Below are 133,004 nucleotides of genomic sequence, written 5' to 3' on the forward strand. Positions count from 1 at the left end.
GTTTTCTTGGTTTTTTTTTCCTTCTTGATCCGATTTTTCTTGTGCAGCAAGAGAATTGTATAAATATGTATATAGATATATCGGATCTAGCATGTATTTCAACATGTTTAACATGTGTGGGACTACCTGCCATCGGGGGGAAGGAGGGGGGGAAGGAGGGGATAAGCTGGAACAGAAGTGTTTGCAAGCATCAATGTTGAAAAATTACCCATGCATATGTCTTGTAAGTGAAAAGCTATAATAATAATAAAAAATCCGCTCTTGGGAAAGGAAGGATCTGGAACACCCCAGTAACAAAACTAGCTCAGTTCCCAGACGGTCACCCTCCAGCATCCCTCACATTACTGTTTTTTTGGAGTGAGCATCCATTGATCATAAAAGGAAACGTCCACTTTCACAACACGGGAGCCTGAATAAAACGGAAGGGATAAAACCCTAACGGTGAAATTTGACTATCAGCCAGGGAAGAGACGGAATCGGGGGGCAGAGGAGAACAAGCTCACCAGCCCTGCCCTCCCTCTGAGAGCTCCTGACTATATCTCTGAGCTATGATGATCCCTCCCCTTTTTGGTTTAGTGTTTTCAGTGATGTAGGGAACTTCCAATATGTAAACTCCCTCCACTGATGACAGATCAGCTACTTACTCAGATTACAATCTTAGAAAGTTACCTAGCAACTTGTCCAGGATTCCACAGCTAGCACGTCTTTGCTCGGGACGAGAATTGACCCCAGGTCTTCCTGACTCTAAAGCGGACACTTCGTCCCATGCGCTATGCTTTCAAAACCAGTTCTCTGACACTTTCTGTGTGCTTCATGCTTTACCATTATTATCTCACCCGAGCCTCACAGCAACCCTGGGAGGAAGCTACAATTCTTTTCCCCATATTCTGGAAGAGGAAGCTGAGGCTGCTTCTTAATCTCCATTTACCAGCTAAGGAAGCAGAATGCCCAAAGTCTGCCCTGCCTCTCCTGCCACATCCTGTCCCTTCAGGTTCGGCTCTTTACATCATCCTACCAAAAGGTCACGCTGGCCAAGGCACCCTGGTACACTCCGAGTTCCTGCCAGAAGCACGCTGAGCTCCCATTCGTTTCATAAAACGCCCTGACGGCCGTGACTCTTGGGAAATCGATGGAATCATACATTCCTTCAGACTTTCTTAATGGAACTGGTGAAAGTTCAAAATTTGCCCACAGAAACACAGAAGCATAGCACGCCGGCCCCGAAAAGTACAGGGTCAGCTAGTTCGTGCCTTTCACTTTATGGACGATGAAATCAAGTGCCTGCCCCGGGGGATCCAGAAAGTACACGACAAGACTGAGATCAAGAGCAGGGAACCTACCCACGGGCCCATGCTGCCTTGCATTTGTCAAAAGCTAGCCATGCCGACTGAGATGCTCACGTGGCACTCTCTAAGAGAGGCATCGGGGGCCCAGCCAATCTTCCCAGCTGTCTTTGATCTAGTTGGCCTGCTCCATGCAGACAATACTTCCCCAGTGAGGCTGACACTGGAGATAGGAAGATACAGAGGGGGACAGTTCAAGGGATCAAAGGGCCAAGTTGCCCCAGAAGAGACAAATATGATTGGTGTGGGATTGACCAATCACCATGTTGAGTTGGTAAAGGCCGGAAGGCAAGAAAAGCCACGGACCCCACATGGGGAGGGGGACTAGCCTGTGTAGTGGCAAGACGGCTATCACACCCATTTCAATCTCAATAAGATGCGGCATTTACGCACAGCATTTTCCACTTTTCAAAATGCTCGTGCCAGGTTCAAGTTCTGTCAGTAAACATGTTCACAGAGTTTCTAAACATTACATGCCCCGGTCTCCACTCTTGACGGCCTCCATCCTTGAAGGCTACGCTTGCCTTGTCTTCCCATGATTCCTGCCCTGGTCATCCCCAAGCCGCCATCATTTCTACCATCTGCCTTCTCCAATCCCACTCTGGTGTCGCCATGCATGGTTGCAGGAAATCCTACCACTGTGCCAACCGGGGGCCGCTTCAGACTCATGTATGGGCCCGTGCAGAAGGGAGAACCTTATGGCCAAAGAAGAACTGGAGAACATTATGAAAGGCAAAGCGGACAATTTTGATTCCGTTACATTAAAAAAGTTTTTGTACAAACAAAACCAACACAAATTAAACTGGGGAGGGGGAATGTACACCCAGTGTCTCTGATAAAGGCCTCATTTCTAAAATATATAAAGAAATGTTTCAAATTTCTAAGAACACAAGTCATTCCCCAATTGAGAAACTGTCAAAGGATGTAAACAATTTTCAGATGATGAAATTAAAGCCAGCTATTATAGTCATATGAAAAGATGCTCTAAATCACTATTGATTAGAGAAATTCAAATTAAAATAACTCTGACATACCACCTCACATCTCTTATGTTGGTTAAGACGATGGGAAACAATGATAACTGTTGGAGGAGATGTGGGGATACTGGAACACGGACGCATTGTTGGTGAAGTTGTGAACTGATCCAAGCATTCCAAAGAGCAATCTGGAACTACGCCCAAAGGGCTATAAAACTGTGCATACTCTGACCCAGGAGAGCCATTGCTGGGTCTGTATCCCAAGGAAAGCACAAAGGAAGGAAAAGAATCCACACGTGCAAAAATGTTCATGGCAGCCCTTTTTGTGGTGACTAAGAATTGGAAAAGGAGTGGCTGCCCATCCATTGGGGAATGGCTGAATAAGTTATAGTATATGAATGTGATGGAATGTTATCATTCTATAAAAAAATGATGGACAAGCTGATTCTAGAAAGGCCTGGAAAGATTTACACAAACTGATGCTGAAGGAAACAAGCAGAATCAGGAATACATTGTACACAGTAACAGCAAGATTGTGCTACGGTCAACTAGGAAAGACTTGGTTCTTCTCAGAGATTCACTGATACAAGAAAATCCCAATAAACTTTGGATGGAAAACACCATCTGCATCCAGAGAGAGAACTATGGACACTGAATGTAAATCAATACATGCTATGCTCACTTTTTTACCTTCTGGGTTTTTTTCTCTCATGGTTTTTCCCTTTTGTTCTGATTTTTCTCTCAACATGACTCATAATGAAGTTTGTTTTTTAAAAATGTACAGTAGTGGCTACAAACTGGAAACTGAGTGGCTGCCATCAGTTGGAGAATGGCTGAATAAGCTATGGTATATGCAGGTTGTGGAATATTATTGTTCTGTATGAAACAACCAGCAGGATGATTTCAGAGAGGCCTGGAGAGACTTACAGGAACTGATGCTGAGGGAAATGAGCAGGACTGGGAGATCATTTTACACAGCAACAAGACTATATGACGATCAATTCTGATAGACGTGGTTCTTTCCAACAATGAGATGATTCAAACCAGTTCCAATTGTTCAGTGATGAAGAGAGCCATCTGCACCCAGAGAGAGAACGGTGAGAAATGGGTATGGACCACAGATAGCATTCACACTCTCTCTGTTGTTGTTTGCTTGCATTTTTGTTTTCCTTCTCAGATTTTTTTCTTTCTTTCTAGATCGAATTTTTCTTGTGCAGCAAGATAACTGTATGACTATGTATACACATATTAGACTTAACATATACTTTAACATATTAAACATGTATTGGACTACCTGCCAGCTAGGGGAGGGAGTGGGGGAAGGAGGGGAAAAGTTGGAACAGAAGTGTTTGCAAGGGTCAGTGTGGAAACATTACCCATGTATGCATGTAAAGCTTTAATAAAAAAATGAATGTACATGTATAACCAGAAAAAATAATTTAAAAATCAAATGGGCCCTCGTTGCTGCACAACATTGCCTTGATTCCTCCTTAGCTGACTTTGTGGAGGACAACGGCCGACTTACCCAAATTCATAAACCCCCAGAATATCATACAAAATCTGTCCTATAAAGGTTGGCTTCTCCCCTGCTCTTCTGCACCATAGAAAGAATAACCTTTTTTTAAGTTGTGCTTTGCTGCTCAAGTTTCTAGTTTTCAAGTCATAGTTTCTTCTGGTCCCTTTCACTCCTGCCCCAGAGATGAGGTACCTATACATGACTGGCCCGAACCCTTGCCTCCTCTCTGGAGATATTACGCACGGGGCCATCTCGGGAGATACAAGTCTTGTACTCCGGAGTGGAACAGATGTATTAGCACCTATGCCCAGCCAACTCCTGTTTGGGATGACAGGTGGTATGGTATATAGTTTCTCTTTCTTAGAGCTCACATCCAATTAATTATTAATAGCAAAAGTTACTGGTTTCTGCATCCAGTCAGCTGTCCAGGGCAGAGGCAAAGAAGAATATTCCTCTTTCCCGGGCCCAGAGATCACTGCACATGCTGGACACAGGTCCAACGTGGTGCTTGAGCATGGCTGGGGAGATGGGGCTTCTAGGACACAATCTCTCCATTGCAATAAGAGAATTGGAGAAAGTGATGCTGCCTTTGGAGACCCTCATCTCCTCTGAAGCCACAAGAAGGGGGAACAACAAAGTAGATGAAGCTGACTTGGTGTTGGGCAAGCCAACATGTAGGGGAATGCCACTCGTGGAGAAGGGGTCTGCCATTGCCGCCACCACCAATGACCAACCAACTGGCGCCAAGGGATCGGGAACAGCGGCGGCACCTTCCTCCCTCTTCTTCCCCCAGATCACTGACCCTAAAGCCAACAATTGTCTACGTGGGTGCTCCGGTCATCCCAGATCATCTCCTCACGCCAATGTGGCCCAGAATATTCCTGATGTCAGCAAATGTCTTGGTGTCAGAGACCAATAGGATTTCATCTCTGGGAATCATATTCAAGAAGATAAAGCAGCATCTTCCCTCCGCCCATTAAAATGGAAGCCCTTTGAGAACAGGGGCCACTTTGGCTCTTGGCCCCATCCTTGATACCCAAGTTCCAACATTCTGCCTCAATCTCTCTTCTGCACTCCTGTCTCAGATCACCAACTAGCTGCTGGAGAGCTCCATTAGAGCTCTACCCATCCTCCATGACAGACCCTTCCTATCGCAGCTGAGGGTCCCGGCGAGCCAGGTACCCAGGTCACCCAGGGTCCCGATCCCAGAGTCCTCCTTGGCCCTTTCCTTTCCTTCACCTGACAGATGCCAAGCCCTGTCTTTGGCCTCCTTCCCCTCACGCCCGCTCCCTCGATCATCGGCCTGGTTCAGATTCATCCCTTCTTGCCTGGACTATTACTTACTACAACAGCAACATCAGTGTTCTTGCTACTTTTTAACATGGTTCTCTTTTTTCCAAATTACACGTAATAACAACTTTTAACCTTGTTAAAGGAGAAGGAAGAACGGCTCATCCTCACTTTGGGTTTTCCCCGGTCCCTTTGCCCATTGTTCAGTACTGAGGGAAATGCTTAATAAAAGTTGGATTGAATTATAGCAATCTGAGATTTTATCTTAAGGCTGGGCTGCGGGAAAGCAGACGGACACCATGAATCAGCCCAGCTGTCGCTGCCATCATCGACCCTGCCGTCAGGCAATTTTGAAGGCCGACCCTGCCACGGTGGCCCCCCGGTCCAGATGAATGGACTCCGGCCAAGCCCTCGGTGGGGCCCCCTCGCTCCGGAGGGCCTGGGAGGAAGGAACTGTGGGCCTCCTGCCCTTCTAGTGGATTCTGACATCCTTTGTTCTAAAAGGGAACCCAAGAGGAAATGGAAGTCATAGGAAGCCCTGTGGACCAAACACATTCTCTCACGAAGAAGGAACTTGGGAAGCTGAGCACAGATGTGGCCTTTGCTCTCCCAAAGAGGCTGGAGGGCACTTGGAGACCTCACCTTCTGAAGGCCAGCACAAGTGAGGGAGCAAGAGTCCACTTCCCCAAGATCACCAGTGAAACAAGAACGGGCCAGCCTGTGGCTAAGGCGTCTTTATGGGAATGGCGGAGAAGGTAATGACTACTTTTCTATGTTTGTGTTGCTATGACTCTCATTTTCCTAGATTCCTAGGTCAAAATAATACAACCATCCCTAAACCATCCCTAAAGGGACCTTTTGGAACTCTCAAAGCTACAGTGTCTCCCATGAAGGGGGGTTAAGCAATCCGAAATAGTGCAAGCTCGTCTTCCTCGTCTCCATAGGGCAGTAGCTGCCTGTCGTTCTGTACTTTCCCTCATAACGGTGAAATAGGAACAGAGGCAGAGGGACTGCCAACCTGAGGGCCCATTGGCCCGGAGAGATCCGACGGGGGCGGCTCTGCCAACTGAGTCAAGTAGAAAATGCCCAGTCAGCCCAAATTAGCTCTGGCAGTCAATTTGTTCATTAAAAGATACTTCATCTTGTGCAGGGGCCTGGCCTGGGTACTGAAGCAGAAGGCTGGTAGAGGTCAAAGGGCGGCCTCTTCCTTCAACAAGCTTCTTGCCTCTCAATGGAGAAACTCTAGTCATTTGATGAAATTCTTTTGTAAAGCAGATCCCAACTGGTCTGTGCGCGGGAACGCCATCCCTCCCGGCCTCCCTCACACTTGCCACGTCCCTCCGGGCCTCCCTCACGCTCTCCCACATCCTTGAAAGCAGACATCAGTAGCTGCTCCCTACATGAGGCTTCCTTGGACTCTGCCCGTCACTTGTCAGCCCTATTTCACTCTTAAAACGTCCTAGTATCTAACTCAATATTATTATTCATTCATTCACTTTACAGCTGTAAAGTGAGCTTTACATTTACAGTAGCTTTAGGATTTACAAACTGCTTTACATGTGTTCACCTATTCGGTGCTCATGACAACCATAGGGGGTAGGCGCAATTAATTCCCCATTTTGCAGATGGGGAAACTAAGGTACTGAACGGTGATTTGACTCACCCAGGGTCACACAACCAGGAAGATGAGTGCCTGTTGTAGTCCTCCAGTAAGCTATAATAAGCTACTTGAGGGCAGGGAGTGTTGCCCGGGTGCCTCTGTCTCCAGGGCCCAAGCACAGGGCTGGAGGGGACTGAATGCCGGGTCCATTGGGGCCATAAATGTCAGATGAAATCTTGGCTTTACCTTTTCTCTAAGGATTTCTACAGGAAATGGTTTGTTTTGACTTGGAACTACACATGTGCATTACATGTGTGTTTCTGTACGGATGTATGCGTGTACACGGTGCACATGTGTGTGGGTACATACATGTGTGTCTGTGTGTACACAGCTGTGTGCCCGTGTGAACGTTGCCCACGCACTCACGCCCGGAATATGGGGGAGGGTGGCGAGCTGGACGGCCCCTGGAGGGCGTCTCAAGCCTCACTTCCCAGCTGAAGCCACTGAGGTTTGGGGAGGTTTAACGCCTGGGCCTGAAAGCCAGGCGGGGACCTCCAAGCTCAGCTGGAGAAGCCGGCAAACTCTGGCTCTGACGCTCACTTATTAACGGAAGTCACTTACCTCCGGGGAGGGGGCGGGGGGCCTCAGTTTCCCCAAGCGTACAAAAGGGGTGGGGGAGGGGCCGGCTCCCTTGGCCCCCGGCAATCGGGGCCTGGAGAAAGCTTCCTTAAAATCTGCAAAGTGCAATTCGAAGGCCTTAACAGTGAGAGTGGGAAATGCAGTCCCGCGATTCGGCCTCCTGGGGGCGCCAGAGCGGGCCGAGCTGCTGTGACGCAGTTTGTTTTTCATGCGGTGACCAAAACACGAGCGTTATATAAGCTCCCCCGCTCTCGCCCCCCCTTCCCTCAGGCACCCGGTCTCGCGCCCTAAAACAGGTGCGCGGGATGATGCTAATTCCCGCGCCTCTGGCGCCATCTGGTGGTCAGCGCCGAGAACTGCAGTTTTGTGGCCCAGGTTTAAGGCCAGGAGCCTTGACAGGCCTCCAACTGCCAGGTGAGGGCTCTGGGCCCTTTCCCAAAGCCCCTTCCGATTCCCGCCCCCGCCCCCCAACACAAAAAGAGAGAACAGAGGAGGGGCGGGGCTCGGCGACGCCCACTCTGATGTTTATTTGGCCCAGTCACCCCACTTCTGGGCTTCAGTTCAGTTCCCTCCCCTGTGAAATGATGATGTCCCTAGAGCACATGACCCCTGGGGGCTCTTCCAGCTTTAGTCTAGGCTCCTACGCTGCCAGAAGTATATGATTAATCAATAAGCACTGATTAAGCACCTACTGTGTGCCAGGCACTGAGCTAAGCGTTGTGGGTTCAAAGAAAAGCCAAAATGTCCCTGACCTCAAGGAGCTCCCAGTCTAAAGGACCCACGCACAGTAGTTAAGTGTGTGATGAGAATGATGGATCCCACCATCCCCTTTGGCTCTGGAGGGTCAGTACCCAAACCGGCATGGTCCCACTGGGATTCTACCTCAGAGAACGTGGGAGGAGACTGTCACCACAAGGTTGGGGGAAAAAGGGGAGGAAACCTAAGCAGTAGCCCCCTGGCCCTTAGCCCTAACGGTCCAGCCGGCTGCCAACACGACTTCGTCCTACTGGGCAAAACCTCCAGGTGGGACTCGTACCACTTCCCGGCCCGGGGGGCTCGGGCCATGTGGGATCCCAGAACACTCTGCCAAACTAAGCTCTGTTTATTATTTTTCTTTATGTAATTTTGATTTTTTTTCTCTTTTAATAATAGCATTTTCTTTCTCCAATACATGCAAAGCTAGCTTTCAGCATTCACCTTTGTAAAACATGGTCTTCCAAAATTTTCTCCTTCACTCCCCGCCTCCATCCCCTAGGCAGTAAGTGATCCAATATAGGTTAAACACGTGCATTTCTCCTAAACCTATTTCCACATTTACCATGTGGACACACATGAAAAATCAAATCAAAACGGGGGGGGGGGATGAGAAAGAAAAACAAAACAAGCAAGCAAACAACAACAGAGGGTGAAACTGCTCTGTTGTGCTCCACCTTCAGTTCCCATAATCCCCTCTCTGGTTTCAGATGGCTCTCTCCATCATGAGTCTATGGGAATTTAGGTACTAATTATTTACAGTCTCCCTGGGTTCCTCTTTCTACTCTCCCCTGCCCCCCATCTTACCCCCAAATTCCCATTTACATATATGGGAAAGGGCACACTTAAAATCTAGGAGGCTTACTCATGAAGGAATAAAGAAGGGGGTTCCCTTTGGGGCTAAAATATTGTCCTCTATCGGTGACATGGTAGGGGATACAAGTTAGCAAGGATTGTGGGCACATAGAACTAAAGTAGGAAGGGATCAATTAATCGGACTCCCTCACTTTACAGAAGGGTAAGCCCAGAAAGGTGATGTGATTGACCTAAGGTCATAGGACAGGAAATAATCTTGGAGACCATTTAGTCCAGCCCTTTCATTTTAAAGATAAGGAAACTGAGGCCCAAAGAAGTAAATGACTCGGCCAAGATCATACAACTAAAAAGTATCAAAGTCAGGTCCCCACGAGGGAATGGGGAGAGAGATGTTCTTTCTGTTGGGGAGTGTCTCACCCCACCCCCCTGAGCCAAGAGAGGAACAGGACCATGAGACAGACAGGAAAATTATCTTGGGGGATTGGTGGACCACAAACTCAAGAGGAATCAATCGTGACATTCCAGTGAAAAAGAGAAATGCCCTGTTTGGCCCGTAACAGAGAGCTGAAATTCCCACAATGCCCACCCACGTACCCACATCCTACCATATGTGCACATGTATGTACATGGATTCACATATAGCCACTCAGACGGCTCTCCCTCTGCATGCACGTGCACACATACATGATCACTTGTGGCCTGTATGAGTGTGCACATGTACACGTACACCAACTGCAGGCACGGTACAGATACATCGAATGTATAAACACAGTCGTGCACACAACACGTGCAAATGCTCAAGAAGTTATCCTCATGCGGTGGAAGAACAGTAGAGTAAGGGATGCTGGGTTCAAAGGGCAGTTCTGCTACTCACTGTGACCTAGGGAAAAGGTCTCAGGGTCCTATCGGTATAACATGAAGGGGGTCTATACCACAAAGCAAGAAACATCAAAATTATTTGGTGCTAAACAGGAAATAGAGAAGTCAATCACTGGAACAGATTCGATCCAAACCCACTGAAGCAAATGAAACTCGTAGCCTAGCGTTCAAGAAAGCCAAAGATTCAAGTGACTGGGGTAAGGACTCACCATCTGACAAAAGCTAGGAGGAAATCCAGAAAGCAATTAGCCCCACTTGTCATACCACAGGCCGAGATAAAGTCCAATTAGAACCACGCTTCCGTTATAACACATCACATCATAAACAGATTAGGGCAGACAGATACTAATTTTTATAACGACGGATAGGGGAAAACTTCATGAACAAACAGGGGATAGAGAGAATCAGAGGAGATAACATGGACAATTTTTAAATCTTTTAAAAACAAAATCAATGCAGCTACAATTAGAAAAGAAAGTGAACTAGGGGGAAAAAATCTTTACAGCAAGTTCCTCTGAGAAGAGACTCATTTCCAGGATATATAAGGGACTGAGTCAAGTATATGAGCACAAGAGCTATTTCTAAATAAAAGATGATCAAAGGAGATGGAGAGGCGGTTCTCAACAAAGAAAATGGCTAAATGATCAAGACACATATGAAAAGACGATCCAAGTTACTAAGAGAGAAACATAAATTAAAGCAACTGTGAGATTCCAGAAGATTGGAAAAGTCAACAAAAATGACAACTGGAGAATTGGTATGAAATCAGGCACACTGATCCATTAACAGAGGCAATGGTTAAAATGTCAGGCCCTAACTCGGGAAGACCCATCTTCCTGACCCACGAACCAATTCAAATCTCGTTTCAGACACTTACTACATGGTGTGACTCTAGGTAAATCACTACACCCTGTTTACCTCAGTTTCCTCTTCTGTAAAATGAGCTAAAGAAGACAATAGTAAAACCATTCCAGTATCTTTACCAAAACAAAAAGAGTCACAAAGAGTTGGACATGACTGAAAAATGACTAACAACAACAACGCGCTGATGGTGCAGCTGGGAATTGGTCCAGCCATTCTGGAAAGCAATTTGAAATGATGGAAATTTGTTTTGCTCCACTCAACATATTTGTTACAAGGGTCCCATTTTTATTTTTTTTCAATTAAGGGAAAAGACATAAAATAAAACTCTTGATAATTGGAAAAAATAAAGGTTTGAAAACAAAATAGACTCGATGACCTCTAATGTCCCTTCTAATTCTAAAACTTTAAGTTTGCTCTGAGCCACTAGAACAAACTACCAACTCTCCAGCTTGGCACTTAAAGTCACCCCTCCCCCCAACTACCACTCATTTTCTGCTCTTATTGCAGGCTACTCCTTTTGTCTGCCTTCACCATTCAAGACAAATTCACTTAGGACTGGTTACTTATTCTTGGTCCATATATCAGTCAATCAGCTATCATGTATCAAGCACCCACTCTGTGCCAAGCACTGTGCTGAATGTTGGAGCCACAACAAAAAGTGTAAAAAAAATCCTTGACCACAAGAAGTGTGCAATAGCAGAGACAAAGCACAAATAATTGAGCACCTCTAAGAGACATTGAGAATAGATGGAAGAGGCTTTAGAAGAGAAGGCACTTGTAGCTGGGAGGACCAGAAATAGCATCATGGGGGCACCCACAAGTACTAGACATGACTTGAAGGACAATTTAGCAAAGGAGACTAAGAAGAAATGGTCAGATAGGTAAGGAAAGAGCCAGGAGGAAATAGTCATGAAGATCCAAAGAGGTCTGAATGAAGACAGACTACCCTATACCAAATCCAGAAAAAAAAATGAAATTTCTCCCAGGCCAAAGAACGGTCAATAAATACATTGAGAAACTAAGTAATTGTTTCCACCCTAGAACTGCACAAAAAGTTGGCCAGAATTTCCTAGGCAATAAAAAAGAGAATCACATAGCCAGCCCCAGCTCAAACAATTCATCCAGGCTCCAGGGCCGGAAATGCATGTAGCCAGAATGATCTGACCAACATGCTTCTCCTGTGCAGGGACTCTGAGCTCCCTGACATTGTCCTGAGACAACACAGACAACTTACTGATCCAGATTTCTGAACTTCGAAAATTAGGGAGGGTTGGAGGAAGAAATGAATAAAGAGCTTAAAAATGAAATAAAAGATCTGGAGGAAAGTATGGCCCTTAACACACTATGTAGCATATAGAAGATGATTAATAAATGCTTGTAGACTGTATGTTTGGGCTCTTCAGAAGTAAAGGAGGCAGCTAAGTGGCTCAGTGAATAGAGCACTGAATCTAGAGTCATGAAAACTTGAGTTCAAATACAGCCTTATATGACCCTGGGCAGATCATTTCACCTAAACTGGGACACTGATACATTGTTGGTGGAACTGTGAATGAATCCAGCCATTCTGGAGAGCAATTTGGAACTATGTTCAAAAAGTTATCAAACTGTGCATACCCTTTGATCCAACAGTGTTTCTACTGGGCTTATGCCCCAAAGAGATCTTAAAGGATGGAAAAGGACCCACATGTGCAAAAATGTTTGTGGCAGCCCTGTTTGTAGTGGCCAGAAACTGGAAACTGAGTGGATGCCCATCAGCTGGGGAATGGCTGAATAAATGATGGTATATGAATGTGATGGAATATTATTGTATAAGAAATAACTGGCAGGATGATTTCAGAAAAGCCTGGAGAGATTTACAGGAACTGATGCTGAGGGAAGTGAGCAGAACCAGGAGATCAATATACATGGCAACATCAATATCATAGAACAATTCTGATGGACGTGACTCTTTCCAACAATGAGATGATTCATACCAGTTGCGATGATCTTGTGAAGAAGAGAGCTATCTACACCCAGAAAAAGGTCTGTGGGAACTGAATATGAATCACAACAAAACATTTTCACTCTTTTTGTTATTGTTTGCTTACATTTTGTTTCCTTACTAATCTACTTTACTTTTTGATCTGATTTTTCTTGTGTAGCAAGAGCGTTGTATAAATATGTTTACACATATTGGATTTAACATATATTTTAATATGTTTAACATATATTGAACTACCTGCTATCTAGGGGAGAGGATGGGGGGAAGGACAACACAAGACTATGCAAGGGTCGATGTTGAAAAATTATCTGTGCATATGTTTTGAAAATAAAAACTTTAAAAATTAATTTTAAAAAATCATTTCACCCTGTTTGTCTCAGTTTCTCATGTGTAAAATAAGTTGGAAGAGGGCAAACCACTCCATTTTCTTTTCAAGAAAAGCCCAAATGGGATTATGAAGAGTCAGAAATAATTGAAAACAATTGAACAGCAACAACAAAAACCCCACGTCCAATGAACAGAGGACAAAGAAGCAGAGAAACCCAATGAAAAAACGGAGAAGAGCCCCCAGACTAAGTCAACATCCATCTCAGTGATTCTCATTTAGTGAGAATCCATTGGGAGTTCCAGAGCCTGATCCCAAGGAACCCCTTGGGAGTTTGGGAGCATGGTCTCAGGGTATTGTACTCCAAATTCTTGAATAATGCCTTAAATAGTAAATGACTGTCCACTTATGTTACAAATAGTTTTCTTCTGTGACAAAGTATGAATGTGCTTGCATTGTTAAAGGTTTGTTTGCAGGTGCTCTAAATCACTACTGATCAGAGAAATGCAAATTAAGACAACTCTGAGGTACCACTACACATCTCTCAGATTGTCTAAGATGACAGGAAAAGATAATGATGAATGTTGGAGGGAATGTGGGAAAAGTGAGACACTGATGCATTGTTGGTGGAGTTGTGAAGTGATCCAACTGTTCTGGAGAGCAATTTGGAATTATGCTCAAAGGGCTATCAAAGGCATCCCTTTGACCCAGCAGTGTTACTATTGGGTTTCTATCCCAAAGATATCCCTGATATCCCTTAAAGGAGGGAAAAGGACCCACATGTGCAAGAATGTTTGTAGCAGTCCTTTGTGTAGTGGCAAAGAACTGGAAAATGAGTGGATGCTCATTGATTGGAGAATGGCTGAATAAGTTATGGGATATGAATGCTATGGAATATTGTTGTTTTATAAGAAACAACCAGCAGGATGATTTCAGAGAAGCCTGGAGAGACTTAGATGAACTGATGCTGAGTGAAACGAGCAGAACCAGGAGATCATTGTATACGGCAACAAGACTATATGATGATCAATTCTGACAGATGTGGCTCTTTTCAACAATGAGAGGATTCAAACCAGTTCCAATGGTCCTGTGATGAAGAGAGCCATCTGCACCCAGAGAGGACTGTGGGAACTGAGTGTGGACCGCAACATAGCATTTTCACTGTTTTTGTTGTTATTCACTTGTATTTTGTTTTCTTTCTCATTGTTTTCCTTTTTAATTTGCTTTTTCTTGTGCAGTAAGAGAATTGTGTGTATATATATATATATATATATGTATATATATATATAATTTATGCATAGATTGGATTTAACATATATTTTACCATATTTAACATATACTGGACTACTTGCCATCTAGGGGAGGGCATGAGGGAAGGGAGGGGAAATTGGAACACAAGGTTTTGCAAGGGCTAATGTTAAAGAATTGTCCACACATATGTTTTGAAAATAAAAAGCTTTAGTTAAAAAATAAATAAAATTGAAAAAAAGATTTGTTTCTGCTGCAGTTTGGAACTTTGGGGGAGCAAGAGTCCTTATCGTATTTGTAAGCATTTAATGAGTAAATCTAAGAGAATATTATAAGTCATACATTAAATTACCTGAGGGGTTCACACCATAATATGTGACTGATTCAAAAATGAGCTGGGGGAAATGGTGTTTAATATTGGCAAATGCATTTGCAAGTAGAGGGAAGAAAGAGACCAAAACTAACAAATGGCTGTAGAATATGCTGTAGCTATGACACTGAATACAGTAAGGATTGATGCCCAACCCAGAGCAAGAAGCAAGCTCTATCCCAACTGAGCAGAAACAGTAGGCTATTGATACAGGAACAAATGACCAATGAGCAATCAAAGCCTTGCCAAGTTAGGTCAATGGCTGAAAGTGTGAAGAAGATCCAGAAGGATCTCAAACACAGCGACAACACAAACTCATTGCGATGCTCAAGTCAATATCCAGGTCTCTGGAGTGGGTTTAAGGAATGGTAGCAACCCTTTGTCAGAATGCTCGTCATCATTGACAATCTTCCATTTAGCTTTTGTTTCATTGGGTATGCCCAATTTTTTTTTTTTATTGTTCAGGATGTGAAAACCTCCTCTGACGACAGGATGTTTTTCACCACTAGATGGCATTGCAAGCCATAAACTTGTTCGCTATGAAATCATATGCTCGGAAATGTTAGGGATCTTGGTAGCATTTAGTTCAGTGCCCTCAGTTGACAGATGAAGGAAACTGAGGCCCAGAGAGGTTAATCTACCAGTCCAAGGTCACCCAGATAAGTGATGGAGGCAAGAAGAAAAAGACAAGAAAAAGAGAAATGGTGGAAAGTGTGTGTGTGGGGGGGGGGGGAGGCAGAGAAATGAAAATGACAAAAAAGAAAAAAGAGCAGAAAAGAACAGACAAATGAATCGAAGAACAAATAAGAAAATCAAACAAAGGCCAGGTACAGAGGGAGACATCTTCTATTTTCCCTCTCTTCTAACTATCCTGGGCTCCTTTTTTTCACTTTTCTTGATTTCTTGATCTACAAAGAAGCCTCATCTTTATTTATTTGGGTTTATATTTGTACCTGTTACAATTTATTATTACATTTAATTTTTATAATTAATTAAATTAAAAGCCCCCTAAGGACAAGGAATTGCTGAATTTTGATCTTTTCCTGCCTCCCTCCCCAAGTGCTAAGTATAGTACTGGGCACGCAAGAGGTTCTTAAGAAATGCTTGTGGTTTGATTGGTCAAAGAACCACGGAATGAAAGAACGTAACATGAGCCACCAGATAGCTGCAGAAAGGAAGGAAAAGGGAGATTGAGAAAAAGAGAGAAAGAGAACTTCAAGCATTTTTTGAGTGCCTACTATGTGCTGGGAACTTTGGAGCGACCGAGACCAAAATGCAATAGGACAAGAACAAGGCTTCAAGGATGAGAGACTGTTCACACTTCACAGCAGGAACCGCACCCGGAGGCAGCATCAGTTCTCCAGGAAGAAGATGGGCATCAACAGAATCATTGTGAACACAATGTGCTGGAAAGTCCAAGGCTGACTACTCAAAAGACTTCAAGCTTCTGAGCTGCTCAGGCGGTACCGCCCCAAGACCAACTTGTTCTATGTGTTCTGTAGGTGGGCGGCCAGCATCTGACCCTCAGGGTTTAGGTGGAGGCTGAGGGTGTAGTGGCTCTTATCTAAGGCCATGGACTCGCACCATTACCAGCTGGATTTAGCCACTAGGCCCCAATTCCATTTAACTTCTTAATATCAATGGGCTTTTACAAAGGGATGTTTGCTTTGAAGACACAGCAAGGACAAAAGTAGGAATATCTCTCCTCTACCAGCTGAGAGGACACACCCTCACTATGTCACCTCCATCTCTAGGGAAAGTGAGCTCAGACTAAGCTTGGCTTCCAGAGAGTATTCATCCCACCAGGTTCACGTTCAAATGTAGCAAAACCACATGAGTCCTTGTCTCAGCTACCACTGAGCTGGCTCCTTGCTCGGCGAGGTGGCGGGGAATCGATGCCGGGCTGCATGCGAAACCCAGCATGGACTAGTGCTCTTGGACTACCGGAGGGTCATTCTTTCAACCTTTCAGATCTCTGAGGTCACAGCCTTCAGATTCATCTCTTTCACCTAAAATGAAAAGGGACAGATGGCAAAGACAAAGGATGATTGGCCGTTTTCATGAGGCCACATGTCAGTCTCAGAAAGTCAAAATGGCTTCCCTCTTTATCCCACTGGGAGCCATTGGAAAAGGAGTCAAAATAAAAGAACATCAGAAAGGGATGTCTGAGTCTAACTCAATAAGCCAGTTCCATAAGTGCAGCCAATCAAAGAGGCTCCATTCTCCAAGAGGTCGGCACACTGGAATTACTTACAATACTGTCTATGTGTACCCGTCCATTTCTCTAAGGCATTTCTAGTAGGCCTCGTCATGGCTCTACTGGAAGGAGTCTCCCTAGCTTCCTTCACATGGAAAGATGTCATCATCTGGGCAGATGGTCCTTTTCATAGGAAGAGGCCATGTGCCCATCCCTACTATGTGTATTTTCCACATTTCTTTTGTGGTGGGGGAAATCACTAACTGTCCAATACCTGGTATTTATTTTGTCCACTGAATATAATCACCGCTAATCCCTTCAAGGAAGAGCCTTGACAGGGGCCGACCCCTAGGCTTTGTTTGAGAGATTTTCCCCTAGAGTTCTACTTCCAGATAGGGGCAGAGAGAATGAGAAAAACTAGCTCCTCTCTTTTAAAGGGTCAAAATGTTCCAGATGAATCCATGTTCTGCTTGAGTCCCGAATGCCATGCGAAGGGGGACCCCATGAGGGACCAAAGTATGAGAGAAAGGGAGAAATAAAGAAAATGAGAAAATGAAAGAGGAAAGTAGGATCAGGTATTAAGACTTCTCCAAGGACAAAGAAAAGAACTAAAAACCTCAATTGGTGCTCAAGATCTTTGGAGCCCATGTAGGGCCTGCAGCTTCTGTGATTGTTGAGTCTATTGGTAGTATTCTTAGGATGGTAAAAGCTTCTGAATCTCAATTGGACAAGAAAGTCAAGCAGTCTGCCTGGAATCAGTCAGAGGATAGAGCTTCAAGGAGATGGAGCCAAGATGGCAATAGCACCATGATGGTGGACATTTAAATTGAGGGCTGGGGAAGGAAGGAAGAAAGGAGGGAAGGAAGAAAAGAAGGAAGAGAGGGAGGGAAAAGGAAGGAAGGAAGGAAGAAAGGAAGAAAGGAAGGAAGGAAGGAAGGAAAGCAGCAAGGAAGGAAGAAATTATTAAGTACCTACTATGTTCCAGGCGTCATGGTAAGTGCTTTACAAATGTTATGTTATTGGATCCTGATAATAACCATGGGGGTAGGAACTATTATGATCCACATTTTACAGATGAGGAAACTGAGGCAGACAGAGGCGAAATGATTTGCCCAGATTACTAAATTAGTGTCAGGAGTCACGTTTGCGTTTTCCTGTCTCCGGGTCCAAAGCTCTGTGCACTGTGGTGCCCCAGCTGCTTCCATGGGTATTGATGCACCTGAAACTTCCCTTGCTTGGTACTGTGTTTATTGCAAGAAATGTTACTGGACTACCTGTCTTTTTCATCAGAGAGGCTGAAGAAAAAGAGCCTTATTTATCTCTTAATTTTCTCTGTTTTATCTCTACCTGCAAATGGGAAAGTTGAACTCCTAAGTTTCTATGTTCTTAAAGTCTATTATAACTTTTTTTTATCTAGCTTGGCCTGTAAAAGTGTTTCCCTTATAGAAAAATCCATGTTCAATCATGACCAATGTGTATTTTATGTCTGAGTATAATTAGTCTTTGGTGGACAAATGAATATGGAACAAGAGGGTGGCTAGCTTACAGCAATACCCCAAATCAAGATGGGACAGAGATTAATAGTACATTCAGAATTTTTCCTAACAAGGGGTTCTGAACATGTTATGATTTTATTAATAATTTACCTTGCTTAAACTCTTCAACCTAAAAGCAAGAATGATCAGAACAAAGGAACCTCAGGCAATACTTAATGAAGCTTCCAATATGAAAGAAGGGTTGGAGGCTAGAGGCCAGGAAGTAACCCAAGGGAAGGTTATGCTTTGGCGTGAACCAGAGTGAGGAGAAAGGAATGGCTCCAAATGGAAGTATTATTTTTCTCCCTCTGTTTCCTGATAAGAGGAGCAAGTAAGAACAAGTGTATTGGCAACTTGACTATACTGGGACACCTGATGCTTAGAAAAGAATGTACCAGAAAGATAAAGACAAGGAAACAGAAAGAAACAGAAAGAAATAATTAATCTGTTTCCTTTTCTCTTAGAAAAACACAAAGAAATGTCAAGGAAAGGAAGAGAAGGAAAAAGCGAGAACATCAAAGCATCTGATAGACTGACAGAGACAGAGAGAGAGACAGAGAAATAGAGAGGACAGAAAGAGCAACCACAGGAAGAAACTCTGGGTACTGCAGTTTCTCCTATCATGAAAGAAAGAATGAAAGTCAGTTTATAGAGGGCAAACTGAAAACAGACTTTCTGGATCCTTTATCATTAAATTGATAGATAACCACCATTATTAGGGCAATCTGAAGATAGACTTTCTGGGTCCTTTATCATTAAATTGATAGATAACCACCATTACTAAGACCTCAACAACTCAATACTAAGCAATTTTAAATAATGGGTTCATTGGTAGTTCATCAGATTTGGGGAAAATAAAAATCAGTATTGATAAGGAACAGTCCAGGGAGCGCCATATTGGAGAAAGACTTTCTGGGGGATAGGTAGCCAACTGAAGCAAAGGATTTTCCTCTTTTCTCAAAGTAGGCAGACTATATACCATCCCATGTTCCCCACGGTACTGAGAATCTTTAGTAAATTTCAATGATAAGGAAGGAAGCAAAAGTTGTCATCCCAATCATCTCCCATAGTTCACCAGGTCAACATCAGCTCTCTTTCACTTATGCTATGGAAGTCAAATGGATAATGCCATGTGGATGCAAGGATATTCTAAGAAAACATTTGTGCTGGCAATATTTTACCCTGTCAGATTGTCCATTGACAGCCCAAACCTACACACACATGTGTGTATATATATATATTTACATATAAAATCTACGTTTCAAAAATATGTATATGCCAAAAAAAATCTATATTTCAAAAACCTGTTTGAAGGAAACATTTTTTCCTACTATGAAAACAGGCTTATGTTTGCTCCAAGATGACGCCAACTGCCCTTTATATATGGGGTAGCCCATCCCCTTAGTAAGCCCCTGTTCCACAGAGTCAGCACTTAGGGGCTCCACCTACATATTTCAAGTGCCAGCTATCTTCCCATAGCCAAAGTTAGTTGGGAGAGCACTGGCATCTTATCTTCATGTGATATATCTAAAGTTGGCAGCCCTGCTCAAGTTTCCACTTGGGCCCAGTTTAGCGAAGGAGGGGGCTCGTTAAGGCTCTCACCTTGGCCATCTCCTCTTGAGTCTCTTTCTCTCTCTCTCTCTTTCTCTCTCTCTCTCTCTCTCTCTCTCTCTCTCGTGTCTCTAGCTCGGCAATTTCTCTAAATGCCTCCAGAAAGGCAGCTAGCTGGTGCAGTGGGGAGGGCACCGGACCTGTAATCAGAAAAACTCGAGTTCCAATCTCAGTCTCAGATTATTACCAGCTGTGTGACCCTGGGCAAAAACATTTAACCTCTGTCTGCTTCGGTTTCCTCATCTTTAAAGTATGGATAATAATAGCACCTCCTTCCCAGGGTGGTTGTGAGGATTAAGTGAGATAATGTTTATAAAGTGGTTGCTGCATAAATGCTGGCTATTATGAGTCTCGGATCTCTAGCTTTAGCGTAGCCTTCCTGAGGAGACCCTCTGCTCAGATTTCCAATTGCAATCATCAATCGATGACCATCTCTCAAGGGCCAACTCTGGGCCAGAAAGTGGGATGTGAAGACCACAATTGAGCCATCCCTGCCCCTGGGATGCCCAGAGCATACCGGCGGAAAATAGTGTGCATCAACAGGTTTCTGCAAAAGAAACCTTGGAGGAGAAGGCACTAGATCTGGAGGCAGGGGGTCAGGAGGCCCAGGAAAGGCCTCCTGTGGTAAAAAGAAAAAAACCCAAACCCAGCCATATTCTCAGAATTTTTAAAACTTCAATGGGAGTTAGGGATGGCATCTGAGGTTTGCCCACTCCTCCGTGTGCCTGAGAGAGCCTAGAGGCAGGAATCATGGGAATGGAGAAGCTTGAGGAACTGGGCAGCCCAACAGAACATCTGAGATGGTGACAGTAATAAGAAAATTAGAAAGAGGGAAGTATTGGGTGGGGTAGAATAGAATGAGTTCAGTTTTAGACATGATGAGTTTAAGAAGTTTACAGAAGGGCACATAAGTGGTACAGTGGATGGAGTACTGATCCTCCTCCTCCTCCTCCTCCTCGAGGAGGAGGACCTGAGTTCAAATCCAGTCTCAGATCCTTACTAGGTGGGTTACTAGGCAAGTCACTTAACCATGATTGCCCATCCAAAAAAAAAAAAAAAAAAGATGGCTACAATACATCTAGTTCCAGATGTCCAAATGTCAGTTGGGAATGTGAGACAAAAGGTTAGGAGAAAGGTCAGAATTGGATAAGTTGATTATAGAGATCTTTTTTACAGTAGAGAATCATCTACTTACAGATGATCATCGAACCCATGGAGAGAGAAGAGCGTAGCCATGATGTGGATAACACAGAGGAGCAGTCAGATGCGTGGGAAAAGGACCAAGGGAGAGCAATGTGTCATATCAACTTCAAAGCGATGATCAACAGCAGCAAAGGCTACAGAAGAGAGATTGAGGAGATGTCATTTGAGCTTTGGAGAGAATGGTTTCATTTGAATGATATCAAAAGTTAAATTGTAAAGAATTAATTTGGCAGAGATGCCAAACATGGCTACCATGTGAGGACCCTCTGTCCACTGGACCCTCTGTCCAGTGCCCTCCTTATCTCTACCTTCGCCTATACTTTAACTTTGCTTATCCAATAATAAACCTCTTTTATCAATCTAAAAAAAAGAATTAATTTTATTTTGCTTCTCTTTTTCTCTTGTGTGACACGATAATTGTATAAATCTGTATACATATATTGGATTTAACATATATTTCTACCATGTTTAACATATATTGGACTACTTGCCATCTGGGGAGGGAGTGGGGGAAAGGGGAGGGGAACTAGAACACAGGGTTTTGCAAGGGCTAATGATGAAGACTTGTACATGCATATGTTTTGAAAAATAAAAAGCTTTAATTTTAAAAAAGAGAAAAAAAAGAATTAAGAAGCAAGTGAGAGAAAAAGAAGTGAAAGCCCCAGTTGTAGATGGCTTTCTCAAGAAGTTTAACCATGGAAAAGGAAGAGAGCAAGGAATGAAATGACCAAGTGAGGATTTATTGAAGATGAGGGAGAAATAAGAATGCTTGTAGGCAAGAGAAAAGGAGCTAGTAGATGGGAAGAGACTGAAATAAATGAGAGAATAAGAATGAGAAAGGAACCAATTTGGTGAAGATGGCACAGAATGGGATCATGTATATACATGGTAGAGTTTGTGTTGGCAAGAAGAAGGGTCATCTCTTCATGTGAGACGGGGGAAGGAGGAGAGGGTGACAGAAGGCATCTGGAAGATGTCAGATGAGGAGGGGACATGAGAGAGCTTTTGGAAAATAGCCCTCAATTTTGTCAATGAAATAAGAGACCAGGTTCTCAGCCCAGAAGATGGAAGAGGTTGGTTTGGGGAGAGATGAAAAAGTTTGAAAAAGTCTTTGTAGTGAGTGGGAGAGTGAATTAATTAAGTATAAAAGGATTGCCTTGCAGCAGCAAAGGCCCAGTTGAAGTTACGTGATATAAACATGTAGTGGACTCAGCCTGGTTTTGTGATTTTTCTCCCTCTTCATTCAGCAACAGGTGAAAAGAAGCAAAAAATGGTGGATGGTGGGAATGATCCAAGGCTAGAGTTTAGAAGAGTACTTGCTCTTTAGAAGAGTAGCAAGTACTCCTACCCCAACCCTACCTCAGGCCTTACCTCAACCAGGGAGTCTAAATGAAAAACAATATGGCTGGAAGTGGTGACCAGTTAAACTGTGTTTTTGGGAAGAAGTCATATCTTAAGAAATACATCTTAAGATGTAGTGCGTATGAAAGGAAGAAGTTTCTGACGAAAGCTAGTTTTTCCACCCCGGGGAGATGTCAAATGTCAACCAATTTACGTCCTTCTCATTTGCTGTGTACCATACAGTCTTGGCCACACTTCAGTTGTCAAAAAGCTAGATATCCCTCAGGCTCCCACTAAAGTCCAAAGCTTCAAGTTCAAGGATTATCTTCCAGTGATCTTTATGTATCAGCAGCATGGTGTCCTGAACAAGGTAGATGCTTAACAATTAATGGCTCATGAATGGAATGGAAGCTTATTGCCCCCATCCAAATTCTTTCCCTTTTGTTAGTTGTTAGTACCCGCCACGGAGGTCGGGAGGTGGGGAGTGGCCGAGACGTCATTCACCAGGTTACTGGGGTCTAGGGATGGGAGGTATTTCATCATAGGGGAAAAAAGATGGGAATCTTGGGAAGAGAAATAAGGCTGAAGCTAAGTAGGAGTAAGGGGGGAAGGGCTACAGAACGAGGAGAGGAGATGGAACATGTGAGGAGGAGTTTTGAGTTGTCATGGGTGAAAAGCTGAACCCTAGTAAAAGCATGCAGAAACTTCTGGGCAGCCTGCCGGCTCCAAGGTGAGGCCCCAGAGCAGCCAAGAACGCTCTAGCAGCAGCTGGAACGCAGGGATGGCCAGGAGCTCCATGTGATGGGTCTCATGGCTGCCAAGAGGTTGTTTTCCCAAGTTAGCAGGCAGGAACACAAATCAAGGGAAGCTTCCTCTCTGCTCTGAGCTGGAGAAGAAGACAAGGGGAAAGCACTCCTTCAGAGAAGGTGAAACTCGCTAGGGTTTGGTTCATTTCCTCTGTGGTTTCAATCAAATACTTGGACCATTTCTATCCTGTGGTCTGCCTCGGTTTTTATTAGCATGCTAATGACTAAGCATCTGGACTGGAGATGACTTAAAAGGGAGGATGTAAAGCAACCGAGCATTTAGTCAGCACCTACTATGCGCCAGGTACTGGGCTGACCACTTTCAACAGATATTATCTCATTTCATCTTTACATATTTACCTTATCTGTAAGGTAGATGCTATTCTTATGCCCATTGGACAACTGAGAAAACTAAGACAGAGATTAAGTTTCTTGTGCAAGGTCACATAGCTGTTATGTCTGCAGCTGGATTTGAACTCTGGACTTTCTGACTCCAAGCCCAGCATTCTTTCCAATTTGCCGCCAAGTGCCCAGCTTCACACCAGGGTCAGGGCTTGAGCCATAACTAAAGTCCTCTTGTTTTCAAGATATCTCCAATTCAATCCAATAATCCATAAAACTTCCAGAGAGGATTGAAAATGGGCTCTAGGATACCTGCAACTTAATTGACCATTTGGAGCCGGAAGGGATTTTAGAAGTTAGCTAATCAACCCCTTCCATTTTATGATGAGGAAACTAAAGCTTTGAGAAAGAGACAGAGACAGAGAGAGAGACAGAGAGACAGAGACAGAGACACAGAGAGACAAAGACAGAGAGACAGACAGAGAGACAGAGACAGAAACAGAGAGAGACAGAGACAGAGACAGAGAGAGACAGAGAGACAGAGAGAGAGACTGGCCAAGACCTCCATGATAGAACATAACAGACTTGGATTTTGTCACCAAATTCCCTGAGATTACCTTGTCTTTGATGAACTAGATTTGCTCTCTCTAGTCCCAAACATCACAATACCTCGGCTAAGAATCCAGAGCATTGGATCTCCACTTGGAAGAATTGCCTCTGAAGCTTATTATCTCCAGGACCTTGGATGAGTCAATTTACCAACCTGACTCAGTTTCCTCATCTGTAAAAAAAAAAAAAAAAAGGATTTCAGTGGCCTCTGAGGGTGCTTCCAGATCTAGATTTGTGATTATCCTAAGCTTCTGCCCTAGGGCTCAGCTCTAGCAATTGGTGGCTTCCAATCAGCAATTTGTCACACGGGCACTCTTTCCTTTCCCCCGGTTCTAGAACCATGAATCGAGACTAAATCAACTCTGCCATTGTTCCTGCATGGGGCATACCGATCTTCCCCTCCTGCCCCCAACAGCCCCATTCACCATCAGTGTAATATTTTCCCTTTCTAGACCCAAGCAGCCCTCCCTGGCCCCCATTCCCCTTTGTATGTGGTTTCCCTTTTCAAGGATGGGAAGCATCTTGGCTTTTTGTATTTCAATCCCCATTGCCTAGCATGGAGTTTGGCCCCCTTTGAACACCATCGATGCTTTTCTCATCCTTTCCTTCCTTCCTTCCTTTCTTCGTATGAATTAGCTAGAAGAGGGAGAGGGAAAAGGAGAAAAGAAACCGCTTAGGCAAAGTTCCACTGGCAGGAGGCAGCCCGATGAAGTGAGGGCCAGATGGTTGAAGGGTCTTGCCCAAGACGGCACAAGAACTGGTCAAAAGGGACAGACCACTCGAAAGGCCAAGAGGTCAGAGCATAAAAATCCCTCCCCGGTTTCCATCAGGGTTTGTAATCAGGCTAAAACCAGGCCACAGATACATCATATTATTGGGACAAAAACAGATGCATCCAAAAGCCCACGTGGTCAGAGCAATTATTTCTGGCTAGCCCCCTTCCCGTGTCCCAGTGGCCACGATACAAGATATTACTTTGCTGTCAATGTGTGTGCTCTGAGAAGAGCCAGCTCCATTCGCTGACACTAAAACAGGAGGAATTGGAGGAAAAGCCTTTAAAAAACTGAGCAACAAGTTCAAGCTACTCTTAAGTGGCAACTTTTTTTCCTATTAAAAAAATGGAAGGCTATTTGTCAAGCGCTAATGACATCCTGCCAGTCAAACCTCTTTCCCTTTCCCAAACGTTGTCTTTTTATTGTAAAACCAGCTTGGAACTACTTCCCAAGCAACAGCTCCGCCGTCCAGCCCGAGTGTGACAGAAACGCTGACAGGTTGTTTGAGTTTTAATTGCGAGACCTTGGTTATTCCCCTTCCAGCAAACACTCACTTCCAAGCCAATAGAGCCTGGATTCATATAATGGCAAACACGTGGTGGGGGCTGGGAAACAATTCCCAATGGTTCGTAGGCCAGACCTTTGCTTGACTTGCTCTTTGTTGGGGCTGGGGAAGGGAAGGGGGCTGCGGAAGGGCTTCGGATTAGCACAACCAGTACCCGCCTACACTGGGCCAAGCTACCCGTGAGGAAGCATGCCTTTGTCCCCCTTCTGCCCCCTCTCCCTGCCCTAGGTATACCAAGCTCCCTCCCACCCCCATACTGAGCACATAAGCAGAGCTCATTAAACATGGAGAGATGGGAACTAGACAAGAGGAGATTTGCATGAGTTTAGAAAGAGTCGAACGATGGACTCAGAGAACACATAGTCATTGTTCAGTGTCAGTCTGGGGCCTCGTCTCTAGTGGAGCTTCCCAGGGATCTGCCCGTCAGAATGGTGAAACGGTACAGGGCTGAACTTGAAGGCCGGAAGACAGGTCATGATCACGGTCAAGTCACTTAAGACATGAAGCGAAGGGCCATTTGTGAACTTTCTGCCTATCCCCACCACATAGCACCGAGTCTCACACACAGCAAGCATTTTAAATAAGCCTCAGTTTGCCTCTCAATAATATGAGGGTGATTCTGGATAACCACTCACTCAGGCAACTTTTCCCCACTTACAAATTGAGGTATATCATCACACTTCATCTCCACATAAGGAGATCTAGAGATCCTATGAGGGAGTTGTTCTCTATTACTAGACTCCAAAATGCTCCTAGAATCTTCTCAAGCGAAAGGGAACCCTGGGCAACAGTTCTTATGATGGTGATTCAGGGTACGGGAGAATAGATATAGATATATAAAAACTGGGCTAAGTACAGACATCCCCCTCTTCTCCTTCTGGCTTTGTTTTCTTTCTACCTCTCTAACCACTCTTTCTCTGTCTTTCTCTCTGGTTCTTCCTCCATATCATGGGAGAGGCCCCAAAGCTTGGTCCTAAACCTTCTTCTCTTCTCTCTGTACTCCCAGGCTTGGTGATCCCATTGTTAGCAGCAGCACCACTTTGGCTTGGCCAGCTCACGGTTCTCTGCTACAATCAAAAAGTTGTCTCTTCCCTCAAAAAGTTCTCACAATATATAAAACATGCATCTCTAATACAAAGAGAAGCAAGTACAAGAGATATAGTGTGCTCTGTGAAGAACAAGAACATCCAGAGAGCTAGATCTGAGAGTACATGGAGTGCAGTAAATGTTCTGAGAAGACTGGAAATGTTGGAAAAGGCTTTCGGTGTCCAACACAGGCCCGATGTTTGTTCCTGAGGGGACTGGGGAGTGCTAGAGTTACTGAATAGCAAAGTGATATGTTTGACCATCCCACATTGTAGAGAGATTTAAAAAGATGAAAACTGAGCCAAAAGAGAAAAAGGAAATTATAGATATGTGATGCAAATATTATAATATCGATTCAAAACTTTACAATATTACAAAGACATTACAACTTATCGGCAAGATAAGACACTATGACCAAATGGGATTTGTACCAGAAATGCAGAAGCGTTTCAGTGTCGGGAAAACTAGCAGCATAATTAACCACATCAATAACAAAACTAACAGAAATCATATGATTATCTCAATAGATAGAGAAAAAGCTTTTACTGAACATGGCATTCATTCCTATTAAAAACATAGGGAACATAGGAATGAATGCAGTTTTCCTTAAAATGATAAAAAGCATCTACCTAAAACAATCAGCAAATATTATGTGGAATGGTAAGAAGCTCAAAGTATTCTTAATAAGATTAGGGGTTAAACAAGGATGGCCACTGTCATCAGTACTAGAAATGTTAGCTTTAGTAATAAGGGAAAAAAGAAATTGAAGGAATTAAAGTAGGCAATGAAGAAATAAAACTATCACTCTTTGCAGATGATATGATAGAGAATTCTAGAGAATCAATTTTAAAAGTAGTTGAAACAATGAACAACTTTAGCAAAGTTGCGGGATATAAAATAAACCAACATAACTTATCAGCATTTGTATACGGTACCAACAAATCCAGCAGCAAGGGACAGAAAGAAAAATTCCATTTAAAATAACTGTAGAACAAAATAAAATATTTTGCAGTCTACCTGCTAAAACAAACCCATGAACTTTATGAACACAATGATAAAAGCACTTTTCACACAAAAAAGTGAGATCTAAACAACTGGAAAAAATATCAGTTGCTCATGGGTAGGCTGAGCTAATAGGATAAAAATGACATTTCTACCTAAATTAGTCTATTTATTCAATGCCATGTCAATCCAACTGACTTGTTGGAGAAAATAAGTTTTTACTTATTTTATAAAGCTAGAAAAAATAATAACAAGAGCAAAGGGTCAAGAATGTCAGGGGAATTAATGAAAAAAAAAATGCAAAGGAAGGGGGACTAACAGTACTAGACCTAAAACGCTATTAAAAAGAGCAATCATCAAAACCATGCTACTGGCTAAGAAATGGAGTGGAGGATCAGTGGAATGGTTGGGGAAATAAGACACATCAATCAATGACTATAGTAATCTAGTGTTTGATAAACCCAAAGATTCCAGCTTCTGGAATAAGAGCTCATTATTTGACAAAAATTGCTGAGAACACTGGAAAATAGAATGGCGGAAACTAAGCACAGACCAACATCTCACCCCACATATTAAGATAAGATTGAAATAGGCACGTGATTTAGGTGTAAAGAGTATTACCATAAGCCAATTAAGACAACAAGGAATAATTTACTTGTAAGATCTTTAAAGAAGAGAGGAATTTGTGACAAACAGGAAATAGAGAATATGATGAAATGCAAAATGGATAATTTTTGATTCCATTAAATTTAAAAAGTTTTTGTGCAAACAAAACAAAAACAGGGAAAAAATGGAAGCGGAAAGCTGGGAAACAATTTTTACAACCAGCGTTTCTTTATAAGAAAGACTTCGTTTCTAAAATATAGAGAGAGATGGTTCAAATATATAAGAATATAATTCATTTTCCAATTGATAAATGGTCAAAGGATATGAACGGACAATTTTCAGATGAACAAATTAAAGCCAATCTATATTCATATGCTTAGTCACGACTGATTAGAAAAATGCAAATTATCAGATTGGCTAAGATGACAGGAAGAAATAATCATAAACCTTGGAGGGGATGTGGGAAAACTGGGACACCAATGCATTGTTGGTAGAATTGTGAACTGATTCAACCATTTTGGAGAGCAATTTGGAACTCTATCTAACCCTTTGATCCATCAGTGCCATTACTGGAAATCATAAAAGAGGAAGAAGGACCCATATGTGCAAAAATATTTATGGAAGCTCTTTCTGTGATGGCAAAGAATTGGAAAATGAGTAGATGCTCATCAATTGGGAAATGACTGAACAAGTGATGGTATATGAGAGTAATGGAATATTATTATTCTATAAGAAATGATGAACAAGCTGATTTCAGAAAAGTCTGGAGACTTACGTGAACTGATGCTCAATGAAACAAGTAGAACCGGGAATATATCATACACAGCAACAGCAAGGTTGTGTGATGATAGACTTGGCTCTTCTCAGCAATTCAGTGATTTCAAGGCAATTCTAATAAACTTTGAATGGAAAATGCCATCTGCATCCAGAGAGGAATATATGGAGGCTGAATGTGGATCAACACATACTCTTTTCACCGTTTTTTTGTTTCTGTTTTTTTTTTCTTGTGGTATTTCCCTTTTGTTCTTTTTTCTGTCCCAAGATGACTTATATGGAAATATGTTTAAATTTATTGTACATAGGAGCAGCTAGGTGGCTCAGTGGATAGAGCACCAGCCCTGAAGTCAGGAGGACCTGAGTTTAAATCTGGCCTCAGACACTTAACACTTCCTAGCTGTGTGACCCTGGGAAAGTCATTAACCCCCATGGCCTCAGGGGAAAAATAAAATAAAATGAATTGACTGTACAGGTATAACCTAAAAAATGAAAAATAAAGTGATTGCTGAAAAAAAAAGATGAAGATTGAAAAAAGATTATTAGTTTTGGCAGTTAAATGATCATTGATGAAGAAGAGGATCAAACATACAGGACAGTACTCTGAAGAACAGGTTTCTGGAGGGCAGGTGGTCCACAGGAAGTCTTTGTGGTCTCCTGACTTTTTATGGCCTTGGATACCCAAGATCTTTCAGTATCTTTACCGTGCATAAAACTGTTCTGCTTGGAACTGTGTAATCCTAATGCGAACCAATAGCTCCCCTTGGGGGAATGATAGATACCCACAGTTCTACTTAGATGGAATCAATGAGCTAGAGAAATAAGGGGTCCCCAGAGTTTCTTCAAGCTTTGGGAATAGAAGGAAGCCATTATGGTGATATCACCGATCTCGAAGCTGAGTGAGCCTGCCATCGCATCCCACCGCAACAAATTGACACAAAAAGGGCTGGTTCCGTTGTGTCTGTTTTATCATTTCTGGAAGTTTGGGACTTCCTTTTTATCTCCCAGGATGAGAGATAAGCTAGAGCTGGCTCTGCAGCTTCTGTTCTCTCAAGTGACCTTCGGCCAAGCATTTTATCCCACTCTCCTTCGGTTTCCTCCTTTTTCAGATGACGGAACTGGGACAAGATAATCTCCGCGTATCCTTTCAGGATTGAAACTAAGCATCCTTGAATCACCGAGTGTTCTCACTCGCTACATTTCCAAGTCCCCAGATCTGCACTGTCTCCACACATCATACCGCCCCACACTTGTAGTCAGACCATTTGCCCCAAACTTCTCCACGATCCACATTCTTGACCATTAGATAGATTGAGGGGGCTAAGGGGAGGAGGGGAGGAGGTAGAGGAGCTTGGTATCCTGAAGAAATGAGGATCTAATGGTCCAGGCTAAGTAGCACTGAAGGATCATGGGAGAAATATTTGGAGCCAAAAGGTCCTAGCTCCTCTAAGTATTCCTGAAATTGACTACTGCCTAAAACATACCTAAAGGACTTCTGGGAAATGAAAAGATGTGGTATAAGATTATATAAAGACGTTCCCTTTGAAGGAGGGAGGGAAAGAAGGAAGGAGTGGAGGGAAGAAGAAAGAGAGAGAGGCAAGAGGGAGAGAGAAAGACAGAGAGAGACAGAGACAGAGACAGAGAAGCTAATCTGTATACCTGAACAACAATCCCCTCTATATTAAACATCCCAGGAAATCGAAAGTAAGCTTACTACTTAAGCAGAGTCCCTTATAATCAGTTAGGTGGTACATGGGATAGATCATGGAGTCGGGGAGATCTAAATTTAAATCTTGCCTCAGACACTAGCTGTGAGATCTTAGGTACATTGTTTAACCTTTGACTTTTCTCTTTTGTAAGGTGGAGATCACAGCTTATACCTCCCAGAGTTGTGAAGATCAAATGAGATCATATTTCTACATCCCTTAGTATAGTGCCTGGAACATAGTAGGTTCTTAATAAATGCTTATTTACTTCCTTCCTTCTCTCCCTTCCTCCCTCCCTTCCTTCCTTCTTTTCCTTCCTTCCTTCCTTCCTTCCCTCCTCCCCAATTCCTTCCCTCTTTCCTTCCTTCCCTCCTTCCTTCCTTCCCTGTTTCCTTCATTCCCTCCCTCTTTTCTTTCTCTTCCCTCCTTCCTTTATTCCTTCCCTCCTTTTCCTTCCTTCCTTCCTTCACTCCCTCCCCCATTTTCTTCCCTCCCTCTCTTCCTTCTCTTCCTTCCTTCCTACCTTCCCTCCTTTCTTTCCTTCCTTCCTTCACTCCCTCCCCCATTTTCTTCCCTCCTTCCTTCCTCCCTCTCTTCCTTCTCTTCCTTCCTTCCTACCTTCCTTCTTTTCCTTCCTTCCTCCCTCCTTCCTTCCTTCCTTCTTTACTTCCTTCATTCCCTCCTCCCTTTGTCCCTTCCTTCCTTCTTTCTCCTTTACTCCCTTCCTTCCCTCCTACTCTCCTTCCTTTTCTTCCCTCCCTCCTTTCTGCCTTCCTTCTTTCCTCCTCTTCCTACTCTTGTTCATTCCCTCCTCCCTTCCTTTTTTCCTTCCTTCCCTCCTTCCTTCATTCCTTCCTCTCCTCCTTTTCTTCTTTTCTTCTCACCTTCCTTATCTTCCTAACATCTTCTCTCCCTCCCTTCCTTCTTTTCTTCCTTCCCCCTTCCTCCTATCTTCCTTCCTTCCCTCCTCCCTTCCTTCTTTCTTTCCTTTCTTCCTTCCTCCTTTCTTTCCTACCTTCCTTCTCTTCCTTTCTTCCTGCCTTCCTCCCTCCCTTTCTTCTTTCCCTCCTTTTCCTTCTTTCCTCCCTTCCTTTTCTTTCCTTTCCTTTCCTTCCTTCCTTCCTTCCTTCCTTCCTTCCTTCCTTCCTTCCTTCCTTCCTTCCCTCTTCCATAATATGATGCTTGAGGGCAGGGACTAGTTTGTTTTCATTTTAGCATTCTCAACCTCAAACAACTGACACCAAAGGCCTTAACATTAGCAAAGTACTCTACCCCACTCTTTGAGCCTCACAGAAGACTATTTGACTAAATGCTATTATTCCCATTTCACAGGTAAGGAAACAGAGGCTGGAAAAGGTTAAGAGACTTATTCTTGGTACCAGGGCCAGTAAAGGACAGAGACAGGATTTGAAGCCAGCCTCTGTAAGCTCCTGATCTCTAGCTAGATCCCTTTGGCCAAAATTCCCTGACATTCTCCCCCACTAAAGAGCACTCCCCAGTGTTTACAGGCCTGAATAGACCTAGGGATCTCTCAGATGGCCCACATCTGCTGGCCCAAGTTCCTGGAGGAGGTGGCCAGCTCCGTGCCATCCCTCCCCAAAGGTAGAAAGCCTTCCAGGAGCAGTCCTTCATTTGGTAACCGGAGCTCTGGCCCAGTCTGCTTTGCTGGGCACAAGGGCACCTTCCAATGTAGAAACCCCGCTGACAGCTGCCCCAGGCTGCTTCCTAGAGAAAAGGGTGACAAAAGGAGCCAAGGAAGGGCCCAAAAAGACCTAGGTCAGAGATTTAGAAGAGAAGGAAGTGCACCCAGAGTCCTGGGGCCAGCCCCCCCTCCTATAAAATGCAGAGCAGGAGGTGCAAGGTGGGGGGCCCCCCGCGCTGGCTGCTTTTCCTGCTCTGTTTTGTTTCCTATTTCTTTTGAAATCTCTGTTACCAGGATGGCTTCCTGGGTAGAAGAGAGATATGTTCAAAAAAAGCAAGCCGATAGAAAAATCAAAGCTACACTTTCTTTCCGAAGTAGCTAACCCGGGCACCTCTTAACACGCAAACAGAGTAAGCTGCTGTTGCCCCCTTTTGCCAGCACCTTAGGCCACCCTAGAAGGTGCCCAGGGGATTAGTCTAAAGTCTGATCCCAGGGTACTTGTTTTTAAATATGGAATTCTTTCAGAGAGAAAAGTCTCAAGAGAATGAGGCTCCAGGGAGGACAGGACTCAGGTTTAATTGGGGTGGAGGGGTGGCAGTACAAAGCTAAGTGGCAGAGCCCAGACTCGGGTCTTGAGATGAGATGGAGGGGGGCAAGGAGAGGAGGGGGAAGGGGAGGAAGGGAGGTCGCTTCAATTCATTTGCTTCCCATATAAAATGATTAGTGCTTTTGAGCAACCCCCCCCTTACACACACATACATACATACACACACACACACACACACACACACACACACACACACACACACACACGAATGCCTTTGAGGAAGGGGAACTAAGTCTCTCACAAAAACCCACAAGGGAGATGGTCCGAAATCTCAACAGCAACAGAAAAGACCCAGAAGCCCAGTGGGTGCTCCTTGTTCGGTCCAACGAATGGCATAAGGAATGGGATGGCCATGGAGGAGCACGGGGAAAATCGAGGCGGTGAAAAATACATATCCTGGGATGACAACCATTTAAATAGCAAGAAGGGCTACCGAAATATCAAAAGCGGATGGGGCAGAATGGCAAAGAACAAGGAGAGAGTATGGAAGGTCCTTCTGCGGGGGCCGGGGCCGGTGCTGGGGCCGGTGCCGGGGCCGGGGCCGGGGCAGGGAGGGCGGAAAGCACTGTGGAGATTTTCAGAATTTTAATTTTGAAGTTTTGATGCGTTTTCCTTCTTACTCTGCCTCTTGTTGTTGCTTTAAAAGTATTCCGTGGGATGACTCCCTTAGAGGAGGAGGGGGGGATACTGGGAGCAAGGCAGACAATGTGAAACAAAAGACATCAATTAAAATTTTTGAGACTCCTGAAGAGGTAGCTGGGCCATGGGAGGATGGAATTCATTGGGGCCTCTTTCCTCCTCTCAATGATCGGGTGGGGCTGGGATAAACCCTTAGAGGGGGGAAAGGGCCCCGTCCTTGACCCAGACTGGGCACTGGGAAAAATGGAAATCTCTTGTTACCTTGAACTTTGCTGAAAGAGCTTAAGGAGGAGTGAGGGGGGGGAAGGGGACTTGCATGTCTGGGAACATGAGGGCGAAATCCCGAATACCTGACAATGTACATTGGAAGAAAGGAAACAAAAGGAGCTGAATTGCTAGGGGGAAAAAAGAAAAACCAATGGGGGCGGGAGTTGGGGGGAGAGAAGGCGTCTCTGCCCAAATCTCTAGGTCAACAGCCAGTCCCACCCACACAGCTGCAGCCAGCTGTGTCCCGCTGCAAGGATGGGGTCTTACAATCTGGTGGCCCAGGAAAGAAAAGAATCCCCAGTTCAGAGGCGAGGGGCCTTTCATCCGGGCCACCTTCAGGAAGTTACAGAGAAAGGGCTGAAACCGGGGGGGCACAAAGAGTCAAACACTTGCCCCCGAGCCACGGCAGAAAAAGGGAGATGAGCCCACGTGGGAACCCAGGTAGACTGCCTCCCAACACAGCAGGCTCCCCTCTGGTTCCCAGAACATCTCTGGGCACAGCAGCAAGGCCATCAGAGACCCGAGTTCTAGTTGCAACTTGGCCGTTGACTGTTCATTTTGGGGGGTCACGGGGCCACAGGATTGAAAGCCGAAAGGAACCTTTCCTTTTACAGAGGAGGAAACCGAGACCCAGCAAAGGGAAAGGATTTGCCCAAGGTCACACAGCCAGTCCAGTAAGTGGCAAAGCAGGCATTCCACCCAAGTACCAGGCCTTTTCTATGCCCGCCTCCCTTCTCTGTTTCAGCCTGGTTCCCTGTCTTTAAAGCATCATTTCCAAGGTTCCCATCAGCTCTACAATGCTATTCTATTACTTCTACACCTCCCAGGAATTCCCCAAGTTGGGGTTCCAGAGCCAGGAGGACTGTCGGAAGTGGAGCCCAAACAGAGGAGACCCACAGAGCCCGCTGAATAGTGGGGAGGGGGGAGAAGGCAGAGATAGCAAACACCAGAAGAAACTTGGTCCCCAGTATGTGCCAAAATGGTTGTGGCAGCCCTGTTTGTAGTGGCTAGAAACTGGAAACTGAATAGATGCCCATCCATTGGAGAATGGTTGAGTAAATTGTGGTATATGAACGTTATGGAATATTATTGTTCTGTAAGGAATGACCAGCGGGATGAATACAGAGAGGCTTGGAGAGACTTACATGGACTGATGCTAAGTGAAATGAGCAGAACCAGGAGATCATTATACACTTCAACAACGATACTGTATGAGGATGTATTCTGATAGAAGTGGATTTCTTTGACAAAGAGAGGATCTAACTCAGTTCCAATTGATCAAGGATGAACAGAAGCAGCTGCACCCAAGAAAAGAACTCTGGGAAATGAGTGTAAACTGTTTGCATTTTTGTTTTTCTTCGCGGGTTATTTCTACCTTCTGAATCCAATTCTCCCTGTGCAACAAGAAAACGGTTCAGTTCTGCGCACATATATTGTATCTAGGATATACTGTAACCTATTTAACATGTAAAGGACTGTTTGCCATCTGGGGGAGGGGAAAAATCGGAACAGAAGTGAGTGCAAGGGATAATGCTGTAAAAAATTACCCAGGCATGGGTTCTGTCAATAAAAAGTTCTAATTATTAATAAATAAATAAATAAATTTTAGCTTAAAAAAAAAAAAAAGAAACTTGGTCCCCTAAGAATATTTCAGTTCCACAAAGACCCATTAAGTCCTGGGTCACAAGATGGGGGTGGTGGGGAAAGCCTGAAGTATTGATAAGATTACTCCCTGAGGTGAGTGGGGAAGGGCACTGATGGGGATCAGCTTCGCTTTCCAGTCTCACCCTCTGTGGAAGTGGTAGGTAACCCTACTTTATTGTATCTAATCAGAAAGCCAACTGATGTCAAACCCCCGAGGTTAAATCCGTTCATGGCTCCCACCATCTTTGCTGAATGCTTTTTGGGTTAACCAACCTCCTGATAGTTTTCTTCTCATCCCCCGCCCCCAAACTTCACAGTGTCTTTCCTCTCATCCCCCCTCATGCCTCATAATATCTTTCTCCTTGTAACAAGTAACTAACTCTTTTAGGATGCTAAGTATCTTTTAGGATTTAGCTTGCCAGTCAATGGAGTACTCCCACCTCTACTCCCTTTCTCCTGATTAATTGTGAGTTACATTGGGGAACTTGTCTTGTCCATTGTTAATTGTTAAAACTCCTTTGCTCGCCAGCTATATTCTCTTCCAAACCTGCTTCCTATTTATCACTCCTGATGTCCATTTTACCCCTTCATTTTGTCTGCAACCTCTTCCCATAAATAAACAAAACTTTTTGCCAAAAAGAAAGCCCATTAGGAGTTCTTCAAACGAGCAAACCCCAACATTTAGTTCCAATTGCTCTCCTCAATCTCGGCATTTGGTGCTGAACCTCAAATACACCACCTGTTCTGTACCTACCCCGGGCACTGGGGATAGAAAGCTCCAAAAGGGATGTCTCCATGGTTTGAGAGGGACATCGGTGAGCTTTGGGGGGAAGGCAGCAGACTCATGAAGAGCCTTGAGGTCCTAAGTGAAGGGAGCAGGGGGCGTCTGGCCAAGAGAAGAGAAGGAAGGGAGTGCAGGTGGATGATAAGAGCTGCCTTTGAGAATCCTAAAGTCTGATCCAAGGCAATCCCCCAATAGACTCTGGATAGAAAACGCCATCTGCGTCCAGAAAAAGAACTAATAACGTTGAATGTTATGTTCACTTCTCTTTTCTGTTTTTTTCTCTCCTGTGGTTTTTTTTCCCTTTTGTTGTTTTTTCCTCCCAATATGATTCACAAAGCAATGTGTATTTAAAATAAATAAATAAATTTTTAAAACTGAATGCTAAAAAAAAAAGGAATCTGTAATTTTGTTCTACAGAACAGAACCAGGAGCCATGGCTGGGGGAGGGGGTGCAAAAGACCCAGATTTAGACTAGATGTTGGGAACCAAAGGAGAGAAAGAAGGGCAGCCTCAAGGGAGGTCCTCAATCAGACTCTAGATGACTCTCGTGAAGATGAACCCAAGGGAAGACTGCTTTTAGTGGAGGGGTTGGTCCACCATGGAAGGCCCTGCCATTTCCAAAGACAAGCCAGAGGATGATGGGAAGACACATGCAGAGGGCTTGGGGTACTAACAAATGGAGGAGCAGAGGCTATATCTCAGAGCTACATTTTTGGGGAGAAAAGGAGTTTGACCCAGAAGGAAGCCAAATCGAAGGGAGGCTGTTCCAGGCATTGGGGTGGGGCTCAGCAAAGGCATGGAGGCAGATCAAGTTCAAGGAAGAGTAATTAGGCCATTCTACTGGGATGTGGAGTGTATGAAGGGAAGTAATAAGAAAAAAAGCCTGGAAAGTCAGGTGGTAACCACATTGTGGGGAGCCTGAAATGTCTGGGGAGTCTGGATTCAAACCAGGAGGCAATGGCAAGGAAAGCAGTTGGATTCAATGAAACCCCACAACCCCCATTACAAGAGTCCAAGAGGCGACGAGGGTGGACACATGGGAGGGGGCAGGAGATACATACAGTGGAAGTCAACTCCAAGACTTTGCAGCTGTTCACAGGTGGGGTGGGAAAGGCACAGGGAAGATGCCCGACTGGGGAGCCATCTGCATTGGAGAGGTCATGGAAGCCAGCGGAGGTGATTGAGGCACCAAGTAGGAAAATGAAGCCAGTGAGGGAGACTGCAAAAGAGCTGGAAGACTAGTGGGAAGAAAAAACCAACAGTGAAGAACCTTGTGGAAAAAGTCAAAGACAAAGGTCACAGAAAGGCAGGTGACTTAGCAAGGAAGGGGTCAGAAGCGACCTGGGAGAAAGCAGTTTCAGCAGAGGTAAAGGGGGCTGGCACGGCCCCTTGTAATGAGCGAGTGGCAACAAAATGGAGGCAATGAGTAGAGGCCTCATTTTCTCAACCCTGAACCGAGACCGGGACCAGAACCAGGGTCAACAAAGACTATTTCATCGGCAAAGCTGGGTGGCCATTTTCTTCTCCAGAAAATGGGACAGATTCTGTCCCTGAGCATCTGGAGAGGATGGGATGGGAGCCGACGCTAAGAGTTGACTTGGAATAGGACTGTTAAGTGGGAAGTCGGTGGCCAATACTCCCACTGGGAACTCGGGCAGGTTAACAACGTGAGTGAGGGGAGTAGGGTGGAGTCGAGGGTCCCTTCATGGTTCTAGAAGCACAAATCTCCCTAAAAGAGTCACCAGTAGTGATGGGCAGTAGTGATACCACTTCTATGGTGGTGGAAGCCATCCTGGAAACCCCTGCTGGGAGTCCCTTTCTCCTGGGCACCCTAAGCTGGCCATCCTCATCCTTCAAAGGCCCCTTCTGTTTTCTGAGGACAGCAATCACCTCATTCATCATCTCAAGCACACGGGGTCCCGGCCTTCAGTAATCTTCAGTAACCCTCAGTAACCCGGCCTGAGGTAACTGAGACACAGATATGTTGGATGGTTTCTTCCCGTCCTGAATGGTTGAGGGCACTGACTTTATCTCAGGGCAGGTTTGGCTTTGATCACTAACTGGTTCATGATGCTTGGCTTAGTGTGGCTCTTGCTTGTACACCAACCCCCCCACCCTTAACTTTCCCTCTGTTCACATACTTTGAGCCCTGAGTTTGGAGTCGGAGGACTTGCTTTTGAAGCCCAGCTCTTCCGCTCACTTGAATAAATCCCTACTCCTTGGCCTGCTCATCTCTCAAGTGAGGCGGTTGGCTTAGATAATTTCCAATTCAGCCCCGTGACCCCAAATCTATTTCCCTCCTTGTGCTATCAAATAAGAGGCTTGCCCCGGTTCCCTCTGACATCCCCTCCAGGATGTTCTGTAATCTGCTATTAGATGGATCTCTGCAGTCCCTTCCTCTCTCTAGACCTCAGTTTCCTTTTCTGTAAGATGAGGTCATCAAACTAGAGGGTGGCTAAGTTCACTTGCGGCTTCGCTTGTGTCCCTGATTGTAGCAACCGGGGCTTCTCCTTTGGACTCTCGTCATTGGCAAGTTCAGGCCTTCGCAACATGAATGCAAACATTGAATATTTTATAACCTAGCATATCATCAGACCGGATTTGGATCCAAGTTATGGGAAAAGGAACTAGCAACATTGTAAAGCGGCCTGTGCTCGCCTCCCACACTGTAAATCTTTCTTTCAGCACCAGTGCTGACTGGTCTAGGCTCTGGCGCTCATTAGCTGAAAGACCTTGAAAAGGCAAACGACCTCTCCGAAACTCACTATCTTCGCCCATCAAATGGACGGACCAAACTTGGCCCCCTTCCCTCCCGGGGTTAGCGGGAGCCTCAAACCTTCAGGAAACCATCTAAACGAGAGCCCTTGAGCCTCTGGACTGACTGTGCATTCCCCTTCCCAAGCCGTCCAGGAATTCTGCCCTTCCCCTCTCCCACCTGCAACTCCTTTTAGGGATTTGTTTGGTTTTTTCATCATCATCTATTTCCTGGAGGCGTCCATCCCCTTTCCTCCCCACCCCCCTCGGGGCCTGCAGGCTTGGCTGTGTGCTCACCTTCCCCACTCCCCCACTGGCTCTGCTTAACCTCAGATTGGGGCAAATAACCCTTCCCCAGAGCCCAAGTGGCCTGGACCTCTTCAAGCTGCCAGAGCAGACAGGGTATTTAGTTAAACGGAAGACAGAGCCCTCTTCCCAGGCAAGTCCTCGGGGACCCGTATCACCCAGAGGTGATCCCAGGTTACTCCCGCAGGTGCTCGGGGACCAGGCCACAGGCAGCTGCAGCTGTTTTGCTTGGGGTGGGGGGGGCTGAGACACCCCCCAGCCCAGGAACTTGGCCGAGGAATACGGCTCAGGAAACACCAATAGAATTCCCACATTGCCATTTTCCACACATGGATCATGCTTCTAGCTTCCTGTGTCTGGACCAGGCGTGTGTTCGTGGGAAAGGGGGAGGGGGGGCCGGGGCCGGGGAGAGAGATCCAAAAGGAAGCCCAATTGAATCAGTGCTGGATCCCGTGTATCTCCCTTTGTCCTTTTCCTGTCTAGATAAAGCTGTTATTTTCGGGTCAGCTGGTCTCAGCATGTGCTAGGCTAGTGTCCCGGCCCACCCAAGGATAACCTGTCCTGGAAAAGTCCAGCCTGCGGCTGTCTCGGGGCCCGCTGGAGGCACAAAGCCCGGGAGGATGCCTCTTCCCCGTTGTCTGATTCCTTTGCCTCAGCTTTGGAACGCATTCACAATTCTTTTGTTCGCCAGGCAGTCGGAGGAAGATGTGCTAATTTCAAACTCCCTGGCAGCTGGGGGTGGGAGTACCACACGGTCTCAGCCACTCCGATCAGGGGCTTTCTTCAAACAGGAAATCATCCAGGGAGGGGGGCCCCGATACAGGGGCTCTTATTCACACTTGCTCATGTCCCGGGAAGTAGTTAGGGAGACAAAGGACAGACACCGGCCCACCTATATGGTAACACAGCGGGAGCTGCCCGGCATACATTAAGCGTTTAATAGATGTTGTTGATTGATGGACATCAGGCCAGACTGGTGATTTGGAAGGGCAGTCTCGGACAGGGCAGGTCACTATCCTTCCTCCCCCCCCCCCAACCTTGAACAATGTCTTTACACACAGGTGGATAGCAGGGGGGCAGATCTTAAAGCCGGGCTGGGGATGCTGGGGGGGAGGACTCAGTTTGCCTTGGAAACCTGTGATCTCCCCCTCGGCAAGAACCCCGCATTCGGGGATGAATTCTCAGGTCTGCCCCTTTGGAGGGCCCGAGCAAGCTCGGATTCTGCTTCCTCCCCCCTCTGTAAAAGGGGGGGATTCAGCCAGATGGCCTTCGAGGTCCCTTCCAGCCCCGATATCTCAAATGTTGCTAAGCAGCCCGGTCTAGCCCAGAACACCTGGAGTCACAGGATGCTTCTTTGAACCCAGGCCCATCGTTTTAGAGAAAAAACAAACAAACAAACAAATCCAGGCCCAGGTTGGGAAAAGACCTCGCTGATGGTCTAAAGCTATGGAGTAACAGAGCCAGAGAAAATAGTCCAATTCCCAGGCTCCTATTGGGCCCTGCTCTCATGCTGTCTTGTGTTATTAAGCCCAAAGAGAGAAGCATCAGGCCCATCCCTTAATGAACTGGAGAACTCGGGGAGGGCAAGGGCCAAGGCTGATGGGGCTTTGTAACCATCCTGGCCCCTCAGAGGCTCTCAATAAGTCTGTGCAGGTGATGGACAGGCAGGCAGAGGAGCCTCAGTAAGAGGGGCGGCCTGAGTGGAACTCGAAATTCAAGCAGCAATTTAAATACTCAAGTGTTTTCTCTGGGAAAACAACAAGTTAAGCTTTGAGAGGGGAGAAGGGGCCTCAGGGTCCCTGGGCAGAGAGAGCCAAAGAAAGGACTTGAGAGCTTCTGGGGATTGGGAGTACAGAAGATGGGGTCGGGGGGCCCCTTGCATCCCACGGACTTTTTGAGATTTATTTCATATTACTCCAGGTCCGGTCAAACTGGCCTCCTTGCTCAGCTGGGACTCAACAAGCCATCTCCCATCCTTGGGCCTTCCACTCAGACCTTGTCTTCGCCCTTCATCCCGACCCCGGCCTCTTAGATGCCCTCCCTTCCTTCCACGCCCACGTCGACCTGTCCGCTGTTCCCATCTTAGCATGGGACCACATCCACGGTAGCGGTTCCACAGATGCCCACGGATTGGTCGTGGACTGAGCCGTACCCTCCTCTTGCTAGGGAATTCACTCTCTGGGGAAAATTGCCTTGCACGTAATTATTTGTAGAGATTTTCATTCTGCTCTTTGTGTAGGGCGTAGATTTGTACACACCGGGGTGTTCATAAATGCTTGTTGGACTGAATCAAGACAGAATTCTGGAGAGTTGCCCCACAAGTATCATTCTTAACTGTTGTCCCGCCCTTGCCTGCGGCATCTGAAGGTGCAGCGGGGACCCCCGGGGTGGCCCCAGGAGCTCCTGCCTTCAAGGCTGGGGCTCTATCCAGCATGGCACCCAAAGAGGTGACTCTCCCCTCCTCTGCTTGCCTGCTATAAGTCAAAGCTTTAGTGGCCACGGGGGCTGATTCTCCAAGCCCACCTTTCTGTAGGCTCTCTTTTCAGATCTTCACCACTGCAGGGTGAAGGAGGGATCGTGAGATCCGGCTGAGAGACCCAGCAAGAGGGTCCCCCCAAGACTTGCCCAGGATCACACAGATGGTCAGCCTTTAGAAGTAGGATGGAAATCTAGCTCACTCATCTCCAGAGCCAGCCATGGAGATTGGGACCGGTGGGTCAGAAGCCCAAGTGCTGAACTCTCTACCCTGAACCGGGTAGGAAGGGCTACGTGAAGTCTAGGCCCCAGGAGCTCTGGTCTCGCCGACTCCCAGAATGCTTCTTTTCCCTGCCATTGACAGGGAGGGGCCCTTCCTATACAAGAAAGCATCTTGTTTCATCTGTACCTCATCTCTGGGCAGGACAGGAGGAAGGGAGGAGCCCAGGAGGCCCAGGGGTCTGGGGAATCCTGAGGAGATTGGGGGGAGATGAGTAGCGGGGGACACTACAGGTTTTAGACTCTTTCTGGTTCTTACCATCAAAGATGGCCAGCTCAAAAATATACTCTGCCCTTTCTTCTTCCCTTTCTTTTTTTCTTTTTTTCCTTTGTGACTTCCTCTTTCTTCTCTTCCTTCCCCTTCTTTCTCTGCATTCTTTTTTCCTTCCTTTTCCCTAACACTACAAATGATCCTTCCCTTCTTTTCTCCCCTTCATTTTTGCTTTCCCTTTTCCTTCTCCACTAACAAAGATTTGTGAAAGCGAATAGAAAGAAATCAGACCTCCCTTGGAACTCCTCAAAGTCCTCGTTGAACTCTTCCCAGGACAGAGCCAAGGCCACGGCCAATGCCCTTTTTCCAAATGTTTTTACTGTGGGCCAGTGAGAGCCCGCTTCCCCAAGGGCTCCCAGTTTCCCCAAGCCCAGCCCAATGGGCTCCCTATCAGTGCCAGATCCCTCTTGGGGAGTGGAGGGGTGGATGGTGCGGGAAGAGTGTTCTGCCTTCCAAAGACTTTGCTGAGGCCCTGACTTCCATTTTCCACACCCCATTCAGCGGCGTGCCATGTCCCCTTCCATCTGCCAGACACTTGGTACGGGAGGGAAGAAGCCAGGTACCGGCAGGGCTCCTTGGGGGCCGAGCCGGCCTCGACTGGGACCGTTTGGGCCTCGGGGGTCAAGGCCCGCCAGTTGTGGAATCCCTCCCAGCAGGCCTCTTTGCAGGCCCTTCTGTTTAGATTTCCCTGTTCCGTGTGAAATTTTCCAGGTGAGGGGGATCTGCGGAGGGCGGTCTCCATGGTAAGTGGTCTCAGCTGTGCTGGTTTCCCCAGGTCCCCTTCGAAGGCCACACATAATCCCCACCCGAAGGTCTGCTCTTCCATCTCTCCATCTCGTGGTTGGGGCAAGGAGGATGCACAGAGGAACCCCCTTAGAAAAGAGGGGCACAATGGATTTTTCCAAAAGCAGGGGGCTGATTCAGGGAGGAGAGTGCCAAGGTGGTTCTGGGCTTCCATCCTGCGCTTACAATCAGGGATGACTCCTTCTCCAATGAGGAGGGGCTGTGGGAGCCTCTAAAGCTCTCAGGATATGGAGGACCCTCAGTTTTACACATAACACACACACACTGTATATGGGACCCTCAGTTTTTACACACACATACACACATACACACATACACACATACTAGTATACATATATATATATGTAGCACATAGAGGGTTATATATGTAGCATATAGAGGGTTATATATGTAGCATATAGAGGGTTATATATGTAGCACATAGAGGGTTATATATGTAGCATATAGAGGGTTATATATGTAGCATATAGAGGGTTATATAGCCCTCTCAGTTTTTTACACACACTCACTGTATGTAGGCCCCTCAGTTTTATACACACACACTGTATGTAGGACTCTCAGTTTTATACATACAGAGGGAAGGCAGGACCCTCAGATTTTATACACACACACACACACACACACACACACACAGGGAATGCAGAATCCTCAGGTTTTTTTACATAAAAACTCTAAGAGGAGATTACCGATTTTCTTTTCTTTTTAACAAGTTGCCAAACCTCTGAGTGTGAACAAAAGAGCTCAGAATCAAGAACTGGTAAACCAGCAAACTAGTTTTGGTTTGCCCCCCCCCCAAAGGAGGGTCAGGGAATGGGGGTCCAAATCCTGCTTTCATTCTCATGCTTACTATCTGCTGGGACCTTTGGCACTCACTTAACCTCCCTGGGGCCCAAGTTTCCCCATCATTAGAGCGAGGAGGCTGTCCTTAGGGGTGTGCCCGGCCCTTGGACTAGGCTGGGTTGGGGGGGGGGGCAGATCTTTTCGGGATCCGTATCCTCACGCAGCACCTGGCCCAAACAGAGCAGGGCCTTTACAAATACTGCTCGAGAGATTGATTTTGAGATCCCCTGATCTAAGTGAGCTTTTGAATCAGTGTTGCATGGGCTCCCCAAGAATGCTCCTTTGCCTTTCAGTGCCTCGGTTTGCCCCATACTTATAATATGGCCAGGTCTCCTTTGCAAGGATCGGTCGACCCCGATGGAGTCCTGGTTCTTAATATAGATTTAGGGCTTGGAGAAATCATCTGCACCGGCCATCGCTAAATACAGATAAGGAAACTGAGGCCAGACTGCTTGTCCTTGGCCGGGAGCGTTTGAGCGCGGCACGAGAACCCAAACTCTCTGGGTTTGGGCAGCTACTCAACGGGGTGCCCCCTCCCCCGGTGCTGATCGAAGGAGGGAGGGCGGGGAGGGAGTTGCCGCCTTGGCCAGGCCGTAAGGGAACAGCGGCCATGCCAGTGTCACACCTCGGCCGCCAGCCCCAGGAGCCCGGGCCAGGCTTCCCTCCTCGGGCGCCGAGCTCCGGCAGAAAGACAATAGCCTCTTGTTTGCCTTTATTAATTTGGAGGTAGGTCGGGGCGGAGGGGGGGAGGGGGATGATGGACGGCCCCGCGGGCCAATGGGCCGCGGCGCCCGGGCCAAGCCTTACCAATGGGCAGCGGCATCGGGCGGGTAGGCGCGGTTTCCTCCCTCCTGCCCGCCCCCATCCCCCCGTCCCTAGTCCCCCGTCCCCAGTCCCCTGTCCCCCGAGGCCCCCTCCCCCTCCCTGTCCCCTCCGATCGTCCGCTGCCATCCCGCCGCGCCGCGTACCGGCCGGGCCGGGCCGGGCCGGGCCGAGATCTGGCCCGCCTGGGAGGTGGGCACTGGGCGGCGCTCCGCCTCCACTCCCCTGCGGGGACTGCCCGAGGAGGAGCGCGGCGGGGCCGGGGCCGCGGGCCGGAGCCCAGCGCCGCAGCGGCAGCGACAGCGCAGTGAGCAGCCCAGGAGCACGCCGCAGGGGGCCGGGCGCCGGGGAGCGGCGCGGCGCGGCTTCCCCGCTTTTCGGCTCCACTCCTTTCTTCCTCTCCTCCTCCTCCTCTTCCTTCTCTTCCTCTCCCCCAAGCCCTCCTCCTCCTCCTCCTTCCCCTGGCCCCGCCGCCCTTCCTCGGCCCACAGGGCTGCTGCTGGCCTCCGTCCCGGGTGCCCACCCCGTGGATGGCACTGGGGCTCGCAGCACCTCTAGCTGCCACGTTTCTGGGTGCGCCGGGAGGCCCCCCCAGGAGGCCTGCCGGCCCCCGCCCTCTTCCCTCCGCCCTCTCCCGGTCCCCGGGACCCCGCCGCTCAATTGTTTGAAACTTCCCCGCCCCTCGGCCCCTCCTCCTTCCCTCCTCTCCGCCTTCTCTCCCCTCTCCCCTCTGTCCCCTCCCCTCTTCATCCCCTCCCCTCTCTGTCCCCCCCCACCCACCCCAGCGGCCGATCGGGCCGGACTGGGTCCCTTCTCTCCCCTCCCCCTCCCTCCTCTCCTCCTCCTGCCCCCTGCCGCCCCCTGCCCCACCCCCCTGCCCGGGGGCGGGCCGAGCTGTTCCCCACTAGAAGAATAATAGCCAGACACCCAGTGGTCCGCAGTCGCTCCCTACCTTCGGTGTGTCGGGGTGTCTGTCTCTTGCTCCGTCCGTCCGGGATTCGGTGCGCTCCGTCCGAGTCTTCGCCTGGCTCCAGCCGCCTTCGAAGCAGGCACGCCCCTTCCCTCCCTGAAGGGCTGGGGTAGTCCCTGCCTCCGCGGCGCTGCAGCCTGCCCAAAGCTCCCCTCCCGCAGTCGCCCGCCCGCATCCTCCTCGAGCAGCTGTCCGCGACCCGAGCCCCGGCTACAGGGCGGCAGAGGCGGCGGCCCAGGCGCGGTACGGCGCGGCGGCGCCCAGCCCACGGCTCCAGCCACCTGAGCCCGAGGTAAGTGAGCGAGCGAGCGGGGAAGGCGCAGCGTCACCGGCCCAGGGCGGGGGGAGGGGGCCCCGACTTGTGACGGCGCGAGCGGCCGGGCGTGGGCACCCGCGTGCCTCCTCTACGCTGCGGGCTCCGTGGATACCGCGGGGCAGGTGGAGCTCCGCGTGGACGAGCCCGGGGAAGCCCGGGGCCCGGCTCCCCGGCTCGGCCCAGCCCAACCCCACCTCCGTCGGGGGTCCAAGGTAGCTCCCGGGAAGGAGCGCTTCAGCCTCTCTCTGCTAAGGATCTGGGCAGGAAGCCGCAGTGCATGTGGGCCAGGCGCGCGCTCGGTGCCTTCCTTTTCGACGACTGTACTTGTTGGTTGGGGGGGGGGGGCGGCTGGGGTTTCAGTGACACTCGGGATAGACCCCAGTTAGTGTCACCAACAGATACTAAACTTAGAGCCCAGGGCACCCTGGGCCAGATGAGACGGGGAAGAGTGGGCCCCTGGCAGCATGGCACTTTCAACTTGGAGATTTCTCCAGGGCCGTTGGATTGGGGATGGAGAATGGGGGGGGGGAATAGAATGGTTTAGGTGTTCCAGATGTTCACAGATTGAGCCCCCTCATTTATAAATCACAGCCATTCTTCAAGGCTGGGTCAGGGGTACCCAGTGTGGATGGAGTGGGGTGGTTCGCCTCTGGGTGGGAGGGGAGTTGGGGACTGAGGCTCCCACACTAAAGGCAGGAGTTTGAATCCCACTTCAGATACTTCCTTGCTTCGGGACACGGGAGGGGTCATTCACCCACTCTGTGCCTCAGTTTCCTCCTCCAGTACCCAGAGATGTTTTGTACTTGTGACATTTGCTGTCCGGGAGTGTGCAGGGAAGGCTTCAGCTAGCTTGTGTCCAAGCCGTGCGTGGCCAGGCTCACTAACCGGGCAGCCTCCCTCGCTCCTAGAGCCAGGGCCACATCGGGCTAGGCTTGTGGCCCCCATTTAGGGGACACGCGTTTGGGGGACTAAAATCTGCTCGTGTCCAGAGCCCTCAGGCGGCGCCCGCAACGGGGGTACCGCAAAGTGGTTTCAAATGCTATTTGGGGCAAAGGAGAGGTGGGGAGGGGCTCTTTACCTCTCTGTTATTTTTAGGACATCGCTAAGACCATGGCCATGGTTGTGGTCCCAGCCCAACTCGGGGCCTGCCCCCCCCCCCGAGCTATGTTGGATTGCCTTTTAGAGTTTTCCTTTGGTTTACTTGGGGGAGGGCTCACACACAGGCAGCAGGGGAAAGGGGAGGTTATTGGGTGCCAATTTTAAAGGGTATAGCATTTCAGATCAGCTGGGAGAGAAGACTTAGGCTGACCAAATTGTGCATTTTATAGGCAGCCTGGGGCTCATTAATGGCCAGGTGCTTCTATGGAGGGACTCCTTCCATTTCCAGCTGCTAACTCCAATTTCAGCCCAAAGCCAGAGGCTTGCTTGCGTGCGACGTCTGCTCGGCGACCTTAACTCTTGTTCTCTGTGCCTCTACTTCCCCCGATTCCCTTTCTTTGGAAAAGCTGGCGGTTCTCAGATGTGGGGGTGGACGGAACCTTCAGAGGGCATTTAGTCTAATTTCCTTTTTTCCAGGGAGAATATGAGGCCACATAAGATCTGGCCAAGGTCACACTTCAGTGAATGGCTAAGTTCTTGGTTACATGATCCAAGTATGACTGATCTAAAGCCACACTGGAGAAAGTAACTCTTTGCTTTGAAGTGGATCCCCAGCCTTGCTCTGACAACCGTGAGCGGACACACACACGCATGCAGACGCCCCTTAAAAGAGTTCTGCTTTAATCCAATAGAAGGCACTAATTCCAGCCCTTTTTGCAGGTTTTTGTCTTTGTTTAAAAAAATGTGGTGGAGAAACTCAGGGCCCTCGCCTGAGGTTTAGGAAAAATGAAGTGACCCGAATAAGCCCGTCTCAACTAGAACACAGGGCCGAGTGACCCTAAAGCAATCCCTCGGACCCTTAGCGAATCCGATCTTTTTTTCCCACCTATGTTGCTTTACATCTTATTCTACCTGATGGGGAACGGCTTAAAAACAACCCTTGTGTTCCGAGAGTATTGGGAGTATTTCAAGTGTTGGGCTCCAGTCTGTGGGACTAGACAGAACTCTCGCAGCATTTGACCTCTCAGTCCTCCGTTCTGCAAAGTTAAACTTTGGGAAAGCAAACTTAGTTCCGAGTTGGGGCAGGAGGGGATGCCGGCTGGAGCTGGACATAGCTTTGAAAGGCTAAGTGAGACAATCTCTTTCTAGAATGGGCTGAGCACTTTGCTGGGCCCGAAGGCAGAGGCTTGGACTCTCTGACCTCCTGATCCCGGCCACCCCTTGAATTAGAGTGGCTCCGGCAGTCCCCGTGCTTCTGTGCAGGGCCAGCTCATCCTTTAAAAGGGTGGCTTTGTAATTACTCGGCCCTTCTCCTGCCTGTCACTCTTCTTTTGATCCAGCTTTTTAAGGCATCCCCCCTGCCCCATCTCAGTTTGGATTCAAGATGAGTTTCTCACACTCTTCCCTCCTCCCCCCAGCCTCATTGATTTCTCCCCCCCCCCCCCGCCTCAAGTTCTGCATTTCTATGGCTGGGGGGGGGAACTCAGGGTGAGGGTGGGGGCTGATCTGGAGGAGAAGCAGAGAAATGCTTGCAGCCAGGTACCCTCCTCCATGTTGACTGAGCTTTTGGAGCCGTGAGATCAGGCCTCCTTGGGGGCCGGCTGCCGGAGGAAGCGGCCCCTGCAGCCGTCCGGTCCGGTTGGGACCCGTCGCAGTGATGGGGGGAGGTCTTTCAGGCCGGTGACAGGGCGAATGTGCCCGTGCTCCCGGGCTGGGCATCTTCTGTCTCCTGCTGTTCAGCTGTTTCCAAACAAGTGAGCTGTTAAGTTCCTGTGAGTTCCTGCCTGTTGAAAGTGGCAGGTTCTCCCCCCTCTAAATGGGGTGTGTGGGTGTGGGGGTTCCACCTTTAGCTTGCATTTCCGATGTCTCCCAACCCAAGGGGCGGGTTCTCCGGCCAGGGTGCACGTCGCTCCCCCAAGGTCGTCACGGTGCCCAACTAAGAGACGGGGGAAAGGGCTGGTGCCCCTGTAGATAGAGGGGTCAGTCACCATTGCAAAAACTATATAGCTAGAGTGGCAGCAGGCTCAGTGGTTAGAGCGACTGGCTGCTGTGGGTTTAATCCCACTTCAAATGCTTAAGCCAGCCTCAGTTTCTCCATTTGTAAAATGAAGACCCATCTCCCAAAGGGTGACCCAGGGAGACAATGTAAACTTTGCAGCCCTACTACTGAGGCCTTGAAGCGGTCCCCTCCCCCACCCGTTCCTCTTGATTCCCCTGGCCCTGGGAGAGGAGGGGAGCCTCCTCTCTCTTTGGGGCTCTAGTATTATCTGCCGCCCTCCCCCCCTTATGTTTTGCTGAAGATAAATGCTGAAAACAAGCTAAAGCGAAGCCCATTAACAACTAGTGGGAGCCGGCCTTTGTGCAGAGGGGCCCTTGAGATGCCCCAAATCAGCATTGAGGGGCCCCTGGCTTTGTGGAAGAATGTACGGAGGCTTTGTGTGCTGTAGCCAGCTCCCTTTGAAAGGCCTTTGCTTTCCACCAATTCAATTAAGCGGCAGCGGCAGCGGCAGCAATGCTGCCTTTTCAGGGCCACACCTATTGTGGGCCTGGGAGAGGCACCTGGGATCGGGGGCCCACTTGGCAAAGTGAGCGAGCTGTGGCTTAGCCGCCTTTTTGTGACACCTGGCCTAAGGGCTGCGGTCCGGGTGACCCCGCGGGGTCTGGGGAGGGCGGCCCACCGTCCCAAGTCAAGGACAGATGGCCTCGGCTCCAGGGGTCTGCCGTCAAGGGAAGTGAGGGAGGCCCCCCTGCCCCTTTTCTGGGAAGAAAAGAGACTCCACGAGTCTGGGGGGGAAGCTGGGAGGATGGGGGTGCCTGCCAGACTCGCTCCGTTCCTTCCTCGTGGAGACAGGAGCACCTGGGAGGCGACGAACGGGTCGCCACCACATTTGAAGCGGTGGCATTCTCCCCCAAGTTTTGGCAGAGGTGAGCCCAGGATGGGACGGTTTTCCCACCCACTGGGACAGAAACTGAGGCACAGAGGGATAACATGTTAGGCCATGTGCGCTGTACTGGGAAGGCCCGTTTCTGTCAACGATTCCCCTGGTGACCTTGGCAAAGCCCTTCCTTTCTCAGAGCCTCAGTTTCTTCTTCTGTGAAAAGGAGTTGGGCTAGGTGAGCTCCGAGGATGTCATCCGAAGCCCTCAAATTGGGTAATGCTCCCCCATACCCTTCCCAGGTGGACAAGAGCGGAAGGATCTATGGAAGAGATGGGAGGGAAGGTGGGTTGCAGTGGGGCGGGGGGAGCAAGAGCAAGTGCTCCACTACCTCCCAGAAGGGCTGGGCTGCTCCATTTGACCCCTGAGGGAAGAACAAGGAGAGGAAGGGGAAGGTGGCCACGAAGCAGTCAACCTAGATTAAACATCGTGGGCTGTGTTCCCCTGTGTGGTGCTAAATGCCAGTGACGTGGAGGAAGCACAGGCTGGCCCCAGCCTCCGGGAGCTCACTCCGGAACGGAGGGGACGATGTGAACCTAGAGGGGTAGATGTCGGGGAGAGCTGGAGGGGATGGACAGTAGGTAACCTTAGAGGGAATGGCACTAGGATCTGGAGTGGGGGGAGTGGGGGCTAGCAGGGATAGAGAGAGGGACAGAGAGGGAGGGAGGGAAAGAGGGAGACCGGGGCGGGGGGGAGGGCACAGACAGAAAAGGAGAGACAGGGAAGAAGAGACAGAGAGACAGAGAGAGAAGGAAAGAGTCAAAAAGACAGAGATCTAAGACACAGAGACAGACACAGAGAAATCTGAGAGACAGAAAGAGATCTAAGAGACAGAGACAGAAAAAGAGATAGGGAGAGAGAAGAGAAATCTAAGAGACAGAACGAGCTCTAAAGACAGAGACAGAAAAAGATAGGGAGGGAGGGACAGAGAGAAGGAGAGACAAAAAGAGAGAGTGAAACAGACATAAAAACAGAGATCTAAGAGACAGGTCTAGATAGAAAAAGACACGAGAGAGGGAGGGAAGGACAGAGAGAGAAAGAAGGAGACAGAAATCTAAGAGACTGAGAGACAGAAAGATCTAAGAGATTGAGATAGAAAAAAGATGGAGGTAGGAATGGAGGGAGACTCACAGAGACAGACAGAGAAACAGATTCTAAGAGACGGAGACAGAAAAAAGTTAGAGGGAGGGAGGGACAGAGGGAGACAGAGACAGAGAAACAGAAACAGACAGAGATCTGAGACACAGACAGAAAAAGACTGACAGAGAGGGAGGGGATGAAGGTAAAGGAGACACACACGCAGAGACAGAGAGAAATCTTAAGATAGAGAGAGACTGAGGCAGACAGCCTTGTTGGGGCTAGATGTCACCTTCATAAGTGGACTTGGCTGCCTGGGGAGGCGGCCAAGTTTCTCCGTGCGGGAGAGGCTGCTGCCCGTTTGCCTGGGCTCTAAAAGGGCTTCTTGTGACCCGGGCCGGAGCGGCTGGCTCCGAAGGTCCCTTGGAGTCCGGACTCTGCCTCCGTGAGGGGGAGCCGCTCGTCCCTCTTGCCCGTTGGACTTCTGCCTGGACCTCGGTGCTTCCCTTGGGTGGCCAGTCGGGGGGAAGGCAGAGAGCACAAGGAGATAGCCGTGAGCTGCCTTGCCTTTAACGCCAATGTGCTTGTTGCCTTTCAGTCTCGGGTCCCAGAGGTCTCCGCGTGAGTGCGCGCCGGGGAAGCCGGTTCTGTGCGTCCCGTGGGGATTCGTCTGAGGCTCCGTTCCTGGAGTGCCGAGAGAACCTCAAGGCCTCAGAGCTTTGGTGAGTTTGCCCCCCTTCCCGCCGTATCCCTCTGGGCCATCGTTTCTGGTCGCCCCCCCAGGAAAAGGCAAGGGCTGTGCTTTGTTTCTAAATCATTTGGCAGGGCTGCCTGGGGCAGGGTGTCACGACACCCCTGTAAAGACGGCCTCGGCCTGGGCGTGCCAGGAATGCTTCGGAACGAGGGAGGCCCGGGAGGAGGAGAAGGGGAAACACAAATCATTTGCTTTAATGACCTTGAGGATAATGAGACCTGTCTAAGTGAGATTGAGCTATGGGAAGGAGACAAAGGAGGGAAAAACACCGGGGAAGACTCCGCAGGTGCCGTGTGGAGGGCCTTCGCTCAGGGGACATCTCCGAGGAGGGAGGCTTGGGACCGGCCTGCCATCGTCCTTTGCCGCTCGTTGCCGCTTTTCAGGAATGAGCTTTTTTTTCTGGGATTCTGGCCGAGAGCCCGGGCTTGGGGTTGTCCACTCGGGAGGTCGGGGCGGAGGGCAGCTTCCCAGGAGGCCCGCCTCCATGGATCGGAACATACCCGAGCCGGGACAGGTAAAGTCGTTGTGACTGGGATCCCCGGGATTGGCCGAAGGGAGGAAGAATGGGAGGAGCTTCCGATGAGGCGTAGAGCTTTCCTTCTTGGGCAGGTGAGTGAGTGACCTATCCCGTCAGGGACACAGCTCTCAGCTTTGGAGACCGTGTGGCTGAGCCCTCTGGGGGTCCCTGACAAACTGGCACCTGCTTCTTCTAGCTTTGGCTGCGTAAAACCTAGATAGCGATGAATTCTGGGATTGCCTCTGCTGGAATGGAAAGGCTGGGGCTCTGAGGGGTAGAGAGAATCTCAGGCTCTGAAATTAGAGACCCTCACTTCCAATGCCTGCTCTGTCAGTTGCCACCTCGATGATCCAAGTTGGCGAGGTACTTCGTGACCCTGGACCTCAGTTTCCACCTCTGAAAATGATCCCACTCTCTAAGGTCCTTTATGTCTCTACCTCCAGGATCTTGTGATCATTAAATGGGTAGAAGAGCTCCCAGAGTGCAAACCTAGAGACAACCAATAGCCCCGTGGGTTTGGAGCCCACTGAATTAGACCCCGGAGACTCATGATAGCTGCGTGACCCTGAGCAATTCACTTGAGTCTTCTCGGTTGTAGTAGCCCAGTAGAAAAGGACAGTGGGAGTTCAAGGGAGCTCTCTGGGCTTGGGGGGAGGTTGAAGAAAGATAATAGATGGAGTGTGTATACATGGCAGCTCCTCCTAACAAAAGCTCTGGAAATCCGTTACTCGGACCCTGCTGGCTTGGACGTGGTGGCTTGTATAGTGCCAGTAACTCATGAATTCATAGAGATTCTGAGGCTTTTCAATCTCTGAGCCTCGGTTTCCTTTTCTGGAAGAAGGAGTGGATGATGACTTGTGAGGTCCCATCTGTCTCCGAATCTGTGATGATTGACACATGACAGATTTAGGGATCGTTGGGTGAATTTTTTTTTTAATAGAACTGTCAATTTAGAGCCATTTCTCAGAGGACAAAACTGAGGCTGACAGAGGAAAGTGATTTACACAGGTAGCTGGGATTCTAACCCAGGGCTCCTGAACAAAGAGAGTCCCGAGTCCCACAATGAGTCTCAGCACCGTCTTGTAGCAGGGTCTCGGACCTTTGCTCTTTTTAATGAGCTTCCCTTTTTTTTCTGCTCCTCCACCCCCTTCTCCTCCCCGATGCGCAGTGCCCGTGGGGGCTCGCGGCCGGAAGTGATTGGAGATAGGATCGTCCAGCCGTCCTCTCTAGCCTAGACCCCCCCGCTTCCCCCCGCTCCCTCAAGCTGGGGTTCCGAGGCCTCATTCGTGTAGATGAACGTCTCCTTATGACGCGTTTACCGGGACAGTGAGGAATAGAACGTGTCCAGTGGAGGTTTCAAAGCTTTTCAAGCTTGCCCAAAAGATTAAAGAAATGGGGTGGCGAACACTTCCTGGCTGGGTGACCCTGAGCAAATCACTTAACCCCGATTGCCTCAGCAATAAATAAATAGATAACAAAAAACAAACAACAAAAAAGAACCGGGGTAGCGCAGAGGCGTCCGAGCCACACTTCGGGAGGCCCATTTGTCTCGTGCCGCCTCTTGACGGTAGCCAGGAATGGAGGCCGGCTTAGCCACGACAGGGCTGGAACGTGCGTCCCCCGGCCTCTGAGGCACGCGCGTTTGCCGTGCACGCGGGCCTGGAATCCCCTCAAAGGGATGTCAAGAATAACATGCGACGTCAAGGTGGATAATCAGGGAAGGGAGACCGGCGGCTCTGTGCCCGCCGCCCCCCGAGCCTCCGGTCTGACTCCTCGGCTGTTGTTCTTACACGGCCTCCTGCCCCGGAGGGGCTTGGAGTTTGATCCCCCAATAAGGACAAATGATCTGCCAGAAGCAGTTTGCTCACTCTTCCTAAGGCAGTTGAGGCTGCAGCATGGGGAGATGTCCCCCCAAAGCCCATTTTCCTGCACATGGTCCTCATTATCCCGGAGGCCTGGACTCCATCAGAGAAGGAGCCAAGAAACCCCAGGCCTTGGGGTGAGGGGGGGGAGCATGCTTGACATATTTGTGGGGAGGGGGTAGCTGACATCACAGAACGGATTGAGCTGAGCGTTAACAGGGGCAGTGGTGAAAAATCCCGTGTCCCGGCTTCGCTTCCTCCATTTTATTATTTTATTTGATTTATTTTCTATTACAAAACGACGAGCTAGGCTGTGGAGATGGGGGCCGCTCAGATGGACTTTTATGAAATCCTTTGTGGGGGGGGGGCAGACTGGCCCTTAGAAAGTCCCCATGGGCCCCACCTCCCCTCCCCCAGCCTATTCCACTCCACCACACCCATTTGGGCTATTTTCAAAGAGTGGAAATTTGTCCTAAATTAGTGAGATTGGCTCTCCCCAGTGCCCACTCGAGTCTGATCGGGCTTGGGGTCCGGCGTAGTGGCGGTGAGCCATTGAGCATTGATTCCTCTAGGAGAAATCCGATTTCCCTGTCGTCCATTTGGCCTCTCTCTCCCGGCCTCCTCGCCCTCTTCTCCCCGAGGTTTCCCGGCGGCCCAGGCTGGCGTCCGGTCGGCCACGTGGCATTGGATTGACTTGATGAAAGACACTCACGTTTCTGAACGCGGCAGCCCTCTGAGAAGGGCCTTTGGTGTCTACTCCCAAACCTGTGTTTGAAGGCGGCTGGGTGGGTGCTCGAGGGTCCCTGGACACTTTGGGGACTGTTGGCGTAGAGGAGTCCTCACTCCCATGAGGCGTCCTCCTTCTTTGGTGGGGTTGGGGCGAGGGAGGGATGGGAGCCCACTGAAGAAAAGAGAGGCCAGGGGCCCCTGGTTCTCAGGCCAGCGTGGAAGAAGCCGGGCGGGCTTCCAGCCACACCTTTGTCATTGTCTTAGGGGTGCCTCAGAGGCCCCTCCTCTGCACTCTGGGTGTGAGGAGTTCAAATAGTCTCTTCCGTCTCTGTGCTGAACCCGGACTCCTTTTAGGGAAGGGCGGCCGATGGCCTGCGATTTGTGGCCAAGTGCCCAAGATGACAACTCTAGCCGTCTGAGTTCTTCTGGGGCTTCCTGAGGTCAGGTGGGCGTCGGGAATCTGTGAGGGGAGAAAGTTGGCCGGAGGATTTCCTTGTGCTCGAGCTGATTTCCGCCCAAGCCTTCCCCGGGCGGGCCAGAGAGGACAGGTAGCAGCAGGAGGCAAGGGAAGGGATGGGAGGAGCCAAACTTCCTCTCCCCGGCTCCCGCGGCCCTCTCCCCTTCTGCTCTGCCGTCGTCTCCTCGGGGAGTGACTCAGGCCCTCAGGTATGAACGTCTGGAACGTTGGCTGTCAGCCCTGCACCTGCTCCGTAGCACACCTGTGCTCACCCAGCTCCCGGGCCAAGGATCCATTGTGGCGTACGCCGAGCCTCATCCCCACCCTGCCCTGGCCCTCGCTTGGCCCTGCTGTGCTCCCCTTGTGGGCCAGCTCCTTGGGAATCTCAGGTGAGATGACAAGACTCGTCTTGAATTTCCGAGGGGCAGACGGTCGGGAGCCAGGTAGCCCCCGGGGTCCTGGCCTACCCCTTGTCCAGTTTGGATAATCGAGGCAGACTCCAGTTTACAGGTACAACCCCCTCTTGGTATTCCAGTACTTTTATTGCAGGAAGGATGAAACCAGGCCCACGGGGGTAGGGACTATGGCCGAAGTCACATGAGGAACAGCACAGGGAAGGGGGGCCCTTGAACCCTTAGGCCTCCCTTGATGTCAGTAGCCCCAGCTGTTAAATAGCAATAATGTACCCATCGTGGGATGGGTGTGAAGGACAAAAGAAGGTGAGAGGCCTGAGCCCCTTTGAAGAAAGTGGGCCCTTTGAGAATCTGGTGGGCACGCATCTGGACCCGGGCCAGCCTCAAATGACCCCATAACCCCTGGCTTCCGCCTGCTATCCAAAGCTCCAGTGAAGCTAGACTTCCTGTCCCGCTCCCCAGCCCCAGCCGAGTCACATGGGCCTCCCGTGGCCCCTGCTCCTGCTTCTGGGGAAGCACCTTGGGCTTCACAGAATGGCCGGCACGTAGGATGTGGCCTTCTCCACAAGCCACGTCCCTTATACCACTCGCCCCCCCCCCCACTCTGATCTCCTTTGCTTGGCCCATGGGTTGAAGCAAGTCTTAGAGTGACCATGGAAGCCGGATTCCTCTCAGTCCCTTGGCACAAAGGCCACGTGCCCAGAAGTGTGGCTCCATCCACTGTTCTCACATGGCCCTGGGTGCTCGTGCACAGAACGGGTTTGGGAAATCCCTGAATTCTGGGTTCTTTCCAGAGCTGGTCTTCTGTGGCTTTCTGCTACAAGCAGAACCCCCAGGTTCCCGGGTCCCTAGAAAGCAGGGCCTTCGAGCCGCTCAGCAGAGCCTGTGCCTGGCGGAAGGCACCCCACTTAGAAACCTGTTTTTCCTAATTTCCTAATTAGTGCCTCAGCTGGCTCATGCTTTGGGACATGTACCTGCAAGCTGTCTTCAGCATGGAACCTAAACTCAGTGACCCCAGGGAGACCCCCCCCAGCCTCCCCAGGCCTGGTTTCTTGCCAGGAGGCCACAGGGGACAGTGGGGTGGCTTCTTTGGAAAGGTGGACTGGGGGGGGCCGCAGGAAGGGTGCCGAGCAGTCTCGGGACGCATTCGTAAAGGTCTCTTCTTGTCCTGAGAGCCGGCCAAGAGACCGTTTGCCATCTTGACTCAGATAAGACTTGGAACAAGATGTACAGAAAGAGCTCTTCGTCTCCTAGGAACAGGGGTGGGCGCCTCTCTGGGGGTGGTCCAGCAACCATGGCCTTCCCGAGGCCTAGAGTACGGGGGGCCTGGCTCATGCTCCCTTACTTTGGGGGACCAAAAAACAGGAGGGGGCCGTGAGAGCCAGGAGCCCACCCACCACAGAGCCCAGTGCCACTAATGAGACCCAAGAGAGCAAACAGAGCCTCGGGCTTCGGCCCGCGCCCTTATATGGGCTTAAGTCACAGGGATTTTCCGGCAGCTGCCAAGCAGCCCTGGCCCGGCGGGTCCCAACCTTGTGGTCCCAGAGGGTATCGGTGTTCACGGCAGAGTCTGCAGCCCCTTTCCCTGATGACACTATAGATGTGGCCCAGAGAGGGCATTGGCTTAGGGGGCAAGGGCCCTCACACGATCTTCTGGCCCAAAGCTTGGGTTTGGGAAGATTTAGAACTAGAAAAGACCTCAGAGATCATTTAATCCTACCCTCCCATTTTACAGAGGAGGAAACTGAGGCCTGAAATGGGAATCACTTGCCCAGAGTTGCACAGAGCCAGGATTTGAATCCAGATCCTCAGGTCCCAATCAAGTGTTCTTTCTGGCCCACAGTGCTTCTCTCTCTGATCTCTCAGAGTCTTTCTGGCTTTAAGCTCTAGGAGATTATTTTGATTCAGAGTCTGATCCAAGGGAACAGAGAGGCAAAGCAAAGCCTGGTACCCAAGCCCAGAATTGTCACTGAATCCTGGAGAAAGTTAGTCAGGGAAACCAAGCCTCAAGTTTCATTTGTCTTTTTCCCTAGAGCTAGATGGATCAGGCCCATAAGCTCGTAGATTCACAGCTACAAGGAGCCTGGGAGGCCCAAAGGGGTGACATTTCTTGACTTGTTCAGGGATGTTGTCTGTGGGGCAGCTTGAGTCCGAGTGTATTTAAGGCTGAAGGCAAGAACAGCACGAACGCCTTGTTGCCTGAGGCGGGTGGGTGTGGATGTGGGGGGTCATGGGTGTGTCTGTTGGCTGTTCCCTAAGTCTTTCGCTCAGCTCAAGTCCGCGTCTGCTCCCAGCAGGGTGTCGGGCCGGATGGGCCACGCTAACCGGGATTTCCCAGGCAAATCCCCGTGGGCCGTGGGGAAGGGCCTCTCCTGCCCGCTCAGGTTGCCGCAATTGACTCTGAGGGTGAAAATGGGATCCCTACCCATGCCTGCCTTGCAAGGTGGCGGTTCAGGGACTCCACCTCGGTGTGTGTCGGGAGAGGTCGGAGGTGAGCCTCGGAGGGGAGTGGCCGGCTGTAGCTGGGCCCGGCTACCTTGTTATTCTTCCTGTGATCCCCGCTCCTGAAGGAGGGAGAACCCCGGATATCCTTCCCTCCCAGGCCTTCTCCCCAGCGGTGCCGCGTCCGACACTGTGGCGTGCTTGGGGCCGGCTTGCCGTTTGAAGGTCCGCCGAGCTCATTCTATTTTCGTTTCTGAACATGGCGGGACTCCTTTTCCTTTTCTTTCTCTGAAAAGCAAAATAAACAATGTTTTCCCCCTTCAATCTATGCCTGTTGACATGGAGCTGACCCATGAGGCTTTGAGAAAATTCTGTAAACTAGAAAGGGATATGGCAAGCTTTTCCTCAGACTGATTTCTCTTCCTCTTTTAAGTAGAAGTTAAAAAAAATAAAGCGGGGGGCTAAGGAGGGGAGGAACTTGTCGCCTCATCCCGGCCAAATCGCTCAAGCCTCAAGAGCAATCTGCAGCCCTGCCCGTTGAAGACCCGGGGCCGGATGCTTGGCTGGGCCCAGATGAGGGAGGGTTAATCAGAAATGGCCGTTGGTCTGAAGTGATGAGCTGCCCCGACCTGAGTTCAAATCTGGCTGCGGACACTTAACTCTTCCGAACTATGTGGCCCTGGGCAAGTCACTTCATCCCAAGTGCCTCAAAAAAAAAGAGATGAGGTGAGACTTGGCTCGGAGAGCTGCCTCCCCAGTCCGACCCAGCCCTTCCTTCCCATGACTATAGGATGGAGAAGCTTTAGGGCTGGGAGGCCAGACACCTGGGGCAGAATCTGACAGTATCTATCTTCCCATTAGGGCCGATTCAAAGCCGCCCCCAAGCCGGGACCCATGCCCTGAATTTATATACGCCACAGTGGGCCACCATTTTGCCCTGGGCCGTGGTCGGCAGTAGCTGCCAAGTTCTCTTAAATCTTTTCTTCTTTTTTGCCTGTTGGCAGCAGTGCTGGGAAAGCGTGTTCCATTAGTCAGCAGGCTTTGTGATTGGGTGCGCTGCTTTTAGGCGGGTCACCGTTTGGGTTGTGCTTTGAAAATGTGGGCCGCCTGGCTCAGCCTCCGGACTCCTCTGCCCTCGGTTTCCACTTCCTGCTTTTTCTAGGAGCGATGCGAGTCACCCACTGAAGCCGGGCCTGGGGGGATTGTCAGCCACGTGCTTCGTGTGCGTCTCCCCTATACGCACACAGTCCCGTGCTCTCGCCGCCGGGGAGAGGTGGCTTTGGAGGCGGCCGGACGAGGCAGAGCCGGGCCACACCGAGATAGAGGAAGGGTCAGTTTGCAGGACCGGGTGGCGGTCTGGACAGGAGTGGGGGCATCCTGAGTGGTTAAAACAAATCCCACAGGGTAGTGTGCCCATTAGGGAGCCCGGGGATGCCTTCTCTAACTACTGGCATCAAGTCTGGGTCTAAGCCGGGCTATATATTAGCTGAATAATTTGGAGTAAGCCCTTTTCTGGGTCTCAGCTTCCTCATCTGCCAAGTGACAGGTTGCCATTGACTTCCCCAAGCTATCGATATCCAAGCAGAGAGCCCCTTCACAGCATAAGGTGATGACACTGGGAGCCAACTAAGTGCTCGGTGGAGGCCGGCTCCATGGGTTGAGGAGGGAACACGTTGCCCAACATCATCCCTGCCCTCTGAAGGCCTTAATGACCTGCTGACGGGCTGCTCCCGCCGTGCACCCAGGTAACATTGGAGGTGCCCGCTGAGCACCCTGGTGCCAGAGATAACAGCGGGCACTCCATCCTTTCCCCAGGTATCATTGGAGATGCCCACTGCCACGGGAACTACCTGCCCCTTCCCACCTCCCAGAGGCCCAGACATAACAGGCGGGCCCCTTGGGTCCCGCACCTTAGGGCGGACGCAAGCGTTCAGACACGGCTGTTGGACTCTGACGTCCCTTTCTGCTCCAGTGGAGGCAATCCGTAACTCATTAAGTCTGGATTATGGGAGGAAGCGGGAGCCGGACACCCAAAGGGCTGCTTTGGGTGCCTGCTGGCCCATAGTTAAAGGGAATGGGTTGTTTTTCCCCCTCCTTCCTTTTCTGATCATTTCAGAGTGGCCAGTGGTTGGACGCCCAGCAGGATCAGATCAGCCTTACCCAACCGCAAAGGCCTTTGGGTAAGGGAGACAGACCAAGTGGCAGAAAGACCAGGCTGTTGGTCAGTGTTTGAACAAAAAGCCTCTTCCTTCTCCAAGGTTTCCCAAAGGAGAGCAGAAATAGGTAAGAACAACTTCCCTTTACTTGCGGGGAGGGACAGAGGCAAATAATGGGGAGAAGCTATAGCTCGGTCTCTGGGTTCTTTCACGTTCTTTGCCATTTGTTTTGTCTGGGGCGGCAGGGGAGAAAGTCCCAGCACTCTTTAGGGTTTTACTCAGAGGAGTCCATCTGCATGTTGAAGAGTTCAGGACCTTTGAAAGGCCCGACACAGCGGTTAGCAGCTGGGGGCTTCTGGGCTGGGATGGGGTTGGCACGAAGTGGGGGGGGAGTGGGGGTCTCCACCAGGGAGGAAGAGGTGCAGGAATGGGAATGACAGTTACTCCCGGAGGGGCCTGTGGCATGTGGTAGGCTCCAGGGAGGGCAGCCAGGGGTCCGAAGGTGGCTGGGGGACTAGGGGGGCAAGGCAGCCTTTGCCCCCCCAGGTTCTGCCTGCACTCCCACAGTGACCCCGAGGCAAGGGGCTTGTGTTTGCAGAGCCAGGGGAGGGGGAGATTTGAAAGGCTGTGGTTAGAGATAAAGGGCTGAGGACCCAAGTACCTGGGCCCCCATCCGGGAAGCTGACCCCTGGCACCTTGGTCTTTAACATGAGTGTGAAAGGTTTTGGACTAAGGAAAAGGAGTAAGGAAGGGAGCTAGCAGAGTGAGACCCCCGTGAGTGGGACAGACCAATGGCCTCTTCTGGTGGAGAGCAGGAATGGGTGAGGGTTCCGATGCTGGCCCCCGAGCCGCCACCGTGCAATGCCGGGGCTGGCCAACTCTTGAGGCCGTGGCCTCCACCTCTGGCCCGACGGCTCAAGAAACACTGACAATGTATGTGAGGCCCCGAGCCAGCCCTGCGATCAGCTCCTCCCCCAACCCCAAACACCCTTGAAAACTAATGTCTACACCATAGGTATAGTCAGCTCGCTGCCCAGTGCAGCCTGGGAGCCCCTGCCTTTAGTGGCCAGCACGCGGAGCAGAGCTTACTAAAGATAATACTCCCAAAGCGTAGCCTTGAGCAGGCTACTCATCAGGGCCTGGGCCTCACTTTTTCTCTAGGAAGCCAATCCTCCCCTCTTTTCCTTTCCCTTCCTCTCTTTTTCTCTCCTCCTTTTCTCTCTTGCCCTCCCCTCCCCTCCCCGCCTTTCCCCTCCTCACCCTTCCTATCCTCTCCTGTCCCTCCCCTCCCTTTCTTCTCCTCTTTTTCCTTCCTCTCCCCTTCCTTCCCCTTCCCCTTCCCTCTCCCCTCCCCTCCTCTCCTTTTCTCCCCTCCCCTCCTCTCTTTTCCTTTCCCCTCCTATGCGCCTCCCCTCTCCTCTCCTGTCTTTTTCTCTCTTTCCCCCCTGAGATTTCTCCTCTCAGGGTTTTTGTTTTTTCAGGGCCTTGCCCCGTGCACCTCGTTTTTGGTAACTCCTTCCCAAAGGTCCAATTGGCTTTGCTGTCTCTGTTTAGAAGAAGAGAAGCCCCGGGTGCCCAGGATTCGGCCCAGGACACTTAGCTTCAAGGCGGCCTTCTGGTCACTAGACCCGGGCGGCAGCCAGCGGTCAGCTGGGTGCGAGTGGGTGGGCGGGGGCCCTCTGGGCCCCTCCGGCAGCCCTGTGGTTCAGACTTTGCCCATGTCCCCATTACAGGTCAAGGGCAGCCCAAGCAGCCACGTTCGCTCTCCGCCCACAAGGCCCCGACTTTGGAGATGAGGAGTTCCGAAGACCCGCCGGCCGCCCCCACGGTGCTGCAGCGCCTGCTGCAGGAGCAGCTGCGCTACGGCAACCCCAGCGAGAACCGGAACCTGCTCGCCCTGCATCAGCAAGCCACGGGGAATGCCCCACCTTTCCCTGGTGGCGGGGGCGGGAGCCCCGGATCTCAGGGGGAGGGGATGACGCCCCAAGATCACCAGCACCCCCATCAGCATCAGCACCAGCACCCGCACCAGCATCCTCATGCGCACCAGCACGCACACGTGCTTCCGCTCTCTCACCCCCAGCAACTCGGGGCTGCCCGCCAGGAGCCTCAGGGCCAGGAGATTCAAGTGGACAACAATGTCATGGAGAAGCAGCTGCCCTCCCGCAGGCAGAACAGCGAAGACCTGCCCACCTACGAGGAAGCCAAGGTCCAGTCGCAGTATTTCCGGGGCCAGCAGCACGCCAGCGTCGGGGCCGCCTTCTACGTCACCGGGGTCACCAACCAGAAGATGAGAACGGAGGGGCGGCCGGTGGTGCAGCGGCTCAGCACCGGGAAGGTCCACCAGGACGAGGGGTTGAGAGATCTCAAGCAGGGCCACGTCCGCTCCCTGAGCGAGCGCCTGATGCAGCTGTCACTGGCCACCAGCGGGGTCAAGGCTCACGCCCCCGTGACGAGCTCTCCACACTCCCCGCCGCAGCCTGGCGACCTTTACAAAAACCCTGCCGGTTCTAACGACTATTACAAGAACCCAGGACCAGCCCCGGCTCAGCCCAGCCTGAAGGCCATGGAGCACCGGGGTCCCCCTCCTGACTATCCGTTCAAGGGTGTGCCCAACCCGTCTCTGGTCTGCAAGCCTCAAGAGGCCGGGCACTTCTTCGGTGAACATCGTCTGAGCCAGCCCGGGAGAATGGAGGGGCCCATGATGAGGTACCAGCATCCCCCTGAGTATGGAGCAAGCAGGTGAGCAGTGTCTCCGCCCTGCGCAGCTCTGCCTGTCCATACTGTAGCTTTGGACTTTTCTTTTAGCATGGGGGCACTTTGCTAGGTGGGATGGGGAAGAAGCTCGGTGTGGAGGGGTGGCTCAATAAAGCGGCTGTCTTCTCGTCCATCCTTGAAGTCGGGAAGACCCGGTGCGATGCTTGCTAACGACACGCGTTGGTCTCTCGTTGCTCCCGTTCTCTGCGACGAGAGCAAATACGGCTCTGGGTTTGAAGGCTCAGTACGCAAGCGACCTAGAAGTATTGGAACATCACACTCGGTAGTGCAGTAGAGCAAGCGTTGGGATTGTCTTGAGAAATGGGGATTCTATTCCTGTATATTAGCCCTCTGGAGCCAAGGTCCTTTCTGCCCTAAAACTCAAAGCTGTGGCTTAAGGTCTCCGTAAGGGCCTTTCTAGACCAAATCCCATGAGCCTCGAGCTTCACTACTTGTCCCCTGTTTCTCTTCTTACTGGGTCAGTCAGCAGGCAAAGAGTCTTTTGTCCGGAAGTCACTTAGGGGCCTCTGGAGAAGGCCTCTGCTCCTTTAGGGACCCAGGAGTAGGGTGAAGGTAAACCATCAGTTCTGGGAGTTCCTTCATTCCCGTGCAGTCTCTTCTGCAGGAGTTTCAAAAGTCAAATCCCACTTGAGCCACCATCTTAATAACCGGCTCAGAATGGGAAATGGGTTACTAGATGGTCTGGCTTAAATGAAGGGCCTGAGCCTAGGTCCTCCCTGCTCCATCTGCTGAAGCAGGAGGAGAGGTGGGAGCTGGAGCTAAGTCTGGCTTCCTCAGACCCGGCCGGCATCTGGTTAGCTCAGGGGGTGCCGGGGGGGGCAGTTAGGGAAAGAGAATCTTAGTGTCTCGGGCCAGGGGCCAGGGCCGGGGAGGTGGGGTCTGGAAGTGGCCCACCCGCCTTCCCGGGAGAGCTACTTTCAGAACTCATTCCCTGGTATTGTTCGATGGCATTTAGAGCTTGAGTCTGGAAGCGGGAACAGCCTTTTGATCTGCCTAAATAAATGATAAAAGGCCCCGAGAGGGAACATTTCCCCCCTTTCCATCACTGATTAAACCAGCAGGGAAATGTAGCTGCCGAAACTCCGGCCCAATAACTTGTCATTGTCTCTTCCCCCCTCAGCTATCTGCTGATCTCTCCGTCCCGGAAAAAGCCAATCCGGGAAAATCGACCTTTTAGCAGGATTTCTTTCCGTGGGTATGCCTCGCGTGGCCCTGTGTGCTGCTGGCTGGGGTTCCGTTTCTGGGACCCGGGGCTGTGTGGAGATGAGAACCGGGCCCCTTTTGGGTGGGGGGAGAACGCTTCGGCTCTGTTGTGGTGTGGGGGGAGGGGGGAGGCGCTCCGAGCGTGTGGGAAGCGCTTGTCGGTGGGGTCTGGGGAGACGGGCGATGCTCGAGGAGGCCGTGGCGGGCTGCCCCGTGGCCGCCTCTGTCTCCCGGAGCCCGGTTAGCTCTGCGAGGAAGCCCACCAATTAGAAGGGGAAATTTGGTTCTTAATCCGCAAATGACAGAGCTGGATGTCGAGTAACTGTGGAGCAAATTGCTGCTAAATCCTCCTCTGCTAGGGAGGCTCTGAGAAGGCCTGGAGATTAACTGGGGAGCTGGAGAGAAAAAAAGAATCCTTTTATTTCCCTCCTCCTCCCCTCCTCCACCCCCCCAAAAAAAGAAAAGAACAGAAAAGAAAGGGGAAGAATCAGAATGGGAGAATTTTCGACTTGGAAAGAGGCTTGCTGGTAATTTAGTCCAAGCTCTGCTGTCGAGTCGCCCTATGAGACAGGAGGGAGCAAAAGAAAGGCCCCACTTGGGAGCCTTAGTCAGCGCCATAACCCTGCAGATGGGAACCCGGGAAAGAACGCCGCCGGAACAGCTCCAAACCTTTGTCCGCCTCTACCCGGACGCTTTCTGCACACTAGGGTTATCCATTGATTGAATGCTTTGTTAAGCAAAGAAAAGAAGAAAACCTTTTGAAAAAAAAAAAGATTATTTTTGTTTATAAAGAAAGCGGCCACCTCCTTTCAATTGTTGAACTCTTGCCCAGGTCTGAGGTTTCTTTCAATCATTGTTCGGTGGAATTTAAGAGTGACCTTACAGTGCAGCTTGGGCGAGAGGAGGCCCGGCCCTCTCCGATTCCCCGCCGGAGAGGCAGGGAAAGAAAGGCCCGTGGCTCCCGCCGCGAGGGCCGCTCGGCTCCCGGGCCCGTGGCTTCACCCGGTGCCGGGGACCGCTCTCCCGGACCCAGAGGGATGCGAGCGGGGGGAAGGCCGGGTGGGCTCCAGGCTGGGCACCCAGGGTACCCGGATCGAGCCATCCGGTGGCAGCCTGGGGGACCTGTGAGGTCGGGGTGGGGTCATGTGATGCTTTTGTCTGTGCCCGCTTGGCTTGCATGGTTAGTGTTGCAAAGGGGGAGCTAGTCAGCCCTGCCGGCTTCCGTGAGGTGCCTGGGGAGCTTCCCCAGGTGGGCCGTCCGATGGGGGAGAGGAGAGAAGGGACTTCAGGTCTCACTCTGGCCACAAAGCCAGCTAAGGCCGGTCAGCTTTGCCTGTCTGGGTGGCTGCTGGGATCCGGATAGGATCTGGCAAGGAAGTCCCTTCCCCCCCAATAGCCAGTGAGGGAGGTCTGCATTATAGCACCCTTCCCTTCTATCTACAGCCTGAGAAACTGAGGCGCAGCTGTCTCCTTTCTCTTTGTCTCCCAGAAGAGACCAGACTCCTTGGCCAGGATTGGCCAGACCAGGCAGTCTGGCTGTCAGAGCCAGGGGCCGGCACAGGGGGAGGTGGGAGGCCCAGGCCCCAGAAAGCCAGAAGAGCTTGTTCAGTGAGGGCCTGATTGGGCCCAGGAGAGCCCGAGGGAAGTCTGCTTCTACTCTCCAACTACAGGCCTGAAAGAGAACACCCCCTTAGTACGGGAACGCCCCCCCCCCACTGCAGCTTAACTCGAACCCCAGAGCCCCTGGACTCCCGGGCCAGCCGCAGGAGCCCCTTCCAGAGTAACCCTTGAGTGTCCGAGCCTGACTTGGGCCCAGTGGCTGTAGCTGCTGTGTTTTCTCTGTCTAATGAGTTTGGGGAGGATGTCCCAGGTGAGGCTGGGCTGCCTCCCCTCCCTTATTCTGACTCCATGCTAAGCTTCCAGAGGGCCGGGGTGGGTCAGACCCCTCCCTCCCTCACCCCCACCCCCAGATTGGCAAGGCCCAGCAGAGCAAACATGGGGTGGCCTCTGTAGAATCAAATCCTCCTGGGCTGTTCTGGGATGGTTTGGTCCCCTTACAAATACACGTAGCCATCCTTCTTGAATCTACATAGTTTGTTTTCCAGGAAGCGTGGGTTCCTGGGCATTCTCTTGTGGAGTCCTTAAAGGGGGTCTGTGAGTTAGCTGTCCTGGGGGGGAGGGGGAGACACATGTGAGAGCTGAATACACAGAGGTCAAGTGACCCGCCTAGTAGGGAGGAAAGGCTTCCCGCCCCGAGGCTGCTCTTCTGTTGCCTTTCTGTTTGTGGGAGGCTTTTGTTTTCTAAAAGCAGCCCAGGGGGATTGATAAAGTCCTGCCTGGCCACAGAGGGGAGGAGACTCAGAAACCTGGGGAATGCTGAACCGGAAGCGGGCTGGCCACCTGGTTGGGCTCTCCGGCTCTGCTGGGGCTAAAGTCTGCAGGAAGGAAGGGGACTCGTGGCCCTCCAGAGTACAGTAGAACCCTGGGATTTGGACTGATGGAGTCCAGTAGAATGCTGGGTGGATTAGGCCCCTTAATGTCCATGGGACAAGCTCTTCTTAAGAAGGTGGCCTGGAAGGGGGGGAGGGCGCAGCTGCTGAGAGCTAAGGTTTCTGGGAAGATCTTGTTCTTTAATGGCCCTGGAGCCAATCTTTCTGTTGAAGAAATGGCACCCAAGTCCTTTGGAGAGCAAAATCTAAAGTATCTCTCCTTGCTTCCTATCCTTTCCTCTGGCTACATTGGTGAGGTCCTTTGGTGGCTCACTAGGAAGTGTCCCAGGCTGCTCACTGACTCCCCACGCTCCCAGGGGGCTCCGAGCCAAAAGAGCCTGCCTCTGTGGCTTCTGTTCTTACTCCATGTTTGTGCTCTGCTTCTTAGGAGCCAGAAGAGAGAATTGGAGGCCCGTGCTCCTAGACTAGTCCTGAACCCCGGGTCTGGGGAAAAGGAACATGAGCCGGCATCAAAGTCCCATGATTCCCATGGAGACTATCTGAATCGGAGAGGCTGCCCGGGTCTCCGGATGCAGTCATCCGTGTCTCCTGGTGTACGGCGCGTGGCTGTCCAAGGAAATAATCCCTGTTGGACCCTGGAAGCCGTGCCCTTAGTCTGTCCTAGGACTAGGCTCTGTGCTGGTCCTGAGAAATGCAAAACCATCGTGCCCTTATGTTCTTCTAGTCATGTTAGCCCTGAGCCCCCCGGGAAAAATGGTCAATGGTTCTATTATCGGGACTTGCCCCATATGAGAGCTTAACTCAGAACTCTCAGCGATATGGATGGCCGGCAGCTTGGCTGCCAGTAGGGATATGGGGCAGACGGCCTCGGAGTCAGCGGTCGGGCCGCTCCCGGCCCTGCCATCGAGTCGCCATGGAAGCCTGGGCCTGAGTCACTTCTCGGTGACTGAACCTCACTTTCTCCTTTTGTGAAGTGGAGGACTTGGTCTAGCTGATATCCTACAGTGCTCTGACTATATCTGAGAGTGAAATATGGGGCCCTCAGTGGTAGTGGTCCCACCAATAGCTGGCACTAGGGAAGCGCCGGGCGCGGCTGTTCCATGTTCTTGGTGCTTTGGGCATCTCCTTTGGAGTAGCCTTCAGGTTCTGATCCTGGGGGATTATGGGGTATAGTTGCAGGTTCTCTTTCTAGACACAAACCCTTAAATTCAGTGCACTCTTAATCAATTTCTGCCAAGCGCACGAGTGAATAGGGCTTGCACGTGACTCAAACCTGTGCTTTGCCACCTAGATGCAGCATCAAGCAAGACTCACACTCAGATCCTCAGGTTGAGAACAAGCATGAGAAGGGTGTGTGATTCGGCTGATTCTCTAGGCTTGCGAGCAGATGGCAGAGCTAAATTGGTCGTCAGAACAGAGGCCTTGCGGTGGGCAAAGCCAGAAGGCAGCCCCTTCGGTGAAAGTTCATTCCCGCCGCTCATAGACAAGAGACCCAAGCGTGTATTGGTCCGTTAGCTCGGGCCATTGGCGGAGAGCGGGCCTGCGCTTTGGGGAGAAGGGCCCGGGAGGGGAGACGGAGACGCACTATGGGGTGCTCGAGGAGACCCGGACTTGGAACTAGATCTGCTTCTGACGCTGTTCACTCTTCCCAGTGAAGCCCTCCGAGCTTTTTTCGCTTCATCTGTAAAGTGTGTTGGCGGTGGCTGCTCCTTGTGCTTATGGGAGAAGGCTCTTCCTTAGCCACTTGTACTGGGCCCATGGGTTTGTTACTAATTCCCACTCTAACTTCCCTTCCAAGCGCTTCCTCTAGCCTGGAGCCTGCAGACAGAGGATTGGACGCTGAAGGTGCATGGACTGTCTAGGTGGATTGCGGCCCTTTCCTGCCCATCCCCCCTCCCACAGGGACCGTCCCCACTCCTTTCCTCGACCTCCCCGCTTCCAAATTTACCCAACGTGTTCTTCCTGCCTTTCAGACCGGCCCAGGACATCTCCCTGCAGCCCAGGACCCCTCACCATCACAGCCCCACCTCTTCCGTGACGTCACTGGGGTCCCTGAACCTGCTCCAGTCTCCGCCCACGACCAGGCCGTCACCTGCGCAGCAGCACCCCCTGAGCCAGAACCAGGGAGAGCCCAACCCTCTGCTGGCCAGACCCCAGCAGCTGCTCCTGCCCAGTCAGGGCCACCAGGGGGATTCGTATCGCCAGGGCCAGCCCAATCCGAGCCAGCAGCAGCCGGGAGAAGCCTACGCGGCCATGCCCCGGGCTCAGCAGCTCCCCTCGCCCTACCAGGCCATGCCGTCGGACCCGTACACCATCGTCTACAGAGCGCAGCAGATGGTGGAGGTTCTCTCCGACGAAAACCGCTCCCTGCGCCAGGAGCTGGACACCTACTATGACAAAGTGACGAAGCTGCAGAAGGTAAGGATCACAGAGGGATAGCTGAGGCAAAGCCCTGGAGATGGGAAATGCAGTATCATTCCTTAGAGAGGTCATACCTTTTGCCCTCAGCTCCCAATAAGAGTTGTTTAAAAGCTGAGAGAGCGGGGCAGCTGGATGGTGCAGTGGATAGAGCGTGGACCTTGGAGTCAGGAGGTCCTGAGTTCAAATCCACCCTTAGACACTTAACATTTCCTGCTGTGTGACCCTGGGCAAATCACTTCACTTCAAATGCCTCAGGGGGAAAAAAAGAGGGTAAAATCTGGGAGAACCTATTTCTTACCATAGCCCCTCCTGTTCTCCTTAGGGACTTGGGGTGGTGAGAGTGGGGTTCTGATAGGATCAGGGGTTTTGGTTTTTCCAAAGTTGCATGACTGGTGACAACTCAGAGACCAGTCCTATGTGCATCTGAGACCCAGGGCTTAAGCACTTCCACTAGTCGGGCCCCCTGGTTCTCAGCTTCCCATGGAGGCCAGTGAGCGGAACCACCATGTTGCCACCATGTCCCCTCTGGGCCCCAAACAGGCCCTCCTTCCCCTGTGAACTGTGCATTGGAGGTGGGGCCAGGGAGGGGAAAGCTCCAGAGGGGTGCTCTCTGCAATCTTAGGAGATACTGGAGAGAAGTTGAGAAGTTGATTTTTAAACAGTGGCTCGGGGTCTTAAAGCCTGAGCATCTGGGTCTGGCCCAGGGCTTCTTCAGCAGGGAGACGGTAGCGGGCAGCCGCTTCAATGAGGGCGCCGTCCACGGCCTCTCCCACTAGCATCTACTTCAACCTCCCGAGTCGGCTGAGCTGGTTAATGGTTGACATGGTTCTGGAGCTGCCCGGATGCCTTGCCTCCAGGAGGAAGTCGGCTCCCTGCTCGGGATTGGTAGACAGAGAATGTGCTAGGGAACGGTTGCCCTGTGTTTGGGGGGAGGAGGAGGGCACCGGGGAGTTTATAAAGCATGTCCGCCTTCTCTTCTCCACCCTCCCCCACCCGGAGTTCTTCCATGATCTTGACCTCTTTTCCAGAGGGATGGCCAGACTCTCCATGGGGAGGGTGGGAGGCTCTGACTTTGACCTGGAGCCCAAAGAGAAGGAATGTAAGTGTGGCCCAATGGAAGGGTCACAGAGTGGTGTATTGTGGGTGGAGATGTGCTTCCGGGTCCATCATGAGGTCACAGACATAGAGCTGAGGGGAGCCTTAGAGACCATCTTGTCCAGTCCCCTCATTCTACAAAGAAGGAAGCTGAGGGAGCCCGAGAGGGGCGGGACTTATTTAGGGACACAGAAGTGTAGAACAGCAGAGTCAGGGCAGAGCCAGGTCACGTAACTTCAAAGTAAAATAGGGAGAACAGAAGTAAAGGGAGATGCTCACGTGGGACTCCCGTACTGCCCAATGCAGCTTGTCGGATGGGGCCTCGGCCAGCAGTCCACATGACCACCTAGCTGCCCCACCGGCTTCCCCACAAGGCTGCCGATGCTCTGAGAACATCTCACCTCAGCCCCCCAATGATCCTTGGGCCAAGGGACCGATCCCTTGCCCACTGCTTAGCCAGACCTTCCCTTTCATCCACCCATGATGGTCCCGGGTGTAGGGTGCAGGCCTCCAGGCCCCAGTTCTATTGGAGCTTAGTAAAGAACCTGGACTTGGCCAGGTTCAATAAGGGACCGAGAACTTGGCTGGAGGGAGCCAGGTCAGGGCTTTCCTGCAGACTCTAGATGCCCCCAGATGAAAAACGAACTTGTTTTCTAAGCTTCTATCTTTTTTTTTTTTCCTGAGAGGTGAAAGAGTATCCCAAACTAATGACTAGAACTCCAGGCCAGGCTCTTTGGTCCCAGCTCTAGGGTGCTGTGTGACCTTACGCACATCACTCAGTCTCTGTATGGTAAAATGGAGAAAGTCATCTCTGTCTCTCCATGACAGGGATCTTGTAAGTGGGAACGAACGACGTGACGCATGGGCCAGCCCCGTACTTGTGCAGGTCACTCAGAGCTCACGCCTTCCTTAGGGTGCACCAGTGGCTGGCACAGAATAGGCACTTGGCAAAAGCTTATGCGTTTGTTGACCAGACAGTCTTCAGAACCCCTTTCAACTCCAAGATCCTCCTACAGAACAAGAATATTCCAGAACACTCATAGACCGTAACTCATTCAGCCGTTCCCCGACCGATGGGCATCCGCTCGGTTTCCAGTTCATCGCCACTACAAAAAGGGCCGCCACAGACATTGTTGCTCATGTGGGTCCCTTATCTCTGAGATCCTCTGTGTAGGACAAATTGGGGCCATTTTTTCAGCTGGGCCAAACCAAGGTCATGGTGAAATCCTAACTTCCCCTGACCCCAAACTGGCCGGAGTGGAGAGCTCTTCTGGTGGGCGTGTTAGCTCTTATTCTTGGAAAAAGAAAAAAAAAAAAAACATTTCCACCCAATTACATGGAAACCCAATTTTAACACTTTTTTTTAAGTTTTGAGCTCCAAATTCTATATTTGTCTCCCTCCCCTCCCCCTTCTTTGAGACAGTAATCAATCTGATATAGGTTAGACACATCAAATACATTTTCACATTGGTCATTTTATGGAAGAAAATGCTAATGAAAGAAAGGAAAGAAGGAAGGAAGGAAGGAAGAGAGAGGAAAGAAAAAGTATTCTTCAATCTGCGTTGAGATGCCATCTGTTCTTTCTCTGGAGGCAGATAGCAGTTTTTATCATGAGGCCTTCGGGCCTGTTTTGGATTGCCGAGAATTACTTAGGTCATTCACAGTGGATCCTTGGACAATCTTGCCGTTACTGTATACAGTCTTTTCCCAGTTCTGCTCACTTTGCATCAGTTCATGTCTTTCCAGGTTTTTTCCTGAAAACATGCTGCTTTGGCCACAGTAGTATTCCCTCACTATGGCGTCCTAGCACTTGGTCAGCTGTTCCCCAATTGCTGGGCGTCCCCCCAATTTCTAATTCTTTGCCACCACAAAAAAAATGCTCCAGATGTTTTGGTACATATGGCTCCTCTTGCTTTTTCTTTCATGTCTTTGGGTTCCAGGCCTAGTAGTGGTATTGTCAGCGCTTCCTCTTGCTCCATGAACTCATCTGTATCATATCTTGAGGGAACAAGCTAGAGGCTGACCCTTTCTTCTCCCTCCCATGCTCCAAAACTTTATTGCTAAGTCTCTTTCTGCTTTCGGGCCTCTTTTTAGCTGGAGACAGAGATCCAGCGTGTCTCGGAGGCCTATGAAAACCTGGTGAAGACCTCTTCCAAGCGGGAGACCCTGGAGAAGGCCATGAGAAACAAGCTCGAGGGGGAGATCCGGAGACTCCATGATTTTAACCGGGACCTTCGAGGTGAGGTCCTCTGTAGACTGACACAACAGGGAATCTGGGGAAAGAGCTGAAGAGCGGAATGTGTTCAATTGGGATGTGGGCCCCAATTCTGGGGCGTGGATAGAGCAGAGAAGTGAGTTAGAGGCGTGCTTGATCAATGGGGAGAGGATCTCAGAACCGTCTAGTTCTCTTCACCCCCATTTTACAGAGGAGGAAACAGAGGCTCAGAGACAGCCAAATTTACCCAACGTCATCCAAGTGGTAACTGGACTAATCTTGGATTTGAATCTGGGGTTCCTGACGCCAAAGCCAGAATTTTTTCTGCCGTACCTCCTTAATCTTTCCAGGTTGGCAAGGACCTGCCCAAGTAGACAGCTCTCAAGAAGGGAGCTCAAAATTGAACTGGAAGGGTTGTGGGACAGCTTTTCTGCTCGCAAGGTAGAACTAACATGAACACTGAGCACTTCCCGGCTGGGATGCTGCTCCCTCGGCCTTGTCTAGCCCGTAGAGTGGGAGGGGGCAGTCACAGACAGAGGAGACAGATGGAAAGATGGAGAAAGGGGAGGGAGGGTGAGACAGGCAGACTGACACGGGTGGGGAGGGGGCGGCACACCGGAGGGACTTCCTAGCTATACAAGCCTTCTAATGAGCACAGGCGACTCTCCCCTTGGAAGCCCACTGATTCCTGGGGGTCTTTTTTTTTCTTTGGTGAAAGAGTGGGTGATTTGACTTCTGCCAAAAAGCTGGGGAGGTGCCCATTCTGAGGTAGCGGAGGTGCCACCTTTGAAGTTGGCATTCTCCCCAGCCTGCCCCAGTGTGCCCCTTTGCCCAGCAGGGTTGACAGGAAGGGTTCAGCCATAGGTAACTAGTAGCCTCTCTCTGTTTTCACTTCTAGCATCACATAAAAGCTGGGAGCAAGAGCAAAGGGGAGACAAGGTTCCTTTGGATCCTATCTTCTTGAAAACTGAGTACTTAGGAGAGTCACGGGAGGGTGGGTTGGAGCACCCTGGCAGGAATTGAGGATGAGAGGAGGAAATGTAGGGAAGCCACACCAGCATGGAAGGTCTGGCCCAGAGGCAGGATGGGAGCCACGCACTGGGCAGCTTGGCCTTCTCAGCCTCCAGGGCCATAGGCCACAAAGGGTCGTACGGGCCCTCCAGCTGAGCCCCTCATCTGACCAAGGCCTCAGCTTACCTGCAGCAACATCCCTTCCAATCCTGGAGCTGGAGACATCTGGGTCCTGGTTTCCTTTCTGTAAAGTGGGGAGAGGCAGGATCGGGCCAGATGATCTCTAAGCCTTTTTTCAGATTTGCAGGATCACCTCAGATCCTCCCCATTCCACAGAGGAAGAAAGTAAGGCTGGAAAATTCAAAGGGTTTAGCCCAAGGTCATTCTCGTTCATTCAATTGAATTTTCTCAAGTGCCCACTCTGTGCCAGGCACTATGCTAAGTGCCTCTATAGGAGGTGGCAAAGCCAGCCTTAGAAGCCCGGTCTTCTGCCTTCCAGTAGTACTCATCTGCTTCAGTTAGAGGCCCAATTTTGGCAGGGACCCCAGAGGGCATCTTGGCCCGACGGGGCTCCGCCCTCTGACAAAGCCCCCAACAAGCGGCTATCCGGCCCTTGTTGGCAAACCCTCTCGGGGCCTGGAGCCCCTAGGCGGCCCAGACCATACTCGGATGTTCTCACGGTCAGCACTCTGACTGAATATGGCTTCCCTTCCACCCGCTGTTGCTGGTTCTGCCCCTCAGGGCCAAGCTCCCACCACTTCTGACGTTCCAGAGGCTCTGGGCTGCTCTGGGGATGAGGCTCCTCCTCTCGGGTCATGGAAGCAGTAGGTCCAACTGATGCGTGATTGTTTTCTGAACATGGAGGAGGAGGTGGCGTCGTGTGACTTTTTCCCTCTGCCTCCCTGGTGGGCCAACTTCCTCCAGTGTTTTAGCTTTGGGGTCATATAGTCCCCCAGTCCCAGGTTTGGAAAGAAAGGAATGAGCTCATCTCGGCCAGGGACTGTGTCCAAGAGGCAAAAAATATATGTGGTCGGAAGCCCACCGAGTGACCCTTTGCATTCCCACAGAGCGCATGGAGACAGCCAACAAGCAACTTGCTGAGAAGGAGCACGAGGGGTCGGAGGACACCCGGAAGACCATCTCCCAGCTCTTCGCACAGAGTAAGTGGACCCTGGGGTGTTGGACCTGGCGCCACGACCAAAGAGTTTTCCCCAAGACATCCTGAAAGCAGACTCCGGGGCCCACCTGGTTCTGGCCAACCCTCAGAAGAGCCCCTTGGGCTCTGTTGGGAGGTGAGGGCATGCCCTTCCCCCCAAGGCTCCCAGTGTCACAGAAGCTTCATCGGTGAAGGCCCTCGGCCTTTGTCTGGAGGCTGGTGGGGCATTGCCCGGCTGCGGGGAGCCCTGCCTGGCCAGAATTGGCCTGATCGGGCAGGGAGGAGCTGGACCTGCCCGCTAATAGCCTTCCATTGTCTCCAAAGTGCCCTTTGGTTAGTAACGGGGAATTCACCCTCCTTTCTTGGGAGTCCATAATGGGCTCCACCCAGCCATATAAGGCTTAATTCTTGCCAATTGTCCTAATCACGTGGCGGGGGAGGTGCAGAAGAGCTTCTGAGAGGTCTGTCTGTGAGTGCAGAGCTGCCCGGATGCTCCCCCCTCTCTGCAGATGCCCCTAAAGGTTCCCACTGGGGCTTGGCTGGTGGAAAGGGTCTCCAAAGCAGCCTCCAGCCTCGCCTGCCGGGGCTTTGACCCGGCCGCCCCGGTCCCTTTTTGTGAGGCCATTGTCCCCTGGTTTCAAAGCTGGCGTGGCCCTCCCCCACACCCAGCTCTTGCCATTGGCCCGCTCCTCTGCCGATAATCTGCATTCCCTGCAGTCTGCCTGGTGTCCCAATGCCAGGATGTCGCTTTCACTCTCTCCCGGCTCGGTCTCTGGGCCGGCTCCCTGGTGGGGCAAGCTTTGGAAAATGAAAGTCTCTCCTCCGGCGGGGCTTTGCAAAGCCCGGCTTGGTTGGCTGGGGCAAAGGGCACACAGGCAGAGGCGACCCCTTTGATATTCCCGCCTGGGTTTGGCTCCGGGTTTGAAAAGTGAAGCTCATGGCCAGGCCGGTTTGCCCCCTTCACAGATGGGATTGACCGAGTCTGTGTGTCTCAAGCCCTCCGGTTGGAGGATGAAAGGCAAGGGGGCCCGTCAACCCTTGCTCGATTTGACCTGTTGGCAGGTGGGCCGTTGGGACCCCGAGGTTCTGGCCCTGCTGTGCCGGGGGGAAGGCTCACATGGAGGGAATTGTGAAACATGGAGAAGAGAATCTGTCAGCCAGGGAAGAGAGGCCTCTGGACTCAGAGAAGCTAGCCTCCCATACTCCTTTAGACAAGTTGCTCACTTTCTGGCCTCAATTTCCTCATCTGCAAAATAAGCCACATTCAAGGTAGCCCCTATCTCTGTGAGGTGAACAGGGCAAGAATCGGCTCTGTTTTACGGTGAGGGCAACTGAGACTCAGAGAGAGGGAGAACCTGGCCACATCCAGCCCGACCCCGCCCGGCAAGCCAGAGCATAACCCAAAGGGCCGATTCTTTGCCCCAAGGCAAAACCCAAATGAAGTGTGGGGCTGCCCCCTGTAAAAAAAAATGAAGACTTGTCTCAAGAGGGTTCATCCCAGAATGTAGGAGGACTTGGCAGGGCTGGGCAACAGGCCCATGCAGTGGGTCCTGAGCTGGGTGCTAGAGACAGGGCCTGGTCAGCCCAGGGCATGCACATGCAGCTAGAAACAAGGAATAAAGGCAGGAAGCAGGAGATCAGGAGAGGCTCCTTCTCTGGACACTGGGGATCCGGCTTCTCTCTCTGGACGGGGCTGTGAGGAAGGGGAAGGGCAAAGCCCGTTGGGAGCGGGTGAGGACAGGAGGAAGGCCACCTCGGTGGGCCTTTCTCGGCCGGTCTTGCCTTTCTGCCCATGCTGCCTTCAGCCAGTATTTTGGGCCTTCTAGTTCAACAGGACAGGGCTGTGGTGCTTATTGAGCCCTCCCAGGATGCCGAGCACCCAAGCAAAGGGCCCTCCCTGCCAGCCTGAACTTGATAGGGCCTGAATCCAAAGAGCTGAGCTCAGACCTCAACTTAGACAACTGCCCGCTTCCCACCTGTTCACACCAGGTTTTTATTAACCTGCTTGGAAAAGGTCTTAGAACTGTAATAGCTCATGCCTCCAAAAGAATTTTCCACCCCGGACAGGACTTGCTGTGTGTGTGTATGTGTGTGTGTGTGTCCAGTTGACCCACAAACGAGCTCAGAAAGCACACTTGTAAATGAGCATGGAGCCACCTACCCTACATGGTCACTTCAAGCAAGGGCCAAGGAGCTAAATTGGGAGAGAAGCTGGCAAAGACCGGGCCGCTGTCATCATCAGCCCCCAGGGCAGGCCTTAGGGGGCGCTCGTGGCCAGAGGGTGGGCAGCAACGGACCACCAAACAGGGATGGAGGGCTTGGTCTTGACTTGATTTTTCATTCAAATTATTAATCCATTTACTAGAAGTGATTCTGAACATCGGTTTGCTCATTAAAACTTGACCGGCGACTGTTTTCATTTAAGTAAATGAAACGCAGACCGGACGATGTGCCAGGGACTTTGGAGGCAAACCCTCCAAAACTCCACGAGAGCTTGATTTTCCCAGACTGTTTGCAAGGTCGATACGAAAATTTTAGCTTCTCCTTGGAGTGGTTGGGCTGGGCGGGGCGGGGGGACAGGGCACCCACCTTTGCCACCCTGGCCTCCCGGTTCGGGGAATAAGTGATAGAAGGAATTCACCCAAGAGCTAGTGGGATGATGTCTGCTGCCTAGGTACACCCTCAGGGGTTTAAATGGGAGCCCTAGCCCTCTCTTCCCACCCCCTAAACCCAGCTCAGTCTGTCGGGAGCCGGGACTTAACAGCCGTCGGCCACAGAGAAGGAGAGCAGGCACTGGGCGCACAGACAGGAAGTGTTTGTTTGTTTGTTTGTTAGTCCCAGTTCTCCCTGGGAGAGCTCATGTTTCTCCAGCCCATTCACCCTGGTCGGGGGATGAGAGAGGGGGGAGGCCGTAATGGCTTTCTCCAGCCCTACCCAGAAGGCAGGAGGATACCTTCTCATTTCGCCACCAGACCTTTGAAAAAGGAATGCCTTCCAAGGAGAAAAACAGATGCAGAGTTTGGGGGGGGCGGGGAGAAGGGGAGGGCGGTCGGCCCAGGCAACATCTGGTCTCCCGGGAAAACCTAATTTCAGCCTTGCTCACAGCTCAGAAATAATGTTCCACTTGAAAGGGTCAGATTGGGGGTTCAAGTACATTTTATTTGGTATCATATTTACTGGTCTATTAAGATGTAAGAGCTTGGGGGGGAGTGACCCCTTTTGGCACACTGTGTGCATTAAGGAAGCGAGAGGCAGGGGCCTCGAGCCACCTTCTCCACCTTTCGGTGCCATTTCCAGCCAGGGCTTTAACCCTAACTCTTTCGCAGCACAGGACAGCAGTCCAAATTTCTGTCGGGCTCTGAGGTTCCAAAAGTATCTGATCTTGTTGAGGCCATGGAACCCCATCAGGTTGACAGAGCCTGTCACTGTTCTTTCCCCAGTGAGGAGATTCAGACCTGAAATGGGAAGTGTCTGGGCTAGAACCTGGCCACTGGGCCCGGATCCCTACTCCAGCCCACTCTCTCCAGTTTGGTGCCATGTGATGTCCCAACAGAAATGATGGAGTTGCTCATGGGGGTTTGGTCGGGCAAGGAGTTGGGAGATGGTGCTGACTCCCTCTTGTCCGCCAGATAAAGAGACCCAGCGGGAGAAGGAGAAGCTGGAGATCGAGTTGACAGCCGTGCGCTCCACCAACGAGGACCAGCGGCGCCATATTGAAATCCGGGACCAGGCCCTGAACAATGCCCAGGCTAAGGTGGTGAAGCTGGAGGATGAGGTACGGTTTGGTATGGGGGGCAGGAAGAGATAGGAAAGTCCATCTCCCATCCATGGCTGTGGCTGCTGGGGCTTGGCCACCTCCTGAGGGGATGGGTGCCATCGCTCATGCAGTTTCTCCGGGACGTCAGAGTGCCTGTGGAGCTCACCCTTTGGGTGAGGGTACACGAGGAGATTTGGAAAACGCTCCCGTTGTCCCGTGGCCCCGTGCTGGTCCTGGGTCGGATGGATGGAGAAAGGATCAGTTGAGCTCTTACTCGGTGCCTTGGCTAAGTGTTGGGAATCCAAAACCCCCAAAGTGAGACAGTCCCTGCCCTCAAGGAACTTCCATTCCAATGGGGGAACATGACCCAGAGAGAAGAGCTGGTAAAGGTTAGGATTGTTAGGGTTCCATTATTAGGGCTCCCAAATGGCAGCGGGGTATAGACCGGAGCAGGAAGTGAGGTAGAGATAAGACAAAAGGTCACCTATCAGAGCCAGGGTACATGGGGGCACAGTCCAGGTTGCCTGGGGTGGGGGGAGGTAGAGAGGACGGGACAAATAGAGAAGAGATGGCATTGAGTGAGTCTGCAGGTGTCGTACCTGGCAAGCTAAGGGCAAAAAGTCAGAGTACTGCTTACCTGCTCATTCCCGGTGGGCTACTGGTTGTGCTGCCCGTCCCTCTGGTGGTTTGGTTTGACCCTGAAGCTTAGGACGAGGGTGTGAAAGCAGAGAGTTCTTAGGGTAGATGGCACCCAAGGGCTGCTCCCTGCCAGTGGACTGAGTCTCTGGACATGTGGCTAGAACATTGGGGAGGGGAGTAAATATGGTGCTTTATCTTTTGAGTTGGGGAGGGAGGGAGGCAGGGTCACTGATGAAATGACCTGAACAGCTGGGGTTAGAGGGTTCATTGGCGGTGGGAGTTTAAGGGACTCGAGAGGGGACTTTGTAGGGGGGAAGACGGGCAGCGTTGCTCTGTGGAGAGAAATCTGGACAGCCGAAGGGTTTCCGGACTGTGTGTTTTGCTTTCCCTCTGACTGCCCGGGGTACAAATGCCCTTGCCACAGGGGGGAAGCTCAAACAGGAGTTCCCTCAGCACACTGAAGGGCCTGTGGGGCCCCTTAGGTGTCCTGGCTCTGCGTTGGTGTCTAGGCTTGTTCTCTTTTTGGGTCTCTGCTTCCCTTCTGTTTTCCCATGCCAGGGGAAGGGGAAGGGGGTTCAGCCTCCAGCTCTGGAGGGCTGTGCTCACAGCAGAAGAACCACAGAGCGTGTGAGGTGAGCATCTGTCTTTCCCATTGGTTTGGCTCCGGTAAAAGAATTCTGTGAAATCGTTCCTTTGTTCCTTGCTTCGGCCCGGCCAGGTCCATGGCGTGGTTAAGGTTTCTGAGGGCCTTCCCGGGGTGGGGGGTGATTCTCAGCACAATCACGTAAACGAGGGGGCCTCGAGATGGCAAGGTGACAGGTTTCCGTCATCTGAGTTGGGCGGAACCATCCAGAGCTCCACAGAAAGAGGAAGGGGTACAGATCGAGAGAGAGGGGGGCGGCTTTTTGAGGCGCTCTGGTGAGGCTTCGACCCGAAGCCTCCTGGCGCCCTTTTCGATTTTACTGGCCGAATGACGCCAGCCAGTGGCTACCAGCCGCGGGAACCGCCTTGGGATGGCTGCCTTGGCCGGACCCCTGGTCTCTGTAATTGTGCAGAAGTTCCAAGTTTGTGCTGTAAAAGGGGGTGGAGTTGACAAGACCAGCTCTTGGCTGGGAGAAGCAGCCCAGAGCCTGAGGGGGTTACGTGTGTGTGTGTGTGTGTGTGTGTGTGTGTGTGTGTGTGTGTTTTACATCCTGTCTTTGCTTTACTTCCTACTCAGCAAAATCTCAGAGGCCCCATAATTTCTTCCAGATTCTCAGACCTGATGACCACTAGCATGTGTACAGCCTTGAAACCACAGCTTAGTGAGATTCAACTGGCTTCCCCCTCCTGGTCCCCTGCCCCACTCCCTATCAGCAACAGATGAGACCCGGGCCTGCTCCCGGGGGGCGGCCACCTGGTCTCCCCCCTGCAGTGTAAGGGAAGCTGCTCTCGGCTCGCTCGCCCCAGTGCTGCTGCCATCCAGCCCGAATTCGGGGCTTCTGCTTGGGTCCAGTTTCCTCTGGCCCAAGGGGAATCGACTGTCTTGACAGCCCCGGCTCTCTGGGGGTGCTGGGTACTGGCCTGCCACGGGACGATTCTTTTTCTCTTCAGGGCAGAGGACCCTTGCAGGGTGAGCGCTAGAAGTAAAGGGGGAACGATAGAAGCGAATGGACAGAGACATACTCCCTCACTCTACAAGCCCTCCGTAGTCCGAGCACATCCAGCCTGGGGCTTTGGAAATGATGCAGAATCATCGTCCTCCACATTTGCAAAGCTGGCAAATTGGGGAGTTTTGAGCAAATCTCAGGCCAAGGACTTTGTGTTTTATCCCTGGGCAATAGGGAACCACTGAAGGTTGTAGATCAGGGGCTTCAGGGATCAGATGGGAGTGGGGAGGGAAGTATGGGGAGACCTTTTGGGGAGGCTTCTGGCCACCAGGGTTAGGTGTAAGATGAACCAATGAATGAACCTCTGTCCAGATCAGAGAGTTGGGAGAGTCCTGTCAAAACAGCCCATGGGGAGAGAATATCCAGCAGTGGCCTGGCTCTAGAAATCCCCAGGAGAACGAAGACTAAGCTCAGACCATTGACTTTCGCCATGAAGACGCCATTGGCAATGGCAGCTGGAGACAGTGGTTCCACTGGAATGGGGAGCGGTCTTACGGCTCAGTAGGGAACAGAGGCAGCGGGGGGGGGGGGCACTTCCCTTTTGAGGAGCCAGAGCACCAGATGACAGTCTGAGCGAGGTTGGCAGAATTTTTCGTAGCACATGGCTGGGATGGTGAGTCCTGAACAAGGCCAGTCAGCACGAGGAGCAGAACACGGTAGAGAAGGGAGGAAACGGTGGGCAAGACCAGCTCCCAGAAGGGACGGCACAGAGGGCCCAGAGAGCTGGCCTGGCTCCTCCAGGAGCAAAGGACCAAAAGAGGGGAGAGCAGGCAGGGAGGGCCAGGGGAGCAAGCTCGTGACATGTGGGTGACTTCAGTTTTCTCCGTCCAGATCAAATGAATGAAAATTCAGTACAAATCTGATAGTGCTGAGCTATCAGTGTTATTGGCCCATCAAAAAAGGAAGGGCCTCTGGGATGGGGTGGGGCTTGTAGGTTAAGTGAAAGTGGGAAGGTTTCAGGTGATGGCCAGGGCGTTTTGACTGCAGATGCCTTCCTGTAGACCTTAACTAAGCAGTACTTCCTGAGGAAATTGAGGCACCAAGAGACAGACTTGTCCAACTGGACTTTTACTCCAAGTCTTACTAGTCTGAGCCCAAAGCCACATAGGGAACTCTTTGTAAGGAAATTACAGTTCACTTAACATCTCTCAAGCACTGGTTTATGTTTCAGGCCCTGTGCCAGGCAGGGGAGTTTAGAAAACAAAAGTGAGGCCATCCTTGTCCCCAGATAGCTTCTGTTCGACTCTGTTCCTTTCCCTGGGCACTCTGGATGTTCTCTCTGTTTTCCCAGGGCCTCTTCATGGCCTATCCAAGTCCCGCCAGTCTGAGACCATCTACTCAGTTGGAGGCGATGTGTACGCAGGGAGGAGTTATTAGCGACAGGGGAGAGGGAGCGTCCTTACCGATAAAACTACAGGTTCCCGCAGGAGTGAGTTGGAGGGCAAGACAAGGCCGCAGCCTGATTGGTTAGGAGCGAGAGGTCTTGGGGTACAGCCTGGTGATCAGCTTCTGTTTTGGACTACCTCGCCTCTTTCTGGGGGTGAACCATTGGGCTTAAAAGCTCAGGCTGATTCTCCAAAAGCTGTTCCTTCTTCTTCATCCCACTAAGCTCCTCACTCTCTTGTGTTCCAGGCCAAAGATTGGCATGGAGCCCTAGAAGGGACTGGTACTAGGGGCTGACACAGCCCTTCCAGAATCGTTCTGTTGCCTTTCTCCGAGTCCGGTCCGGAGACTCTCGCCAGCCCTCCTCTGTGGATGCTTGCCCAGGGAGGAGGTGGTGTAGTACCATGGCTAAGACACATGGGGATTTGATCTGGGAATCCTTGTCAGCCCGGCCTTGCCACTAGTGAGCAGCCAGTACCTTGGGTGGCCGGTGTCTTCCGAGACTCGGCTGTCTTTTGGGTCACGGAGATACGAACGAAGAGGGCTAGGGGCTCGTTCGGGCCCGGCATCGAGGAACTCGGTCTTCTGCGGTGGCCGTGGCGCTCTCCTATCCAAATGGCTCTCCGGCGCCGGCCCCTCGAATCCCCTCCCAGCCCCCAGCCGACCTCGCAACAGAGATTCAACAGATGCCTGGCATCTCTGCCCACAAGGCTCAGGCTGCCCAGGCTTCTGGCCGGCTGCTGTCAAGAGGATCCAGGGCCCGGCCGATGCTTGGGTAATTGTTGCCGGGATGGTGGGAAAAAAGGCCTTGGCAGGATGGGAGAGGGAGATGCTGCGGGTGGGCCTTTTGACTGTGTGTGGAGTTCAACAGGAAAGGACAGAGCTGACTGTGGGAGGGCTGGCGAGAGTGCCAGCTATTTCCATTTGCCAGATTCAGGCTGGCATGATAGCCGGGGAGAATACGGGCAGAGGGAGCTACCTTAACCTTTTCTGAGCTGGTGCCTTTTTGACTACTGAAGACCGGGGGAATCGACTTTGGGGAAACTCGAATCTTCAGACATTCGGTTGCTCCCTTCCTCGGCGGTCCAATAAAAGTCCCACTGGCTGCTCCCCCCTCTGGCTGATACTCACTCTATCCTATTTCTGCATGGCTTCTTTTGAGTCATGTTGGGGGAGGTGGATGATTTCCATAAGGATGGGTGACTCCTGCCACAGCCAACTGGTTCAAAGGGGCCTTTGAGAAGATGGGAAGAGACCCGGCTTTTTAAGCCTTGGCTCTGATAGCCGATGGCTCTCAAACTTTGGGCAAATCCTCTGCCCAGCGGAGGCCCCTGCTTTGCTTTCTAAAACGGAGGGCTTGGATTGGCTGGTCCCTCGGGTCTCCTAGCGGCTCAGATCTTATGCGATCCTGACTCCGTTACCCTATGTGGATGTCGTTTTTGTCTTCTAGAAGACGAAGGAAGGGGCTTAGGGTCGGGTCAAAGAGAGGCTGTGTCAAGGAAATGGGGCTGTTTAGTGTGGAGAAGAAAAGACATAAGATGCGTAGGAGGGTTAGCCTTATCCCACTTGGCCCTCGAGAGCAGAATGAGGAGCACTAGGGGAAGGAGAGATGGCATTTGGCTTGATGTGAACACTTAATGGGATTTAGTGAGCCTTTTCTCTTCCTAAATGCAATCAACCGCCTCAGGAAGCAGCAGGTTCTCCCTTGCCAGTCCTCCGTAAGCCAGATGCCTGGCCCTTCCAATATGGCGGAGCAGAGATTCTTGGTCAGCCATTTACTGGGTTGTGCTGGCCGCCCCCTAAAGTCTCTCCCTGCTCTGATAGCTTGTGATCTTTGGATCCTCCCAACTATAATGATTTATGACAGATCTTGTAAGGTAGAGACAGCTCTCCATCCACTGACCGACTAGAATAATTCCCCAAACCCGAGAGCCTTGCCGGTTCAGCTAAACAGAGCAGAGATTGTGAGTTTGGCTGGAGTCATAGCTCGGTATGGTTCGGACCCTTTCGTGAACCACAACGACCAACCAGTTCCGGCTGCCGTTAGCCATCTCTAACCTCATGGTTTCTCATTTCTGCCTTGATGCCAGCCTTGGAAAACCCATTTAAAATCCCCAGATTGAGGGCTGCTCCTAGACTCCTCGCCAATACCCGGGAGCTCTTGGGTCTTTGGGTGGCTAATTCCTCGAGGTGATCGCTCCTCCACTCTAGATTTCTTTCAGGCTGTGGCAGGATGGGAAAGGACAGGGCAGGATGGTGAGCCGGCAGTGGGCTCGACCACTCTCCTAATACTGGGATAGTATTCCCGGGATTGCTTGGGCAGAGCTCTTTTTTTGGAGCCAGGGGCTAAATCAAACCCAGCTGAGCTTGCAGAAGGCTCCTGAGAGACTGCATTCCCCAGGAGGCTGAACAGGGTTGGGGAGGCATTTGAGAGCTTCTTTAGGGACAGCTGAAAAAATGGCTTTTGTGCGTGAAGTTGGGGTGACTCTAAGGGAATAAGAGAAGGGGGGAAGACCCAGCTTAGGGGCAAATGGCCACAGAAAGACCTCAGTGGAGGCCGTGTTACTGGACGCCACCCCAGAGTATACTCACCACAATGGGGAATATGCCCTCAGACTGTGGCCCGAGTGTTTATCCAGGTAGAAGTCCCACTTGTCCTTAGTTTGAGCTGGATTGTTTAACCCTCATCATCGCTCTTAGGAAGAGAGCTGGGCAAGGGGACATGACCACGGGAAGCCCAGGAGCGGGATGTGACACCTTAAAGAAAGGAGCCGACACATGCTCCGTGTGGGTTCCGTGGCATGGGAGAATTTGGCCCCATTTTGGGACCGTGTCTGAATCATTCCCAGACTGAGAGAGACGGAGGAGAGGAAACAAAATGAAACAAAGCTTTTCTCGGCTCCATCTCCTTTGGGTGAGGAAGCCGCTCTCGGAGGTATTATTCCCATCTGGCAGAGCAGGGAACTGAGGCCCAGATTAAGGTACTTGCCCAAAGATTCCCAGCCGGCGAGGGCCAAGCAGGACTTGAACTGAGATCCTCTGCTTCACCAGGCTGCTGAGCAAGATTTTAGGGTCCAGAACAGGGCTACTCCTACAAATTTGCTTTTTAATTTTTAATTTCTGGTTTTGTTTTGGTTTTTTGTCTGTTTGTTTGTTTTTGCTGAGGCAATTGGGGTTAAGTGTTTGAGACCAGATTTGAACTCAAGTCCTCCTGACTTCCGAGCTGGTGCTCTATCCACTGGGCTACCTAGCTGCCCCTGCTTTTTAATTTTGACGGCCGTATCCCGATATAATTGATTTCTCTTATGTTTGATTAAAAAACCTGATTCTGAGCAGGGGTCTCTGGGTTTCCCCAGCCTGACAGCCAAAGGACCTCTGATCGCTAGCTCGAGGGGACCTTGGAAAGCCCGTAGCCCAGCCCCCGACTTTCCAGAGTTTCACTGAAAGTCTGGAGGAAGGACTTCCTCAAAGCCGTGTGTTAACCAGCATGCAAGCTGGGCGGCTGGCACCCAGTCCCAAGGCCCCGTGCCCATCCCACAGGCAGACCCAGGTCACTTAGGAAGTTTCTTTGTTCTTTAGGTGATAAAAAGAGAGACAGAGTTTCAGGAGGGCACAGGGGTGAGTGCACCCCCATCAGTGCATGAGCACACATCACACACACACACACACACACACACACACACACACACACACACACACACACAGAGTTTGAACGACACTCACAGTTGTCAGATGGGGAGTAGAGATGGCACCATGTATTTACTTGCAGGGATCAAATTTTCCTGACTCAGAAGGCAGACCAGAGGCCTGCCAAATGCCTGAGACCCTATTCTGATGATTTCAGAAGAGGGATGGAAAGAGCAGAGCGTCTGCCCGGCCACGTGCCGAGCCTCCCTTGCCTCCCGCGTCCGGCCCCGAGCCTAGTTTGGAAAGCCTTCCGCCCACTCTGCCCCCACACAATGCCAGGTTTCCTTGGACCACACCCAGGAGTCACCCAGTTCAGCCATTTCATCTTACAGTGAGGGAAACTGAGGTCCAGAGAAGTTAAGTCGCCAAAGGCACTGCCCTATGCCTCAGTTTTGTCCTTTGGAAAGTGGACTTAAGGACCCCTACCTCACAGGACATCAGTTATTATTTCTGATTTTTTTTTTAGCCAGTCAGCATTGATGTGTTGAGTTTTGAAGGGAGACGGGATAACGTGGTGGGAAGGGCACACTGATTCTCAGGATGCACATTCAGATCCTGCCTGTGATGTCTGTTTGGACACGGCCTGGGGTAAAACCAGGGGGTTGGACTAGCTGGCCCTTGAGGGCCTCTCTGGCTTCAGATTGGGGATCCTGTGCCAATGGTGGGGGGAGCTGCCCCAGGAGGTGGGGCTCGCACGGTACATGCGAGACCAACTCTGGGTAATGAATGTTGACAACAACTCTGTTGGTTGAGGGGGATGTGGGAGCGGGCAGACGTGGGGAGTTGAGGGGGCGGTTTGGGAGGGAAGAACTCCCAGTGATGGTAGATAGCAAAGAATGAGGGCCGGCATCCAAGCGTAGGAGGAGGCGGACGTACGGCCCGGGACAGTGGAAGCAGATGGGGGATCGATCGGGGGGCGGGGGCAAAGATAATGTCGGAAATACTGGCCAAGGCCAGATTAGGGAGAGCCTTGAGTGGCCAGCTGAGGAGTTTGGACCATGTCCTGTATGCGACGGGAAGTCGTTGAAGATTGTTGACAGGGGGAAAGAGAGACTTTGGGAAGATTACCTTGGCCTCCTGTATGGGGGGGACTGGAAACAGAGGCCGGCTAGGAGGCTGTTGCAACAAGCCAGGGGGGAGGCCCGGATCGTCCTGTGCGAGCAGAGCCGGGGCAGATGGAAGATTGATGGCAGAGGAGAGTGAGCGGGGCTTTGAGCTGGAGGGAGAACTAGAGCTGAGGTTGCCCCAGAGGAGAATGTGAGGAGAAAGCAGAGTGGAGAGCAGGCTCGGGAGCTCACGGCAAGGGGCTGGTCCCCGCGAAGCTTGAGGTTCTGGCCGGGGAGCGTCTGCCTCGGAGCCAGGAAGGGGAGCGGGAGGCAGAGCTCGAGGAGGCGCTCTGGAATGTGTTCTGTGGGAGTGAACGGAGGGAGACGGGGGCCAAGGACGGAGGCCCCGAGTCCTGCTGAGGGGGTGGGGGCGAGAGGAAGCCGTGCCGCGGGAGGGGGCCCGAGAGATCAAGGGCGAAGGCAAGGATGTGCAAGCCAAAGCAAGGGACGGACTTTCCGGGATGGTGGGATTTGGGAGCGTCCAAGGGATCCGGGAGATTAGAGAGGGAGAAGATGCCGTTGAACTGATTGAGGAGGCCACTCCTGAGCCTGAAGTGTCAGTGGAGTAGTGGGGTCACGAGAGAGCTGGGGGGGGGGCAAAGACTGAAGCTGCGGGGGGAGCATGAGCCTAAGGACAGCAACAAGATGGTGCAGGGGGCAGGTGAGGGACTCTGTCAGAGAAATCTGAAATAGAGTCCATTTAGATTGCAGTGAAGGAGGAAGATGGGAAAAGAGGCAGCCAGATGTACATCTCTCTGTCTCTGTCTCTCTCTTTCTCTCTCCTCTTTTGTTCTCTCTCTCTCTCCTCTCTTTCTCTGTCTCTCTGTCTCTCCCTCTCTCCCCCCTCTCTGTCTCTTTCTCTGTCTGCCTTTCTATTTCTGTCTTTTCCCCTCTCTACTCTCTTTCTTTCTTCCTGTCTCTCTGTCCTTCTCTGTATCTATCTCTATTTCTGTCTCTTTATCTCTCTTTCTGTCTCTGTATCTCTGTTTCTTTCTTTTCCTTTTTCTGTTTTCTCTGTCTTCCTCTCTCTGTTTTTCTGTCTCTCCCTTCCTCTCTCTCTGTCTCTGTATCTCTCTTTCTCTCTCTGTCTCTTTCTCCCTCTCTCCTTCTCTCTCCTCTTTTCTCTCTCTCCTTCCCTCTCTCTGTTTTTCTGTCTCTCCCTTCCTCTCTCTCTGTCTCTGTGTCTCTCTTTCTCTCTCTGTCTCTGTCTCCCTCTCTCCTTCTCTCTCCTCTTTTCTTTCTCTCCTTGCCTCTCTCTCCGTCTCTCTCCTCTGTCTCTCTCTGTCTCCGTTTTTCTATTTCTTTTTTCTCTCTCTCTGTTCCCTGTCTTTCTCTCTTCCTTGATCTGTCTGTATCTGTCTCTTTTTGAATCTTTCTGTCTCTGACTTTTGGTCTCTCTCTCTGTCTTTCTCATTCTCTCTGCCTCTGTCTCTCTATCTCTTTCTCATTCTGTCTTTCTGTCCTTGTGTCTGTTTTTCTTTGCCTCTCTCCATTCTGTCTCTGCCTCTCTGTTTTCTCTGTCTTTTCCTCTGTCTCTCTCTGTGTGTTTCTTTCTCTCTCTCTCTGTCTCTTTCTCATTCTCTGTCTTTCTGTCTCTTTCTTTCTTTTCCTCTCTCCATTCTGTCTCTCTTCCTCTCTCTGTTTTTCTATCTCTCTGTCTCTTTCTTCCTCTCTGTCTGTCTCTGTCTCACATACAGATAGGGCCCAGGCCTGTGATAGGCCCAGTGGCCAGGAAGAGATTCCCTGCCCCAGACCTGGCCTCTCCTACTTCTGGTCTGAGAAAGAATCCCTAGAGTTGTGATCTCAACCCCCCATGGCCACATGTTGACTTAGAAAGCCACAAATCCGTATTCTCTCCACTGCAGTGTGTTGTTTTGGTGAAACATTTTCCATTTGACTTTGGAGAGTGACTCCACCTTACTCAGGGCGGGAATCTGCCTTGATGATGCCTTTGGTCAAAAAGGCGACCCGCCTTGTGCCAGTGCGCCAGAGGCAGGGCTTGTCCCGGGCTGTCGACATCACGAGGAAGCCCATTCCTTATGGTGGAGTCCGATGGGAGCGCAGGAAGGAGCTGGGGAGCTGGCACATCAAGAACTAGGACTCGGTTAAGATTGGGCTGGGGTACAACGGGGTCGTACATCTGAAAGGGGCTATGAGATGTCTGGTCGAACCTCTTGATTCTACTGAGAAGAATACTGAGTCCCGAAGACGGGAAGGGACTTAAGATCATGGAAAGTCAAAGGCAGAAGGGAAGCTCGTCGGCCTGATTTCCCATAATCCCTCCTCCCTCTCTATTCCTGTTGTTCTCTCCCATCCAACATCCTGTCCATGTCTCACCTTTTTGTCTTTGTATAGACCAGCCCCTTATCCCTGGAAGGCTCTGTCTCCCATAAAACCTCTCGGTTTCTTCACAGCTCCTCTTGGGGAGCTGCTCTGAGGAGAAGCCTTCCTGATCCACCCCTCCTCTTCAAATTCCCCTGCATTTATTTTGTCTGCACATCACACTTAACCTCTTTCCAGCATACAGACTTTTCCTGGATCTCATTTGGCCCCTAGACTTTGCAGAGCAAACTGAGGTCCAGCCCAGGGAACTGACTGGACCCTGGTCATCATAGAAGCACAGTTAGAACTTGGCACCTCCAGGGCCTTTTGGACAGCAGGCCCAGACTCTTTCTTGTTGGGGGGGGCGGAGTTTCACTGCCTCTTGTCCAAAGGGATGATTGATTCCCCCGCATTGGGCACACACAGATAGGATTGTGGGGGTCACAGAACGACACATCCAGTCCTTCAGCCATGAGAGAGCCCTTCCAATTCTAAGCTCAGTCTCCCCATTTCCTTCAAACGCCCAAGAGGTAGGCTCCCTGAGGGCAGGGCAAGGTGTTTTTTTTCCTTAGATGCCCAGCGCCTCCTCCTCCCCACCCCCCACACAGGGCCTGTTCAGTGCAGGGATTTACCCAGACACATACACATTAACACACACACTCACACTGTCTCTCTCTCTCTCTCTCTCTCTTTCTCTCTCTCTCCTCTGTCTTTCTGTTTCTGTCTTTCTAGTTTTCTTTTTCTCTCTCTATTCTCTGTCTTTCTTCCTCAGTCTGTCTGTCTCTCTATCTCTCTGTGTGTCTATTTTTCTGTCTCTGTATCTCTCTGTCTCTTTGTCTATCTCTTTCCGTCTCTCTCATTCTCTCCAAGGGTAGAATCTTCAAGCACTTCACCCAGAATGTGGTACATACACATGGAGGCCACCCATGGGCTCACCTTCAAATGGACCTGACTGGGGCCTAGGCCACAGGGATGGCTGCCCGCCTGCCCATCTTGATGCAGCCCAAGGCCTTGTGAAGGACTGCTTTGGGCTGCCCATCGTGGCACTTACCCATAAGTTCTCTGGCTGGCTGGTCTTCCTAGAATGCTGGAGGCCTAGCCAATGTGCCCGTCTCTTTTAAAGTCCCATTTTGTCCTAGAGAGTTTGATCTTATTTTCCCAACCGATCCAGGCCGTGGAGAAACCTCAATGGCCGTGAGCTCCTGCTTTTTCCATCATAAATCTGACTTGGGGCCCTGAAGCCAGGAGGAACTGAATTTAGATCTAGCCTCAGACACTTAACACATCCTGGTTGTGTGACCCTGGGGAAGTCACAAAACCCCAATTGCCTCAGCAAAAAAAAATCTGACTTTCCACCTTTTTTGCCCATGGAAGCTAGACCTGGGTCCTAGCTGCAATTACCTGTTTTTGAGTGTAAACTCCAATTTCCCTTCTCCGGGAAGGAAGCCTTTCCCTGCCTCTCAGTTTTAGGCCTTCCTTCTTGCCATCATTTTTTGGTTAGCCGCTACTTAGAAAGAGCGTTTCATCCGCCTGAAGTCCGGGTCGTTAGACTAGAAGCTCCCTGAGGGCAGGCCCTGCCCTCTTTGTATATCCCCAGCTTTTAGTGCAGTACCTGGCACATAGTGGGTGCTTCATAATTGTCCGTTGCCTGAGTAGCTGCCAGAAGCCTTTGGGGACAAAGGTTAGGGTTCTCTGTCTGGATGTGGCAGCTCTTCCCTAGCAATCGCTCGGTCCTTGTGCATTTCATAAGGATCTGGGGTGGGGGGGATGGAGACTCCCCCACAACACATATGTATGTAGCCTGATAGCAACGAGTAAGTGTTTTAGCGTTCTCCAAGCACGTGCTGGCCTGCAATTACATTTATAGACTGTCCTTGGTCCCTGCTGTTGGGGATGTTTTGTTTTTGTGACCTTGATCAAAGCCCTTCCTCAGTTTCCCCTCTGTAAATTGAGGGGAAGGATGATCTTCTGGTTGATGAAACAGAACCTCTCTTTATGCAAGGAGAGGGGAGGGGGCACCTGGTCTGTGTTGTTGTCGGGGAACCTCCTCGAAAATCCAAGCGGACGAGAAATACCTGGGCTGGTAAATCTTCGGAACTTGTTCAGAAACCCTGGTTAGACCAGGGTTCCGGTGGCGGGGATTGGTCAGCGGTGAGCCCCGAGTCTGGTAGGGAAACCTCCTGACCTGCATGAAGGTGGTCAGTAAGGCCATTCCTCGCAAGGGGAGGCATTGATTAAGACACCCCCACTTTCGGGCCATCTGCCTGGATTCCTGGTAGTTCAGCTCCTGCGCCCCAGTTAGAGGTAACCCTGTGCCAGCTTCCACAGAAGGGGTAGAGATCGGAAAGATCGATCCATTGGCTGTCTGCAAACATCTGCCTTCTTCTCTAGCTGGAGTCTGCCACCTCCCTGCGCCAAGAGGAAGGCCCTCGTGTCGGGCCTCCTAAACGGGAGTTCCCCCCAGCCCCCAGGACTCATGGTAGGGAGGGGGCTCGAAGGCTCCTTGGCCTCCTTGCGTCACAAATCGCGGACGCCTCAGTTCATCCTGCCAGGGCCCTGTCTTTCTCCCAGGGACTGCTCGGTTTCTCTCTCTGGAAAGAGGAAGAATCTTGCCCGATTCAGTCGGGCCCTAGATCCAAGATGTCATTCTGGGTCTCCTGGGAATTTTTTGAAGGGCTCAGGACAAAAGATAGGGGATCGCTATTCACTGGTGTCACCTGGGGCCCCGAACACTTGTCCCGTGACATAACAGGTTAACTTGAGAGAAGCCGGAGCAGTGTGCCAAGGGGCCAGTTGGCTGCCTCAGCCGGCCTTCTGGGCCCACAGCCTCAGCCTGGCCTCCTATCTGTTCAGGGGATGGGGGGATGGCCCTGGAGGTAACTGAGCTCACCTCCCCCTCTGGTTCTGAGATCTTCCTTATAAGGGCTACCCCCCCTCAACTTCTCAGCATTTCTTTTGTGTTAAGTGGAGGAGGCCCCGTGACTGGGGCAGCTGGAGCAGAAGCATCCTCCCCCAGAATGTCCAGCCTGGGCAGGCTGTAAATTGGGCCTGGGCCTGGGAAAGCCCAATGTGGCCAGGGCGGAGGACATTGGAGGGGACCTGAAGTCACTCCTGACTCTGAGACTTCCTTGGCTTTGTGATTATGGGCAAGTTACTCACTTTTCTGAGCTCAAATCTCCTGTTTAAAAAAAAAGTGACAGCCAGGTAACTCCCTCGAGCTTGTTGTGATGAGAGCGCCTTGGAAACCCTCAAAGGGAGAGACCGGAGAAATAGGGGACGGACACCAAGACAGAGCCAGAGAGACAGAGAAACACAGAGACAGAGACAGAGACAGAGACGGAGAAACACCTAGAGAAGGAAGGAAGAAAACAGAGACAGAGAAACACATAAACAGAGAGAGACAGAGAAGGAAGGAAAAACAGAGACAGACAGAGAGACGAGGGAGGGGAATAAAGGGAGGAAGAAGATCCAGTGATGGGAAGCAGATCTCTTCAACCCTTGAATACAGAAATTGTGAGTGGGCTAGATCAGGGTAAGCGCAAGGACGATGGGATTCTGGAGGATTCAGGGGCTCGGGAGCCATTCTAGCACTTTCTGGCTGTGGCCTCCTCACCTACGCAACCCCTGGGAGAGACCTGTTGAATCCCAGAGGCAGAGCCGGCCTGGCTTTGGGGTCCAACTGAGCCTCTTCCCTTTTTGCCCCTTGCCATCCCTCCTCTTCAGCTTAAGAAGAAACAAGTGTATGTGGAGAAGGTGGAGAAGATGCAGCAGGCTCTGATGCAGCTGCAGGCCGCCTGTGAGAAGCGAGAACAGCTCGAGAACCGCCTTCGGGCCCGGTTGGAGAGGGAGCTGGAGTCCCTGCGCTTGCAGCAGGTAGGGGCAAATAGGGGCCCTCAGAGGGCGTCCTGCAGCACCACTGAGCGGTTCCCCTCCCGTTATCTAGGTTTACTGGGCTGCACTCCCTCACTCGCAGTACATGCCGGTGGGAGGCTTCTCCAAGGAAGAAGAGGAGTCCATAGTCTCCCATCTCACCCTACCCCTACCCCGAGCTCAGGTCTGCCATCTCATTCCCCTGGGCCCAGAGCTGCTTCAGAAATACATACCCGGGCATAGGTTCCCAGGAGCAGAAGAAGAGCCCCTTTAGCCACAGAGCTCTAGTACCCTGGACCTCCTAGTGGTATCGCTTCCATATAACCACTAGAAACCCTCTAGGGACAGATGAATGCCCATAAGGGACCATTGAGGGCATCCAGGCTGAACCCCTTGATTCTGAAGAGGGGGAAACTGAGGCCCAGAGAGATCAAGGGCCTTACCAAGGTCATCCAGTGAACTATGATACCGCCCACCCCTGCCTTCCTCCAGTCATTATTTCCCCACAATCTCACCATAGTAGGGCCACCAACAAACAGTGGGGGGGTGGGGTGGGGATGGAAAGCGTTCTGGATTTGGGGTCAGGGGACCCAGGTTTCAATCCCACCTCTGCCGAGTCCTGTTCCCCATGGGACCTTGGGCAAGCCCCTTCCCTTCTCCCAGAATAAGGGAGGCGGTCTCTTGCAGCTTTCAATCCTGGTGCATGTGATGAAGGCTGTTTTTCTCCTGAAGGTCCATCTTGGCGAGGTTCTGTCAGGGTTGGGTGGCCTTAGGAAGGCTTCGATTTCCTTGGCCATGCCCAGAAAAGAGGCGCCTTTGCCCAATGAGGCGGGCCCTAATCTGAGGGATTTGTGCCGCCAGCGTCAGGGTACCTCACAGGTGACCAACCTCGCGGAGTACAGTGCCTCGGCCCTCATGGAGCTCCTCCGGGAGAAGGAAGAACGCATCCTGGCTCTGGAGGCCGACATGACTAAGTGGGAACAGAAGTACTTGGAGGAGACGGTGATGAGGCAGTTTGCCTTGGAGACCGCAGCCACCGTAGCCGCGCACAGGTAAGAAAGGCGGGGGCTCTGCGGCTCCCTCCCTGCTGCTGCGGCCTTCGGGAGATTTGGGGGGAGTCTTTGTAGTGGGTGCTTCACGCCCAGTATTGCCGCTCGGGGCTCCGTTCCCCCCTTCTTCTGCCGGCCGTCCCGGGCCTCCAATCCGGTCCCCATGAAACTGGCCCGCTGGCCATCCCGAGCCTCTTGACATTCTGCTTCCCGCCTCCTTGCCTTTATGTAGGCTGGTTCTCAGGGTTGGAATGTCCTCTGTACTCACCTCCATCGCTCAGAAGCCTTGGTTCCTTCCTTAGCGCAACTCAAGTGCCTCTTTTTACCTCAGGTCTTTCTCAAGCTTCCAAGTTAGTATTTGCAGCCTCCTGAGGTTGTTCACCATCATTTTGTGTAATTGGGGCGGGGTTAAGCATTGATTAAGCCCCTACAGTGTGCCAGGCATGTACTCAGTGCTTTACAATTATGATCCCACTTGTTCTCCGCCACAAGGGAGAGAGGGACTGTAATTACCCCTATTTTACCGCAGAGGAAACTGAGACGGACTTGCCCCAAATCATACAGCTAGTCAGTGTCTGAGGCTCGATGTCAGCTCCCGACTCTAGGCCCAGCACTCTATCCACCAAACTGCTCCTTGAGGGTGGGAATGCTCTGTGTCCCATATCCCAGTACCTAGAACCCAAAGAGCCTTCTAGATGCTTGAATCAAAGCCACTGCAGACCATGAGGGTGAGCAGGTACACCGTTGAGAACCGATTGGATTTTAGGCCAAAGTAATCCATGCTCAGCTTTCCAAAAGAGCCAGGGAGATCGGGTGGCTCCCATCTCTGTTCCACTCCTGTTCTTTGGGCCCATCGGGGGTGAGGAGGGCCCATCGCCATTCCATAGCCAAGTAGGGTTGGAGGCGTGGACCAAACACGAGGCCATTCTTGCCCTTTGGGAAATAAAATCTGAAGGCCCTGTTCTTGACCACCAGTAAACGAGCGGTCCTGATGGTTTTATTTCCTTCTCAGAGAGGATGGGGGAAGGGAAAAATGGAAAAGAACTTTCTTTTTCTTTTCCTTTACCAGTCGAATTTTGGCAAGTTATAGGTGAAAGGTGCGGGTCGCTCAGCTCCTGACAGATAATGTGTTCCTCCTCAGCCAGAATCATGGGCCAAAAGATCCAGCATCCCGACATGTATGGTTAGTCAGTGTGTCTCTTGGGCAGGACAGGCAAATTAACTCAAATCCGGTCATTGGAGAAGCAGCGGGTGAACACCTCTTATTGCAGACGAAAACAAAACTGTCTCTTATGGCCCAATTTGTCACACTGTTGTCCTCTCCCTGGGCACTTGGCTTTGCTTCTCTTGCTACCGTCAAGAGTGCTGCTATAAATAATCTGGTATTATATGGAACCTTTCCCTCTCTTTGACCTTTGCTGGAGGGGGGTGCCTTGTACTGGTGTTTCTGGGTCAAAGATCATGACCAAGTTAGTGATTTTTCTGGTAGAATTTCGGCTTATTTGTCAGAATGGTTGGAGCGGGTCACGGTTCTATCCGAAGTCCTTTCTAGCGCCTGGTTTTCCCCAGCCCCTCCAACAATTACCTGCTTTGAGTTCCCTCAACTTTAACAGTCTGAAGGAAGTGCGATAAAACCTCCGTTTTAGTGAAAAGTGCCTCTCTCTCCTAATCACTTACCTGGTCCGTACTTTCTTATAATTCTTCTTCTTTCCCATTGGTGGCCTCTGACCTCACAGCTCATTTTGTAGCACTAGCACCCAGGACGTGGTTGAGTCTCGTTGGTTAGGTCTAGAGCCGCAAGAGACCTTCCAGGCTTTCTAGTCCAACTCCTTCATTTTTCAGAGGTGAGAAATGAGTCCAAAAGAGTTACCCAGAGTTTCAAAAGTGGAAGAGCTGACATTTGAACTCGGAGCTCTGTCGATTGGTCCATCACATACACTGGTGGCTAATGCGCATTTTGGCTCGAAACCTAAGCTAGGGATAGTAATTCACCCTGAATCGAAGCCCAGTGCTTCCTCCGCAAGGCCCTTTTGTGTGAGGAGCTTGTTCTGAGGAGCTTGTTCTGAGGAGCGGTCCCAAGCGTCCGAAGCGCCGGGCTTCACCTCCGTGCCGGGAGTGGCTACACGGCTGGAGTGGGGGGCGCCTAAGCTTCGTTCATCCAGACACGGATAGAAGGCAAGCGGCTCTGAGTTCAGATGTTGGCCGAGGCCTTGGGCCAGCCTGCCTTTGAGATACGGTTTTTGGGCCTGCTCGATCTAATTTGTTGCATGTCCATCAGAAGGGCCTATCTGAAGAATGATGACTGAATAATTAATTCCCTAGCTGGGTGTCCCTTCTATTCTGCTGTCATACTAAGCTTTTTTTTCTCATATATCTTCCTTCCCTCACTAGATCTCACATCAGTGAAGGCTCCACTCAGAGAGGTCTACCTCAGGAATGGTGGAATATTCTTCACAGAAGGTCTCTCTCTTATATTTGATGTTGTTCTTTCCTTTGATTCATGTCACATTTCCATTTCCCAAGAATTATTGCATATCTGCCGCTTTGATACTCTCCGACTGCCGCGGTGTAGTTGTATTGACACGTTACGTTTTTAGAGAGAGGTGAGGACTATGTCCAGAATACCCCCAAAATGGAGATTAGAGCCAAATTAGAACCTTAGAATTTTAAAGAGTCTCCTCACCTATTTTCATATGCTAATAATATCAGCAAGGGAGAAATTCGTTCGGAGAGCAGAAACTAAGTATGGCGTATCCCAAGCCGTTTCTTCGAGGCTAAATGTTGAGCGCCATTCAATGGAACGTGTGTTTGTTTTATCCGGTGAAATCCTTGTCCTCCTCCTCCTGCCACACTGTCCCTCTGAATCCCCAGCACCAAATTTTCATGGGTCTTAACGACAGAGGAGTTGCGTGTGCCAGAGCAGGTCTGGAGCATTTTGGCCTCCCGTCACATGGGGGTCCAATCCCGGTGAGCAGGAGAGATACTGCTCAAGGGTGGAAGCTGCTCCATTTTTGGCCTAGCGCTCTGCCTAGCACACAGTAGGTGCTTTCCAAGTGCTGGCCGAATTTAAAGTGGTGCGATTTTAAGAAAAAGAGCACTGGATTGGGGACAATGGAAGACCACAGTCTCGCTACCGCTGGTCATCTTGGACTAGTCTCTTGCCTTCTCTGCGCCTCAGTTTCCCACTGGCATAGATGCTCTGCCCCTGAATCCAAGCTGCTAAGGGAGCCCTCTCTCGTGCTGGGGGCCTCTCTGGCTGTTTCCTCTGAAGAATTCTTCCAGTGACCCCACGTTTGCAGGCGGCACGCCTGAGGTTCTCGGATTCTCCGTCTCAATTATCTGACAAGGCTCGGGGCCACCAAAGTAGCTTCTTACTCAATGCAAGTGGCAGCTGGTCCTGCCTTGGCCCCAGCCCTCCACTAAAATTAGCCTTCGCCTACTTCCCATAGATCCAGGAGCCTAGGACGAGAGCTGGGAGAACCCTTAGAGGTCACTTGACACAGTCCCTTCATCTGCTACCTTGTTTGAGCCATGCAGTCAGCTGCTGGGATCCACTTTAGCAGCCCTGGCTCTGGCGCTGCTGGCGCTGCTGCGACTGGAGGCGCCCTCTTCTGCCTCAGGGCCTCTGAGCACTCTCCCAGCCTATTTCTCTCTTTCCCTCACTTTCCCCTGGTCCTGTTGCCTGGTTTCCTTCTTCAGGCCCAGATGTACAGGGGGCCCATGGCCTCCCTGAGCCTCAGGCTTTGGTAGTGGAGTCCTCCTTTATCAGGAGCAAAGATCGAGTGCCCTACTGAAAAGGCCTCGGGTCCTTGGAAGACCAGAGGTGTAGTCAGTGATACTAGAGGCTGCTTCTGGCCCAGGTGTGCTTCAAGTGAGTCCTGGAGCCTCCCAATGACCGATTGCCCCAATTCTCCCCTCAACAGCCTATGGCCAGACTGTAGCTTTTGGTAAGGAGCTCGTGTTGCTCTGATTCCTCCCAAACAGAGGGCTGGAGCGGCAGCAGTGTGATGGCTCTTTCTGGGGCTCTTGCAGCTTTTGGGGGGCCTCAGGGGTTGGGTACTAGCTGGGGACTGTGTGGCTGATTGACTTTTGAGGGGTCCTTGGGGCCCGTGTCCTGTTTGTTGCTGCGCTCCCCCTCGCTCCTCAAGGTCCCCGGCTTCGTCTGTCCCATGCGGGCTGGATATTGCCTCTGGACTCTAGCTTGGCTGCAGAAGAGAGGGCCTTTTGTGACAGGAGGAGGGAGGAAGAAGAGAGGAAGGAAGGGATGTCTCCTGCTTACCTTGGAGGCTGGAAGAGAAAGGCAAAGCTAGACCTCCCAGGGGTGCATAGGCCCAAGCCAGAGACCTGAGTTGGGATGGGGAAGTGGCCATCATCTGAGGGAACGGACCTGTTTCCTGAGGATGGTTCCCAGATCTCAGAAATGGTCCTCGGTGATCTAGTCCAAGTTATTGTTCCTGTAACCCTGCCCTAAGATGAGAGAACTTGGGTGCAGAACCTGGAGTCTCTCTGGGTCATCAGCCTCAAGTGGGTTGACCCCGGTTTGAAGCTTTCTGGAAATTCCCCTGAAGGAAGAGAGCCCTCCTGGACTTGGTGGCCTTCCCAACATCCTTTTATGCTTTCCTGATTTAGGGACACGACCGGCGGCGGCAGCCACTCTCCCAACACCAGCTATGACAAGTCTCTGGAGGCACGGATCCAGAAGGAGGAGGAAGAGATCCTGCTGGCCAACAGAAGGTGCCTTGATATGGAGGGCAGGTAATTGGGGCGGCGGCGCCAATCTGGATCCCCTGGGCGTGAGGCCCAGGGTACCAGTGGAGCTGTAGTATCACCCCCTGGCCCTGGCCTTTCAATTCGGTTGACGTCCTTTTTCCCGGCTTCGGCCGGGATGCGATCCCCTCATCTTCTCGTTACCACTCTCTGGTCGTGGCAGTCAGAGGGATGAGGAAGTCGAGCGACTAAAGCGAGGGGCTAAACCCTGCACGTTTCTTCCCACCCTCGGATTCTTCCGAGCTGGGTCCCTCCCCAGACGCTGGCCGTTCTCGGTCATCTCCTTGATGCCCCTGAAGATTTCTGGCTTCTCGGGAAGAGGTCCCCGATCCCCTGGCACTCCTCTCACCGTCTCTTTCCCATCATTCTCCCAAATGGCCCACGCTTGCTGATTTCTGCTTTGGCCCAAGTGTCCCCCAAGGCCCAAAGGCTGTTTTCCCACGCTTTCCCCCACAGGATTAAGACTCTTCATGCCCAGATCATTGAAAAGGATGCCATGATTAAAGTCCTCCAGCAGCGCTCCCGGAAGGAGCCCAGCAAGATCGAACAGCTGACACCCATGCGTCCGGCAAAGTCTCTGATGTCCATTTCGAACACCGGCTCAGGTTTGATCCCTCACTCCTCCACCCTCAGCAGCACCCCCATCCTGGAAGAGAAGAGAGAGAACAAGAGCTGGAAGGGGAGTTTAGGTAATGAATAGGGAGCCGCTGGGAGAAGTGATGCTCCTCAGGGAGGCTGGCCACCCAGCAAGGGGAGGGGAGCTGTCCAGCAGCTAAGAACAGGCTACAGCAAACAACAATCCAGCAGGGATGTCTCCTGTGGCCCAGGCACTTGTTAATATCTCTCCGTTGTCGAGGTCACGGCCAGGGGTGCGAAGCTGGGGCTGCTGGGAAGGGGCAAGGAGGAGATTTGGACATGCCATGCTACTGCCAGCCAGCCTGGCCTGGCTCCACGTTAGTTGTGGAGGTCTTTCTTAACCTCTTCAGGATAGTATTCCCCAAAGTGAGAACATTGCAGCTCATTCCCACATGCCAGGGGGTCTCGATGAGTCTACAAGATCTCTCTGACACGTGTGGCGGGTAGGGCAAGCGCTGCTTCGGAGGTCGAGGCCCTTCCGGCTGAGCCAGAGAAGGCACCCAGTGAGATGACTGGGAAAATGGCCATAATTCCAGTGGACTCACCAAACTGGGAAAGCCGGGGAAGGCCGGGAGCCCTTATGGGCAGGGCCTGTTTTGTTAGTGCCTTTGTGACGCTAGGGCCTTTTACGCAGTAAGAGTCACTTGATGTTTATCTGATCTGAAATGAACCTCAGTTTTTAAGTTTCCAGATTTTATTAAAATAATATAATTGATCTCGTTAACTCACAAGCAATGGATTTACATCGTTTTTCCCTTCCGAATATACTCCCACAACACTGTAGTGACTTAGCATCACATTGTTTGGAGGTGTGGAGAGGAAGCTATCATTTTTATTGGCAGAAAGCCATCAGTGACTTATTTGAACTTTTAGTCTTTTAAGACTTGCCCAGAGCATTGGGAGATAGAAGGGACTTGGAGAGGATCACACAGCAACCGGGTCAAAGTGCATCTCTCCCAGCTCTCTTCACTGTTCCCAGAGTCAGTGACGATACCTCCGGTCCAAGTGAGACTGAGTCTTTGAAATGGCTTTGCCCGGTGCCCTCCGTTAGATGACCCCTGCTCCCGCAGAGCCGGAGGGAGGATGGATCAGAGCTCCAGGCTCAGCAAGTAGAGCGACCTTTGCCCTCCCGGGCCCCTTGCTTTCCAACTGACCTGAACTCAAGGCATTTCTTTTCTTCTTTCACACGAAAGAGCAGGATTTGCAGGTGCCCGCATGTGGGACAACTGTGACTCAAGAAGACCCGGGTTGCTCTTTCAAGTAAGACTTAGGAAGTCTGCGCAGCCCGCTGGTCCCAGGGCGTTTTGTTCTCGCCACTTTCGGGATCTCCAACTTCCTGGTGCGGAAGGTCCCTCCATCTATGCAGTGCAGCAACTTACTTACACCAGCCCAGGGCTCAGAGAGCTTACACAGCTACTGTGTGCCACTGGCAGGATTGTAATGTGGGTTTTCTTGTCTCCCAGGTCTAGCCTCAGACCCACTCAGGGGTGTTAAGTGAGCTCCCCCTCTCCCTTCTCTCCTTTCCCCACTCTGTCTTCCCCTCCTCTCTCGCTCTCTTTCCTCCTCTTCTTCTCACATACACAGAAGAGACTTTTTTTTTTAGTTTCTCAGAAGACATATTTGAAACAATTGCAGATTTGCAAAATGGAATCAAACTGCTCCATGTCTATCTCTGTCTCCCTCCTTTCTTCCCTCCCTTCTTCCCACCTTTGTTGTCTCTCTTTCTCGCTCTCCCTTCATCTCCTCCCCTCCCCCTCCGTTGCTCTCCCTGCATCTCTATCTCCCTTCCTTTCTCCTTCCCTCTCTGCCCCCCTCTCCTAGAGTTGGGGGAGAACTGGGGATGCTTTGCCAGACCGGAAGAAAAGAATCCCACTGGCTGAATGATGGGATGCTTTGAGCCCCCGATGTTTGGAGAGAGCAAATTCTCCAAGTGATCCAGCAGTTCTCCATTCGATGCCGGGCTGAGGCCTTTTGGGTAGTGTGGTAGCTGTTGTGCTTTGAGAAAACGGGCTTGTTGGAGCTCCGGCGGGACATTTGTCTTCCCTGCCTTTTATCCCTCCATGGGGCTGGCAGGCCTTGGTCTAAGTGTCCCTGACCAGCTCCTAGTAGCCTTGATCACAAGAAGAGAAGAGACAGTGTGTCTCAGTAGGTGGCGTTGGCCTTACAGTCAGGAAGATCTTGGTTAGCTGTGTGATCCTGGAGCAAAGACTTTCACACCTCAGCTTGCCTCGGTTTCCTCATCTCTAGAATGGGGCTAGTAATAGTCCTGCCTCTCAAGTTGGGCTATGCGAGAGGACCGGCAGCTAATGGTATTATTACTGTTGTCTCAGCCTTCATAACAACACTGATCCGACGGGCCTTCTTCTAGCTCCGATTACAGGATAAATGAGAGAGTTCCTAGTGAAACGCCTCAGATTTGCTTGTTCCCTGATGGGGGGAGTGTAGGGATGGGGCCCCAAAGCCTTCCCGCCTTATTCCCTGTCGGGAATCAGACAGACTCCCGGGGCATTGGGGACGGGGTCGGGACTCTCATTGGCTCGCAGGAAGGACGCCGATTGGTATACCTCTGTAGTCACCAGAGGGTTTCCCATCCCTTCTCCTCTTCCCTTCACAGGTGTCCTCCTGGGCACAGAATGCCACTCTGAGTTATGCATCCCTTCTATCCCATCTTCCCCACCACTTTCAGCTCACTCCAAGACAGGCAGCCGTGACTGTAGCACCCAGACGGATCGGGGAGCCGACCCAACCAAAAGCGCCGCCGCCGCTGCCAATGCCACTGCAGCCACTGCAGCCACTGCCACCATTGCCCCCGCCACTACCACCACCGTCACCGGGCCCGGGCCCGAGGCAGCAGCCGCGGCCACCGCTGTGGCTAACGTCCCTTCTGCAGCTCCCACTCTTGCCGCCGCTACCGCCGCCACTGCCGCCGGTACCGCTGTTGCTGCTCCCGCTGCTGTCGGGGCCACCGCTGGGGCCGCTGTCGGGGCCACTGCTGGGGCTGCTGCTGGGGCCGCTGCTGGGGCCACCACTGGGGCCGCTGCTCCGCCTTCTCTCCATCCAGCCGCCAGCCACGGACCGGCTCATTTCCCTACTCCAAACTTGGCCTATAATTCCGACAAGGCAGGTAGGTGATTCATTCTCCGAATCGGGTAACGTGCTCCCTCGGGAGTTTGTGGAGCTTCCTGGCTTGCCCTCGGGGGTCCGTTGGGTCTCTTTGGGGCCTAACGGCTCAGGATGGCCTTACCTGGATGTTCTCAGGGAGATTGCTGATAACATTGAGTGCATCTCTCATAGGCTCTTCCAAGGGGAATGGACGGGGACAAAGTTGGCAAATCCTGCCTCTGCCGTTCAGTCTGTAGAGATTCTGAAAAGGGACTGGAACCCCCAACAGGGCAAGGGGGGGATTGTAGAAACAGGGAATGTCTGCTTCCATCCCACTGGTGGCTTTTAAAGGGTTCCCTGAGGCTTATTTTTCTGTCCCAAGAAACTGATTTAAATTTGTGTGTGTGTGTGTGTGTGTGTGTGTGTGTGTGTATGTTGTGTGGGGTGTGTGTGTGTGTGTGTGTGTTGTTGTTGTTGTTGTCTCTGCTTCCATTCAGATGGACCCATTATCCGCCCTGGTGCTGTGGAAAGAAAAGTGGGCGTCCGTTCTCCGGGACAAGACCACCTGGATCTGGAAGTTGTGGAGTATCTCATCTAAACTGGCCCAACCGAGAGAAAGAGCCGGTCGCCCCAAACCGGGTTTTCTCTTTTCTTTTGTTTTTCAGAAAGTCATTTTGTTTAGAAACAGGGCAGTCCTTGAGTTGTGAGGAATAGTTACTCCCCCCCCAAACCCCTAGTGATAAGACCTTCAAAGGCAGAGTAATTAGGATGTGCTTCGAGTTAGGTTGGGATTGGATTTTCGCTTGTTTGAATGCTGGAAGTACTCGCGACTGGCTGGGAAATCTCGTCTTAAATGCACCGGGTTTGCTTGTCAGTTTCAACCTTGTCATCCTGTCATTGACAAATGTATTCACGACATAGAAATGAGAGACTTGGAGGCGCGCTTGGACCAGGCGGCCAGCGTACGGGGAAAGTGCCATTTGACGGTGCCTGGAAAAGGGGCTGGGGGATAGAACTGAGACCGGTTCCTTTTCCCCCACCCCCTTGCCTCAGCTTTCTCACGCTAAAGAATGGAACCCATCCGGATGTTGGGAATCTGGCCGCTGGGTTTTTTGCACGCAGATTTCCCCAACCGCCCCCCCCCCCCCCGCCGTCCTCCAGAATGGGGTGGAATAGGGAAATTGCTCGGCGGGATTCCCAAGCTCTTGCAGATTCTGCACGGTCCAAGAGCGACGTCGCCTCCAACGAGCCCTTTCCAAAGACCAAAGGATGCGTCTGGTGCAGGCGGTATCCTTTGAGATGTTGGAATGGGTTCTAGAAATCACCCGTGTCAGCTCCCCTCTCCCCCGGGTCCGTGTAAAGGCAGGGCCGTTACCAAGGCTGGAAATGGCATTGAAAACGTGCAGTGAGGGGAAGATGTGGGACACGGGCCATCCCCGTCCACCTCTTCTCCTCACCGATTTGATCGCTCTGGGGACAAAAGCCTTAAGAGACCTTTCAAAAGCAACAGGGAGATAGGTGGGTGTAAGGGGAGGAACCAAAGATATTCTTGAGAAACATCTCTCAAAAACGCCACAGATAGAAGCGGGCTGCTAGACTCCCAAGTGGGGCAGCTGGCTTCCAGTTCCAGCTCCCCCACTTTCTATCTGTGGGACTAGAAGCAAACCACTTCTCCTCCCTCAGCCTCAGTTTTCACAACTGGGAAAGGGAGACATTAATCTCACGGGACCTACCTCAGGGGATTCCGGTAGGGCAGATGCTTCGTCCACCTGAGAGCATCGGAGGCCCGGGAGTCGTTAGAGAACGGTCTCGTTTTCCACAGCGGGCCCCCGCCCCTCGAAGGAAGTCTTCAGGGGATCAGCAGGAGCAATGTCGCTCAAGGTCATTGCGGCAGAGAGGGGGAGGGGATGGGCGAAGGGACTTAGCGGTAGAATCCCAGCAGGTAAAAGAACGGGCTTGTTCCTCAGACCGTAATAATTAGAATGTTGATACATCCATACATTCATCAATACAATAATCTTTGAGCCAGGAGGGACCTTAGTCACTAGTTCATCCCCATTTTTTAAAATGACGGAAAAGACTGAGGTTCAGAGTGGGGGGCGGCGGAGCACCCGAGATCATCCAGAGGGCCCGTGGCAGAGCAGAAGCTGGAACATAGGCCGACGCTCTTTCCACTGCGCTGCGCTGCTCCGCTCTCTCTTGGGGATCTTCCGCGAGGATTCCCCATTTAATGAGCCAGGGCTGGAAGGGGAGACGGGGAGACGTGGCCAGCTTCAGGCCACCCGTGGGCGTGCTGGAATTGCCACGTCTCTCCCGCTTCCTGTTTTCCAAGGTGGGCCCCTCTATCCACCTGCACCCTGAGCCACCTTCAGTCCGGGTTCCTTTCGGAGAAGAGAGACTCTGGTTCTCTTCTCTCCCGGTGGCACGATGTCATCGATGACAGCTTTTCGGCAACCCAGAAGGCTGACCCAGATGCACAGCGGCCCATGGTCACGTGCTCCGATAACCCTCGTGATGTAGCTGCTCCTCTCCTCGTTCCTGCCGTCCTCGAGCTCAAGAGCCCTGAGATGGGGGGTTGAGGAGAGGCTTCCCAGGACAACCTCCCCTCCCCAGCTCTCCTTTTCTTTCCTCCATTTTCCCTGAAGGTCCCAGAGTCACAGAAGGATCATGTTGACTTGGACACTGGGCCATCAGGGAAGGTGTTTCTCAGAATTTCAGTGGGGCTTCCATGACCCCAGCACCACCCCAGTTTCTCACCAGCAGCTGTCGAAATCAGGGCATCTGAAACTCTTTTCACCCATGACCCCTTCCCCCCCCCCAATTTGTATACAACCCCAAGTTTATTGGGCTACAAATCCAATATTTCCCGATGATAAGATCACAATTTTGTGACCCCACCACGTTTAGTTCCAAGACCCCGTACGGGGACACGGAGCCCAGCTGAACAAGCCGGGGTCCAAACAAACCCAAATACTTCCCTTCCTTCCGAGGGGTCTCATCTGCTTCTGATTTCAGGCGTATGGGAGAAACCTCCCGTTGCTCGTTAGTGGCCGCTTGGGGCCCTCTCTCTGGCCCCTATCTATCTATGCATTTCTCTGGCACCTTCACTAGGAGGGAGGTCTTGTTTTACTTACTGGGGATGGGGGGGGAGGGAGGATGGGGGGCTTTGCATAGGGAGGGGGAGGGGGAGGGGGGGCAACATTAAGGCAGTGATAACTTCTGGACCTCGCACCTTCATTGGTCCAAAGTAACAATACAAAAATCTAATCAGTAACATTTCTATCGAGTTGATTTCTATCCACTAGATGTATTTTAGGATTTGGGTTTTCCTTTCTTCTTCTTTTTCTTTTTTTTTTTTTAAGCAAAGTGCATATTTTGAATTTGGTATTGTAACGATGAAGGCTTTACTTTTAATGCTGCTTTTTTGAGTTTGGGGGTAAAGGGGTAAGAGAAGAGGGGGGGAGGGGGGCACAAAGCCAAGGTATTGTGGGAAGCACCGTCGGGTTAAGTCTTGTTGGGAGAGTTTAGGGTGGATGTTGGCTGCCCTTGGGGTGGGGGGAGGGGAAGAGGGAAGGGAGAGGGAGGGGGGAGAGGGTTTTTTTTTTGCTTTTGCTTTTTAAAGAGCCCTTAGAAAATCTGCAAACGAACGAGGCAGCTTTAATTCTGAAAGTGTGTAAATATGCACTAGTTTATAAATTATATCATCCTCTCTAGTAGCCATAAAATCTCAAATTTAAAAAAAATGTGATTCTGTGTGCAAGCGCGTGAATGTGTGTGTCGAAGGAGTTTATTTAAAATGTCTGCCTTCTTACTGCCAATGCTTTCCGAAGGAGGGAGTTGGGCGGCGGGCTGACCCCTGACACCTGTTCCTGTCCCAAGCTGTCCTTCACTATCTCTAGTCTTAACTGTCCTGTTCTATCCTGATAACATCCAATAAAAGCTTTCTCTAGCCATTGACTCATGGTCTGCTTTATCGGGGTTCCACAACGCATCGAGTTCTTCCTTCGGTGCCGTGGCCGCCTCCACAAACAAGGCCCCACGGCCCGTGCCTTCCAAATTTTATCAGGGTAGCTCCTCGGGACCAAGACGCATAGTCCCCACGAAGCCTTAAAACTCAACCATGTCTATAATATGAAAACAAGGCAGGCTCCTCGCAGACCCAGCGGCCCATTCTCACATGGGACACATCCAATTGGTTTTTATGCCCAGGCTTGGTGAACGTAGGAGCCACATGGAGAAGGGGACATTTTGGAGGAGCCCTCATTCTCAGAAATTTTGGTCAAAGGAGCTCATTATACCAAGCCAATCAGCCCCACCACCACCTCAAAACACACACACACACACACACACACACACACACACACACACACACACACAGAGCAAGCTAGCTATTCACACTGACAGAAGTGGCTGACTTCTAGGGCTTCTTGTGGAGACGTGAAGTTGACTGGGTAAGTGGGCAGAGACTTTGCCGGGCCTGTCGGAGAGATGGGTCGCGAGCCAAGAGCTCACCAGATTTCCCCAGGAGGAACAATTCACATAGACAACACCCACCAAATGCCCCAAGACAGGAGATAGACCACACCTTCCCGCTCATTTGCCCATTGGGTCGGTGGGGAAAAGCTGGATTTGGAGCCTGAGGACCTGGGTCCAAACCCCAGATCCCCCTACTCTACCTGCGTGGCCAAACCTCATCCCCTTCTTGAGCCTCAACTTCCCAGCTATAAATGGAGGCTTGAGAATCTAGCCGTTCCACATCAAAAATTAAAATGAGGGTGTTTGAGTAGCTGATGTCAATACCCAGCTATCCCTAATGCCCTGGGTGCTCCTGAGTGCTTTTCCTTCTGGAATTGTGGCCTTCTCAGCCATGAGGGACTTGCACCCGGTGCCTAAGGTCCCACTCGGCCTTGATATCCTGTGCTGTCTTCCTCTAAAATGCAGGAGAAAGCCAGATGGACTATACTCCTTTTCCTCAATATGTTTTTTTGTGTGTGTGTGTGTTTGTTTTGGGGGATGTTTTTCGGAGGCAAACAGGGTCAGAGTCACACAGCTAGTGTCTTGAGTCTGGATTTGAACCCAGGTTCTCCTGACTGGGACCAGTCCTCTATCTGTTGCAGTGCTACCTAGCTGCCCCTCTATATTCTTTTTAATTCAATCCCTTCCACCCACCACAGCTGGTAATCCTAAATCACTTCCCCCTCTCTTGGCCTCCGTTTCCCATTATAAAATGAGGAGATATGGACTCAGTCATCCCAAAAGTTCCTCTAAGTCCTCTAGTAGTTCATGGTTCAAAGTTCTATTCCCTTCCCTGAGCTGTTTCTTCTTTCTCTGAGTTTCAGTTTCTCCCCCACTGCTACACAAAGGGGTTGGACTCAGTGGTCCCAAATGTCCCATCCAGCCCGAATACTGAATAGCTTCCCTTCTTTGGACCTCAGTTTTCCCCTCTGCAATGATGCTTTGGCCTGGATGAGATCATCCAGGTCCTGGATACTTTGTGACCTTGCCAGCTTTCCACATCAACTTACCTTGAAAGTCCCAAATGCTGGCAACATCTGGCTTGGAATATGAGGATCTCGCACCTTCCCACAACCCCGCCTGAACTCATCAACAACCGGATAGACTTTTGCCTGCATTCATTAGACATGTTAGTTTGAGGGGAGGAAGGGCTTGGAACTGCTGGGACACCCCCCCCCCTCCGCCCTGTCCAGTCCATCCTCTACCTGTGTAGAAGGGAGGAAATATCCAGCTCTCTGAAGCATCAAGGAAGGGAGGAAAGCTAAGAGCCTTCTGAAGTAGGAGCCCTTAGGACAGCCTCCAGAGCTTCTGGGACCTCGGATGGGAAAAAAAATGACCTCTGGGATTTCCACATTTCCAAACCTTATTCTAAGGAGGGGCTCCCCCAGACAGGCTCCAATGAGTGGCCCAAGGAACCATGGGCTGATTCCAAGCTGGGAGTGACCAAAAGGCCATCTCAAGAGGGTCGAGCTCAATCCTCCTTAAGGATCCCCATGAACACAGATTGGTTTAGGAGACCGCACACAAACATTGGCTGTTTCGTTTTCCAGTGACGTTATGATCGGGTTCCACTGGGCCACACTGGGGTTGCCTTGGGCCACCTCCAATCTAGTCCAGGCCCCTCATTTTTACAAAGTGGCCAATGGAGGTCTAGAGAGGGACAAAAAGTTATAACATGAAAACATGTCGTAAGTGGCAGATCTGAGATCGAAACCCAGGCTGCTTGATGGCTCTTCCAGAGCCGATGCCCTTTCTCTCCCGGCTACCAGCCCAACTTCCCTCAGCTAGCGCCCGGTAACTAGCGCTTCTGAAGAGGAGCAGCAGCGGTCTCCCTCCCCGACACCATGTACGGATGATCCCCCCACCCTGCCCGTCACAACACGCTTTGCCAGATGCCCCAAACAAAGGCCGTTGGGGGATTTGAAGCTGCTTTCCTGCCAACTGCCCTGGCTTGTGGTCCCGGGCGGCACCGGGAACCGGCAGCAAAATGAAGAGGAGCCTTTCTATTGCCGGCCTCAGCTCCGGTTCCGGTTCCGTGCCATCCACAAGCATTTATTTCTCACCTTCTGTGTGCTGGGCCCTTCCGCTGAAGGCCATCAGAGAGGGTTCCGGGGCTCAGAGGCCCAGGAGACAGAACAGGAATGTCAGCACAAGGGGCAACGGACGAGTATCCTGCTGTTTAACTTCTGGCCTGCCCACCCATACAGGGGCAAGGCTTAAGCAGCAGGAAAAAGCCCCCAGTTTGAGTATCCCTTGCAATTCTGGGGAAGCCCCCAGCACAGAAGGCAAGGCAGACACGTGCCATCTGCTCCCGAAGAACGCCCCCAGAAACGGGCCACGAACAAGAGCTCCTCCCGGGGCCCGTCGGCGTCTGGGCGGTCTGGCTCTGGTCCGTGGCCCCGAGGAAAGCCTTTTATGTCCACTGACTCCATAGCTTCTTCCAGCACATTCACACACCACAACTCAGCTAGCCATTTGCCAATGGATGGGCATCCCCTTGCTTTCCCGTTCTTCGCCATTGCCAATCTCTTTGCACACATAGGTCCTTTTGGTCTTTCTTTGGCTTGAAGGGTGAACACGGCCCAGGAATGCTGGGAGCATTTGGAGTTGTATTCTCTGACAATTAGAGATGCAAAGTCTCTGATGCTGGGTGACAGACCTGTCCCTAGAGCACAGTAAGGCCCTTAAAGTGATATGCAAATGAGAGCTATCACACTTCCCAGACTCCTGGTCCTGCTTCTGGTCGGGCCTCTACTACATTAGCCCCATGTCCCCTCAGGCCCTGTTGGAGAAAGCCCAGTGCCCTGCGCCCAAAAACCTATAGCTTCTCCCAGGTCAGCTACCCACTGCCAGCTCAGCCCCTACATGCGTCATTGGTGGGGGGGCCCACCTTCCTCGTCACCACTTCAGCTGCCGCCAACTGTGGGCACAGGAGCCCTGCGAGCTTCAGGATCTCTCAAACCATCAGTCTAGTACTTGGGTCCACCATCCCGCGGAGGTGGCTGTGGTAGAAAAGGGGCCGGCAATCCCGACCGCCACCCATGGGGCCTGCGAGTCAGGCTGGCTGAAGGAGCAAGGCACACGGGGGGAGAGGGGAGAGGCAGGATGTGTAAGTCAGGCGGCCGCAACTATCTTGGCCAACAATGGAGACGCGAACCTGAGAGTCTTTGGAACCGTGGCGCTTCTGTCCCAGCGCCCTCAGCCGTCGTCCCGGGAAGCAACCCCTGGGCAGATGCGGCCTGGAGACCCACTGCTCCAGCAAGGGCTAAGGACACAGCTCCCAAGGCCCCAAAAAGGACGGATAGTGTTACATGGGTACTTGATACAGGCAAAACCCAGTGTGCTACCATGGATTAGGGAGCCCCGTGAAAGTGAATGTGACACTCTAGGCCTTTTCCCTTCCTCTAAGTGGAATGATCGCCTCTCCACAGAGGCTGTCCAGGCTCACATTGCAGGCCCTTGGCTCTCCACGAGCTTCAGGCCCTGGCGAATATCTCAAACTGGACATCCCCTAGGCAACCCGAACACAACATGTCCACAACCGAGCTCCCTCTTCAAACCTTCTCCATTTCCCCCAAAAGCCTCTCCGTCCCTCTGGTCCCTCAGGATCAGCAACTTGGCCTAATCTCAAAATCAGAGATTTGATCTTAGAGGCCATTGTCTAGCACACCCTCGCTTTACAGATGAGGAAACCGAGGCACCAAGAGAACAATTTGTCCAAAGTCACCCGGCTGATGAGTGTCTGAGGCCAGATTGAAACTCACTCCGAGTCTGACAGCACCCACTCGCCTCCTGACTTCCTCTTCCCTGCACCCCACACAACTACTCAAATACCAGTTCTTGCCCTTTCTGCCTCCACGATCGCTCGCATCTGGCTCTTTGGGCCCTCTCCCCCGATTCAGGCCCTTCCCTGCCTTGCCTAGGTCCTTCCAATGATCCCACAGTTGACATCTCTGTGTGAAGTTTCTTTTTTACTCCCCGTACTGCTGCTGAAGTGATTTTCCTTCAGTAAAGATGCGACTCGGTGACTCTCCTACTCGATAAACTCCAGTGACTCCCTCTTCCTTCTAGAATATATATAAATTCAATATAGATTGGAAATATATATATATATATAACTCCTCTGTGAAGGTCTTGCAGTAAAGACATCTTGGGTCATTTTCTGCCCTTGTTCCCCAGTTGACCGATTAATTCATATGTGAGTTCAGAGGGGAAAGGTTGGTGCCACCGGTGGGGTGGCAGTGGAGACAATTCTTGTTTCTGCCCCCATGGCATCTCTCCATTATTCTGCTTCTCTAATACAGCTTCTGCTCCCATCACCTCATAGTTGGGCCATGGCAGTGACTGCTGAAGGTCTCCCTGTCTGTGGTATTTCCCCCCTCCAATCATCCTCCACTCAGCTGTCAAAGTGATTTTTCTAGAACGAAGGTCACTCCTCTGCTCATGAAACAATAGTGGCTCCCTATCACCTCCAGGAGCAACCTGGTTCAATCTTTTCTGCTCCCCTTCACTCGCTTTAAAATCCAGTTGTTTGGACCTTCTTAGGGTTCCTCGTCCAGTCCTCCGTTTCTGCCCATCTCTTTGCCTCTGCCCCGGCCACTCCCCCACGCCTGCCTCTTCTCCACCTCTTAGAATCCTGTCCCACGTAATCATTTTGTTTCTGTCATAAACCCGTAAACCTGCCCGTGTCAGACACGTTTACATTTGAGAAATTGCCTGGCACACACTAGGTGCTTAATAAATGTTTACTGGTTGCTCGATAGATCAGAGAATACCTCTTGGGGGACTTCCCACACAGCAATTCAGGACCCACCCAGTAACTGCAGTCAACATTAGCCTGGGACTGGCACTAAATATAGAGGGGAGTGGAAAGGCCATGGGAGGGGGAGGAGGGAAGTGGCCAGACTGGGGATCAGGGTAGGCACTGGTGCTCCACAGGTGAGCTTCCGTCTGGTCTCTGAGCTCTTGAAAGCACCCCGTGGCCAAAGTCTTCTTCTGCCTCTCGTTGCAGAGCTATGCGACTTTTTCCTCCCCAAATGACCTCAAATTGGAAGGTCCCTTAAAGAGCGTCCGGTCCCATCCCTGCGATTTGCAGCTGAGGAAATGGAGGATTCATGGGAGATAACTTGCTCAAGGTCATCTGGCTAGGAAGGCAGAGTGAGGATGGGAACTCGGGACCCAACTGGGCTCCTTCCTGCTATCGGGCACTACCCTTCCCCCTGCCCCCACCCTTGGCCAGGATCACCCTCCACCCTGACTAAGGAAGGAGATCTGTTCCTGGGACCCAGAGCTGGCTTTCCAAATGCTCTCTCCCCTCGAGAGCTGGGCACAAAGACTGAAATCGAGGATTTACGACTTCAGGCTCGTTACAGGTTCATTATTAGCCTGGTAACTTAACCCCAGTTTATGACCGTTTTTCTATGGGAAAATGCCTTCTGACTTCTAGTGCACGAACTCAGAAAAAGCCCCAAATCCACCCCGCCCCCCCAGTCCTGGGACCACGGCCAGCTGGCAGGCAGGTGGGAAGGCTGGGGGAGGCTCACCTCCCCATTTTACAGCAGGGGAAACTGAGGCTTGGGCGCTTTTCTGAGTCATCCAAGATCACACAGGTGGGAAATAGCAGAGGTGGGCATGGAAATGAGCTCTTGAACCACCCTCTGAGGGATGCTGGAGCAAGAGGATGGCACTCCAGCTGGGGTGAGAGGCCTCCCTCAATCAGAGGCTGTTGAATGAATGAGCAAGGGGAATCATGGGAGATTTAAAGCAGGCTTCTCTTTCCGAAGGGGAGGAGGTAACATGGATGCTCCTTCAGATACAACCAGTCTCCTTCCTAAAAGGAGGAAGAGGGGAGTGCTGAGAGAACGGGCTGGAGGACGAATCCAAAACTGGGGGAAGCTCTGGAGACTCAGAACATCTGTAGGCTACCAGCCTGCCTAGTGCCACCCCCCCCCCCGGGTCAGGACGAGCCATCCTTCCTCCCCCCCCCCCAGCTAGGCCTGGCTGGGAGGGGGGGAGGCTCATGCAGATACAGGGGGTGGAGGAGGGGCAGACTGCACAGGGAAGAGCAGGAACTCTGCCAATAAAATAGTTCAAGTTAACTGAAAACAAGACTTTGCTGTGATTTCTCCCTGGGCTCCTTCCCAGAGCATCTGGTTTCAGTTCCCCTCCTTGAAAAAAGCCCTGGCTCATATGGTTTCAATAGCAGCCCCTGCTCCGCGGACAGACAGCTGGGAGCAGTGGTCCTGTCCCCGCAGGCCCCGCCCCCAGGCGTGGGGAGGAGCCTCGGACTTCCAGGGAACAACCCAGGGCCTTGGCCCGCTCCCCTGTGGACTCGCTGGGTGACTTCTGCCAAGTCCTCGCCCCATTGGCAGCCTCGGTTTCCCCTCTCATCCGGGGATCTGACAAAAAAGAAATGGAAAGTGCAGTCCCAGAGATGCGTGCAGGGAGCCCTTCCCTCCTGTCCCTGTTGAGGGAGCCTCAGTTTCCCTTCTTTTCCAGAGATTTGACAAAAAGTGGAAAGTGCAGTCTCAGAAATGTGTGCTGCAAGCCTTTCCCTCCTGTCCCTGTTGTGAGGGAGCCTCGGTTTCCCCTTTTCCAGGGATTTGACAAAAAATGGAACGTGCAGTCCCAGAGATGCATACGGGGAGCCCCTCCCTCCAGCCATCCAGGTTAGGAACTAAAGCAGGGACGGCTCCACCAGGGGTTGGACAAGCGTGACGGCAGCATCTGTCTGCAGGATGCCCCCTGGCAGGGTCTGCCATCCAGTTCCAGTGGAACACTAACACTCGTGAACTCACTGCTTTCTAATGTGCAAAGGCTCCTGGGATTGGAGAGCTGAGACACCTGAGGGGCCGGAGGATCCAGGCTCTCCACTCTGCTGGGCTGCTGCCTCCTGTGGTACGCTGATCCCTCCAGCTCCAGGTACTTTGAGATCCCGAAGGTCTGCGGCCCTCTACCCCCACAGAGGGCTAGCTCGGGCCTAGGAAGAGGGGGGCTCCAGAAGTCCCCACTGGGTCTTGATGGGCAGAAATGGTTCCTGAAAGGATCGGGGCCAAATGCTAGATATCTGGGGGTGCCCACAAGGTACCAATGGGATGTTCAAACTCAAGTTCAAGGTGTTCAAGCGACAGCAGCAGCAGCTCCCCAACCCACTTCTCCAGAGCCTGGTAGAGGAAGATACACTGGCCATCTTCCAATCCTCCAGCCCCGGAGTTCCCATTCTACTGGCCAGGAGAAGACTGGCTGTCTACACCTGGGGGCAGAGCACTGGGCTGATGGGCCGTCCCCTATCGGGCTCACAAGTCAATGCCGGACAAAGACAGGTGGGAGAGGCCTTCAAGGAACCTTCAAGTATCTGGGCTGGGGATGTAGGAAGAAAATCCCTCCCAGATTTGGTGAAGGAACCAGGGAATCAGGGAGGGCTTCTTGGAGGGGAGATCCTGAGCTGGATCTGGGAGGGTTTCCTCAGGTAGAGGGATGGGGGAGAGGGCATTCACAGTGGCTGAGGAAAAGGAAGCAAGAGAGCACAGGAGGTTTGGGATAAGGATTTCTGGACAGTGTTCTGGCCAGGGGAAGAGTTGGAAGTGAAAGCTGGAGGCAGATTTTGGAGGCCTTTGAATGGCAGATGCTGGAGGCCGGGCTCTGTTCTGAGGTGGGGGGAGGAGTTTTGCCAGACATAGGGCTTTGGGTCCCCAAGAAAAGCCAGCAGAGTTAGGTGGGGAGGGGAACCACCCAAGGGTGGGGTGAGGTTGTTCCCCCTAGCCCCTTCCTCCCAGGAACCTCTGGGACACTGCAGCAGGCAGCCTCTTTCTGGCCAGCTGTTTTCCCTGTCTATAAAACATGGGGGGGCTTGGATAACCATTCATATTCTGGGGACCCCGCAGCAGCAGTGGCTCAAAGGGGACACTTGATAGTGGGTCTGCTGGCTCAGCCCAGATGGTGATGGCAACCTGGAGGCCTCCTGCATGCTCACTCCCGTGGGATACATCAGCCTTGGGGAGATGGGCGCCTTCTGCTCCTTCCTGGAGCATCCTCTTCCACTGCTTACCCCCTTTCTCCCAAAAGACACCCCTGAATGATCCATGGATTCACCCAATGAATTCAGGGGAGTCAGATGGGGAGGGTCAGGATGAGATCTTCTCAAGGCCTCCTGGGAATGGAAGGGAAAGCAAGAGAGTGGGAAGCAGCTGGACGAGGAGGTGGGAGGGAGGGTCTTCACTCCTTCGAGGCAAATGCCAAGAAAATATGGGAGTGGGGAAGAGACAAAAGCAAAGGGCTTTTCTACCCAGCTTCCAACTCCAAGGCCAAATCCTCCCCTTTCTGTCTGCCTATGTGATACGGGAGACAGAATGCCCCACTTGGAGTCAGAGGACCTGAATTCAAATCTTGGCTCTGTGTGCCCTTAAGCAAATCCTTTCCTGGCCTCGGTTTCCCCTTACTATGGAAAATGAGAGCTTGGATCTCTGAGGTCCCTCCCATCTGTCCCTCCATGATCCCATGATTCCATCCAAATCGACCGTAAGCTTCCTAAGAGCAGAGACTTTGATTTTATCCTTATATTTCCCAAACTGAGAGGTCTAGAGCTCTTAATAAATTATGGAGTGGAATGAAATCCACTCCTCCTCTGCCCTGACCGTCCCATCCCATCAGGAAGTCAACTTTGCCTCCTCTGCCCATAGTTTCCATCCTCTGGGCACAATCTCTTGAACTGGTTAAGACTCAGCTGTGTGTGTGTTGCAGGGAGGGTGGGGGGGGCCGAGGGGGGGGAGTTTCTTCCGGCCCTCTTGATCCTGGAACACTAAAGTCAGTATAAATTCAGCCGCTGCTGACTTGACATCTCGGAGGCAGAAGAACTGCTTGGGTTGGCAGCTCCCACCAAAATGGTGCCCGTTTAATTGAAACCCGGCCTTTCAGGCTTTTGTTGGCCTTTTCTTGGCACACAGGGTGCTCGAGACAAAGAAAAAGGAATCGGTATGTTGGTGACCCTGCGCTGATTGCACATGGTCCATGCTGCTCCCGGTCGACGCACAGCAGCTCTCCTGAGTTGGTGGGATGTGCCCTGAATGCTAGAGCGGCTCCCGATGGACCACGGTGCCGGAAACATCCAGGATCACATTTCTCTCCTGATGCTTTCTCCATCCCAGTGCCAGGGGCTTTGCCTCAGAAGGCTAGCTCCATTGACCAGCTTGGAGGCGAATTTAGCTGCTCCCCCTAGACTTGGCCTCCGTTCAGCAGGAGGACCTGACTAGCTGCTTTAATCCACTCCCTCTTAGGAGAAGTCATGGCAGAAAGGATGCCCTGGACAAAGCTGCCCGGAGCACTGGACTTGGCTCAGATGGGAGGGAAAGAAACACTTGGCATCGAGTTGCCCTTATCTGGGGCAGCGGAACTAATGCCTCTCTAACTGAATTGTCATTGAGGGCTCTTGGGTGAAGTACCAGGTTTTTAATCCCGAGGAGAGAGGAGGAGAGAGATCAAGGAGATCACTGCTCTCCTGAGAGGTGCCAGCCAAATAGCCCACCCTCCGCTAAACCATCACCCCGTGGGAAGATTTCTCCCCGTTGTTTCTCTCTGTAACCAGAGAAGACTCCCTGAAATCAGGCCTTAGATAGCCGGGATGGCTGTAACGTAAAAACAAAAGATGTCAATAAAGTTGTCAAAAGTCAAATCCATTAATTTGTCAACTTGAAGGCCTTATGCCTATGGAAACTATGGGCAGAGGAGGAAAAGTTTACTTCCTGATGGAACAGGAAGGTCATGGTGGAGGAGGACTATATTATATCATATTATATAATTATACATTATATTATTACATAATATAATATTCATTGTATATTCAACTCGATTCCGTAATTTATTAAGAGCCGCCTCCTAAACTTGGGAGATCCAAGGACTTCGTGATAATTTACATTCTAAGCTTTCCAAAGCACTTTGCCTCCTCAAAAGCCCCAGGCGTTAAGGAGTACAAACATTTTCCATCCCTAGTTGCCAATAGAGGAAACTGAGGCTTCCAAAAGTAAGTGCCCTTCTTGGGGTCTCACAGCTAGTATTCGTCAGAGCCAGGGCTTAAAGCCCAGTCTCTTGAGGTCAAGTCTGATGTTCTTTTCACTTCAGGGGAACACCTAGTCTACTTTGAATGTGGAGGAGCCCTGCTTTCTTTGGGAGTCAGAAAGCTTCAGTTTCTTTATCAGGGAGTGAAAGGATTGGGCCAAAACCCCAAGTAAATGATCGGAAGTATCCATTTAATTTTAATGCTTGACAATTAGATAGTGCTTTGCTGTTTGAAAAGTCGGGCTGAATCCTCACAAATACCCTGGGAGATCCAGTTGTACCATTATCCCCATTTCACAGATGAAAAAAGAAAACAAGGTTCGTAGCTAGGAAGTATGACACGCCCAGGGTCACCATGGCTAAAAAGGGTCTCCGAGGTGAGACATCGGCCACCCCGGGTCTTCTGATCACCAGGCCGGGCATTTCATCTACCACCCCCTGCTCTGCTTTGTATTCTCCGGGTAATCCTGGCAAAAGAGAGGGGTGCTGAAAGTGAGCACACATTCTGTTTCTCTTTGCTTTTAAACAGAAATGAAGTTGGATATCTTTGGTTTCTATATCACCTAAATTTCCCCGATTCTCTCTCCTGTTTCGTTCCAGCGACATCTGCTAAAACAGAGAATATTTTTAAAGAAAAAAAGGAGGAAGAGGAGAAGAAATCAGCAATGTCAATCAACACATAGAAGAAATCTGAAAATATATGCAATATTTCACATTGGGGGACTCCTTTCCCAATACCGCCCCCCCACGCTCTGCTAAAAAGTGTGTGGGGGGGTCTATCTAACTTTGGAGGCCATGACACTCCCCACCCTCCTCATGCAAGCCTCCATCACCACCTTACACTTGTAACCTAACACTTACAGGTTATAGCAAGAACCTGTTGGTCAGTCTCCCTGTCTCAAGCATCTCCTACTTCAGCCCATCTTCCATTCAGCTATAATATCGCTTTTCCTAAAGCTCACGTTCCCCTCCCCCCCTCAATAAACTCCTATTATTTCCAAGTTCAAATAGAAATTCTCCTCTGGTTGTGGTCCCTTCCTGCCTTTCTGGCCTTCTTGCTCTTCCGTACTCCGTGGTACAGTGATGTCTGAAACAAGGCACCCCATCTCCTATTCTAGGCATTTTTCACCCACTGTCCTCCATCTTTAGAATTCTCTCTCTTCTCATCTCTGCCTCCTAGCTTCCTTCAAATCCCAGCTAAAATCCCACCTTCTATGAAAAGCCTTTCCTGATACTTCCTTCCCTCTGGTGACTATTTCCAATTTCTCCTGCTTGTATCTTGTTTGGTCAGTTGTCTGTGTCTTGACTCCTCCATTACACTGTCACTGAAATCAGAGGTTGTCTTTTGTCTTTCTTAATGTGCTTAGCAGAAGGCCTGCCACATAGTAAGCACTTAATAAATGCTTGTTGACTTGAAAACTTCTAATTGGGTAACATTCAGTCTTGATTTTTGGGGGGTGATTGTTTTCTCTTTACGTTACCATAGTCATTATATAGCTTGTTTTCTTAGCTTCACCAGTCTTCGGCAGATCACTTAACTCTTACCATGCTTCTTCATGTTGATCATCATACTCATTGTTTCTTACGGCATAACCCTTGCCGACCCAAATCCCATTAGATTCCTATACTATGATCTCTTTGGCTGTTGTTAACCAACTGATGGCCATCTACTTTATTTTCAGCTTTTTTCCACTATAAAAAAATGCCACTATAAATATTTTTGATGTGCTTGGAAGACTTTCTTTTTATCAATGGCCTCCTTGGATTTTATGCCTCCTACTGAAATTTCTGGATCAGATCTTATGGACATTTCAGTGACTGTATTTACAGAATTCTAAGTTGCTTTCCAAAATTGCTGTTGATTTCACAGCTCCACCAATAATGTGCCTATTTTTAGCAGTTGTTCCACCATTGACTATTGCCATCTTTTGTCATCTTTTCCAATTTGTGGAATATGAGGTCAAACTTCCATAATTTATTATTATTAGAGCATTTGTTCACACAGTCGGTACTTTGCAATTCTTTTGAACACTATTCGTAAACTTGACCGCTTATATATCAAGGAAAGGCTATTAACATATGTACATGTATATAGACACACACAAATATATACATATATGTATTTTTATATAAACAAATATCTTAGTTGTTAATATAACTCAGATACTAAACCCTCATTTGAGAAATTTGATACAAAGCTGGTTTTAGGGGTTTCTCCCCCTATTTAACCACTCTCCTTCTTATGCATTAATATTGCCAGCACAGCAGCTTTTCAGTTTCACATAAACAAAGTTATATATTTTATATTTTGTAATTGTCTATCCTCTATTTGGTTAAGAGTACATTTCCTTCACATATCTAAGCTTCTCCTTCCTTTTTAAAATAGTATGATCTTTAATATTAAGGCCACATATCCATTTAGGATATATTATGTGTAACAACATGAAATGTGCTGGTCTAAACATAACTTTTGCTCCAAAAATTCTAATTTCCATTTTCCAAGTTTCTCAGCAGTTAAAAAAAAATCAAATCAGGAGTTTTTTCTGAAGTATATGCTTTCTGGTTTATTGAACACTAAGTCATTGAGTTCCATTGCTTGTCATTCTTCTTTGTTTAGTCTGTTCCATTGATCTACTTCTTTATTTTTTAATCTGTACCAGATGCTTTTGATGACTGTTGCTTTATAATATAGTTTGAGGTCTGGAAGTGCTAGTCTCCATTTGTTCCTATCGCTTTTGAAAATTTCCCTAGATATTCTAGAACTCTTATTTTTCCAAATGAATTTTGTTGTTATTTATCAACTTCTGTAGAGAATTTCTTTGATAATTTGATTTACATAGCATTCAAATTATATTTTAAAATTAATTCTGTTTCATTCAATTATTTAACTAAAAATTAATTTGGATAATATCATCATTTTTATTATATCAGCTCGGCCCAACCGTGAACACTGAGAATTCCTCCAGCTATGTAAGTTGTTTTTTATTTCATTATGGAGCACTTCACAACTGGATTTTTTACAAGTGTTTTTGTGTGCTTTGGTAAATTGATGCCCAGATACTTTATACATTTTATACTAATTTAGAATGGGCTTTCCCTATTATTGCCTCTCTCATTTTGTTATTATTACATACAAATGCAGGGGATTTTTAAAAAGTTTACATTGTAGCCTCTAACTTTCATAAAGCCATGAATTGTCTCAATTAGTATCTTTGCTGATTCCCTAGGATTTTCAAAGTAAAGCATCACATCACGGCCAAATAGAGATAGCTTTTCTGCTCTTTACCTATCTTTACATTTTTGATTTCTTTCATCTTATTCCTATTACTACTATATCTGGAACTATATCAAATAGTGGTGGAGAGGATGGATATCCTTGCTTTACTTCCATATTTCAAGGGAAAGGTTTGAACATTTCCCTATTACATATATAAGGCAACCTTGTGTTTCTCTTTCTACTAGATGTCCAAGACTATGAAAGTGACATGGAAATTTCATGTTGCATGTATTGGTCAACTGGCCATTTGGGGGAAGGGAAGGGGGAAGGAGGGGAAAAATTGAAACAAAAAGTTTGGCAGTTGTCAATGCTATAAAATTACTCATGCATGTAACTTGTAAATAAAAAGCTATAATTAAAAAAACAAAAAGAAGTCTTTTGTTACTATCGTCTATGTTTATTGTCTCTTGTCTATCTATGCTTAGTGAATTATCAGCTTAGTGAATATTCCCTTTATGAATTTACATGCTAAGGCATTTGGAGCACACATTTAATACTGACTTTGGTTTGTTGTCTGTGCTTCCTTTCTGTATTATTTAGTTTTCTTGTTTATCCATTTATAATTTGTTTTTGTTTTTGTTTTTTTCTGATAGGATAATTGCAATACCTGATTTTGGGGATCCATTTGATGCATAATATTTTTCTAGCCCCCACATTTTTATACTATATACAAGCTTTGTTTTTAAACGTGTTTCTTATAAGTAACAGATTGTGAGGGGTTGTTTCCTTATCCAATCTACCACACTTTTTAATTTATTGAATTGTTTAATCCCTTCATATTTAAAGAAGGAGGTTTATATTTTCCTCCATTTGTCTCTATCGTTTTGTTTTTCCAAATTAGGTTCTTTCCCTCTTCCTCTGTAAACATAATATTTTGCTTTTCCAATTATTTTAGCTTAATCTATTTTAAAGCAATCTTATTTCCACCAGCTCTTTTCTCCTCTCCCTCAAGTCTCACTCTCTCCTGTTTCTAACTCCTTTCCTTAGTTTTGGAGTTTTGTTTAGTAGCTCCTTTTTGACTTGTTTTTGTCTAGTTATTCATTCTTTTCCCCTTTCTCTCTCTCTCAGTTAAATAGAATCTTTTCTTCTTCTCCCCTTCAATTTGTTTTGTTCATTAGTTTTTAAAATTCCATTTTCTGTGCCTTTTTTTTCTAAAAAAGGATTTTTTTCCCTCATTGTCTTCATCGTTTCTCTTCGCTTTCTGTCTAGTTTAAACTTTTATTCTTTGATTCATGCCCCTTATATTTATTTACTTTTTTAGGCTCTATATTCATCACAGAATTATAACTTTTGAGATGCCTGTTTTGGTTTCCCTCTTCTAAAGTTTCTGTTTTTGCCTTGTAGATTTTTCCTCCCCTTGCCAGGCTCCTTTTTTTTCTGTTTTCTCTCACTCTTGGAAAGGAGCATTATTACAAAGGGAATATTGCCGGATGGTAGGAATCTACTCTGATTGTGCAGTTGGTTTATGACTTTTGCCCTCTGCTTTCTATTTTTCCATTTGTTTTCAAATCTTCTCTTGGGTCTATGCCCTCCCACTCTTCTGGGTATCAGTTACCCCCAAGAGCTCTGATTCCCTTTCTTGGGAGATAGGATGAGTAGTTTCTCAGTTGCAGATAACACCTATTGTAAAGTTTTTAGCTCTCTCTATAGCTTATCTTTCTTCTCTCATGGGAGCAGTTATCAGTGGTACCCCCCTCTAACCATGAAAACAAAATTTCTCCCCCCTTTCCACCCCTATCTTTTCTTCCTTGTGATTCTCAAGTGGGATTTATTGCTCAAAGACTAGCAAAGTTATTTTCCCCTCACTGTCAGCCTTTGATTTGATTAGGGTATATATAGCATGCATTCCCCTCAATCTTCTTCCTCTCCTCTCCCTTTTATGTGTCCTCGTATTCTATAATTTCCTCCCACAAAAATACATTGATTCTTCTGTAGACAGAGTAAAGTTTATTCCACAATGCTTTAGACTTGTTTCTTCACCATCATTTCGATAAGACTTCTGCATTTACCCTCGTCTTTTTATGTAATTTAGAAAGAGGTCTCTTACTCATATCTCTGCTATTATTTTCTTGCGGTTGTCATTTTAGGCTGCTGTATTTGTTTACTCTTCTTGTATTTCTTTTGTCTGAGGTGTCTGGAATTTCTTCAGGGCTGGTTTTCTTTCTATGGATGTTTCTAAACATCTCTCTTTTTTTAAAAACCGAATCTATCTTTTTTCATTTATAGTTAGGCTCAGTTTTGCAAATTATGTTACTTTGGGCTGCATCTTGAGCTCCATTGCTCTTCAGAACCCATTTCCTCTTGAGGTTTCTGATGGGTGCAGAGAAGTCTTGTGTTATTCCAATTTCCTTTCCTTTATATTTGAAGGCCTTTCTCCTGGTCCTTTGCAGAAGTTGTTGTTTGTTAATAGAATTGTTCAATTTAACAAGTATAGGTCTTAGAGTTTCGTGAAGTATGAGGTGTTTGTTCATAGGCGTTTTATGGATTCTTTCAGTTGGTACTTTGGTTTCTATGTTCAGAAATTCTGAGCAATTTTCTTGCCTTATTTCCTGCATTATGGGATTTGGGCTTTCTGACTCTTCGTATTCTTCTGGGGGTTATCTTTGTGAGATCAATATATTTTTCTTATATGAAGAACATGATTTATTTTTTTGATGAGGCAATCGAGGTTAAGTGACTTGCCCAGACTCACATAGCTAGGAAGAGTTAAGTGTCTGAGACCAGAATTGAACTCAGGTCCTCTTGACTTCAGGGCGGGTGCTCTATCCATTGCACCACCTAGCTGCCCCTATGATTTCTGTTTACATTACTGTTGTTTGCTTCTCTTCTTCGGGATTGTCCTTCGCTTCCATGCATTCACATTCACAATCAGTTATTCTCTTTTGGTTTCTTTGGTGAGACTTGCCACAACAAATTCAAGTTTTTCTATTCTGCCTGTTATTTCTGCTTTGCCGGCCACAGATTCTGCTTTTCAGATTCGGATGTTCCTCTTGAATAATTCAGGAACATCCTGCTGTCATTCCCTGTTCTCTTTGAAATCCATGGGATTCTCTGTCTCATCTGATGTGGATTCATTTGTCTTTGTCTTGCAATAGTTACTCTAGACGCCTGGACTCTTTTCCTTGATTTGGAGGCCAAATCACTTTGGATTGTTTATATTATGCTAGTTGCTTTATCTACTTAAGCTCAAGTTATTTGAGTTTTCTTTTCCTGGTCTCTTAGGTAATTTCAAACTTTTTCCTGACTCCCTTCGCTTTGACTGGTGTTTCCTGGGGAGCTGGCTCTCAAAGAGTCTCAGCCTCCTCGCATGCTGGGGAGCTCAAAGTTCACCTGCCTCCACGTCTACCACAAGTGATTTCTGGAAGAACAGAACCGGTCCCAGCTGGATACTGGGCGCTTTCTCTCCGGCTTAGTGGAGTGCCACACGGTACCACACACAGTGCCCTGTCCTAGTCCCTTCTGTTTCTCAGCTCTCTGGCTGAGAGATACCTTGCATTGTCATGCTGCTTTTGTAGAGCAAATTTCTGCAATTTAGATTTTGGATCTCTGTGCTGCTGGGATGAATGAGGGCCGGTCAGGGTATAGAGCTGAGTTCTGTTACAAACGAGGAAAGCTTCCTGTTCCTGTTCCTCTGCTCAGTTGTCCCATAGGACTCTTCCACTCCTGCTGTTGTTGCCATTGCAGCCTGAACAGTTTCTTCCATTTGTCTCTCCTGAGCACCGAGAGTGGGGAAGATTGGGGGGGAATCTAAGATTGAATTATCTGATATTCTCTTGGATCAGCCAAGAATGATGGGTGAATGGGGTAATAAGTTAGCTCTCCCGGTTAAGGATGGACTAGAGCTCTTACCCAGTTTGGGGTTCTTGATGTCCTAGGCTGTAGAGAGTGTTGAAATGACTTTTCTCTGGCACAAAATTCCCATTTGGGAAAGGTCTCGAGGATCAGATAAACGTCTAACTCCTCCATCTTGTTTAGGAAGTTATTTGAATCTAGTAAGAAATTAATGAAGATTTGTTACACATCGACTATGGGCCAGACCCTGGAATCAGGAAGACTAGGCTCCAATTCCCATCTGATAGTTCCGATTTTGGGGAGCCCGGGCAAGTCACCTCTCTACCTTCCAAGGCCTCAGTTTTTCATCTGCAAAACCGGGAGAATATCAAGACTTCCCCCAAAGGATTGTCAGACAAAATAATGGATTAAAAGCACCTTGAAGGGGCAGCTAGATGGCACAGTGAATAGAACACCAGCCCTGAAGTCAGGAGGACCTGAGTTCAAATCTTGCCTCAGACATTTAACACGTCCTGGCTGTATGACCCTGGGCATGTCACTTAACCCCAATTGCCTCAGCAAAAAAAAAAAAAAAATCTTGAAAATCTTCCTACTCTAGATAAGTGTGATATATTATCATTGCTATTAGCTTCATAAATCAACTGCATCAATATAATAGGGCAAGGTGACTAGAAAGGGGCATTTGTGAAAAAATTTCAAGAGTCTCAGTATAGCTCAGCATGGCCCCGTAGGGTGATGGGGCTGCCAAAAAGGGTGAACGTGAACCTGTAACGAATGAATAGGGATCTAGTGTCCAAAACCAGGGAGGTAACAATTCTGCTTTCCTGCCTTCCCTAACCTCCAGTAGAATCATGGTGTTCGGTTTTTGGTGGCCCATTTGAAGACGGTGACCATAACGATGAAAGGTCTGGAAAGTGCCTCCCCAAACCAGGCTGGTTCCACGAGAGCCTCCCACACCCATCCCCATGTGTCTGAGTTTGAAGATTTGAGATGTTAGGATTCTCACGTGGGAACTTCAAGGATCCAGTGAAGGCTGAAGCTTTGTTCATCCGTCTGCTTGGGATTTTGCAGTGTACCTCTGAAGCAAGGGAAAGTCTGGGTATATGTTATAAAGCCAGCCTTCCTTCCTTCTCACTCCCCAGTCAAATTCCCTTTGGTCACCAGAGGGAGCCATTGACTCAAATAAAAATCCCAATGAGTTCATGGAAGGCTCACCATCTTAATAGCTTTCCTTTTTCTCCAACAAAACTTCCAACGAAATAATATTAGCGTTATCGGACTTGCCTCTGTAGTGGAAGAGTTTCATTAGGAAAAGGAGAACTGGAGTTGGACTCCGGGGATCTGGCTTTCCGGCCTATCTCAGCTGTTTACTATCTGTATGATTTGGAGCAAATTACTTCCCTTCTTTGGGCCTCATGTTCCTCCTCTTTAAAAGGAGGCAGTTGGACTCATGATCTCCAAGCTCCTTTCCATGGATAACCCTATAGTCCTATGAACCGATGGTCAGAAAAACGGGAGAGATAAAAAGGGCCCTCTAAAAGCATTTAGTCCAGCCCTTCATTCTCCAGAAAAGAAGACTAGAGCCCAGAAAAGGAGGAGGATGTTAGATCAACAAACCATTTCCTCTAGATGGGAATAGAGGCCCGATCCGGGCCTCCAAAGAGCAGGAAGCTCTCATCTTTATCCAGCAAATGACAGAGTAAGTAAAAAATGAATCCCAAAATGCAAGGACCTATAGAAGCAGAACTGTCAGTAAAAAAATGGGAGGAGAAAAAGGGAGGACTCTGGGATCAACATCACTAAACTATTCCCCCTACTTTTAATTGATAGCAGAAGGAAATCGGGCAGTTGGGCAAAGAGGGACTCCAGAGACATGGATTGGGGTGACCCCCCCTGCCAAGGGGCCAAGGGGCAGACAGGTGCAGGTTCTCATTACAGAAAGAGACTTCATTCACTAGAGATGGATCAGACCCCCAGCCTAGCCTTATCCTGCCTGTTCCACAACCCCTCTCCCCACACGGCCTCTCACTGTGGAGCAGTTTCCCTTGTCAAAATTGGCAAGACAGCCAGATGAGTGACCTCAGAAGTTGATAAATGTTATAGATTTAACGTAGCCTTGGATTTCACATCGACAATCAGTCTTGAAGACCTTTAGAGTGACAATCAGCCTTGAGTCGGAAAGTCAGATCTGCCACGAATTCATTCTGAGACCTTGGACAAACCCATTCTCCAGATCTGCCATGAATTCATTCTGAGACCTTGGGCAAACCCATTCTCCTCTCTGGGGCTCAATTGACCCATTTACAAAATGAGGTGGTTGAGCTACGTGACATTTTAGGGCCCTTCCAGTCCTGCTATTCTGTGCTCCAAATTCTATATTCTAAGATGTCTTTCATGCTTGACAGGCTACATAACTTTCTTTTTTTCAAACTTTTCTTTAAATTAACGTTTATTTGTGTTTTAAGACTGATTTTTTCATTTCCCATTGAATAAGCATTTATTTTCTCTCCCTTCCATCTTTCCCTGCCTCATACCTAGCATAGAAAAACAAAACCTTGTAAGAAATATGAAAAGTAAAGCAAAGCAAACTCCCATGGAAAATGCCATGTGCATCCAGAGAGAGAAATAGTATTTTTACTATTTGAAGTATTTTTACAAAGCAGAGTATTTTTACCTTTGTTGCTTTTTTTCCCTTCTTTCCTTCTTTCTTTCTGTGTTTTTCTCTTTTGGTCTGATTTTTCTTGCCCAGCATGATAATTATGGAAAAGTATTTGAAAGGATTGCACAGATTTAACCTATATCAGATGACTTGCTGTCTTGGGGAGGGAGGAGAGTAAAATTTGGAACACAAAGTCTTAGAAAAATGAATGTTGAAAACTACCTTTCCATGTATTTGGCAAAACAAAATACTATTGAGGAAAAAAGCAAATTTTCATATTCAGGTCTAAAAATGTGTACCTAATTCTGCATCTTGAATCCATCATCTCTCTTTCGCAGGATGTAAGTAACCTGCTTGATCATCTGCCTCCTGGAATTATGGTTGGTCACAGTATTGATCACAGTTATTAAGGCTTATAAAGTTATTTGTCTTGATAATGCTGTTGTTATTGTAGAACTGTTCTCCTGGTCACTTTCCTCATTTTACTCTTTGACCATTGATCAAATAAATGCTCAAATAATGGCTTGTATTTTTATCAATTTCAATTGGTTATTTATAAATCTTGTGTATAAGACATTTATCAGTAAAACTTACTGCAGAGATTCTTCCCTCAGTTACTTGCATCCATTCTAATTTTAGCTGCATTGGTTTGGTTTGTGCGAGAATTTTTAAATCTTATGTTATCAAAATTGTTCATTTGTCTTTTGTGATCCTCCCTATCCTTTGTTTGATCATTAACTCTTCCCTTATCCATAGGACCAATTTCTTACTGGCTCCTAGATTTTGGTTGTGATGTAACCTTTTTTAAAAATCTCTATCACATATCCATTTTGAGCTTATCTTGACATAAATGGTGTGAGATGGTGGGCTAAGCCCAATTTTTGCCATATAGCTTTCCAGTTTTCCCAGCAATTTTTGTCAGTGAGTCTTGCCCCAGGAGCTAAGTTTATCCAACACTAAGTGACTGTTCATTTGCTGCTGGTTGTTAAATATTGACCTCAGTGTTATTTAACCATACCGAGTCACTTTGATGACTTCTTTTATTGATCTAGGTTGAGATCTGGTACTGTTAGGCCCCTTTCCTACCTGTTCTTCTGACTTTCAATCAATAAATAGTCATCTTTGGTGTAGTTCCTAGTCTCTACAAACTGAGTAGGACTTCCCTGTCCTTTCACCATTCTTTGTCTTAAAACCCATAACCCTGGTCTTTGTCATCATTATAGCCTTCAATATTACCCCTCACTCAGATGTATTTTTTTCTGGGCCATTCTCCTGCACTGGCTACACTCTTCTCCCTTTGTAGCTTGACCTTTTGTTAAACCAGTTAGTTTCCATTCTAGCATCTATACTCAAATCTCTTGCCCCCTAGTTCTATCACCAATCCCATCTTGCCAAAGCCCAACCTTGGATTACGTCTACCAGGTTCTTCCTTTGATCCTATTCACGTACTGCTCAGTGTACTTAGTGAAATTGTACTGACCGGGTCTACTACAAATTCATGTTACATAATACCAAATAGGCCCATATTGTGGCAAACCAATTCTTCAAGCAATTTACTCTCCTATTCCCCACGGTGATGGTTCCTAAACTTCTCTGTCCTCGAGATTCCCACCAAACCCTCTGAAACAACAAAAATATTCAAGTTATTTATTTCCTGAGAGTTCCTTCTTCTCCCCTTCTTCCTGATCTCACATCACTTAGGTATCTTTTCCACTTTATCTTCTTTTATCTCTGTCTTTATGAATTTGAATACTAAGGCATTCAGAGCCTATACATTTATTACTGATATTTGTTATCTATTGTTCCACCTTATACAGTGTCCTTGCTGGTTCCTTTTTATTTGTTGAATGTTTGTTTTTGCTTTTTCTGATAACATAATGGCAACTCCTGATCTTTTTGGATTCAGTTGATGCAGAGTAAACATTTTTCCATCTTCTTAGTTTTATTTTGTGCATGTCCTTGTTTTTTAAATGTTTCTTATAAGCAACAGATTGTAGGGTGTGTGTTTTTTCTTAACCAATCTGTCACTCTTTTTCATTTTATTGAATTATTTAATCCATTCACATTTAAATTTTTAAGGGTTGGGTTTATATTTTCCTCCATCTGTTTCTAAAATAGTTTTTTTAATTATTATTTTCCCCTTCCCTGCTGTAAACATAATGTTACATTCCTTTAATTATTTTACTTTAATCTTTTTCGAAGGGGACCCTGTTTCTGTTGACTATCTTCTCCTCCTCTCTTATGATCTCTTTTCTCATTCATTACTTTTTTTCTCTGTATTCATTGATTCTTTCCTTTTTCCTATTTTTAATTAGTTACATATTACTTCCCCTTTTTTCTCACTTAGTCAAGTAGGCCCCCCCTTTGTCTCCTCCCTTTCAGCCAATCCTGTTCATCAGTCTTTCAATTTTATTTTTGTACCCCTTTCCAAAAAGGATTTCTCTCACTGTCTTCATTATCCATCTTCTTCTATTTACTCTAGAATCTCATTCTCCGATTCATGGTACCTGTGATCATGTCCCTCTCTCTTCTCTGTATTCTTCGTATTCCAAAACATCCATCTTAGTCTCCATCCTCATCAGGTGTTGGATCATTTTGATCCAAGACCGAGAAAAAAGGACTTGCAGAGGACTATCCACATCCAGATAAAGAACTGATGGACTCAGAGTTCAAATCAAAGAAAATTTTCTTCCCTTAAAAAGTGTTGGATCATTTACCTTCATTTTGTCACATTTATTAGTAGATGCTTAAACCCATTTAGTAGGTCTAGAGGCCATCTTTTCTTTTGTTTTTGTTTGTCCTGTTGATTTATCTGCTTATGCTCAAGGTCTCTGAGAGTTCTTGAAATCTTTAGTAATTTGAGTCTTCACCCTGCCCCCCAATTTTGTTTTCTTATAACTTACTTCTTGACTCCCTCCCTCTGTTTTTTTCTTTAGGGAATGACTCTCAAAGGATCTAAACCTCTTCTTGCACTCAGCAAGTCATGGTTCACCAGCCTAGGTTTCTTTGGGTGGCTAGAAATGGCTGTGCCCTTTCCCTCAGGTGAAATAATGCAAAAATATGCACATACATGATATCCAGTCCTCAAGACCTGCCCGACTCACTCCCTTTGTTTAGTTCTGTAAACTGGCACCAGCAGTTGAGAGCTTTGCCGCGCTAGTGTTTCTGGGTTACAGCCCCCAACAGGCTTTTGATCTTGAAGGGCTGTGGCCAAGCTGCCTATTGAAACTCAAGCAAACTTCTGAAACACGAGGCCCGTGTTTCTAAGGCACTGGAAAGGACAGAGGAATAGGGTTTGGGGACCAGTTTTGATGTCAGAGCGTATTATGTTCACAGCCGATAGCATGGGAGGTGGGAGGAGGGATACTGAGTGAGCTCAGGGTCAATTAGTGTCAATTCCTGGTTTTGGATTTTCTTAACCTTCTTCTGGAAGTCCTAGATCATGGAAATTGCTGAATTTGCTTTATCTTTGGGGCATAATTTCTGTCTGGAAGATGTTTCACAGGTCACAGGGATCAGAGAAAATATCCAACCCACTGTCTTGTTGTGCATGTGAGCCAAGACTCTGAGCAAAATAAGTTCTAAGATTTTTCTTTATTTCTTATTAATTTGTGTGAATTCTCCTTTTTTAGTTTTACTTCTGAAAATTTTGGAAAATCAAATGAAATCATGGATTGTCTTTTTGTAAAAGACATTTTTAGTTTGTTTTAGAAATCAAATCAAGTTATTTTGCTTTCTGTTTTAAATCTTTTTTTCTCTGATTTTCAGAATTTCTATTTTACTGTGTAATTTGTACATTTAAGTTGATGGCCTGGACATCGGCCTTAAAATGGCGGGGTTCTGGGAGGACCCGATCAATCGGAGGGAGAAGCTGCAGGGACAGAGGTTTTTTTTTATATATTTCTTTTTTTAAGTTACAACTTTTTATTGACAGAATATATGCCTGGGTAATTTTTTACAACATTATCCCTTGCACTCACTTCAGTTCCAACTTTTCCCTTCCCTCCCTCCACCTCCTCCCCTAGATGGCAAGCAGTCTTATACACGTTAAATATGTTATAGTATATCCTAGATACAATATATGTGTGCAGAACTGAACAGTTCAACAGAGGTTACTTTCAAGAGGGAGCTTTCAGTGTACAGATTTTGGTGGCGGGGTAGAAAAGTCAAGAGAGCCAAAGTGTAGCCTGGAGAAGAAGGAAAATGGCAATCGGTGCCTTCCAACTGAGAAATTGCCAAAACTATTACCCTTTTCTCAGTCCTTATCCTTCTTGATTAAATACAGTTTTTGACACTGGCGATAGTTCCCTACTCCTGAGTCCGATATCTTCTCTAGGTTTTTGTGACACTCCTGGTCCTTCTCTTACCTGTCTAATCATTCCTTCTCAATTCAACTTTCTGGTTCTTTGTTTATGACCTGCTTCCTAACCACGAGTATAGAATGTACTTCAAGTTTCTGTGCTGGATCCTCTGGAACCCAGGAAAAACTGGGGGGGTCTTAAAGCAAAGATGAAGAATGAATGATGAGAGGACAGGGAAATCCTTCTTGGTCCTTAGTGACTAGGGACTGCCTCAGGGATGATTGCCTGAGACCCAGAGTCAGAAAAATGGGTCCTTGTCAGGAGCAATCATCCCCTTTTTGAATTATAAGAGTTGGAGAAATGATTCCACCCTTCTGTTTTCGGAAAAGCAGCAAGTTACTCTGGTCACCCCTTTCCTATACCCAACGAATCAAGTCAATGAGCATTTATTAAGCACTTACTATGTGCCAGGCACAGTGCTAAACACTAGAATTGCAAAGAAAGGCAACAGTCACTATTCTCAAGAAGTTCACACTCTAATAAGAGAGACTACATGGGGACAGTTTTATGCATAGACCATGTATACAGAGGAAATTGGAGGTAATCTGGGAGGCCTGGTACTAGTGTAGAGGAGGACTTTGGAGGGTCCCAAAGAAAAGTCCATTTTCTTGGTACTCAGTTGCCCGACATCTTTGGTGGATACTAGAAAACGGGTCGTGTTCTCGGCAAGAAGCCAGAGGCCGTGTCCAGTTCCATAGGAGGTAACTCAGGCCATCAAACTAGGGCTTCCCTGATCATCCCCGCCACCTCTTCTACGAGGCTGTTTATGAGCTGAAGGAGCCCGGTAGGGCCAGAAAGTATCTCTGTCCATTTTGCTTGCAAATATCTGCTTTGAAGAATCCTGATGGTATCACTGACGTCCCAGCTGTGATCCAGATGTTCCAGGAATTGAAGCTGGTATGAAATCGCCTAAGAATACAATTTTTTTTAATTAATGGGCCTTAAAAAGGATCGGATCATAAGATTTCGGGTTGTAGGAGAACAATGAGGATGTTTAATCTGAATTACAGATGAAGAGGTTGAGACCCAGAGAGAAGAAGGGATTTCTCTGGGATCCTAGTTCATATCTGTCAAATCTAGAACTAGAAACTCATTTTCTAACCCCAACTGTCCTCAGTCTATCTCTTCTTCTCCGATCCTAGGTTCCTGGGTGATGAAGTTTGACTGCCTCAGAACTAGAAGCGACCTTAGAGGTTACTGGCTCTAACCCCAGGGTAAAGACACTGATATACTTAGCATGAAGTCAAGTGACTTGCCTGGAAGCAGGAGTAATGGAGAATAGATACAGAGAACATTATTGAGGAAGAGCAGCATCTTTGGGGAGTGCTGTTCTGTGCTTTCTCACTCTCATTTTCCTCTTAGCACCCTTCATTTTGTGTAGAAGAAATGAGAAATATTACAAAACACGGGGGTGTCGGGACCGGTGCACTCACTAG

The 133,004-nt window shown here is 49.9% G+C and overlaps 1 protein-coding gene across 7 annotated transcripts; it reads left to right on the plus strand.

Annotated features, from left to right (window-relative positions):
• The first annotated feature begins 46,066 nt into the window (after positions 1-46,066).
• Positions 46,067-104,095, plus strand: AMOT (angiomotin). Of its 7 annotated transcripts, none has more exons than XM_051967843.1 (15): positions 46,067-46,153; positions 51,887-52,010; positions 60,579-60,745; positions 62,352-63,360; positions 69,023-69,467; positions 72,660-72,804; positions 74,859-74,951; positions 78,577-78,722; positions 93,214-93,363; positions 94,222-94,412; positions 96,801-96,869; positions 99,039-99,164; positions 99,633-99,865; positions 102,427-102,936; positions 103,412-104,095. In XM_051967843.1, exons 4-15 carry the CDS (start codon positions 62,411-62,413, stop codon positions 103,510-103,512), a joined length of 3,159 nt encoding a protein of 1,052 aa, XP_051823803.1. In that variant the 5' UTR covers positions 46,067-46,153; positions 51,887-52,010; positions 60,579-60,745; positions 62,352-62,410; the 3' UTR covers positions 103,513-104,095. The 7 variants fall into 7 exon arrangements, with proteins under 7 accessions (XP_051823803.1, XP_051823807.1, XP_051823808.1 ...); XM_051967847.1 differs by having other exon boundaries at positions 102,499-102,936; XM_051967848.1 differs by having other exon boundaries at positions 99,633-99,781.
• Positions 104,096-133,004: the final 28,909 nt, after the last annotated feature.

Source organism: Antechinus flavipes, chromosome X (genome assembly GCF_016432865.1).
Source record: "Antechinus flavipes isolate AdamAnt ecotype Samford, QLD, Australia chromosome X, AdamAnt_v2, whole genome shotgun sequence".
In the NCBI taxonomy this organism is placed as follows: domain Eukaryota; kingdom Metazoa; phylum Chordata; class Mammalia; order Dasyuromorphia; family Dasyuridae; genus Antechinus; species Antechinus flavipes.

Coding starts and splice junctions, on each gene's coding strand:
- AMOT (XM_051967843.1), top strand. CDS start 62,411: ATGAGGAGTTCCGAAGACCCGCCGGCCGCCCCCACGGTGCTGCAGCGC. Junction 63,361..69,022: donor CCTGAGTATGGAGCAAGCAG/GTGAGCAGTGTC, acceptor CCTGCCTTTCAG/ACCGGCCCAGGACATCTCCC. Junction 93,364..94,221: donor AGTCCCTGCGCTTGCAGCAG/GTAGGGGCAAAT, acceptor TTGTGCCGCCAG/CGTCAGGGTACCTCACAGGT.